Raw genomic sequence first — 144,179 nt, 5'->3', positions numbered from 1 at the left:
GTGGGTGTGTGGTGCACAAGCTTCCTACTTCCAAGCCCCAAAACCTGCTCTGCCCACTGAGCATGCCCTGACTAGCTGCGGGCGCCGCCGCCGCCGCTGCTTCTGGATCGGGCTGTGATCCGCTCTCCGGGTTTTGGCCCCAGCCGAGTGGGGAGGTGGGTGGGGCCCGCCGAGTCCCAGCCCGGAGACCGCTGTGGTCACAAGAGGCTGCACCTTCCCTCGTGGGGACAGGGTTTCAGACCCAGTGTTCCTCTTTTCTTTGTCCGAGGGATGAAGTACGAGAAGAGTCGGCCAGAGAAGGCCGGGTAGAAAGGGCCGCGCCTTGAGTGGGGGAAGATGCTCCGCCAGCCAATCATACCCCCAAATGTCCTTTGGGTCTCGGTTCCGGGACGCACACCAGCCGGCAGGCCGGGGAGTGGAGTCCACGAGCTTTGGATAAAGGGAGGCGGCAAGAGGCCAGCCCACTCCAACCCCGGGGTGGCTCGCCGCGCCCACCCGCTTCTCGCAGAGCCGGGGGCCCTATGCACTAACCCCAAAGCCGCGAAAGAAGGCGGTCTTCGTCCTCCCACTGGTGCTCTCCCAGCCGGTCTCTTAAACACCCACACACACCTTCCCCCCCACCCCGACACACATTTTTCCAGTTCCTAGACTAGCGCCTATCGCGAATCCGCTAGTCCTGAATCAAATCTCGAGCCCCACCCACAGCCCCACGCCCGCCCGGCCCCCCGGAAAACCAGGAGCGTGGGATCCGGCGGGCGCGGCCGGCGGCGGCGCACTGGGCATGCTCGCCGGGGCGGGGAGAGCTGAGCTGCGCGCGGCGAGTAGGAAGCCCTCGCCCCGCGGAGGCTGCGGGAGAGAGCTCGATGGGCCGCGGCGGTGGGCGCACGATCTGCGGGGACTCATGCCACGCGCGTCCCGGCCCGGCGCGCAATTAGCAGCCACCTCCGCAGCCCGCCGCTGCCGCCTTCTCGCCTTCCTGGGCTGCCGCGGCGAGAAGCTGCAGTCCTTGCCTCGCACCGGCTGCCGGCATTGTCCTCCCGTTCCGCTGCCCAGGCTGCCGCTGCCGCCGTGGGCTGCTGCGGGGCCCCGGACCCGCGCCGCAGGGACGCGCTGCCGCCGCCGCCGGTCGGCGCCCGGTCCCCGCTTGGTGATTTCCGCGTCCTGCGCTCCTCTGCCATCCTCTCCTTAGTTTTTCCTGCGGAGCTGAGGACGGGGAGAAGTCCAGCCGCCAAGCCCAGCCTTCCTCCGGCGTGCAGCCCCGACGGGGCCGCGGCAGGCGCGGCAAGAGCGCCGACGGAGCCATGAGAGAGTACAAAGTGGTGGTGCTGGGCTCGGGCGGCGTAGGCAAGTCCGCGCTCACCGTGCAGTTCGTGACCGGCTCCTTCATCGAGAAGTACGACCCCACCATCGAGGACTTCTACCGCAAAGAGATTGAGGTGGACTCGTCGCCGTCGGTGCTGGAGATTCTGGACACGGCGGGCACGGAGCAGTTCGCGTCCATGCGGGACCTGTACATCAAGAATGGCCAGGGCTTCATCCTCGTCTATAGCCTTGTTAACCAGCAGAGCTTCCAGGACATCAAGCCCATGCGGGACCAGATCATCCGCGTGAAGCGGTACGAGCGCGTGCCCATGATCCTGGTGGGCAACAAGGTGGACCTGGAGGGCGAGCGCGAGGTTTCGTTCGGCGAGGGCAAGGCCCTGGCCGAGGAGTGGAGCTGCCCCTTCATGGAGACGTCGGCCAAAAACAAAGCCTCGGTGGACGAGCTGTTCGCCGAGATCGTGAGGCAGATGAACTACGCGGCTCAGCCCAACGGCGACGAGGGCTGCTGCTCGGCCTGCGTGATCCTCTGAGGCGCCCGCGGCTGCCGCGCGCCGGCCGCGCTCTGCGCACAAAAGCCAAACGCACCCGACTCTTCTAAATGTGATTTCTCTTCTTGCTTTGAGATTGGAGACGACTTTGCATCAGCCGGCGTGTCCCGGGAGCCCGGCTGCCCGCTGTGGCCGCGTCCCCTGCCTCTGCCCCGTGTCCGAGGGGATGTCCCGTCATGACCATCCGAGACCCGGTGGAAATGTGGCTCTTTGCAGCATGTACGTTTCTCATTGATTTTGGTTGACGCATATTTCCCCATTGAAGCAGCCGTTGCGGCGCAGTATGGCAGCTTGACACCGGCAAGCGAAAGTTTCAGCCTGGAAAAAAAATGGGGTGGGGGAGGAAGAGGATGGGGAGAAGGTGGAAAAGGGGGAATTCTTTTTTTTTTTCAACAACGTTTTTCTAGTTCCAAGTTTTAAATACACGGAAGGAAGTCCGGGAGAACCAAATGAAGGAGCAGGATGAGAGGAAGAAACTTTTGTTTTTTCCTTGTTTTCCAGGAGTAGCTGGAAATTAAGATCGGGTTCCTTTTCTGCCAGCTTGGAAGGGCAACCCCGTGACTGCGATTCTGAGGATGTCTATGCAAAGTTGGATTCTTGTTACAGTATATCCAATCTGAAGTATTGCACATCTGAACTGGGACTGTTAACACTGATGCCAATACAGTGTGGGGTGCCAGAAAGTGTCTGCTGATATTTGTGGGAAAAAAAAATCTATTTTGTTTACCTACTGTATCAAAGGGGAGTCTGGGGGAGAACGGTAGTATTTTTTTTTTTTTTTAATCAGCTGTGAAAAAAAATGTTACGGATCTGCACATTTTTGTGTGTACTGTTGTGTGTGTGTTTGTTTGTTTGGTTTTTTAGATTTAGCTTTTTTGTTCTTATTGGTTGGCAGTAACATGGTGTTGATGACTAGCTCTTTAAAATACAGTACAAGGACTTCACAAATGTGATTCAGGGCCCCCAGCACCCCTGTGTCTGCAGAGTGCCTTCAAAACTCAGCTGTTCCAGCCGGTGCCAACCTGTGAACTTCCCACCAGATCCCAGAATCTGCTATTCCCCCCAAACCATTTCCCAGTTTCCTTTCAGTAATCTTCCTGAAAGAGCCAGGACAATAGGGCCTGTTGTTTGGTGAATTTCTTTTATTATTTCCTTTAAAATGTAATTTACTTGTCTTGCAATGGTTTTTTTTTTTTTTTCCTTTTTTAAATTTTTTGCTTCATTTTGTTTCAGTGTTCAGGTATTTAGCTCCCCTTTTATATAATTTTTTTTTAATATTTGGTTTTCTGTTATAGGGTGTTCCTCCAGAAGCAAAGAGCAAAATTTTACTGTTGTGATGTACTGAGAGAATTCTAACAATTTGTAATTTCTAATTCCAGACACACGTTTAATCATTGTCTTTTCATTTTAAGATTTTTAATACAAACATCATTTTTAAAGAAACAAATCCAAACTATTGTTTGTGTTTCTGTGTTTCATATTCAGTGATTTAATACAATATCATGCTTGAGGTGGACAGGGGCAGGTACATGGTGCTCTCAAGAGTGGTTTGTCGAATTCTGAAGAGAGAAGTGTCTCAGTGACAAGTTGGGTGACATTACTCCCAACTCCTTAAATAATGGAAAAAAATCATCAAGGTCTAGGAAGCCCTGGGGTATGGTGATAACCCTCTGACTATAAGATGAGCTGGATATTGAATCTGTTCTGCTGACTTGGAGCAGTTTATTTCTCTAGGAAGGGGAGAAACCAACTGCTAAGACTGCATTAGATCTGGGAGAGTAACCATCCACCTGGTCAGACAGGGTAGTGCTTTTAATTTTCTTTTTTTCTTTTTCTTTCTTCCTTTCTTCGTCTTTAGTTGTGTTTTGTTTTGTTTAAAACACCTATCCAGTTGAAAGCATGTTTGGGGAAGATGATTTTCAATTCTGAAGTCATACCTTGTAGTGTTTTCTGCAGTACATTTGTATGGGTTGTGGACAGTATCTCAACCCTTTTGAGGCTTTGATTAGGAAATAGATCATTAGATTAAAAAAGAAGAGAAAAAGAAAAAACTAAGACAAGCCTCTTGCTCTCATTACACGGTGCAGTTTGTGGACCATTTTGACCTCATGAAATTTTCCTTCTAACAGCAGGAGGCAGTGTGAGCTTTTTATTTTGTATTTTATTTTTCCTAAGGGCCGCTTTACTAATATAATCTCCATAGAATAAAAGAAGGTGTACAACTATATTTATCAAGAGCACTTGATATATCTTAGGTCCATGAAGTGTAGATGAAGTCTTTTGAAGGGTCTTTTGACAAAGGGATTTATTCTGTTGAGGAAGCCAAAAGAAATTACAGGCCACAGGTTTTTTTAAAGCTGTATTAACAAATCTTGCCTTAAAATGTTGTGTCCTTTGCCCAGGTGACATCTCAGAATTCCAGCATGGAGGAGGAATAAGGAATTCTGCATGGGTTTGGTCCTAAGGCCGTTTTTTTCACTCTTGATCTCACTTAAGTTTAGTATCAAACTCAGTTAGAAGGCAATGTATATATGCTAAATATAGAAATTAAGAGAAACTATTCAAACTTAGGCTTTGCAAAGATTCTTGCATTTGTGTAAATTTAGTTTATTCAGTAGATCTAAAGTGTTGAAAATTCTGAAGACATATATCAAGTACTATATAAAGGACTCTTTAAAAGGCATTTAGTGACTGTTTCTTACAGTTTTGTTTTGGTTTTTTGGAAGCCTTTTGACATAAAATGCTGGCAAGTATCTAACTTAAGAAATGTATATACTCCTGACAGGGAATTTTTTAAAATGGGAAATTGGAAATGAAATAGGTTGCTGGGTGCATTAATCATCTTCACACAGGATTTAGTCACTTACATGACTAAATTCTTTATAGGTCTGGGATGGCAAGGCCAGAAGATTTTAATATACTTTTACTGAATACTGTAAAATAAATGCTTTTTGGATTCTCAATGAAAGCAACTTTGTGTGTACCCCTGGAGGAGGAAAATAGTATTGAATCTTGTAGCCTTCTCCAATATTTTCTTGACGAAATTGAGAGAAATTAGAGACATTGTTTTTAAGAATATGTCAGTTTATTTGGCTAGTAAGAACCCCTTCTAGAATTATGGTGTGAAGAGATAAGAGTGTTTGTTTCCCTGGAAAAGTTGGGCTGACTTAAGAGTGGCAAAGGAAGTGAGAGAGGGAGGGAGGGAGGAGTTAGTTGTAAGGCAATCACCTGTCAAAACAGAAACTGGGTGGAAAAGAAACCTTTATCTTGGGGAGCAAAAGTTAACTTTTTAACTTGACCCCTGCTGGTTTTTAACAGCTTTTCCTTTTGGTCCCTGACAGTCATCCAAGCTTTATGTCATTTTAAAGGATTATTTTTGTCCTTCTTTTGTAATAGCCTCAGAAAAGTTGAAGGTATCCTCAGAAAGTCTAACATTTTTGTATTGGGGAGTTATGGTTCTTAGGTACAGCAATGTCCACCTTCTTAACTGCTGAAGTAGACTCCACTGAATCACATTTTAGGACCAGATCTATTTAGGATTAGAATTCTTTCAGTGTATGAGGCTTTATGCTTCCTGATTTGTTAACCTTTCCTATAGGTGGGAATCCTAAAATGCCCCATTGATTCAAATTATTCAGGTAGTTTTGTTTTCGCCAGCATGTTATTGCACCCCCTTTTGAGTTCTATTCCAGTGTTTCTCACAGATGGGTTGGGAAAGTGAGAGAACACTGTATGTAGCAGCTGGTCTTGAGAAATAGATACAAAATGCCTGTACCTTAACTGTCATCAAAGGATCTATTTACTTTTCACAACAGCTAGAATAAGCCCCCTACTTATAAATATGAGGGTTTAATTTGGAGATCACCACCGTGAGTTAAAGTGATATCCAACATTTGTTGCAGTGTCTACTTAATTGGGAAAACTTGCTAATGTCAATTTTGTCCTGATGAAAATGTAGCAAAGTTTTAAGTACTGTATAATAGAATATGGTAAGGTTGATTATGATATTTTACTCAGACTACTGGGAATAATTAAATGCATTTAATTGAACATGGTGCTAGTTCTAGAAGATACGTTTGATCTAATTAATGACAGTAGGATTTTGATAGTTGGAGAAGGCTTTAGGGATCATCCAGTCCAGAGGATCTCAAACTTGACCATATATCAAAATCACCTGGAGGTAAAAACAAGTCATGCTAAGCTCTTCCTATAGTTTCTTATTCAGTGTATCTGGATATGACCTCATAATTTTCATTTCTAACAAGTTTCCAGGTGATGCTGATAGAGCTGTTTCAGGGACCACATTTTGAGAACTGATGATGATCTAGTCCAAACTCCAAATGAGTACTGAGAGCTACCTAGATATTTAGGGACACAGACTTAAGACCCATGTCACACATTTAGAGTGCTGCCTACCACAAAGTCATGGAATAATCTTGACTGAATTCTGTAGCTATTGAGGACATATGCCAGTTACACTAGGAGTGTTCAACTGTGGAGTGCGAATGGGGAAGCCACATTGCTGGCTGAGTGACCATGTTCACATTAGTATGTGAATAGTTGGGTTCTGGTTTTCAGTATTAATTCAGAAGGTAACGAAAGTGAATAAATGATTAGAATAGGGGCGTGGCCTAAATAATCAGCATCAACATTTTCTCTCAAAAAAATTCTTTTTGAAAAATCTTTGATAAAGGGAACACTTTTAAGTATTTGTCTTCTCTTACTTCAAGATTAAAAGGCAAGATTTTAGTTTTTTATGATTCCTAGTAAGTATTTTAAAAAGTTATATTTGAGAATTTAAATCTTCAGGTCATAGTAGGCACATGTGTGTGCCAATATGTATATGTGTGTGTGTGTGTGTGTGTGTGTGTGTTAATACATACATTCAGTTTCTTAGCCAGACTTTCCAAGAATCAGTCCATTCAATGGCATTTAGTTCTATAGTTATCCATCCTGGGACAATGAACAGCATAAAACGGTGCCATGCATTTGTTTCATTACATGTCTTTTGGAATGGTGAGTGTTGATCTATTTTGTAAATTGGAGGGGGCAGCTATTTATATTTTTCGTTTGGTATTAAACAAATCTCTGAGGAAATGCTTTTCTTAAAAATAGAGTAGGAAGTACATGCTTTTTTGTCCAATTGACTAAACTTGCTATTTTTTAAACTAATTATCTGGCAAAATTATGTGTGCCTAAGTTTATCAGAGGTTTGAAGATGTGTGGTTGGTTTATTTGTGGTAATTGTGCAAATACAGCAAAAACATTTTTTTAAAAGTAGAAAATATTGATGCGTTGAGAATACAAGTACCCAAAAAGGCCCAAGATTATTCCTTGATTGTTAAGAAGATGGTTACAGAGACTTCCCTGGCGGTCCAGTGGTTAAAACTTTGCCTTCCAATGCAGGGGATGTGGGTTCAATCCCTGGTCGGGGAGCTAAGAAAACCACATGCCTCACAGCCAAAAAACCAAAACATAAAACAGAAGCAGTATTGTTACAAATTCAATAAAGACTTTAAAAATGGTCCACATCAAAAAAAATCTTTTTTAAAAAAAAGAACATGGTTACAGTGGAAATTGGTAGACATAGGAGAAACTGATTTATTCATTATTGAGCAAGCATTTATCGAGCATATACTGTTAGTTGTGGTGTAAGGACTAATCCTTAAATAGGCAGAAGCCAGGCAAGAGAGCAATAGTTTTGTGCTTTTATCACCATAAGCTGTGAGAATAGCATATATTAAACAGTAGGAGTATGTGTAAAAGCACAGTTACCTGTGCCATCAATTATAATAGAATCCTGTGGGTCTGTCTGGCAGGCAACAGAATAGGTAAAATTTGTTAAAAATTGGAACTTCACTTTGAAATGTATGTGGATATTGCAAATAAAAATGGATCCCATGAGGTTTAAGTAACTAATAGTTGTTTTGTTGCATGTGGAGCTCTGTAGTTTTGTGAATCATTTCCAACTAACTTTTTGAGATTAGCTAAAATTGAATATTTAGAAATGTCAGTTTACTTTTATATTTTCATGTCAAAGGGAGGAGGGGAAATAGACCTATGAAATTTGTTCACTGTTTTTATACTTTTCTTTTATGAGGAAACAAAAAAGGGAAGGACAATTTAGGTTATATTCTTAAAGAAAGAAGCAACTGTTGGCATAAGGTTATTTTGGGCTCCTCATGTAAAGAAGATTCAGGGTAGAGTATTTCTTTTGAAAAAGATAATCTCCTAAAAATGAGTGTGCCAAAGAATTAAGCTATTTTAAGTTTGCTAAGCTTATAGTTATTTTATACAGAAGCTCTTGTTCTCAAGCCTTTAGTGCTTATTGAAGAAGGCAGCCAGCTCAGAGAAAGAAATGTTGGGCAACAAACTATTTATAAGAAGTAACTATAATAGCAATTATTGTAAAACCATATGAACTAAAGGGAGTTGTGATTATTAACCTCCTGCAGTTTGCAAAATGATCTCTAGTGACTCTTTTGTGTAGAATATCTCATGAATTTAACAACATGCTTTTTAAATGTAAAAAGTCACAGAATTACAGAGAGAATAGTTCATCTGAAAGTACTTCATTGTTTTTTTTTTTTTAAATCTGATTATTACTGAACCATTTATGAGATGAAAATTTATTACTTATAGTTTTATAGCTAAAGTAGGGGGTCTTCATGTTTTACATCTGAACATTTATAAAAAGTTTTCAAAATTTGGGTTAAGTCATGAACTCAGAATATTTTAACGTTATTTAATATTTGCATATTAATATAATATTTCAAAAATATTCTTTTTAAAGGCTAACATTATATTGAATTATATCTCTTTCAAGAAAAGAGCCTGTAGAGATCTGTACTAGTACCAGCATAATTCTATAAGAACATATATATGAATAACATATTTTAAAATATATTTTAGATAGTTTTGCATTTACATTTGTAAGTAGGTAAGGAGAATTGCAAGTATATCTCTAAGTTTGATTTCAACATCATTCAGCATCTAGCCTTGAGGTGGGAGTTCTTTACTCTGAGTTTGGTTATCTTAGCTTTGCTTTATCATATTACCTGTTATTTTTCTTTTTTGTATATCATTTCATTTCTCTACCTCAGCTTTATGCAAATGGTTTTCTCTGTCACATATGTAATCCGTATTAATCGATAAAAAAAAAAATCTAAGAACTGCTTAACTGATGGCTATATAAATGTGTTTTCCGTGTAATAGTGTAAAGGGAAAAGTATTTTTCACACTGTTTGAGGGCCAGACTGAAACAAAGCCAACTAGTTAGAGAAGATTGCCTACTAAACAGATATTACCTTTTGGTGTCGGCATAGCCTTTGCATTTCATTTTTAAAATTAATAAGGGAAATTTTTAAAAACTGAGTTCAATTGTAGGAATATTCATTTTCATATACTTACAAAAGCCTAAAAATATTTCCAGGCCATCTTTTCTTCTTTACTGATCTTTTGCTGAGGTCCAAAAATGAGAAATAACCCACGCACTCTCTTTGAGAGAATCTTATACCTTGAAAGGCAGGGGCAACAATAAACAAAAACTTAATCTGAAGGGCAAAACTGTTTTTATACATTTTATACATTTTTATACAAATCTGCTTTTATTTTGTCACTGAGGAAGCACAAATAGTAATAAGGGCGAGGGAATATTTTCCTTAATCATTTTGGCAACGTTCAGCAGGCGGGCTGGGTACTCTGTTTGCTAAGGCAGGAGAGTGTGATACAGAGCTGAGAAGGCAATCACTGCAGGCTGAGGTGGAATCCTTCCTCAGCCCACACCCTCATTCCTGCATTCCTACAATCCTAGAGGATTTCCTGTGTCCAGGTTTGTGATTCATTGTGATGCAGGATTTACTGAGGCCTTAGGGCTGCTGCTGGCCAAAGGTGAAGAAGCCTATGGGATGGTGTGATAATGCTACTGTAATAAATTCCACTCTGACTCAGGGTTGCTCAACCTCAGTACTATTAATATTTGGGGCTGGATAATTGTTTTTTGTGGAGCACTGTCTTGTGTGTTTCAGGATGTTTAGCAGCATCCCTGGCCTCTACCCACTAGATGCCAGTAGCACCCCTTCCCATCCCAGTTGTGACAACCAAAAATGTCTGCAGACATTGCCTACCAATTGGGGGCGGAGGGAGTGGGGGGGCTGCGGCTTAACAGCCCCTGGTTGAGAGCTACTACTCAACTTGGCTGGTGGATTTGGAGGAGACATAAGCCAGAGGGGAGAGGGCTTGAACCTAGGAGCAGTTAAGATTTTCCTTACTCCAGGAAAGCACTGCAATCAATGCTTCTCTTTTAAAATATCAGTGTTCTCTGTTATACTTGGGACAATATCACTTTGATCAGCTCATTAAAATCCACACCTAAGAAAAAAATCTCAGGGATTGGGATTTTTTGGCGATTTAATCCAAAAGGTGTGTGTGCTCTGGTTGCAGTGATGAACTCTAATGGTCAGAGTGTACCTCAGGGCATGCTGATAACTAAGCAGAGGGACCTAGAAGGGAGGTCAAGGGCATCAGTGTTGCAGGTTTTTGGGGCGCCCCTTAAACCTCCAGTAGGAGACATCTGGAAGGTTTTCAGCCTCACCCAGCCTCCTCCACTCACAGTCTCTTTCCAGTCAATCCAGGCCCCTATTCCCCACCTGGACTCCTCACTTTGGGGTAGAAAGGATGCATTTTATGCATCCCATCCCTCCTTATTTTCACTTTTGCAATTCCTCCCTCCTTCCCCCTTTCTTCCTTCCTTGTGTCCAGGGCAGACCCATACTGCTTAACTGCACACACCTACCCGTGCCCAAATCACTCCGCCAGGCTGTCAAGAAGGGGGCAGCAGAGGCAGTAGTGATTGCCTCAGTAATGAAGTGCCTCTGGAATCTAGCGGTCTCTAGCCAGCGGCAGACAAGCTGTGGCTGCCAACCCCTGAAATACTGCATTAAGGACTCTCCTGTCAGCAAGTTCCTGAATGTGGAATTAACTCAATGACCATGGGCTTTTACTTGGTCATGATTGTTTTTGTTCTTAAGTTTTAAATGAAACAGATATCTTAAAATCTGTGTAACATACTTCTAAAAGCTTTAAGCAACCAGAGACCCTACCTGGTGGGACAATTGTGGTTCTACATTTCACAGGAGGAACATTTGGAAATCTTTCATTCCTAGTAAGTAGGAGATGTAACAGCTTTGTAACTGAGGGAGAACCATCTCCAAGCCCATCAAAAGATTCTAACCTACTAGAAGAGTCTAAGAAAGGTAGGCAGTAAATAAAACAATTCTTTATAATAAAAAGGACTGTTTGGTGAAAGTGGATGAGTGATTTGGGTAGCTGAAACTTGCTTCTTAAATTTGAGAACAATCTTGTATTAGGATGGATGGTGTTCATAGATATATTTTATTCTCTGTAGTATCTTTGTATTAAATCGAAAATGGAAACATCCGATTTAATTGGTAATGTGATCACAATTAAGATAGAGAAAACAGACTTGGTATATCTAAGTTTCCTGTTTTTCTTACACTGTTTTCCTCTTTTATAATTATCTGTGCTGTTTTGCAACTTTTTTTTTTTCTTATCTCTAAGTTTCATTGGCTTTGGGGAGTGTTATGTTTTCTTTCTAATTAAAAAGTCTATAATGAGGGAAATATTCAGTTATGAATCACTGTAGCTAGTAGCCAAGAAAATATATGTATTCATAAATTTAAACAAATAAATTAATTGTGTAGGATGTTTTGCAATGTCATTATTTGCATTTACCTTTTATAGCTTAGAAATGATTTCCAGTGCAACATTTTCAGTGGAAATAAAATTCACCCTTTTCTTTGATTAATTACCATTTGACTACTACTGGGGGGGGGGGAAGACAGTAAGTAGTTTTTTAAAGTACTATCATGAAAGCTCTCCAGTTTATATTTTATAGCAAAATTACTAACAATTTTCCTTTTTAACTCTTTCCTGTAAAAGTAGCACTTTTTAACTCTTTCCTGGGAAAAGTAGCACTTCATGAATAGAAAAAAAGCATGTATGTGAATTATCGAAAAGTCATATCGTAGTTGTTTGGATTTATCATGATGGTGGTGATTTGGCAAAATATTTACCCGCTTAATTACAAGTAATATAATTGATTTGTGTTAACCTAGGGAAATATCAAAAATACATGCACAATAGGACTAGAGTGCTTTTTCGGTGTTAACAATTTTGGAGAATTTTACACATTTCTATGTATAAACACGTAGATAACACATCAGAAGTAAATATACAAAAAGTTGGCCTCCTCGAAAGTATTTTTGTTTAGTCATTTTAACATGTTTTTTAAAATTCTGTGATGAAAATTATCAGAATGATAACAGTGTCATTCAGTGAGAATCGCCAATTTTCATGTTAAAAAATTTTAAGACCACCTAGGTTATCTTCTTTTTCTTACTGCCCAAGCCTGGCCCACTTTGACTTTTGAGAACACAGCCTTTGATTTGCCAGAGAATATGAAGAGTTTCTGTTGTCTACAATGAATTCCAAATGGACTTTAAAGTATTACATATCAGAACTTAAATAGATGACAGGGATCTGATTTTTACATTTTTAGTATCAGAATATAAACTTTGTATAGCGTGGGTTTCATTAAGCAGTAAAACATTTAATCATAAATGATCAGATAATGACTGTTGTAGAGGAAGTGAGTGAATTTTATAATTGCTGTCAATATCATGCCATTGAAATTTCATTCCCTTAATTAAGTTTGTGAAACGGGTATATTTTCTTGGCTATTCTTTACGTGCGTTTTAGAGTAAAAATGAAATCTCTGTAAATTTGTTATTTAGAAAATTGATCTTTTGGAGTATTTTTCTCTTGGCATTATTCTTAAAAATACTATAGTTGACCTGAAGAGAGTTAAAGCTTTTGCCCCAAATACTAAATTACGGTTCCCGTAGCAACCATAATTTACCCTCTTATATAACTCCCTGTTTCATGCCATGGTTAATATATGCAATATAACACTAATTAACTTTCATCTTTCCTTAGATTAAGTGTTTGGTTTCCAGGACTAGAAGGTGGAGTAAGGTGGGGAGTGATGCTGTGTTTGTGGAATCTGCAGATTGAGAGCAGGAGGATTGCCAAGTAATAGAAGAAGGATTTACTTAGAATTTCTGTCATGATATTTTACTGTGTTTTGAATCAGAAAAAAACTTATTAAACTGAGCATTTAAATTCATGATGTATAGTATGCATGAATGAAGTTTCTTAACTGACATTATAGATCTTGAATTAGAATCTCAAAAAATAATTATCAGAACATTTTTTAACTTACTTGATTAGAATACTGTATTATAAGATGATATACCCTTATTTTATTCTAAGGACATAGCCATCTGCAAACTGTGAAGAATGCATTCATGTAGTCAGTTAAATACGGAGCACCAAATAACTACTGTACCAAGAATTAGGTACCATCTGTGCCTTCACTATATTTAATATGTTCTTACATTGAATTTTACTATTGATTTTCTCCACTAGAAGGTAAGTCTATAAGGTTAAGGGCTCATCCTTTTATCCTCAGTGCCTAGAACAGTGCGTGTCGTGAATTGATAGTATTTGTTGAATCAGTGAATGAGCAATTAGTCACAAGGGGAAAGGAAGTAAGTTTGACTACAATGCTAAAAATAGGTCACAATAACTAGAAAAGTTGGAATATTTCAAAGTTCTGCATCAATTGCAGGCAAATATTATAGAATGAAATTTGTGGCCTGTTCTTTTATTCATCAGTTCTTAAATTTATAGCTTGGAATGGCAATGCCATTATAGTGTTAATGGGACTTAAATTTTCTGTAAAGTTATCAGAAGCAAAGTTAAAAGAGTTCTAGAACTTTTAGGAAATTAGTATATTGTGTTATAAACCTTTGCCCTGCTCTGCATTGGTTTTCCAAATGCAGGTATGCCTTGGTTTATGCAGTGGATATGATTTGGGAAAAAACTGTGTATAAAAATTGAATCATATATAAGATACATAAAAAAGCCTTACTATTTAGTGGACCCACCGTTGAATCATTCAAAAGCAGATAAATTATTATAGTACAAATAACCACTAGCTAACAATTTGAATTTGTGTTATCATACACTAGATTTTTATGTTAGAAATTTATTTCTTAAATTATTTTTTAAATTTGAACACTTAGAATTCTATTTTTTCCAAATGGCAGGCTCGTATTAAATCTAGTAGTGCTTACCTTAGTCATGCTTGTCTAGATTGTTTCTACTCTGTGACTTGATTGCTCACCTCTGTGTCTTCCCAGCTTATTTGCTGAAACTCAGGTCTACCAGGACTTAGAGTATTTTTGAATAACCACTCCTAAATTAGAGTTGCTTTCTAAGCAATAGTTTTAACTTTTCAAGAAACTCATAATAAGTTTGAAAAGGAACCTAGAAAAATGGAAACTGGTTTTTCATATTATAATATTTCACAAAGAATTTAATTTCTTTATTATCCTTAAGATTTTTAAGAAGTTCATGATGAGAGATGCCATTTAGAAAAAGAATAATAAAAAGGATAAATTATACTGTGCCTAGTAAAGACTGGTAGTAATAAATGTTCCCATTTAGAAAAATAGTTTACATATAAATATTATATAGGTTATAAACATGTAAGTGTATCTACTCTATCCTTGTTTCAGACTTCCTGTTACATTTTTAAGAAAATCTTATAATTTATCTAATTTAATTCCTTACGCTCAGCAAACACTATAAGCTTTATGTTAGCTCCACAGGCAGGCATCCTTGTGCCCAGTGGGGTTTGCTCTGCGGCAGTGGTTCTCAAAGTAGGGGCCCCAGACCAGCAACATCAGCATCACCTTGTTAAAAATGCAGATTCTCAGGCCCCAACTCAGACCTACTCTATCAGAAACTCTAAGGGCAGGGCTGAACAATGCGTTTTAATGCACATTCCACATGCTTTTATCCATAATAAAGTTTGAGAACCACTGTTCTATGGGATATAGGAAGGAAAACCTGTTATGAATGGTGCCGGGTTTTGTTGGAAAGATAAGACATATACACAAATAACAGTAATAGCAGGGTGACAAGGAGAAAAGAGTGGCATTCACCATAAAATAGTCCTAGATAGGACTTGCCTGGTGGTGCAGTGATTAGGAATCCGCCTGCCAATGCAGGGGACACGGGTTTGAGCCCTGGTCCAGGAAGATCCCACACACTGCAGAGCAGCTAAACCTGAGCGCCACAACTACTGAGCCTGCGCTCTAGAGCCCGCGAGCCACAACTACTGAGCCCGTGAGCCACAACTGCTGAGCCCGCATGCCACAACTACTGAAGCCCACCTGCCTAGAGCCTGTGCTTGGCAACAAGAGAAGCCACCGCAATGAGAAGCCTGTGCACCGCAACAAAGAGTGGACCCCGCTCGCCACAACTAGAGAAAGCCCACGCACAGCAACGAAGACCCAACTCAGCCAAAAATAAATAATTTAATTAATTAATTTTAAAAAAATAGTCATAGATAAATTGGAATTGGCATTTGTGAAGAAGAGATTACTTTACTGTGGAGCGGATATCCCCAATCATTCATTCATTTATTGAAATATTCTAGGTGCTGGGGCTCAGTAAGACATAATCCTTGACTTAACTTATTAAATATTTAAGTTCATAAATAGGTGATTCTACTTGCTGATTACCTCACAACTAGAAGAAACTTAAGAGATCACATAGTCCAACTTGAGAGTGCATCAGAATCATCTGAATGGCTTGTTAAAACACATATTGCTGAAACTCAGTATTCCTAATTCCGTTAAGTACAGGGTGGGGCGTGGGAAGCAATATTTCTAACAAATTCCCAGGTGGCACTGATGCTGCTTGTCTTCAACTTGAGAATCACTGACGTGGTCAGTAACTTCAAGTTAAAGCTGGTAATGCTAGGGCCCAGAAATGTGACTTGCCCAACAAAAGTTAGCTAATGCCTAAGATGGACGTAAAACGAGGTTGCCAACTCCCAGTTCAATAGAACCTCCACTGCAGACTGCTTTTGAGACACCCCTTGAAGAGAGGATGCTTGCTTGACCTCACAGTGATTCTAAGAACAACTACAGGAGTAAAGAATTAATAACTTGATGATACTTCATCTGATTCTTGTTTATATTGTAACTTCTTATTCCAGAATCAGCCCATGTTCATGACATCTACAGTCTCAATTCTGAACCACCAAGCATTCTGTTTTGTGTATGGGGATCTGATCTGTATATAAAAGTAACATTTGCATCACAATATCATTTCAAAAAGGCAGTTCTAAAACTTACTAATATTATCTTCCTGATAATAGGGGCTTCTCAGGACAAAAGATCTTCTATTACAAAAACACTTTCCTCTGTAGTAGCTCTCTGTTAGATGACTGGTTGTGGAGCTAACAAAAAACTGACCATCTTCATTGAGAGTAAGGAATGAAAATATGTACTGGGAGACAATTAATGGAGATAATTCGCCGTGTGTTCTTTGCTGATAATTCACTTCTCTTTCAGAAGCATGCGTGCTTTATCCATAGATCCACTATTAATTTCCCTAATTCTGTAAATTAGAGAAAATATATTCATCTTCTTTTAAGTGGTGATAAAGATAGATTTTCCCCAAATTTAATTAATCTGCTTTGCGTTCTTGAACAATTGTATGAAAAACTCAGACCTCTCAGTACAAATCATGTAATTGTGTTTTAAGAGATAATGTGGGGGGGCTTCCCTGGTGGCGCAGTGGTTGAGAATCTGCCTGCCAATGCAGGGGACATGCGTTCGAGCCCTGGTCTGGGAAGATCCCACATGCCACGGAGCGACTAGGCCCGTGAGCCACAATTGCTGAGCCTGCACGTCTGGAGCCTGTGCTCTGCAACAAGAGAGGCCACGATAGTGAGAGGCCCGTGCACCGCGATAAAGAGTGGCCACCACTTGCCGCAACTAGAGAAAGCCCTCACACAGAAACGAAGACCCAACACAGCCATAAATAAATAAATAAATAAATAAAATTAAAAATTAAAAAAAGAGATAATGTGGGAAAATCAGGCATGGATGAAAATGATATAATCTGAATTGTACTATGACTTCCTCTGAAAATTTCAAAATCTATTTTTAATTGCGTCTTGTAAGAAAACTATTTTGATGACCTGAAGGCTAGCACTGAGGAAGAACTAGAAATGAAGAAGAGGCATAGCAGCCAGACGGTGTCTTAGCCTCAGTATATGAATCTTGTGGATACTGGAGGGATGATTTGCTTAATCCCATTGTGATGAATGGCCTATAAAGGGATGAGAGCATGTTTTAGACACTTATTTCATATATTTATATTAGTATATGATAATACTAATTTACTCCCACTGAATCAATGTTAGCACATAAAGGATAGGGGGAATATCTGTCTCCACTTCTCTGTAGTTAATCTCGTCTTTCTCCCATTTTGTCAAATAGGGTATAAAAAATGTTCAGACTCCAACGCAGTTAAATCTTAGGCACTTTCACTTGTCACAGTCATCATCCAGTCTCCCAAATTAAGGAACAGCTGTTCAGATTCTCTTGGGTAGGACATGATGAGCCTTATTTCCTACTTCCTGTGGAGCTCAGTTTGAACTATTTCTGATTCTCTAGAACTTCAAGTAATCATCCACTCTTTAAAAGGAGACAAAAACTCAATATTACTTTCTTGAGTAATTTGGATGACCATTTATTGCTTTCATCCTGAGAACAACTGGTTTATTTTGTTCCTAAATATAGCATTCTTACAATTACATGAAAAAGTTTACTTAGTATACCTGTATTGTATTGTGTTGTTAGAAATAGCATAAAGTTGTTTCTTCCCCCGTGAAATAAAGCCAGATAATTGTGTCACCTCTTTCTTTTTTAAATTAATTTTATTTATTTTTTTGGCCATGCCATGCGGCTTATGGGATTTTAGTTCCCCGACCAGGGATTGAACCCAGGCCCTCAGCCGTGAGAGCGTGGAGTCCTAACCATTGGACTGCCAGGGAATTCCCTGTGTCACCTCTTTATTAATTAAGAGTTTAATGCCTTCAATAATCCCACTTAGGTAGAAATCTGTTTTCTAATATAATTGACTCAGTTTCCTGAAATTGGCTTCTTGGGCTCAAAAAAGAAAAAGTGAAGGTTGAGTGAAAGAGAAGAGATATTTTAAACTAAGGGTGAAATATCTGGAATAGATTTTTTTTCTCCTACCTACTTCTCCTAGAAGTGGAGGCTTATGGGAAATTACAGTTCTAAAGGGACTTTCAGCTCTGAATTCTTAGTTTTAAGTATGTATTTAGAGTAACTTCATCACTGAATCAACTTAATTTCATTAGTGATAAGATCTAAGAATCAGATGTTTCTAATATCAGTGTACTAGATTGTTTTACCATCACAGCTCAAAATTTAATATGCACGTAAATCACCCTCGGATATTACTAAAATGCAAGTTCTTACTGAGTAGGTCTGAGATTCTGAGGTTCTGACAAGTTCGGTGATGATGCAGATGCTGCTGGCCATGGACCTCACTTTGAGCATCTGGGGTATGAACAATGCAACACATAATTGAGTTTTATAACTATGTATCTTGTTCTCTTTCCTATCATTTTTGATTCACATGCAGACAACGTCTCAAGATAAAATAATGTCTCTAGAGTTCAACGGTTTCATTGTAGAAAAAAAGCATAAAAAAAATTGTTCTTCAAGGTAAAGAATTTGGACTTAGGATGGGATATATATTTTTTTCAATAATGGAAACAAGATAGTAAAATTGAAAACTTGGCATCTCTTTTAAATTAAGAAGTTTGAAAATGTGTCTAATTCCTAATGATTCATTTTGACTATACTGAATTCTTCAGTTCTCTTTTAGAAATGAATGTCAGCACTTAGAAATTTAGTGTCACTCAAAATCAGGTTCCATTTCATGAATATTAGAGAGTGAGTTTCAACCTAAATTTAATTTTAGAATATGTCTTAAGAGTCTGGATATCTTGGCTCAGTGGTTGAGAATCTGCCTGCCAATGCAGGGGACACGGGTTCGAGCCCTGGTCTGGGAAGAGCCCACATGCCACGGAGCAACTAGGCCCGTGAGCCACAACTACTGAGCCTGCGTGTCTGGAGCCTGTGCTCCGCAACAAGAGAGGCCACGATAGTGAGAGGCCCGCGCACCGCGATGAAGAGTGGCCCCCGCTCGCCGCAACTAGAGGAAGCCCAAGCACAGAAACGAAGACCCAACACAGCCATAAATAAATAAATAAATAAATAAAAGAGTCTGGATATCAACTAAATATGCCGTGTGGCAGTTAAACTGTTGAATACACATTTTTTTTCCCTCTTAATAAAATATACATTTGAGGAAATAATAGGAACTCAGAAATCTGGAGTGCTAGTGGAAGAACGGCATATTCTATGTCCAATTTACAATTCAATTGTAGGCCAAAAAGCCTCACAGATAAGATTAAGTCTTTAGGTATATTTACTGTATATATTTACTGTATATATCCATGTGGAGATATCCATGAAGATAATAAGCATCAATGAAAATTTACAGTTCTTTTAAAGCTGCAGATAGGATTTTGTTCATTACTAACAACACAATTTAAGTCAGTAGAGCTATAGTTGTTTTCATGAATTTACATAAACTCTAAAATTTAGAATCTAAATTTTAAACGTTTTTGTAATTAAGAAAGTTATATTTAAAAATAACTTTTCCGGGCTTCCCTGGTGGTGCAGTGGTTAAGAATCTGCCTGCCAATGCAGGCGACACGGGTTCGAGCCCTGGTCTGGGAAGATCCCACATACCGTGGAGCGACTAAGCCTGTGCGCCACAACTACTGAGCCTGCGCTCTAGAGCCCATGAGCCACAACTACTGAGCCCACATGCTGCAACTACTGAAGCTCACACGCCTAGAGCCCATGCTCTGCAACAAGAGAAGCCACTGCAATGAGAAGCCCGTGCACCGTAACCAAGAGTAGCCCCCGCTCGTCACAACTAGAGAAAGCCCGCGCGCAGCAACGAAGACCCAACGCAGCCAAAAATAAATAAATTAATTAAATTAAAAAAAATAATAATAACTTTTCCATAAAAGCTTAATTTTTATGGCATGATCAGTACAGCTCATTATATTCCCATGAAAAGATGTTTGCTTTTTGATAGAATACTAAAAAATTAATTTTGCATTCAATTTGAGGGTGCATTTAAAAAGACTAGTTGTTCCAATATTCAGAGTCTAGTTAAAGGGAATGTTTGTGATTGAATTAAATCTCTGTTAACAGTATAGGTATATACATATTTTTAATGAGTTATATAAATCTGTGTTCATTCCTCCTAACATATATTGTCTCAATTTTGTATTGGGGGAAATGTTATTTTATATGTCATTGAAATTCTGGGTGGCCCCCTGTGCTTCTCTTGGATTTCTGGCTGATTCATAGACACCTCAAACTATCAACTGCAATGATGAATTGCAGTGGTTTATTTAGCAACTACTATGTGCCAGGTGCTTTACATACATAATCTCATATAAGACTCAGAATAATCCTACAGGTAGATAACATTCCTTCTTTCACAAACCCAGAGAAGTTAAGTAATTTACGGGGCTGTCCAGATAAAAAGAACTGAGCTGGTTTTCTTTTTATTTTATTTTATTTATTTTTTTATACAGCAGGTTCTTATTAGTTATCCATTTTATACATATTAGTGTATATATGTCAATCCAATGTGTCTGTTCTTTGTCTTCAAAGATCATGTTCTTACTCTCATGTGCCTCCTAAGTACAGGAGGCTGCTCCTGAAATGCCAACTAATTTTAAATGTTTGTCTGCAAAGAATACAACTGTGACTCAGGTTGTTACCATTGAAGAAAAAAAATAGGTTCTATTACAGTCTAATACTAAATAGTTGGTATGTTATGTTTATTGTACTTTTAATTTTCCCATTCTATTGTTTCATTCTGTTAATTAAGGGTATTTAATCTTTTTTTTTTTCATCCTGTGACCATCATAATAATTGTTTAAAAAATTCCAATCCAATGTGTGTAGTTCATTAGAGGCAACTGTGAGTGCTGTTTCTGAGTCTCTGCCTTGGATATAGTTGCTAGCATTTTTTCATGATTTTATTGTCTAGTTTTTTTTAATAATAAGAGTAATGAATGTTCAGCATAAAAAACAACTCAAACATTAATTTATAAGTAAATAGATTCAAGTCTAATTTCTCAAATGAAAGTATTATGTTACAACTAACCTTTTCATAGTAGTCTGTTTCTACAGTTTCCTCTTCAATACTTTCTTAGGATAAAGTGCTTTGTTCTGCTCATTTATAAAACCAAGTGTGAGCACAGCGTGGCAAGGAGAAAGAATACAGTCAGCCAGCCCTCTGTATCCATGGGTGCCGTATCTGATCCAACCATGGATCAAAAAAAAATTTTTTTTTTTAATTTCCAGAAAGTTCCAAAAAAGCAAAACTTGAATTTGCTGTGCTGGAAACTATTTACATAGCATTTACCTTGTATTAGGTATTATAAGTAATCTAGAGATAATTTAAAGTACAGTTGGCCCTTGAACAATATGAGAGTTAGGGGCTCTGACCATCCCCATAGTTGAAAATTTGCATATATAGTTGGCCCTCCATGTATGGGGTTCCACCATAAAGTTGGTTTCTCCATATCCTTGGTTCCACATCCTCTGATTCAACCAAGGATCATTTAGTGCTGCAGTATTTGCTGTTGAAAAAAAATCTGTGTACAAGTGGCCCTGTTGTAGTTCAAACCCGTGTTGTTCAAGGGTCAACTGTATCCAGAAGGATATGCATAGATCATATGCAAATACTACACCATTTTATATATTAGACTTGAGTATCCAAGGATTTTGTATTCAAGGGGATCATGGAACCAATCCCCCCCAGATACCCAGGGACGACTGTACAGATTATATTTGGTGAAGCGACTTACATTTTCCTGTCGACTCCTCCATTCTGTTCATCTCCATTTAAAATCTAACTTGTCACACACTACCCCAAACAAAGCCTTTTGTAAAATGCTGCCACCATTTTGGGGTAATAGCTAAAAAATGGTGAATTGATTAATTTACTTGTAAATTAATTTATAAATGAATTATTTAATTTGAACTTTAACATAGCTTTTGAAGCATACACAACACTTGTCCAGAGGAAGGCAACTCTCTAATTTTTTTCCGAGAAACTTCTCCACACACTCATAGAACTCTTATTCAAATAATCATGGTTAAAAGTGTGGCCAGAATGTTTCCCCAGAAGTTATGTCTGCTTTGCAAATACAAAGCAATCACCTATCGTCTGTGGCTGTGAAGGAGAGAAAGGAGAATGCAGTCTAATAAACATTGGTCAGCAAATTACATTTGTTGACTCACTATCAGACACATTAATCCGGTATGTTTTTATTCTTTATTCCCTCATTAGTTTGTTGGACTGTCCATTGGTGTCACCATCCTCACTGAAGGAGAATAATATCTGTCTCATGTTCACTTAGGCAAGATGCCCCTGTTCTGGTTCTTTGTTTAAAGTTGCTTCAGTGCTTAGAGACTTCTTTTGCATTTATTAGCAGGGCTTTATATTTTTTTAGAATTTATTTTGCCATATGATTAGTGGGGTCACTGTTAGTTTGCAACAATTATTTCAGTGCAGTAGAAGTTTCCAGTTGTAAATGCTGCAAGCACAAACTTCTAAAAATGAAAATTTGGGTGCCTAACCATTATTAACAAAAGTGCTTCCTTAGCTAGAGTCAAAAGATAAAAATCTTATTTTTTAATTAAATACGTTGGTAAATGTGACAGACATTTTATTGAAGGAAGCTTTTCATTTTTTCCTCCGTTGAATCAAACTGTACTGTGCAGTGTTGTAATTAGAGCAGAGTATCAGTCAGCTATGCTTTAGGTTTGAAAGAGTAGCAGGAGTAGCTTATAAAATATTAATCTTAAGAACTCCACTCAAGCATTTCAGATTTTTAAATAATTGGTGTCAAAGTCAGATAATTTTGAAAGATTGTTGTGTAAATGGTAAACAACCTGAAATAAGACAATGAGGTGAATGTTGCAGTCTCCAATACTGGGAAATGCAACTGACTGTATTTTCTTAGTCTTTTTTTTTTTTTTTTTTTTTTTGCATGGGGAAAATTGTTTTTAGTAGCTTTAAAATACAAGTCTGAAAAATATAGGTATATTTAACAGGAATAGTGGGGCCTGTTTTTATTAATTGACTATACATAGGAAAATCTTACTTAAAAAAAATCTGAACGATTCCCCACTGAAGGGTTGCAATACATTAATGTATCATATGTAATTATTTATCAGTACTAATTACATTATGAAAGTTTGAGGAATGGCTACTTTGTTTTCTTTACAAAGCAGAGTATATTCAAGATTAGTCCTTCTTATTCTCATTCACGTGAATTCTGAAGGATTCTCTTGAGTAGAGAAAAAAGGAATGGAGAGAGAGCATTCGAGGGATTGCGCTTGGGAGTGTTTCTGTAGCATGAGCATCAGAAAAAGTGCAGAGAACTGCTCTTCCTGCAGAAAAAGTGCAGAGAACTACTCTTCTAGTACACACGACCATAGTGAAAGTTGCTTTTTAACTTGACATGTCCTCTTGTGCAGAAAACAATGAGAAGTGGCGTAAGTTTTATATGGAAAAAAAAAATGCTTACCTTTCCCTTTTGATTTACTTTAGTTACCAAAAATAGGCTTGAATCATCCCCATTTGGCTTCAGATGAATAAAGAATGAACCTTGAATACAAGAAAAGCCTCAAATTTATATGTACTTCTTAGGTGAAAATCAGCAAAATTCCAGAAAGATGAAGATGATTTTTAAGTGTGCCAAAGCATGATGCTAAAAAATAATAGGAAATACTACTCTGAATTCCCTCCTTTCAAATATATTTTAGAATCTGAAAATTTGGGGAGAATTATATTTCAGAAATAGAAAAAAAAAATTACCTGGGGCAAAGGACAAATAAATGGGGCTTTTTACTGAGTGCTTATGAGGGTATGTGTCCAGGCACCCACAAGTACAGCATCTGAATTAGATTTCTGGAAAATGTAACTTGTGGGGAGGGCGTTATAAGAGTACAGTGACATTACCTGTTGATTTCTTTTGTGAGAAATGAAATGTCATTCATTTCAGGCTGATTTAGGGAATGGAGAGCATGATTTTGAGCTGTTTTACCGATGGAGTCGTTATTAGCTTCTCCTTCTCCCATTGTTTCTCAACTACTCAGATTCAGTGAGTGCTGGACTCCATAGGGAGTTGCCCCAGCAGATATATATCAAATCTGGAAAACACAAACCAACCCCAACAACTGATAGTAGGGTTTTTAGAAAAGCAGCACACATTATTTAATTACAGAAGATGATTTATTCATAAGCATTAGGAATATGAAATAAATTCAATTTATGAAGATTGGTTTCTTACTCTGTGCTGTTATATGTAATAAGATATAAGGTTAAGTGGCTTATCCTCAGTGACTTGACCTTTCTCTTTATTTTCATTACCTTAATGATTTGATTTCATTAAAGAAACATTAAACAAGGCATTTTTACGGTGAATAACTCAAGCCTGGCACTTCAGAATTCATCTCTTTGGCTCTTAGTCGCAAACAGATTAAAGTACATACATCAGTAATTTTTACAGAATTTAAAATTTTCATTCAGAAATTTTTGTTCTTAAAGCTTTGCTTTACATCAAAGCCACTGTGCTTTAAAAATTTTGGAGTTTTATCAATAATATTTTTGTAGTGGCAAAAGGTAAAAGTGTTCAGGAAAATTGATTTATTATTTATATATTGCATCAATCACTAAAAGCAAGAAAATACGTAACAGGTGATCTTTGTCCTTTAATGCTATAGGACAAATGATATATTAGGAGAGCAGGTGGTACTACAGTCTGTTTTTATTTTAAAGTGATTTCCTACCCAATAACTTATTTGAGTATAGCTCCTAAACAAATTTATTTAACCCTGGGTAAACCCTGTTCTAAAGTTTATAATACCTACTTTGATTCATTTTTTTTCTCCAAACATTTCCATTAAAAAAATTAAATAGTAAAAGAATCAATCTGGTTGGAATATAGGAATAAAATATATAGCCCTTAACATTTTAAGTTACTTGTGTTCTATTATTTCCCAGGTCTGCACTGATATAGAAATAGATTCAGGGACCAGGCCATCTGCAATTTGGCAGATGATAACAGTAAGATGAAAATGCTGATTTAGGGTTTATAAAATAATGATGTTAATTTTTTTAAAAAACTGAAATTTTATTAAACTAACCTATATTTTTAATTTGAATTAGTGTCCTTAGTACCACCAAGTTTATGTATTGCATTTTCAAGTTGTATTAATTTTAAGTCACTGCTATTTAAATTAACTTTCAAAATTAAAAAATGATTTCACTCTACAATTTTTTGTTTGTTTGTATTTTGGCACTTGGCCATACCTTCACTGAGAGTTTGCAAATGAGCTCTTTTTAAAAAGAAATACCATTTTCTCTATGTGGAATAGAAAAATCATTATAAAGGATTCATTTATCTATTCTGTTTTTCATCATCATAGCTAAGTTGTGACTTGGGATTCTGTTATATTTAATTTGAGGTAGACCTCTTTTAACACAGATTTAAGTATAAGTAATTGTCTTTTTCTAAAATTTCTAATTCATTAGACTATGACTTACAATTATGATAGGGTTCATATATTTAGGTATTAATAATTTATGTCAGCTCTACAGAAAAGTAGTTAGAAATAAGTGATGTGGCATTGTCATGGGCTGAATTGTTTTCCCCCAAATTCATATGTTGAAATATTAATTCCCAGTACCTCAGAATGTTAATTTATTTGAAGATAAGGTCTTTATAAAGGTAATTAAGTTAAAATGAGGTCATTAGGGTGGGCCCTAATGTTATTTGACTGATATCCTTACAAGAGAGAGGCAATTAGGACACACACATGCACAGAGGGAAGACCATGTGAAGACACAGAGAAAAGACAGCCATCTACAAGCCAAGGAGAGAGGTCTCAGAAGAAACCAACTCTTGATCTCAGAATTCTAGCCTCCAGAATTGTGAGAAAATAAATTTCTGTTGTTTAAGCCACAGGTACTTTGTTATGGCAGACCTAACAAACTAATACAGACTTGTTTAAGACCAGAAAACAAGTAAGAGTCACAATTAGAATTCGAATTTCCAAGGTTAAATAACATAATTTCCTTGTTTGTTGCTTTTACCTACATAACCATCCAATGAGAGTAAAAGAAGAATTTGAAACGCAGATTTATGTAAGAAGCATTGAGAAGGAATGCAAACTTACTGAAAATTTATTGGGTAACCCAGTCAAAATACAGAAATAAATTGAAAGCTGAGGCTGATGTAATAATATAAAATAATCACTAACATATATAGTCTTTATGTGCCAGGCACTGTTCTCAATATTTCACATTTGTCAAGTCTTTTAATCATCACAAGTCTATGAGATCTAGGTATTATAATAATTTCATTTTACAGATAAGGAAACTGAAGCCAAAAAGGTTAAATTACTTGCCAAGGTCATACAAATAGTAAGGGGCAGACAGGATTTTGACCCAAATAATCTAGTTCTAGGGACTATGCTCTTAACTGGTATGAAATATTGCAACAATCTGGAATAAGCTTCAGTGCCTTAAGTTTCTGTTGGCTTCTCTTGTAGTATTCTCTGGGAGCTACAGTAAGTGCTGTGACAAACATAAGGGAATGGCAAAGGAGGGCACCTAAACTGTGTGTATGTGCCCTTCAAGCACAGAAGACTTAGCAGGCCTGTGTCTCCAAGGGGGGGTTGGGGGAAGGTGCAAGTAACAGTATCCTGTGGCACTGGGGACTTGGGGAAGACTTTATTTAGGGGTAACAGTCACATGTACTTCTCAGTGTGGACAGTGGGTTCCAGGAGGTCACACTAGAGGCAGGAAGATGAATTAGAAAGTTGTTAAAGTGGCCTGAACTAGTGATTGAGTCACTAAAATTAGAAGCAATGGTAGTAGTGAGAGTTGCTGAAGACTGCTTTCAAGCTGGCCAGAGAATACCACCGAATTAATCCTTCCTAGTCCCACCATAGGATGTACAAAACCAAGAGTGAACCCTAATGCATACTGTGGACTTTGGGAGATGATGATAGGACAGTGTTTGTTCACTGATTGTAACAAATGTACCACTTCGGTGCCAGATGTTGATAGTGGGGAAGACTGTGCATATGTTGGGGCAGGAGGTGTGTGGGAACTCTCTGTATCATCTGCTCAATTGTGCTGTGACCCTATAACTGCTCTAAAGATGCAAAGAATATGTATATTCACTGACTTACTGTTTCATCATTGGTTGATTCGTTCAGTAGTTCCACAGACATTTATGGACTGCCTACTATTTGCCAGGGACTGTTTTAATGCTTGGGGATACAGCAGTGAGTAAAACTTGTCCAATCCCTGACTGCATGGAGATTATGCGGAGCACAGACAATAGCAGATACATATATAACATAAGGTAGTGAGAAGTGTTAGGAAGAAGAATTAAGCATCTTAAATATGATGTGGGTGGTGAGGAGTCTTTTGGATAGGTTTTCGAGGAAGGCCTCTCTGAGGAGGTGAACTTTGACAGACCCTGGAGAGAAGTACAAGGGGTTGAGCCATGCAGAGACCTAGGGTTAGAGAAATTCACCCAGAAGGAACAGCCAGAGAAAAGGCCCTGGGGCTAAGACAGGTTTGGGACCTGTGAGGAACAGTAAGAAGTTTGTGAGGCTGGGGCTCAGTGAGTCATGGGAGAGCATGAGAGAGGAAGTCAGAGAGTTAGTCAGATCCCAGATCACTCAGCGCCTAGTCAGCAGGGGTGAAGACATCAGTTTTATTTTGATTGTGATAGAAAGCTATTAGAGGCTTATAAGCTAGGGAAAGAAATGAGTGACCTAATTTAGACAGTGGGGGTAAGAGTAAAAGCAGGATGGCTTTTAGATCCTGATGGCTTGGAATAAACTGAAATTGATGGGAAATGAGTCGAGCCCAAGATATACTTATAAGGCATAGCCAAAGGGATTGGCTGAATTGGACACAGGTTGAGATTTAGAATCAAGGATGATACTGAGGGTTGGTTCAGATAGTTAGGTGAGTGGTGAGAAGGGGAGCATTGGAGGAGAATCAAGTATGGGTGCAAAAATTAAGAGTTTGGTTTTAGTTTAGGTTAAGATGCTTATTAGACATTCAAATGGGGATTTTGAGGAGGCAATTGAATATGTGCAGTTCAGTGAGGTCAGGCCTAGAGGCAGATAGTTGATAGTCATATTTGCATACATCAGCTAGGCAATGTGTGTGTGTGTGTGTGTGTGTGTGTGGAAAGCTGAGCTCTGAACCCTGGGTTTCTCCAACATTTAGAGGGGGAGGGTCCAACAAAAGAGTGAGGTAGGAGGTACTCCATGGTTACATATCCATATATATATATATATATATATATATCCACGTATATGTAAGTGACACACACTACAAGTTGCCTCCGGAAAACAATTTAAGTTGCAAATGTAATAGCAAAACCATTAAAATTACTAAAACAAGAGAGCAGGATGTTCTAGATTTCTGTGTATTTATGAATTAATTCATACCTGAAAAGATGCCCTCAAAATCTCCTTTTCTCCCCTGTTCTATTACTATGAGGGGCTTATTGTTCTTTTCTTTTTTCTACCCTAAAGCTTTTGTTGATGGTTGCCCATCAGAATCACCTAGGGAGCTTTAGGAAAATACCAATAACTGGGCTCTACCCCAGACCAATTAAATCAGAAATTCTGAGGCATCAACATTTTTTACATTTTTAACACTTCTCAGGAGGTTCTAATATGCAACCAGGGTTGAGAATTGCTTGTCTCCATGTATATATCATTTTACATAGCTGTAATTATTATAATAAGTGCAATGATTTTTTATTCCTTTCACTTAATATTATCTCATAAGTATTTCTTTTTTGCATAATAGTTATACTTTAAAATTTGCATAATATATTGACATACTATTATGTATTTATCCATTGTCCTATAGTTAAGATTTAGGTTTCACTTAATATTTTGAGGTCATATAAAACTCTACAATTAACAGTTATTCACCTGTCATGTTGTATTCTTAAACAAAATATTAAAATACTCATTATATTCGTATTGCTTTACAAACCTTTAAAATGATTTACAATTCCCTGGTGTATTGGGGGAATAAGATTTATCACAATCTTACCCATGTTGAGTGTAAGTATTTTTTTCTTTAAATTGCTAGAGTAATGGACTGTATTAATGAAGATGTTTTTCCTTGCACGCTAGAAGTTAGTTAGAAACTAATTCAAGGCCCCTTAAAACAAAGAACGAATTATTTTCTTATATGACTAAAAAGTTCAGAGGTTATTTGAATTTGGGCAGTGATGGATCCAGGGTCTCAAATAATGATACAGGATTCAATTTCTGTGTCTCTAGTAGTCAGCACTGCATGCTTCTTGATGGGCTTTATTCTTGGGCAGGGTAGTATATCCTACTACTTTAGATTCTTTCATAACTCCAGCCTGTGATTGGGATTCATTCTGACTGGCTCAGTCTGAATTACTCATTGTGGCTATTGCTACTTGGATCTAGAATTTTCACACGCTTCCTCTGGATTCAGGTGTAAGGTTACCAAACCAGAAGGACATAGATTCAGAATTGGAAGGGAGTGGTGCTCTATAGAGATGCCAGGCAAGCAAAAAACATGTCTGCAGCATAGATTTAATGTGATGTTTAACTTTTCTTTAAACATGTGTTCATGTTAGTGTTCTAACATTGTTTTAGTAAAATGTTTAGGATGCTGACGTAGCAATACATACCACATTATTTCAAAAAATATATTTGTGTAAAGAGAGTCTATAGAATATTTATGAAAAGAAAAATAAGTGGTTTTAAGAATAAGAATTGTGATTTTTTTAAGAATTTCTCTCTCTATATTCCTTTTCCTGACATCTGTAGGTCAGGGTTTGGCTCAAATGTTTATTTATGAAATTAGAAATGGAGAATGTCCTATTGCACATACAGTATTCTGTGTGAACATATTGTGCTCCCACAAGTCAGGCCTCTATTGAATTTTAGGAGGAGGTCTATGCAGCAGCTCCCAGAAATGTTTATTTTTAATCTGTTTGTGGTTTATTACAAAGCTAAACCATAACTTTAACTAGTTCACCACCATAATGTTAAAGTTTGCAGGCCAAACCACAGTCATGTATCATTGAAATTGTTTTAATAATGTTGAAAAAATTATTAAACATCTATTCAAGGTGATGGAACATAACACTCAGGCCTAAAATATTCCCATCTGAAGAGAGGATGAGAAAGCAATCTAACAATTTCTCCCCAGAACCAGCTTATCATTTTTATGGTACAAGGTATAGGAGCAGATGCTCATATAGGACCTTATGCTCATTTCTGAAAGCAACACTGATACATGAGAATCTAAAATGTGATAAAGTCAAGATTATATCAAATTTTATCTACAATAATGCTGAAACATTTGATTACATGACAAAAATATTGTATACCAAGTTATATATTTGCTTCTTTCTTTTTGTTTTCATCTATTAAAATTAATGTGATCTCTAATAGCTGCATGTCACATTCCTATGATATATACTGTGCATTTTAATGTGCTATATGAACAAGAATACTGCCTAGGAAAAGGATTTTTTAAATTTTTAATTAATTAATTAATTTATTGGCTGAGCTGGGTCTTTGTTGCTCCACGCGGGCTTTCTCTAGTTGCAGCGGCGGCTACTCTTCATTGTGGTGCGCGGGCTTCTCATTGCAGTGGCTTCTCTTGTTGCGGAGCACGGGCTCTAGGTGTGCGGGCTTCAGCAGTTGTGGCTCGCGGGTTCTACAGCGCAGGCTCAGTAGTTGTGGCGCATGGGCTCAATTGCTCCGCGGCATGTGGGATCTTCCTGGACCAGGGGTCGAACCCATGTCCCCTGCATTGGCAGGCGGATTCTTAACCACTGTGCCACCACGGAAGCCCAGGATTTTTTTTTTTTTTAATGTTTTTCTTTAGTGTTGACAAATTCAGGTCATGTGGCAAAAGAAACAGTGGAAACATAGCAAGGTAGAAAACATTTACAATTGTAACAATGTATAATATTTTGAGATGAATGTGTATTATTTTTATATAGGCTGAAAATAACTAAGATGTAACTGCTACAGATAAATACACAAAAAATAAAATATATAGATTGATATTTATTAAAAAATTGAGGTTCATAGTAATTTGGCTTTTAACTTTAGCTCATTCAGTTTACTTGTAATTCATTATATATATATAAAAGTAATCCAAAGACTAAAAGGTATAAAAATAATATTGGTATTAATCTACCTAAGAATGAAGATATTCTTCACACTTAGAATTTTTTTTAATGTTTTTGCAACTGTTGATTAGATACAAACTTCTCATTATATGTTAATGTCTAGATCTTCAGGTCTGTCAAATCACTAAGCCCTATCACACATTCAGTCCTTGTAAATGTCCCGATAATGGACCTCATATTTATAGATAATCTCTACATTTCTATGATTCTAATCTGGGTTCATTCTTGCAAGTTGACTTTTCCTTAATTTATTCTTAAAATAAAAGCTAATACTTATTGAGTATTTCTACATGCAACTGTTATTCTAAAAACGTTTCCTGGATGGTGGTACTATTTTTACAAATGAGGAAACTAAGTCAAGGAAGTTGTGTCATGCCTATGAACACATAGCTAGTAGATGAAGGCATCCTGGCTTGGGTGTGCAACACTGTATGACCTCTCATGAAGCCTTACTGCCTGGAGGGTAGAATGTCTCTCCTCTGAAAGAGCAGAAGTGTCCACAGAGTAGTTAAAGAGCTCTAAAAGATAGCTGAGGCTTTTCTCTAGGACACCCATCAATGAACTTTGGAGAAGATGCCAGGAACCAGTTAAGGTTTAGCTAAATTTTCCCGTAAAACATGACATTCCTTAGGAATCCATCAAAGACTGTGTCTTTCAAGAAGCTAATATTTAAACTAATTGGCTCAATGGAACTTAGTAGAATCTTACGAAAGACTTCAAAAATTTCTCCTAGCATGGGTCTCACTGTGTTGAAGAATCACACAGATGTTATCATATTAAAGACTGAGTCTCTCTCTCTCTCTCTCTTCGTTTTTTTTGGGGGGGGCGGGAAATTTAAATGACTATGACAGTCAAAGGTCCCTTGGTATTCTTTTTTATTATAACAAAGCTGATTTTCAAAATTAAAACTAGAAAGTCCATGGACTAGAATGTTAGTGCTCCAAAAGAGTAATATTTTGGAAAGAATGGAATTGGATAACAATCACAGCATTAACCACCTACCATGACAGCTCTAAAATATTCAGTCCTAAAACACCTTTTTGCTCTTACTAATTATTGAGAATCACAAAAAAGCTTTTGTTTTTGTTTTTGTAGGTTATCTATTAATACTCATCATACTAGAAACCTAGAAAATTTTAAGAAATATTCAATTAATTAAAAAATAAGTCATTTCGTACTAACATCTATGTTTTAATGAAAAAATAACTATATTCTAAAACAAAATAATTAGTGAGAAGAATGACACCATTTCATATTTTTGCACATCTCCTTAATATCTGGATTAATGAAAGATACTTGGATTCTCATATTTGTTGCTAGATTCAATATGTTTTGATAATGTTGTTTTGATTGAAATTTAAGAAGAAAATTTGGCCTCACCTAGATATGTAGATATGTATTTGGAAATAGCTTTTTCTTTTTCTTTTTTTTTTAGATACTTGTGGATATTCTTATTTGATATTACACTCAAACTTTTCAAGTGGTAGTTTCTTAAAATTTGGTTGCAATGTGGATCCAAAACTGTATCAATGAACTTCTTGTTTCTATTATATTACAATCCATTGGCAATCTTGCATTTTGAATGAATTCTATAACATCATGCATTGGTTATTTGGAAAATACTGATTCATTAATGTTGCAAAATGTTAATTTTGCAAACGTTAATATATTTCATTATACAATATCAAAAAATTACATTAGTATTTTTAAAAATATTTATTTGGTTGCACTGGGTCTTAGTTGCACCTCGCTGGCTCCTTAGTTGCAGCACATGGGCTCCTTAGTTGCGGCTCACGGGCTCCTTAGTTGCAGCATGTGAACTCTTAGTTGTGGCATGCATGTGGGATCTAGTTCCCTGACCAGGGATCGAACCCGGGCCCCCTGCATTGGGAGTGCATAGCATTTCCAATCTCATCCAAAAGGTCTTTAACTATCAGGAAACTGATAAGCTCAGAGTGGAGGATACAAGTTTTCCTAAATTCTAGCTTTTGCTTGAAACTTTGAATTTATCATCATTGGTGACACATACTGCTAGTTGTTTTCCTGAAGTGACAATAAAGTGACCAACCTGCCCTGCTTTGCCAGGACTTTTGCCATTTTAGCAATGAAAATACCTGTGTCCCCAGAACCCTTTAATCCCAGGCAAACAAGGATGGTTGGTCACCCTAAGTTACAGGCTTATGTTTTTTAGAAAATATTTCTAAATGCCTAAGTCTGAATAACCATAGTATGTCAATCATTCTTTCAAGTAAAATGGTGCTATACTAACAAGGCTAGTTTAATTCATCACCCAAACAATCACACAAGAGCTTTTCCTGGAGAAAACCATTTGTATTTCTGTATGCAGAAGTGCTTTATGCTTATTTCAATTTTTGTCACACAGAATACTTTTTAAGTTATTCCTAAGTGTGCTATACTTTTTTCAATTATTTTTAAGTGTAAGTGCCTAGTGGTGTGTAATACAATGACTACTAGTAAGTACAATTTGGTATCATTGCTTTGATTTATGCTAAGGCACTAGCACAAATTGTTTCCTGACATTTCTTTTGCATTGTAGGTTTAAATGTTGACATAGTGAAAAGGCAAATAATTTTTTAGTATTATTGTAAAAATAGTTTTGGCTTCATGGAGGCCCTGAAAAGGTCTCAGAGACCTCCAAGGGTTTGCAGCTCTCACTTTGAGAACCACTCATCTCACAGAATATTGTTTATAGTGTACACATCACATATTTGATATTAATTTTTTAAGTAAACATTACAGCAGTGGCTACTACTCTGCCTTTCACTCATTGTCATAGAGGTTAATATCTACAGTCAAAACCATATGTACCTCTGGAAAAAGTACTTCAAATAACAGTGTCTGGTTATATATCAGAAGTGTTTTCTCGATATGTAGAAGGGGAAATTTTAAAAATTACTCATTAACTGTATGATCTTGAGTATTACTCTCTGGCTAGTTTCCTAGATAGTAAATGATACAGGTGGCTTAAATTATTGATTGACAATCAGGGAAATACTCCCTCCCTAGAGGTTGTAGATATATGTAATATGGGGTTTTGTTTTATTGAATTTGTTGTTGCAATTAGGAAGGGGGTTCACTGGCATTCAGTACCCCAGGGTCAGGGTTGCTAAATTACTTCGCAGCCAATAAGTCCTACCCCAAATGCCAATAACAATAGCACCACTTTCAAGAAATACTGTAGCTTTCTATAGTCAGATAGCAAATGCTTTGTTCCTCCAATAGAGTATATTTCAAGGAACAGGAATTTCTGTGTCAAAGGAGAAGGAAAAATGTTGCTGGAGGGATGTGTGCTAAAGTGAGAGAACGGAGTTATCTGTTCATGTTGGTAAAATAGTTAAGGATGGAGGGAGAAGAGACTGATGGGTATATGAGAGCTCCAGGTCTTCCTTATCACCTACCTTCTCTATTTCATACCTCCAACTCTGGTTAGCTCTGGTTAGTATCATTACAACAAAGTAAATTAAAAGTGTTTTACTTATAACATATACTGCATATTCCAAAAGATATTTACTGTATTTCTTTGTCCTGCAATAATAGGACGCATTGTGAACAAAAGTTCTGAAACAAAAATAAAATTCTTGCCTTTTCATACTACCTACATAAAAAATTGGAATAAAACTGATAGCTTCAGTGTTTTCAGATTCATCGAATTTTTAGCTACCTAATCCCTGTTTTTTTAAAATAGGAAACTTACACTCCAAAGAAGGAATGGATTTAGTCAGAATCACATACTTAGTGGCCAAATGAAACTGCTTCCCAGTATTAGAGATAACTTAACAGATTATGGCTGGACCAGGTATTTGGAAATTTTTATTTTAAAATTTGACTCAATACTTTTTAAATAGAAAGAGCAAGTTTGGGGTTTTTTTTTAAGTTTGTGTCTTATAAAAGCTTAGCTTCTTAAGCTACAGTGAATATCGGAAGGAATTATTAATAAAACAAGAGGTGTTGATAATATTTTATGCAATTTTACAGAGAACATTCTCAATTTTTCATGTGCTTTTTTTTTTATGAATTAGCTGGGAGTTTTGACTTCTGTGTCTTTTCTGCTCCAATATTTTGTCTGTTTTAAGACTCCTAAGACATTTTCTACCCATAGGCAGAGAAAGGCCAATATTAATTATCCATTTGTTTTCTATTTCTTTTGTTGCCTTGGTAAAATAAGTGATTGAGGAAGAAAGAGTTTTAAACAAGAAACTTTTACTTAATAAATTATCTGTTGTAGTTATATAGTATTTGGTACTTCACCTCAAGCCCCTCCTACTTCCCTTTTTAGTAGCTGTAAGAAATTGAAAGATTCAGTTTGTCTTTGAAATCAGAACAAGTAGATTGTAATTCTAGCTCTGCTTCCATTAGCTGGGTGACGTGGGCAAGTTTCTTTAGGTCTCTGGGACTCAGTTTCTCCATTTGAAAAATGAGGAATGACATGTATTGTACAGTTATTGTTCAGATTAAATTATATGCAGCTTGTAAATTATAATGCTTAATGCCTGACAGAAAGTTGGTACTTAATAAAAAGGGTTCTCCTTTCTTTAGTTCTTTCTTAAAAAATAAAACTAGTAAACAAATATTTTATACTTAGTTTAGATTAATTATGGATATATACTTAGTTTAGATTAATTTCACTTTGCTTTACCCTAGTTTTGATTCAGGGTTCAGTTCCTTTTGAAGTCTTATTTTAAATTTTGATATTGCTTTCGTGGATTTGAAATTTGGGTCCAGGTTACAATTATTCATGTTGTTTCTCTTCTGATGGGGAAAAGCTGTGGATAAAGATTGTTTTAGAAAGAAGAGATGGGCTCGAGGGATTAAGGAGGCTCCGTAACTATCCAGGACTTAACACAGCATCTGATGTATAGCAGGCTGTTAATAAATACTAGTTGAATAATGAAGGTATTCCATCTCTTCTGTTCACTGCATGGGCATATCTGGGTGTGCTGGTGGGCAGGTGAAAGCCTCTTTTTAGGGTTTGGTTCATCATTGGATATTTTTTAATTGATGTATTTTTATCCGATTGTAAAAATTAAAAACCCTGTATAACCATTAGAAAACACAAGTGAAAGCAAACAAGAAATTTTTTAAAAACGCACAGTCATAGTTCTCAGTGTTATAACTATAACTACTTTAACACAGATGTATTTTCTAAACAAAAATAGGACCTGAAATTTAACGTCACATTTCTACCTGACTACTTTTAGGACAAATATTTGTGAGCTGTCTACATTAAATCCATACTTTGAAAATCAGTCTCTGGCATTAATGAGGCAAAATGAAGTTTAATAGAAAATTCAGAATGAAATTTTGGGCAATTTTAAGGCATGTATAATTCCTAAGAATTCAAAAGTTTTTAAAGGATTGCTGTTAAATAGTAACATTTAACAGCATTTTATTTATAATTCCTTTAAATCTATACTAATACTATTTACTGAACTATTTTATAAATGAATTATTAAGTTGCCTAATACTTCAATCCTATTCATATTGAGAACTGGATTCAATTTTCAATCATTTCTGCGCTTATGTTGAAGTCTCGATTTTCTCCTCCACAGAAAGGAAACAGAATGTAATAGAAAGGAACTGCATGCCTTCATTTGTTTGACTCCTAGCTTTTAACACAAAATTGCTGTCTACACAAGTGGTGTCAACCCCTCCTTTCACCGGCGTGCAAAAGTGAAGAGAGGCAGGGCCACAATCAGCCAATGTGGTTATTAACTCCAGGCATCTCACGTCAAAGGTGACTGAGATTCACCAACTGTCCCAGGGACGTGTGAAAACTTTGCTCTGAGGAACTCTGTGGCCAATAATAGGTTGGACTTGAGAACTTTGCTTTGAAAGTTTATGAAGATTTCCCAGGGCCGTAAGAATATGAGCTGTGAATCTAGTCCCCTCAACTAGCATTTGTAAGCATAATTTTAAATGCTACTGGCAAATTTTAAATATCACATATAGTTTCTCTAATAATAGTAAATTATAGGAAAGGAAATCTTGCCTTCGACTTTTAAAAAATTAAATATTTACCTCCAAAATTCTAGGTTTGTTTCTACCTTGGTAACAGGTTTGCTGGGCTGGATCAGCTAAAAGCTTGTACATCTTCACATACTGAACTCCAGAATAGCTTTAATGCTTTTCAGTATTAAGTGCCTATAGATACACAAGATTCAGAGAAGAGGTAAAAGTCAAATTATCCCTTATTGCACCAATTTTGTAATTTAAAATTTGCTTGGAGGGTCTCTAAAATTTTTCATGCAATTGGTAGTTCAGCCTATTTTAAGAAACGCCAGGTACGTAACTCTGTGTACTAGGCTTAACATTAAAATTTCATTGCTTTCCAATGCCAATACTTATCATTATCTTTATAATTAAATCCAGTTTTCATTTATCATCCAGATCAGGCAATCAAACCAGGCAATTTTATCCTTCTCTTCACTTCCCTTTAAAAGAGTATTTGGTAGCCAAGACATGGAAACAACCTAAATGTCCATTGACAGATGAATGGATAAAGAAGAGGTGGTACATATATACAATGGAATACTACTCAGCCATAGAAAAGAATGAAATAATGTCATTTGCAGCAACATGGATGGACTTAGAGATTATCATACTAAGTAAAGCAAGTCAGACAAACACAAATACCGTATGATATCACTCATATGTAGAATCTAAAATATGACACAAATGATCCTACCTACGAAACAGAAACAGACCCATAGAGAACAGACTTATGGTTGCTAAGTGGGAGGGGATGGGGAGGGATGGATTGGGAGTTTGGGGTTAGCAGATGCAAACCATTATTTATAAAATGGATAAACAAGGTCCTACTGTTTAGCACATGAACTATATTCAATATCCTGTGATAAACCATAATGGAAAAGAATATAAAAATTAACACAACATTGTAAATCAACTATACTTCAAAAAGAAAAAAAGAGTGTTTGGCGACCCCTTGTTAACTCATCTATTTTCAAGTGTCACAATTCACTCAGCCTGTCCCAATCTCATAAGAATGTATACAAAAGTGAATAATGGCAGAAAACAATTGAGGTTTATTATTATAGAGAATATCGACCCTTGTAATAGTATTTTTTTGAATTTTTGAATTTTATTTATTTATGTATGTATTTATTTATTTATTTATTTATTTATACAGCAGGTTGTAATAGTATTTTTAAATGATCATTCTTTAGTTTTCTTTTACAATTAAAGATTCAAATCCAGAATGAGAATTCTGCCCTTGTTTTTCAGCTCATCTACTCTGAACTCATCCTGTTTGTAAAAACAACCTTCCCAAAGGAACCCCAGGCCATTATTGCTCTCCCCTGTTCCTGTCAGTATCTGATTCAGGAAGCTTCCTTTAAAAATGGGGAAGAATGGGGTTTTCTACTTTATTATCACCACTGCCGAATATGTTACACGTGGATTGACGAAAATCTGAATGCAATAAAATAGCAGTCCATCTATAAAGAATACAGTTTAGGCCTTCAGGATGTAGAATTTGCAGTTGTGCAGACCTCCATTACAAACATCAATGATAATTATGCTGTCGCTATAAAAAATATAGGAAATGGGCTGAAACAGCCTTCCTCCTGTAATATTCTACAAGTTGTTTGATAAAAGGAACCCTTTCTATAACTTGCTTACTTGTCTCTTTCTTATAGAGGGGAAGGGAAGAAGGGGGTGGGGAGAGGGAGATAATGAGAGGATGGTCCATGGGTGTGTCTGGGACATAGTTCTTTATTGTATAAATGTATTACAGTATATAAGAAATAATGATGTTAGCCAGCCTCCACAAGGATCTACCATAAATGTAATCAGAGGCAGGGACAGAGAGAGGGAACTGAGACAAGTTATACGGTCTCAGTGATGGGACAATGCCAGCGCATTCTTTTCTTTCCTAGGGAGCTCAAGTCAAACAATAAGTGGAAGGCTCCCAAGCTTCGTCACCACGTGATGACTTGACTGTCAATGTGATCTCTCTCTTCACTTCCTTCCACCCCATGGGGAGTCCTCACATCCCTTGGGACTCTATGCCAGCTGGGTTATGGAAAGATAGACACATTTCGGGGCTCCAGCGCAGGGTCTCCTGTCCTCCTGAGTCATTCCTGCTTCCCCTCAGGCCGGCTGATCCGCCTCCCTAGGAATGTGGCAAGCCAGTGGCAAAGCTTGCCTCCTCCACATCACCAGGCAGAGAGGAGAGAGCCAGCTCCACAGCTTCTGGTCCCACTTTCCTCTGGGTTAATTCCTCCTCACTCTGTTTCAAATGTAATTAGAGTTTATCCGCTCTGTTCCCAATGTTAACACTTTTTTGAGCAGGTAAATCAGGTAATTCTCCTCACCAGCTGCTGCTTCCTGCTGAGTCAAGTCTTCCTGGAAGGCTGCATTTCCTGTTGAACGCCTGTGAGAGGTGCTGCTTAGCGAGTCCAGTTAATAAATAGCTCCTCCAGCTGAGACCATTTGTCTGAGGGATATTTCCATCAGTTACCATTGGAACCTGAAGTATTTTCACTGTAGTACGCTGTAATCTCCTGGAGCACTAGGGGGAAAAAAGGAAAAAAAAAAAAAAATATATATATATATATATATATTTTTTTTTTTTTTTTTTTTTTTTTTTTTTTTAGACATCTCTGTAGTTTCACCAATAGGAGGTAGCCTCCCTCTAAATGAGCAAGACTCAGCAGGTCTGGCACAGCTACCCTTGATTCTTCCTAGCTGGTTTCTCATGGCTGCTTCTTGCCCAGCCTCCTTTCTGTTTTTAACCTGGCCTCCTCTTTTATGTTCACTTATTTCATTACTTGAAAGGAAACAGCAGAACCTGGAAACTCTAGTCCAGTCATGCTCCTGGACTCCTGTCTCGCCCTGTGGTCTCTTTTGATCTAAATCTCTTTCTCGCTATTACAAGTGTGGCAGCTGAGAAGCCTGGGGAATCTGAAATAAACCAAGGGATTGTATGAGGATGTGTTTGTAAGTGTATGAAGCCAGGTATGTCCCCCACATCACTGTCTGATCTCAGGTTGGCGGCAACTGTAGACGGCACAGCCTCCCTCCCCAAACAGGTTTTTATGGCCACACAGAAGTGTGAGTTCCTACATTTAATTACAACATATGGTGAGTTACAACATGCTCTGGTGCTGATTTTAACACTTGTGAGGCGATTGGAGGATTGTCCATTCTTAGATATTTAATTGCCTCACGGCTGGAGAAGAAGTATTGCCACAAGCTGGTTTCATAATGAAAGGCTACTGCCGGGATACTGTGGTTTAGGCAGGCCTGCTTTTCTTGGGCAAAGACAACATGCACTCCAGCCTGCCTTTGTAATACTATGTTTGATATACTGGTCTTCTGTATTTTTTGCTTTCTCAGCTAGCTCTTTAAAAAAAAAGTCAAATTGTAAAAGAAATGGAGTTTAAATTGGAAAATGGCCATACACTATTCAGGTAGAAAGGGCATGTGTAGCATCTTATTACATACACCTATACAATTTTATACATTTCATATACATAGTTTTATTTGAATTCTTATGAGTGGCTACCTTTTTCTTAAATCTCCTTAATTCATTCATAAAGATGTTAGCACTTTTTTATGCCAAACACTAAGGGTTTTAAATTTCGTATTTCATAATTGGTTTTTTCATATTGTGTATTTCATATTGTGTGCTTAAAAACATATTTTGAGTTTGTGTTTATATACTGTTTTCAAGCTGAGCCATTTTGAAGAACTCCAAGATACAACTTATATTTTCATTTGGAATTATAATGATTTTCAACTCACTTAAAATACTAGATTTTTAATTGAATTGATTTGTTTTGCAGACTAATTTCATGTGGTAATTAAAATGTTTCCTTTATACACACTTCAGCACATTTTGTTGCTGTGGATTCATTTCTGACATCTACTACCTAATCCTGGAAAAAAGAAAAAAAAAATCAAGCACAGAGTATTTCCATTCTGGATGAGACCTAATGTCTTTTCAGTTCTGATTCTGTTTCCTACTAAACCAGGAGATGTGTTTTAGAAGGACATGATTGACCTCCATGATGTCAACTTCAAAACGCAATCTACCATTCCCCACTAAAAGGAATGAGGACTCCTTGAGAATGGCCGATTCTTGGGCAGTGGCAGTGAGGGTACACCGTGAGCCTGAGATTTTTTTTTAATGCCAGAAGTAGGGAAGTGCTCAAAAAATGATGAGAACATGTCAGAAGTTCACAGAAGCCAGCTTGAATGAGTTCCCACAGGCCAAATATAGGACAATTTGGGCATGAGAGAGAGAGAAAAAAAAGAGAGAGTTACATTAATGGAAAATAGTTGAATAAAACAAGAATTAATGGGTCCAAACTGTTAATAAATAAATAAGGAATAAAATAAAGCTATTCCTTACTGCCAGGTAGATAGAGTAGGCTAATAGATAAATAAAATGTAAATTACCATTTTGTAACCATCCCAGTGAAATTGATTCAAGCTAGAATGATCAATAGGCTAAACCTAGGGGAGGAAATTTGATTAGGAACAATATATTTACATAGTTTCAAATTATCTCTTCACAAATTACTTAATAATTATAAAAGGGAAAAGAGTGTACAGTGGAGAAATGGCATAACATCTTAAACAAGTAGATCTACATTAACCTCACCAATAAGAGGGAAAGTTACATCCAGTTCCTCCAAATTTGAAACCATGAGAAAGACACATCAATCATGTAGCAACCCAACTAAAACTGGGTAATCTGAGTTTAATCACCAGGAAACAACAGAGAAACCGGAATCTTAATCAGTATGAAATAACTGGCCTGTATTCATCAGAAATGCCAATGGTATGAAAGACAGAGGAGGGCTGAGGAACAGTTCCAAATTAAATAAGACTAAAAAGACATGATAAAATGCAGTATGACATCCTAGACAATATCCTGAATTAGGGGAAAAAACTAAAAAGGATATTATTGGTACAATTGATAAAGTTGAAATATAGACTTTAAAGTGTTATATCAATGTTAAGTGTCCTGAATTTGTTAATTGTACTGTTACTATGTAAAAGAAAAATCTTGTTCCTAGGAAACAAACTCAAGTGTGGAGGGATAAAGGGGCATGATGTGTGCAACCTACTCTCACGTGGATAAGAAAAAATATGTATATTTTTTAAAGTGTAACATATAATAGATCTATGATAGATAAATAGATATAGATAGATGGATACATAGATGAGAGAGAAATGTTAAAATTTGCTAAATCTTGGTAGACAGTAATCAGGTGTTCTTTGCACTGTTTTTACAACTTTTCTGTAAGTTTGAAATGGCTTCAAATACAAATTTAAAAGAAAAAAATACAGAAGAGAAACAACAAACCAACTAATTTTTATAGAAAGCTTGCTGTAGCCCAATTCACCTGTAAAAGCAAAGAGGAACTAAGAGACATGGAACTTCCCACTAGAATTTGTAAATATACTTGAGAAGACATTAGCATATAAAACAAATCAATGAATCTTATATAATAAAATAGTTACAACTATTTATGGAATACACCTTTATAAGTTAAGAATGCATATCTATTTATACCATGGACATTCCCTGATCATATGAAACTACAGGGTTCTAACTTTTTTCCTGAAATCGCATAGATTCAATTTATTATCTGGACCTATTTATCACACAGTTGACTTTTTTAATATAAATTTATTTATTTATTTTTGGCTGCCTTGGGTCTTTGTTGCTGCACGCGGGCTTTCTCTAGTCGCAGCGAGCGGGGGCTGCTCTTTGTTGCAGTGCGCAGGCTTCTCATTGCGGTGGCTTCTTTTGCTGCGGAGCACGGGCTCTAGGTGCGTGGGCCTCAGTAGTTGTGGCACGCGGGCTCAGCAGTTGTGGCTTGAAGTCTCTAGAGTGCAGGGTGGGTCTGTAGTTGTGGCGCACAGGTTTAGTTGCTCCGCGGCATGTGGGATCTTCCCAGACCAGGGCTCGAACCCGAGTACCCTGCACTGGCAGGCGGATTCTTAACCACTGCGCCACCAGGGAAGCCCCATACAGTTGACTTTTGAGCAACAGAGCTGGGGAGAGGGGCGGTTGGGGGTGCTGACCCAGACACAGTCGAAAATCCAAGTGTAGCTACAGTCAGCGCTCCGTATACATGGTTTTGCATCCACAGATTCAGCCAACCATGGATTGTGTAGTACTGTAGTACATACTTATTGAAAAAATTCCACATATAAGTGGACCTAGCAGTTGAAACACATGTTTTTCAAGGGTCAACTGTAGTATTATTATTATTTGGCCATTTCTTTATTTATGTAGCAGAAAAACATTGCCCTAGGATTCAGGACACTTAGTTTTAGGACTAATTTGTCATTTAATTGCCATTGACTTTATCAAGTCAGTTAATTTTGTGTGGCCTCAGTTTCCTCACCTATGAAAAGGGGAAATTTTTAGTTTCAGAGGTCAAGAGTCTCTGAAAGTCTTTTCAACTTTAAAGGCCTATGATTCTACATGGGATGGAAACTATGAGAACTACACAGAACAGAAAGCTGATGAAAGTAACTGGATATATTAAATATGTTTTGATGATTTGCAGTTAGGATGCATAAGCAAGTGGCCAGACTTCTGTAGAAGCTACACACTTTGATGATAAAGACACTTATTTCCCCCAGTATTCCCATACCTTTAATTGTTTTGACATTCGTGGCAAAGCTGCTGTGAGATAGAGTGTAGATCATCAATCCAATTTTTCAGGAAACAAAACAGATCCTGAGAGGTGACCTTTATATCTGTAAATAATATTAATATTTCTTTCTTGGTCTGTCAACTTCAGAAATTTGTATTCATAATCACATAAAATGAGGAAATTAATGCCCCATATGCTTTCTTCCATCTCTACTCTATTTACATGTCCCAACTTTTTACACTGTCAATGTTTCTATCACTTGGGTTGTTCTAAATGGTTGATTATTCTACACTTTGCCAATAGGTTGAGTGAAAAAAAAATTTTTTTTAATAAAAAGCTTTTTTACTATTATATAATGCGAGTATTATTACTTAAGGTACAAAGTAGTATGATTAGACCCATAAAGAAGGAAATGTAGCCTTGTGTTAATTAACCTATGCTAGTCAAAGAAGAATATTCCAAGTGTCAAGGTCAAATTGATTCCTCTCTTTCAGTGTATTAAATATCACACAGCATTATAGTTTTTTTAATATTTAGACCATGATTCTTTATATATCATGTTTGTTGTTTGGAAATTCTAATTAAATTTTTTTCTTGTGGACAGAATTGTAGTATGCTTTCATCTTGTCAAAGATCATTCAGTTTATTAATAATATTTCCTACAGGAATCTTTCAATGTGAGGACTTACTCTTCAGAGCTTTCTGATTTCCTGTTGCTCTTTGGACTGTTGATTTTCTAAGCCTGCTGAACAACTTTTATCTAATTATTTTTCATAGATTTCTTTTTTTGTGACTGTCATGTTCACCTTTTTCTTGGCTTCCATGACCTTATTTTTCCTGGATTATTTTTTCTTTTTGCTCTAGTACATCCCCCAATATTTTTTTTCCCAGAAAGTATGCATGGGAGATAAAATATTCTCAGCTCTTGCACGTCTAAAAATGTCTTTTGGACTTGAAAAATAATTTAGATAGGTATATAATTCTAGTTTCAAAGGAATTTCCCCTCAGAACTTTTAAAGCATTTTCCATTATCTTCTAGCGACCAGTTTTGCTGGGGAGGAGATTAACACCAGTCTGATTCTCATTTCTTTATAGATAACTTGTTTCTTCTCAGAAATGTTTAGGCTCTTATCTTTGACATAGTGAAGTTTCAGAAAGGTTGCCGAGGTGTGGATTTTTTTTTTCCATGTATCATTTTGTGATCCCTTTAAAGTTAAATCATTCATTTAGTCATTAAAAATAGAGAGGCTACTCCTTATGTACCAGGCACCTAGCACAGGAGCCTTAGCCCTTCACAGACAAGTTACTCAACTTCTTTAGAGAATACTTCTTTGGTTTTAGTTTAATTAGGGGACACATCACCCCTGCATGTAGATGTGGGAGTAGAGAACAGGGGGAAGACGGACTCTTGTAGTTTTTCTGTATACATTAAACTAATACCCTTGATTTTTCATTCATGTTCCCCTGGAATTCTTGCCAGTTCCAAGCTTTGAGCTTCCAGCTTTCTTCTGTGTAATTTCTTAGTTGTAAATTCTTTGGCTTCTGTTTATAACAGTGAAATCTAATTTTTATTGACCTGTGTTCCAGGAAGTATCCTAGTGCTTCATATAACTTGGCCAACCTACACAACAACCCAGTGCCATAGGTCCTATGATTTTTCACATTTTAATAAATAAGGAAACAGTTGCTCAAAGTCATATAGCTTATGACTGATGGAGCTGACATTTGAATCCAGACAGTCTACGATCCCATCCTCTGCATATCTTGGAGAAATATATAGAAATCTTTCATTCCCTGATACGGGGATTTATTATGAATTTATTTCATTTATATATTTTTTAAACAGGTATTTCAGTGGAATGTGAGGTGGGAAGGCAGAGAAGGAAATTCATGTGTTCTGTCTACAACATTTAACTGAAATCTGTCCATACCTCCTGAATGCCAAATGCACAAATGCTGCTGGTCAAATCTGGGTCTAGGTAGTTGCTTCTGCTGTGAGTTTTTGAGAACCAAAATGGCAGACAATGAGTAGCCAGAGCCTTACTTTTAGAGGTAAGATTAACTGTGGTCACTCTTTCCCATTGCTTTAATTACCTTCCAGTGACACAGCTGGAATGACATCTTGCTGATGGAACCTAAAGATACAGGTGAATTTCTCCACTTCCTGCCATGCTCATTTCTCTGATTGGGCTGGTCAAGGGCTGGTAGGTGGAAGGAGGCAGACCACCAAGGGAAGGTGGCACTGGGACAGAAGGAAGGAGGAAGTGAAGAATGGAATTTGTGTGGGAAGCTAGGCTTGGCTTCTGCTCCCTGCTAATTACTAAATATCTCTAATGTGTCATGTATTGGTCTAGGTATTCCATGTATATCATTCTATTTAATTTTTATAATGACCCTGTAGCAAAGGTATTATTATGCCCATTTTATAGATTAGGGCACTAGGTTTAGAGAGGTTAAGAATTTTGCTCAAGGTTACACAGGCAGTATGTTCAGCTGGCTTTCAAGCCCATGTCAGTTCTACTCTGCCATGCTGTCTCTTAACTCCCTAGGGGAGTATTTGGAATGGAGCTGGTATTTTTGCATGCTCACCCTTCCTCCTTCTCTCTTGATACACTCTTAGGCACACTCATGCACACATGAATTAACTAATTCAGTATTTATTGAGCAGTTATGTACCAGGTGTTTGGTAGAGTCAAGTGATTGATGGACTCCCTTCCATATGTCAAATCATGCTTGTCAAGCACACTGTGATGTAACTCTCTAAGGGGTGGGAGGAGCGGGTGTGGAATCTGTGTTCAGATACGTGGCTGCCTGTAGATCAGGATTGGAAGGGCTGCAGAAGGGGCCTTTGCAGAAGAAAAGCTCTTTCTCATCTACCACTGGGCCTGCAATTCTGACTCTAGACACTGGTTCCCTGGAGGTGAGATATTTTGCCAAGTTATAAAGCAAACCACCTTGTTAGGGGTCCTTATCACCTTCGTGTGAATTAAATTTATGGGATTTCTCCAAAATGATAGTGTGATGGATCACACAAATTACTTATATCCCTGTATCCCTTTGCAATGGAATTTTTGCCATGACTCCCATCAAAAAATTGAGTTTATTTCTCTATCCTTTGAACCTGGGCTTGGACAGCTAACTTTCTTTGGCTGATGGGACATTAGAAAATGTGGTGCAAGGGCTTGAAAAGTGCTTCCAATAGGGTTTTCCTTCTCCTGCTGCTAGGGACCTTTCTGTCACCATGTGGACAGACATCCTTGAGGATGAGAGACCACATGAAGAAAGGCCTTAAGCATCCCTGGTGTCCTGGCTGTAGCCCCAGACATGAGAGGGAGGCCATTTTAGAGCATTCAGCCCCAGATGAGCTGGCCTAATCCAGAAGAGCTAGCCAGATCACTCACAGGATTGTGATACATTATAAATGGTTGTTTTAAGTCAAATATTGTGTTGTCACTAGGAAGCCCCTTCGTGGGCAGAGACTGCGGGTAGCAGAGGGGGGAAGCTTCAGAGCCACGGAGGAGAGCACAGCCAGAGTGGTGCGGAGGGCAAAGCGGAGAGATTCCCGCACAGAGGAGCGGTGCCAACCAGCACTCACCAGCCTGAGAGGCTTGTCTGCTCAGCCGCCGGGGCGGGCGGGGCCTGGGAGCTGAGGCTCGGGCTTCGGTGCTAGCCGGGAGGGAGTCCGGGAAAAAGACTGCAGCTGCCGAAGAGGCAAGAGACTTTTTCTTGCCTCTTTGTTTCGCGGTGCGCAAGGAGAGGGGATTCAGAGCGCCGCCTAAACGAGCTCCAGAGACAGGCGCGAGCCGCGGGTATCAGCGCAGATCACACAGCAACAGGGGCGCAGAGGGAAAAACGGAGAGATTCCCGCACAGAGGCTCGGCGCCGAGCAGCACTCACCAGCCCGAGAGGCTTGTCTGCTCAGCCGCCGGGGCGGGCGGGGGCTGGGAGCTGAGGCGCGGGCTTCGGTCGGATCCCAGGGAGAGGACTGGGGTTGGCTGCGTGAACACAGCCTGAAGGGGCTAGCGCACCACAACTAGCCGGGAGGGTGCCCGAGAAGAGGTCTGCAGCTGCCGAAGAGGCAAGAGACTTTTTCTTGCCTCTTTGTTTCGCGGCGTGCAAGGAGAGGGGATTCAGAGCGCCACTTGAACGAACTCCAGAGACGGGCGCGAGCCGCGGCTATCAGCGCGGACCCCAGAGACGGGCATGAGACGCTAAGGCTGCTGCTGCCGCCACCAAAAAGCCTGTGGGCGAGCACAGGTTATTCCCCACACCGCCCCTCCCGGGAGCCTGTGCAGCCCGCCACAGCCAGGCTCCCGTAATCTGGGGACAACTTCCCCGGGAGAGCACACGGCGCGCCTCGGGCTGCTGCAACGTCACGCCGGCTTCTGCCGCCGCAGGCTCGCCCCGCCTCCTCCGTACCGCTCCCTCCCCCCGGCCTGACTGAGCCAGAGCCCCCGCATCAGCTGCTCCTTTAACCCCGTTCTGTCTGGGCGGGGAACAGACGCCCTCAGGCGACCTACATGTAGAGGCGGGTCCAAATCCAAAGCTGAACCCCGGGAGCTGTACGAACAAAGAGAAAGGGAAATCTCTCCCAGCAGCCTCAGAAGCAGCGGATTAAAGCTCCACAAACAACTTGATGTGCCTGCATCTGTTGAATACCTGAATAGACAACGAATCATCCCAAATTTCGGAGGTGGACTTTGGGAGCAGGATATATTAACTTTTCCCTTTTTCCTTTTTTTGTGAGTGTATATGTGTATGCTTCTGGGTGAGATTTTGTCTGTATAGCTTTGCTCTCACCGTTAGTCCTAGGGTTAGGTCCGTCCGTTTTTTTTTTTTTTTTTTTTTTTTTTACTTAAAAAAATTTTTTTTCCCTAATAAATGTTTTCTTAATAATTTTTTCCTTAATTTCTATTTTTAAAAAATTAAAAAAAAAATTTTTAATAAGTTTTTTCATATTTTTTATTTTAAAAAATTAAAAAATTTTTTTTCTTAATAAATTTTTTTCTTATTTTTAGTATAAAAAATTAATAAATCTATTTTTAAAAATTAAAAAAAAATTTTTTTCTTAATAAATTTATTCTTAATAATTTTTTTCTTATTTTTTATTATAATTGCTGTATTTTATTTTATTTTATCCTCTTTCTTTCTTTCTTTCTAGTTTTTCTCCCTTTTACTGTGAGCCGTGTGGATGAAAGGCTCTTGGTGCTCCAGCCAGGCATCAGGGCTGTGCCTCTGAGGTGGGAGAGCCAACTTCAGGACACTGGTCCACAAGAGACCTCCCAGCTCCACGTAATACCAAACGGCGAAAATCTCTCAGAGATCTCCATCTCAACATCAAGACCCAGCTTCACTCAACGACCAGCAAGCTACAGTGCTAGACACCCTATGCCAAACAACTAGCAAGACAGGAACAGAGCCCCATCCATTAACAGAGAGGCTGCCTAAAATCATAATAAGGCCACAGACACCCCAAAACACACCACCAGATATGGACGAGCCCACCAGAAAGACAACATCCAGCCTCATCCACCAGAACACAGGCACTAGTTCCTTCCACCAGGAAACCTACACAACCCACTGAACCAACCTTAGCCACTGGGGACAGATACCAAAAACAACGGGAACTACGAACCTGCAGCCTGTGAAAAGGAGACCCCAAACACAGTAAGATAAGCAAAATGAGAAGACAGAAAAACACACAGCAGATGAAGGAGCAGGGTCAAAACACACCAGACCTAACAAATGAAGAGGAAATAGGTAGTCTACCTGAAAAACAATTCAGAATAATGATAGTAAGGATGATCCAAAATCTTGGAAATAGAATAGACAAAATGCAAGAAACATTTAACAAGGACGTAGAAGAACTAAAGAGGAACCAAGCAATGATGAAAAGCACAATAAATGAAATTAAAAATACTCTAGATGGGATCAATAGCAGAATAACTGAGGCAGAAGAACGGATAAGTGACCTGGAAGATAAAATGGTGGAAATAACTACTGCAGAGCAGAATAAAGAAAAAAGAATGAAAAGAACTGAGGACAGTCTCAGAGACCTCTGGGACAACATTAAACGCACCAACATTCGAATTATAGGGGTGCCAGAAGAAGAAGAGAAAAAGAAAGGGACTGAGAAAATATTTGAAGAGATTATAGTTGAAAACTTCCCTAATATGGGAAAGGAAATAGTTAATCAAGTCCTGGAAGCACAGAGAGTCCCATACAGGATAAATCCAAGGAGAAACACACCAAGACACATATTAATCAAACTATCAAAAATTAAATATAAAGAAAACATATTAAAAGCAGCAAGGGAAAAACAACAAATAACACACAAGGGCATCCCCATAAGGTTAACAGCTGATCTTTCAGCAGAAACTCTGCAAGCCAGAAGGGAGTGGCAGGATGTACTTAAAGTGATGAAGGAGAAAAACCTACAACCAAGATTACTCTACCCAGCAAGGATCTCATTCAGATTTGATGGAGAAATTAAAACCTTTACAGACAAGCAAAAGCTGAGAGAGTTCAGCACCACCAAACCAGCTTTACAACAAATGCTAAAGGAACTTCTCTAGGCAAGAAACACAAGAGAAGGAAAACACCTACAATAACAAACCCAAAACATTTAAGAAAATGGGAATAGGAACATACATATCGATAATTACCTTAAATGTAAATGGATTCAATGCTCCCACCAAAAGACACAGACTGGCTGAATGGATACAAAAACAAGACCCATATATATGCTGTCTACAAGAGACCCACTTCAGACCTAGAGACACATACAGACTGAAAGTGAGGGGATGGAAAAAGATATTCCATGCAAATGGAAATCAAAAGAAAGCTGGAGTAGCAATTCTCATATCAGACAAAATAGACTTTAAAATAAAGACTATTACAAGAGACAAAGAAGGACACTATATAATGATCAAGGGATCGATCCAAGAGGAAGGTATAACAATTGTAAATATTTATGCACCCAACATAGGAGCACCTCAATACATAAGGCAAATACTAACAGCCATGAAAGGGGAAATCGACAGCAACACAATCATAGTAGGGGACTTTAACACCCCACTTTCACCAATGGACAGATCATCCAAAATGAAAATAAATAAGGAAACACAAGCTTTAAATGATACATTAAACAAGATGGACTTAATTGATATTTATAGGACATTCCACCCAAAAACAACAGAATACACATTTTTCTCAAGTGCTCATGGAACATTCTCCAGGATAGATCATATCTTGGGCCACAAATCAAGCCTTGGTAAATTTAAGAAAATTGAAATAGTATCAAGTATCTTTTCCGACCACAAAGCTATGAGACTAGATATCAATTACAGGAAAAGATCTGTAAAAAATACAAACACATGGAGGCTACACAATACACTACTTAATAACGAAGTGATCACTGAAGAAATCAAAGGGGAAATCAAAAAATACCTAGAAACAAATGACAATGGAGACAGGACGATCCAAAACCTATGGGATGCAGCAAAAGCAGTTCTAAGAGGGAAGTTTATAGCAATACAAGCCTACATCAAGAAACAGGAAACATCTCGAATAAACAACCTAACCTTGCACCTGAAGCAATTAGAGAAAGAAGAACAAAAAAACCCCAAAGCTAGCAGAAGGAAAGAAATCATAAAGATCAGATCAGAAATAAATGAAAAAGAAATGAAGGAAACAATAGCAGAAATCAATGAAACTAAAAGCTGGTTCTTTGAGAAGATAAACTAAATTGATAAACCATTAGCCAGACTCATCAAGAGAAAAAGGGAGAAGACTCAAATCAATAGAATTAGAAATGAAAAAGGAGAAGTAACCACTGACACTGCAGAAATACAAACGATCATGAGAGATTACTACAAGCAACTCTATGCCAATAAAATGGACAACCTGGAAGAAATGGACAGATTCTTAGAAATGCACAACCTGCCAAGACTGAACAAGGAAGAAATAGAAAATATGAACAGACCAATCACAAGCACTGAAATTGAAACTGTGATTAAAAATCTTCCAACACACAAAAGCCCAGGACCAGATGGCTTCACAGGCGAATTCTATCAAACATTTAGAGAAGAGCTAACACCTATCCTTCTCAAACTCTTCCAAAATATTGCAGAGGGAGGAACACTCCCCAACTCATTCTACGAGGCCACCATCACCCTGATACCAAAACCAGACAAAGATGTCACAAAGAAAGAAAACTACAGGCCAATATCACTGGTGAACATAGATGCAAAAATCCTCAACAAAATACTAGCAAACAGAATCCAACAGCACATTAAAAGGATTATACACCATGATCAAGTGGGGTTTATTCCAGGAATGCAAGGATTCTTCAATATACGCAAATCAATCAACGTGATACATCATATTAACAAATTGAAGGAGAAAAACCATATGATCATCTCAATAGATGCAGAGAAAGCTTTCGACAAAATTCAACACCCATTTATGATAAAAGTCCTGCAGAAAGTAGGCATAGAGGGAACTTTCCTCAACATAATAAAGACCGTATATGACAAACCCACAGCCAACATTGTCCTCAATGGTGAAAAACTGAAACCATTTCCACTAAGATCAGGAACAAGACAAGGTTGCCCACTCTCACCACTATTATTCAACATAGTTTTGGAAGTGTTAGCCACAGCAATCAGAGAAGAAAAAGAAATAAAAGGAATCCAAATCGGAAAAGAAGAAGTAAAGCTGTCACTGTTTGCAGATGACATGATACTATACATAGAGAATCCTAAAGATGCTACCAGAAAACTACTAGAGCTAATCAATGAATTTGGTAAAGTAGCAGGATACAAAATTAATGCACAGAAATCTCTTGCATTCCTGTATACTAATGATGAAAAATCTGAAAGTGAAATTAAGAAAACACTCCCGTTTACCATTGCAACAAAAAGAATAAAATATCTAGGAATAAACCTACCTAAGGAGACAAAAGACCTGTATGCAGAAAATTATAGGACACTGATGAAAGAAATTAAAGATGATACAAATAGATGGAGAGCTATACCATGTTCTTGGATTGGAAGAATCAACATTGTGAAAATGACTCTGCTACCCAAAGCTATCTACAGATTCAATGCAATCCCTATCAAACTACCATTGGCATTTTTCACAGAACTAGAACAAAAAATTTCACAATTTGTATGGAAACACAAAAGACCCCGCATAGCCAAAGCAATCTTGAGAACGAAAAATGGAGCTGGAGGAATCAGGCTCCCTGACTTCAGACTATATTACAAAGCTACAGTAATCAAGACAGTTTGGTACTGGCACAAAAACAGAAATATAGATCAATGGAACAGGATAGAAAGCCCAGAGATAAGCCCACGCACATATGGTCACCTTATCTTTGATAAAGGAGGCAAGCATATACAGTGGAGAAAAGACAGCCTCTTCAATAAGTGGTGCTGGGAAAATTGGACAGGTACATGTAAAAGTATGAAATTAGAACACTCCCTGACACCATACACAAAAATAAACTCAAAATGGATTAAAGACCTAAGTGTAAGGCCAGACACTATCAAACTCTTAGAGGAAAACATAGGCAGAACACTCTATGACATAAATCAAAGCAAGATCCTTTTTGACCCAGGTCCTAGAGAAATGGAAATAAAAACACAAATAAACAAATGGGACCTAATGAAACTGAAAAGCTTTTGCACAGCAAAGGAAACCATAAACAAGACCAAAAGACAACCCTCAGAATGGGAGAAAATATTTGCAAATGAAGCAACTGACAAAGGATTAATCTCCAAGATTTACAAGCAGCTCATGCAGCTCAATAACAAAAAAACAAACAACCCAATCCAAAAATGGGCAGAAGACCTAAATAGACATTTCTCCAAAGAAGATATACAGATTGCCAACAGACACATGAAAGAATGCTCAACATCATTAATCATTAGAGAAATGCAAATCAAAACTACAATGAGGTATCATCTCACACCGGTCAGAATGGCCATCATCAAAAAATCTAGAAACAATAAATGCTGGAGAGGGTGTGGAGAAAAGGGAACACTCTTGCACTGTTGGTGGGAATGTAAATTGATACAGCCACTATGGAGAACAGTATGGAGGTTCCTTAAAAAACTAAAAATAGAACTACCATACGACCCAGCAATCCCACTACTGGGCATATACCCTGAGAAAACCATAATTCAGAAAGAGTCATGTACCAAAATATTCATTGCAGCTCTGTTTACAATAGCCAGGACATGGAAGCAACCTAGGTGTCCATCATCGGATGAATGGATAAAGAAGATGTGGCACATATATACAATGGAATATTACTCAGCCATAAAAAGAAATGAAATGGAGGTATTTGTAATGAGGTGGATGGAGTTAGAGTCTGTCATACAGAGTGAAGTAAGTCAGAAAGAGAAAAAGAAATACAGTATGCTAACACATATATATGGAATCTAAGGAAAAAAAAAAATTAAAAAAAAGGTCATGAAGAACCTAGTGGCAAGATGGGAATAAAGACACAGACCTACTAGAGAATGGACTTGAGGTTATGGGGAGGGGGAGGGGTGAGATGTGACAGGGTGAGAGAGTGTCATGGACTTATATACACTACCAAATGTAAAATAGATAGCTAGTGGGAAGCAGCCGCATAGCACAGGGAGATCAGCTCGGTGCTTTGTGACCACCTAGAGGGATGGGATAGGGAGGGTGGGAGGGAGGAAGATGCAAGAGGGAAGAGATATGGGAACATATGTATATGTATAACTGATTCACTTTGTTATAAAGCAGAAGCTAACACACCATTGTAAAGCAATTATACTTCAATAAAGATGTTTAAAAAATAAAAAATAAAAAAAAAATATTGTGTTGTTTTGTTATGGGACAAAAAACTAACTTATGACAGATAGCTAGATGGATAGGTAGTTGAGGTAGGTTGGGGAAGGGGGAGTGAAACAGAAAGGGAAAGGGAGCGAGAGAAAAAGGCCTATATTTGTGCAACTGGAGGGCTGTGAAATCTTGGGTAGAGACAGGGGAGCCCCTGGGGAGAGTGAACTACAGAAAAGGAGGAAGAGAATACACTAAGAACACACTTGACTCTTCCTCATGGTTGATCTTTTTTTTTTTTTTTAATTTTTTAAAATTTATTTTTGGCTTTGTTGGGTCTTCATTTCTGTGCGAGGGCTTTCTCTAGTTGCGGTGAGCGGGGGCCACTCTTCATCGCGGTGCGCGGGCCTCTCACTATCGCGGCCTCTCTTGTTGCGGAGCACAGGCTCCAGACGCGCAGGCTCAGTAGTTGTGGCTCACGGGCCCAGTTGCTCCGCGGCATGTGGGATCTTCTCGGACCAGGGCTCGAACCCGTGTGCCCTGCATTAGCAGGCAGATTCTCAACCACTGCGCCACCAGGGAAGCCCGGTTGATCTTTTTATAACTCCAAGAAGAAACATTTAAAACATGAACACTTCACCTAAATGTCAGGGTTTTGCTGTAATTTGAACAATCCAAAAGTAATCTGACACTCTTGTTTACTTTTTATTTAATAGTCCAGCAGAGATAAATCATTTCTCAACAGAGTCATTGAGTTGCATGTTGACCCAGAACTCAGTCTAAATACAGCCCTTATCTAAAACTGTGAAACATCAGAAGGGGAAGCCGACTCAATTTGTTCTCTGTCAAACTCCTGCCACCTTGTTTTAACATCCCACTGTGTTAAAGAACGGCAGACCCTGATGTTTTGATTCAGTTTCACACTCTCAGTTGGATAATCCTCTTTCTCCCTCCTCTGCCCTCACATATAATGCTTTCTATTTCTTCCACAATGTGAATAACCTACTCTGCAGTCTGGTTACTTGAATGGATGTTTGTTTCAGAGACTTTAAGCTTTCTGAGGGCAGGGACCTTATTTTATTCATTCATTCTTCTATTAATTTATTTATACAGGGAATGTTTATTGTGGAATGATGATTCATCCCTGCTTTCAAGGATCTGATTATCTAGTAGAAGAGGAAAAAACATATATCAGTTTGTAAAGAACGTGTAACCTTAACATTGAGTCTTGGCAAAATGTTGTGTGAGCACAGAGAAGAAAGCATCGCCATGGCTCCTCCTGCACCTGTATCCTAATTTGTCTTCCTGCTTCTATACCTGACCCCCTAAAACCCAATGTGCACTCAACAGCCAGAGAGGTTTATTAAAATATATTAGATTCTATCAGTCCTCTGCTTTAAATTTTCAATTTAAACTTCTTACAGGCCTTACAAAGCCAATGGGGTCTGGTGGCTGCCTTGCCCTCTGGCAGCACCTCAGTCACGCTGGCTCCTTTCAGTTCTTGGGAGCCAGGCTTGCTCTCTAGCTTAGCGCCTTTGAATTAATGGTTCCTGGCTCTGCATGACTGGCTCCTTCTTGTCATTCAGAGCTCAGCTTACGTGACTGGATTCCTGACATCCAATGTCACTGAATGTCATATGGCCTGCCTAACCCTAACCATAATGAGTTAGTAACTCCCCTCCTCCCTTCTTCTTCCCTTCCTCCCACCGCCCTTCCCTTGCTCCCTTACTTCTTTCCTTCCTTCCCTACCTCATCCATTCTTTCTTTTTTTTCTTTCTTAAAACTTCGTCTCTCTTTCTGCAGTAAAATGAAAGTTTCATCAGAACAGTGACCTTCTTCTCTCTCCCCTCTCCCCATGTCTGCCTCATAATAAGTGTTCAGTAAATACTCTTTGAGTGTATGAACAGATGAATAGAATTCTGAATGCTGCAGGCACTCCCTGGGTGGAACAGAGGGGGAGAAAAAAGAAAAGAGCACCTTATTCAAAGACACATAACAAGGGACTTCCCTGGTGGTGCAGTGGTTAAGAATCCGCCTGCCAATGCAGGGGACACAGGTTCGAGCCCTGGTCTGGAAAGATCCCACATGTCATGGAGCAACTGAGCCCGTGAGCCACAACTACTGAAGCCCGCGCACCTAGAGCCCGTGCTCCGCAACAAGAGAAGCCACTGCAATGAGAAGCCCGCGCACCACAACGATGAGTAGACCCCGCTCGCCGCAACTAGAGAAAGCCCACGTGCAGCAACAAAGACCCGACACAGCCAAAAATAAATACATTTATAAAAAAAAAAAAAAAGACACATAACAAGGACCAAGCGCACTGAAAGTATTTTGGCACGGCCGGAACACAGGGTGTGAGCTGAGCTTGGAGAGAGCAGGAAAATAAAAGGAGGTGAGAACTGAAAGGTTATATATAATAACACTCAGGAATGCAGACTTCTGCCACTTTCTGACATTGCTGTCCTGCAGGAAGAGAGGGAAGTGGCCTTGACAAAAGATACTGACAAATTTGGTCTGCTGTAATGACTTATTTCAGAGTCTTAACTTGAATTGGAAATGTACTGCTGAACTTGGCCAGTTGTGAGAAACATGTATGTCATCATTTTGTGTCATTTATTCATTTGACTCTTACAACAAATCACTGTCAGCAGCAGCTTCATTTATGATTTTTTTTTATTTTGTTTGAGCTTTGTTTATTATTTGTGAGGTTTGAAAACAATTTGGGGAGACAGTGGAAAGGCTTTCATTCATTTTGATAACTTCCTCATTTGTAAAATGGGAGCAATAATAATGCTTATCTCAAAGGGTATTTGTAAGACTTAAATGACTTAAAATATATAAAGTGCTTAGGGCAGTTCTTAATGTAATAATTGTTAGCCTTTATCATCATCATAATCATTTGCTGCTCTCATGAAGAGAAACATAATGTAACTTTATTGAAGCAATTTTACACTAGGTTCAAAACACTGCTGTAGATGTGTTTACATTTTGCTGGAGAGACACACACTGCCGTTTTGCATTGTGAAGGCATTGCTTGATAATGATGATTGATATCATTTCTTGCATGTTTTTTAAACAGAGTATAAATGGGGACCACTCAATTAACTGTGTCAAGCCCACTGTTTAAGAACAATGCAAGGGCCAGAATATACCAGGCAGATACTGTGTAAAAGTGAAAAGAGAAATCTCAACAGAAACAGTGCTCTCTAGGATGAAGAGAGTGTGCTTTCCCGGCAGCTGGGTCCTGACATTTTAATCCATTTGGCGAGCCTACTGCAGTGGCCCAGACTCTGTCTGTGGCTCCAGCCCTGCTCACCAAGATTCTAGGCTCCTTGTGGCCTGTGGTTCTGCAACTCAGCTGGTCGGGAGGGCAGGAAGGAAGGGTGGACCCGCTTGACATTTCCTGTCTTGCTGTGAGTCACTGATACCAAGTACTTTTCTTGCACTTCTCTGCCTACTATCCGGAGAGCAGGAATGCGGCCACAGAAGTCAAACCGGAACCATCCTCTGCGTCATGATAACGGCTCTCACCGAGGTAAACTAGCGTGGTCTGCACCGATATCAGGGGGCACTCCCTCCCTGTGCAAGCAAGGAACTGAAGGATGGGCTCGCCATTACATTATCCTTTGTAAGAAGAGGATGATGACACTTAGGAGAAAGAAAATCCTCCTGTATCACTTTGGTGCAGTGGAAAGGAGACTCATTTTGGAGAAGGAAGGCAAAATTTCCAATTCTGACTTGGCTGGGAAAGATTGTAAGCCCGTCTCACACCTACTTCCCTTCTACTCCCTGCCTGCCTGGCTGCATTGCAAACAAACTGAAGTTGAATATGGGGTTTTGAGATTCCTGTAAGTAAATGCCTTAAAAATAAAAATTTTAAAGTAATTCTTGCTTGTGGAGTATAACGTGAATGGGATTAATCTTTGTAGGAAAAGTCTGTCAGGGGGGCATGATAACAATTGTACTACCTAACTTCTAAGCTTGCTGGGAGGATCAGTAATAATAATAATAGCTACTGAGCACTTGTCTTACATTGGATGTTATACTTTATATACATTATTGCTATTCCTCACAACACCCCGCAACAAGCACCCCATTCTACCAGCTGCCTTGAAATGGGATGATGTATACGATAGTGCTTTGAAAATATTAGTCATTAAATAAAAGTATTTTTATATAAAGGTATAATTAACATTAGTAAAAATTCCAGGGGCAATATTTTACTTAGGTTACAAAGAGCATGAGCTATGGAGTTACATACAACTAGGTTATTAGGTTCAAATACCATTTTGCCCCATAGCTATTGCTTAGTCTCTCTGGGCCTCAATTTCCTCCTCTGCAAAATGGGTACAATAACAGCTACCTCTTATGATTATAGCAATCACAAGGACTATTTGTAAAAATTCCACATCTCTGTATTTGACACAATAGGTTCACCACAAATATGGACTCCCCTTTCTTTTCCATTTTTCCTCAAGGTAATAGAAATAAGACAAAGATCTTTAGAATCATTAATTAGGTATTTGATCATTTTTCAGAGTGCCTGCAGCAATACTGAGGAAGAGGAAGGACACGTATAAGAAAGAGGAATAACAGAATAGTATAAATGAAGGAGTTTGCTGACCATGAGGAAACTAGTCTGATTGTTCTCATAAAGTGTATTTGGAAGTAACTTTGTATCAGAGACTTGAAAAAAAGTTGTGATGGAAGAGGAATTATTAAAAATGCATTTTATTTTCTTTAACATTGTCTGATCAAAACAATATAACTTGATTCTAGGGTTTTGGTAGGGAAGTTGTTATGAATTCAGTTGTAGGAATGAATTTAAATTGCTAGTCATTGAGTAGCTGCCTCAGAAAACCAGAAACCTGGCCTGTCATACTGAGTATTCACTGGAGGAGAGAGATTAAGCTGTATAGTGGTCACTGCTGTGCAGTAGAGAATTAGATATTTTCAGTATTTTACTTTGTTCACACAATTAAACTTTTTATCCATGAGAGCTGGATCAGTTCTCAAAATGGTAACTATTTTATTAAACAAACAGCTCCTTTTCTCAGTCTCTCGCTAACTTTACACTTCAGAGTAGAAAATAACAAGTCAGTATCTTTTTTTATATCAGTGCAGGTTACATTCAATACACTTCTTGATATTCTCTACTTTTCATGGACAATTTTATGAATGTGGAGTTTGTTAGTACATTTGAAAGACTGCTTGTGTTGAAAAAACAGTCTTGAGAACTATCTCAGCAAACACAGCGGCACCACCCTGTTATATGCCTGAAGCATCATGGTTTTCTGTTCAGGCAAGCTTTGTAGAGATTTGAGCACCGTATCATTGTGTTAGCCCTAAATACTTAAGTACATAAGTAGCATTCTTTTCCACAATTTTGGAAGCTTAAAACACTGGGTTCTAATTATATCTGCACATCTAAAAATAACGTATACTTTGCAAAGGAAAGACAGGAACACCAGAAGAAACATTCTTAAATAGTAACAAACTTTTTACTACAAGGTCTTCATTTTATTTCACAGTTATCTCCTAACAAAATTCTTATTCTCTTTGTACCTACAATCTCTGCTATGGAAATGGCTTCAGTTATGGGTGGTAAATAGAAAACTATCTGACAAATTGAGTATACGGCCCTGATAATTATCTTGTATATTATGGTTTCAGGTACTGAGTTGCATTTTCCTACAGTAGTTGATAGTTATTGAGTACATATTTGATAAAGAGTTTAAAAGGTATTATCCAGAAAAATGAGTCCACGTCTTTAAAAAGGATAGAGGGGGATAAAAGGAAATGAGTGAAACGTAGTATACCTTTTAGAAGCAGTTTATAAGATCTTTGTGTGAGCCACATTTAACTAATGGCAGCAGTGTTGGTTGTAGCTTTCATTATTCATGGATATCCTGAGGATATAACATAAAAGTATTTTAATGCTACTAATATTGCTAAGCTTAACATGAGTTTCTCAGTCATGAAAGGGGATTTTCTACTTGCTTAGTTCCTTATTCTTACACTAAAATATAAGCTGTGATTTTTTTTTTTCATATTTTGGTTATTTGATATCCCTGATCCACACAATACAGGATCCACATCTAAGGAACAGAAATTTGCTAGTGAGTCACATGGAAAAGAAACTTGAGTGTTTTTCAGGGCGAAGGAATTTTACAGTAATAATGTAAAATAGGCAAACTCAACCTTGCCTCATCTCTTCTGAGTTATTTTTTCCTCCCTTCCCCTTAATCTTCCATATGTTACATAAACTAAATTTAGAGAGGTTTGTCATTTTCAAAATAATTATGTTTAACACAGGAAGCAAAAAAGGTCAATTTTGAAAAGTGACATTTTTTTCTTCTACTGGTTTTCATTATAAAATTAGAAATACACCCTTACAGTTCCCAAATCCGCACAGTTGAAACTTTTACTGAAGGAGTTAAGGTGGAAGTAAGGCCTAGGCCGTAAAAGACCCGGTAGTTCTTAGAGAATTGGAGTTCTTACTTAGATCCTGAATTTGGAATTTCCCTTCTACTATTAACCTTCTACTTCTTCTACTATTTAACCCAAAAGTCCATCTCCCCTGTCAGAGTGAGGCCTCATTCCTCCCACGAATGTTCCAGCTTGGTGCTTGGCTTTCTGACTGCATAGGTACAGTCTCGGTCCAAATCAGCCTCTCCAGCCTTCTGTGACAGAGCCACATCGCGGTGCAGTGGTTGTCAAACTTTACTGTGCATCAGAACCACCTGGAGAACTTGTTAAAACACAGCTTACTGGGCATCACCCCTGGAGTCCCCGATTCATTGGTCTGGGGCGGCGACTAAGAGGTAGCATTTCTAACAAGTTCTCACATGATGCTGATGCTGCCAGTTGGAAACCACCAGTGTGATGCAAAGTGCTGCAGACTGAAAGCTGAGAAATCTCGCCTTCATCTAGTTTCATAATTTCCCTCCACAAAAACACTAATGTGTGACCTCTGTGCCTTATATTTTTTTGTTGTTTTTAAAACAAAAAAAGTTTGAGCTGGTCAACTCTTGCTCAGACTGTCTCAATGATTTCTCAATAACAGTATTTTGTTATCTTGATTATTAGTCTTCTAATGTTTGTCACCCTCTTTTTATATAGTAAATTCCCACTGCTTTAGCAAGCCTTTCTGCTTGCTGAAGCATCGTTTAATTGATTGCTTATGAAATAGTTTAAGCTGACCCATGGGCTCTAAGTGAGCTGTTTTCCATCTCCAATTGCCTCCTTCACCCAGAAAAACTATGCGAAAGCTCTATAGCATCTTCTTCTGGAACCAAATGGCTCTCACACAACCATGAATAAAGTTAACACGTAAAAACCTATCATTTTTGTGGTAGTACCAAACTGATTTTTACCTCCAGTTAGTCAGTCACTTTTAGCAGAGGGAAAGCAGATGACAACACTGGGATCCTTGTAAAAAATAGACAACATCCAGAAGATACTTAAGGCTGTCCTAGCTCCAAGCTGGGGAAAGATCATTTCCCTGGGGCTTAATTCCATTTTATACTTCTCTTTCTAACTTCATTTCTCAGTTTATTACTCATTACTGATAATTCTATGCTTGACTCTGGTTGGGCAAGATTTTGAAATGGCAAACCATGTATTATTTTCATTTAAATTTGCTTCAGGGTTAAAGGAGTCTGAAGATCACTGTTTTTTGACAGAGAATCATCTAGATGTACATTCCAACAGATATGGAATTCCTTTCCTTTATTATCCACATCTGCTTTATGTAATCCAACCTTCTCCTAGCACTGAGAGACAACCATCTACCCATAATTTGCAAATTTCTATTCTGCTGAATACCGTCCTGCCTGGTTTTCGTAAGAATATTCCTACTGTTATTCTCTTGAGCATTAAAAGCAAGTATAAGCCAAGAGACATACTATGCATATATTAATTTAAAAAAAAACAAAAACCAAGTCTAATAACACAAGACAGCTCCTTGCTAAGGGGCACTGCCACCATCAACACCCTCATTCCCAAAGCTTCACCTGTTATCTCATAGTACTCCCATCTGGTTCTTATCTATCTACCTTTCAGTAGGATTTCCAGCTCCTGGGGGCACGAATCCTGTAATACATCTTTTGCATCCTTCCTAGTGTCTAATGGAGTACTGGGCATCACATGGATATCCAATTAACAATTGTTGAGTCATGCTGAATTGAATTAAAAATTCCCATATTCCTGGTGCTAATGAAGGAAGCAACTGAACCTACCCCTGCTCTCCACAGTCTGAGAATTATCATCAAAAGTAAGGATTATCAGATAAATGAAGATTACCAGGAAGGAAAAGCCAAAGACCAATGAAAAATAGTGCAAAGAAGGGTTACAAGAATAATAATTCCCCTTTAACCTAGTCGTCTCTCTGCTGCAAAAAGGGAATGTTTGGTAAATGTTTGGTGAAAGTTATAGCCCACATGGTCTATTGCGATTGTCACATGTACCAGCAGCATAGAGCGAAACAACTTTTTTTTTAGACCTGAATTCCTAATAAAAAAGTTTTGTGTTTATTTCTTTGATTCTATGATTAGTAAGCTTCTGTATAAATAATGAAAAGTGCTTCTCCAAGTCCATGACTAATTCCTAAATATTAATTCAGTGCTCAGACACTAGTTTACACTGCACATTTTCATCCCTAATGTAAACCTTGTGAGTGTCATGTGCAGGAAGTAGGACAGAGAACAGAGGTCTTCTGTTAACTTTAGGGCTATTACATGGACTTCCTTGAGGACTGTGTGTTGGGTTCCATATTCTACAACTGTGACCTCATAGTCATCTTTACCATGCCTTGGCTAGCTTCTGGTTTTTAAAATCTACTTTTGAATCTCTTGCTTTTTAGAGTTGTATTATAAAATCTGTCACTTTATACATTTTTTCCCCAGTGTCTAGTGGAGTAATGAGCATCTTGTGGGTTTCCAATTAACAATTTTTTAATCATGTTGAACTGAATTTAAAATTTAAAAGGAATTTAAAAATGCTATTCTTTGTTTCCAGGATGAAAGTTTTGCATGGCATCTATGGTATAATTGAACAATTATTACAAACTAAATTATTACAAACTAAATATCATAAAATATTGAAAAAATATTGTAACCAAAAATTGGCATTGCATACAAACACAGACACACCTTGGCTATTTCCTATAACATATTTGTCTTATAGTTTTTATATAAAGATTTTATGTAAAAGCATTAACCACATTTTTGGAAAAGTATTTGGAATTCTTTGTTGTGTACAAATGCTAAGGTAGGACCACATGGGACCCATTTTTTTGGCTTTTGAAAAAGTAAACTCAATTTTTCCAATAAGTCTATGGACATTACATGGTATGTACGTATGTTGGCCTGATAGATAACTTTACTTGTAGGGTTGGTCCAGTAACACATCAAAGTCTTAAAAAAAAAAAAAATTAATGTCTTGGCACCACCCCACCTCAACTTTAAGGAATTCTCTGTAATAATGAATTTTCACCCTTTATAATAAAGATTTTCTTCTCATGCAGATGGTGGTATTTTGAATGAACACAAGCATATATAAAAGATCAATAGGAAATAAAGTTATACCCATATGAAAGGTGCTTTTCTCTAAATAACAAAAATTGGACTATAAAATAAAGATGATGGTTTTAGTTTTCTAAGTTCTCCCTCTTGTAATTTCATTGGCCCTTGTTCAGCAAAATAAAAATTGAAAATTAGCCTTTGTTGTTTTATTATACATACATATATCTTGCAGTCCACTTGATAGGCCACCATTGTCACTGGCAAAGCTAGAACATTTCATCAGACTGTTGTCGTGACTAGAAGTTTGGGATTGTTTAGCAAAACTAGAAGTTTGGGATTGTTTAGCAAAACTGAGCTGGGAGCAGGCCTGTTTTGCTGTGCTCACAGACCTGATTAACTGCCATTTTTCATATACAGTAGAACCTAAAGCAGTGGTTTCCAAAGCATGGCCTGAGAATCATCTAAGAAGCTTGTAATTATGCCTATACCCAGGCCCCACATGGACCAACAGAATCAGAACCTCTGGGTGCAGGGCCTGGAGATTTACATTTAAACAAGTGTCCCACGTGATCATTACGCTCACCAAATTTGAAAGCCAGTAACTGCAGGCTCACACTTAATAATTAAAAAATATACAACTCATCTTTTCGTTAAAAAAAAAAAAAAGATTAGTTTGGTAAAATTTATCTTTCGGTTTTATTTGCTTTGCCTCTCCATTCAGTGTGCTTCTGTTATTTTCTGTTCTCCTCCTTTTCTCTCTCCTCTTACTAAAGTAAGTCTCATAGAATTTTAGAACTATGTGCGATTAGAATCCTTTGGTTACAAGCAGCAGAATCTAATTCTGAATGAGTTAAGCTAAAACAAAATTTATTGCAATTTATGGGGTGGCTCATAAGTCAAAAATAAATCTGAAGACCCAGTGTTAAGAAAAAATACGAGTTAGAGTAGAGTAAGAGGGACCTACCATCTTCACTTCCTGTGTCACTTTATTCAAATTTCAAATTACATTTAAAAAGTATAGGCTTTGTCTACCATGGTCCTGTTCCCATATCTTGGCCAGGAGAGGGAGTGTAGCTTAGGAGTGCTTTCCAGAAATGTATCTAGTGACTGAGGGGTAGATCTCTAAAGCAAAATAGTAGTACCTTTACAAGAACACTGAAGAAAGATTTCCATGTGGTCAAAAATGATAGATTCACCACGATGCAGAAAACTTTAGAATACTGAATGTGAAGTCGTCATTTTAATCATAAGTCACCTAACTTCTGAGAGTTAGTTAACAAATACTTATTACACAACTAGGACTCTGAGTCAGGTGCTATATTAGGTGTTAGGGAAATAATAACAAAGTTACTAGAGGTCAGGGCAACAAATTAAGGCAAATAGTAGGTGGGCTAGTTTAGATTGAATATGTTTATAATAGGAAGTCTCTAATCAGGACTAAGGGAAGAGCCTGTTTATGTAAATAAAAGTCTGAATCAGATGCCTTTTCATTTAAATGGACTATTGTTTCCATTAACTAAGGAAAGCACTGTTTGCCTGCTGGGTGTTCTTATGGGGCCTTAAGGAATAGATACAGGGCTTGCAATTTGTATAGTAGTGGATTAAATAATTATTGAATGAATGAAATGACCTGATTACAAGTTTTTCTCTCAGTTAAGTAGGAGAGTAGTCTTTCTGAAATTATTTTGTGTTACATTACATTACATTATTTATTTGAACAGACGCCATCATTTCAACCAACTTTTATTGAGCACCTAATGTGTGCTAGCTACTGGGGATACAAAGATTGTTCCTGCACTCAAAGAGTTCACATTCACTTTCAGGGAGTGCCTTTATTCAGCAATAATGGAAAAGCAAACTTTAGCCTGGTTGTATATTAACTTATCAAAAGTTCAATGATTTGCCCTCTTAAGCTTGTTTTTGCAACAGGTGGTCCTGCCAGGAATGCTCCAGTCCCCAGTCACTCCACTAATCAATACAGATTCATCCTTCATGTTTGACATAAAAAGACCCTCTGGGTTGAGTTTTCTTGCTTCCCCTAAAATTTAAGTCTCCTATGGCATTTTATGCCAGTACTTCCATCCCATAATTGCTTACCTGCCTTGCTCCCCACTAGACCTTAACTTCTTCATCTTCCAGGAGCCTAGAGCCTGCTTAGACAATCTCTAACACAGTTTCAACCACCATTTATGCTCTGAGAAAGCTCAAAGCTATGTCTCCAGTTCAGAAATATGTTAATTTCTGGATTTATACAGCCTACTGCACACACAGAATTTCCAAATCTGATCTCACTGATCATTCCCTCATTTGTTTCCTCCTCTTGGAATCCTCAATTTGGGTGAAAGGTACTGCCTTCTATCTAGTTTTCCAAGACAGAAACCTGGAATCTCCTGTGCCTCTTCCATCTCCTCCTCCTTACACATGAATTCAGAATTCCTTCACCTTAATATATTTCTACACCACCCACTCTACTACTTCCCCCCTGTCACCACCTTTGTTCAAGCCAGCATGATTTTTTGTTTGTTTGTTTTTAACGTTTTTATTGGAGTATAATTGCTTTACAATGGTGTGTTAGTTTCTGCTTTATAACAAAGTGAATCAGTTATACATATACATATATCCCCATATCTCTTCCCTCTTGCATCTCCCTCCCTCCCACCCTCCCTATCCCACCCTTCTAGCTCGTCACAAAGAACCGAGCTGATCTCCCTGTGCTATGTGACTGCTTCCCACTAGCTATCTATTTTACATTTGGTAGTGTATATATGTCCATGCCACTCTCTCACTTTGTCCCAGCTTACCTTTCCCCCTCCCCGTGTCCTCAAGTCCATTCTCTAGTAGGTCTGCGTCTTTATTCCCGTCTTGCCCCTAGGTTCTTCATGACCACTTTTTTTTTTCTAGATTCCATATATATGTGTTAGCATATGGTATTGGTTTTTCTCTTTCTGACTTACTTCACTCTGTATGACAGACTCTAGGTCCATCCAAGTCCCTACAAATAACTCAGTTTCGTTTCTTTTTATGGCTGAGTAATATTCCATTGTATATATGTGCCACATCTTCTTTATCCATTCATCCATCAATGGACACTTAGGTTATTTCCATATCCTGGCTATTGTAAATAGAGCTGCAATGAACATTGTGGTACATGACTCTTCTTGAATTATGGTTTTCTCAGGGTATATGCCCAGTAGTGGGATTGCTGGGTCGTATGGCAGTTCTCTTTTTAGTTTTTTAAGGAACCTCCATACTGTTCTCCATAGTGGTTGTATCAATTTACATTCCCACCAACAGTGTATGAGAGTTCCCTTTTCTCCACATGCTCTCCACCACTTATTGTTTGTAGATTTTTTGATGATGCCCATTCTGACTGGTGTGAGATGATATCGCATTGTAGTATTGATTTGCATTTCTCTAATGATTAATGATGTTGAGCATCCTTTCATGTGTTTGTTGGCATTCTGTATATCTTCTTTGGAGAAATGTCTATTAAGGTCTTCTGCCCATTTTTTGATTGGGTTGTTTGTTTTTTTGATACTGAGCTGCATGAACTGCTTGTAAATTTTGGAGATTAATCCTTTGTCAGTTGCTTCATTTGCAAATATTTTCTCCCATTCTGAGAGTTGTCTTTTCATCTTGTTTATGGTTTCCTTTGCTGTGCAAAAGCTTTTAAGTTTCATAAGGTCCCATTTCTTTATTTCCATTTCTCTAGGAGGTGGGTCAAAAAGGATCTTGCTGTGATTTATGTCACGGAGCGTTCTACCTATGTTTTCCTCTAAGAGCTTGATAGTGTCTGGCCTTACATTTAGGTCTTTAATCCATTTTGAGGTTTTTTTTGTGTATGGTGTTAGGGAGTGTTCTCATTTCATTCTTTTACATGTAGCTGTCCAGTTTTCCCAGCACCACTTATTGAAGAGGCTGTCTTTTCTCCATTGTATATTCTTGCCTCCTTTATAAAAGATAAGGTAACCATATGTGCGTGGCTTTATCTCTGGGCTTTCTATCCTATTCCATTGATCTATATTTCTGTTTTTGTGCCAGTACCATACTGTCTTGATTACTGTAGCTTTGTAGTATAGTCTGAAGTCCAGGAGCCTGATTCCTCCAGCTCCATTTTTCTTTCTCAAGATTGCTTTGGCTATGCGGGGTCTTTTGTGTTTCCATACAAATTGTGAAATTTTTTGTTCTAGTTCTGTGAAAAATGCCAGTGGTAGTTTGATAGGGATTGCATTGAATCTGTACATTGCTTTCGGTAGTAGAGTCATTTTCACAATGTTTATTCTTCCAATCCAAGAACATGGTATATCTCTCCATCTATTTGTATCATCTTTAATTTCTTTCATCAGTGTCTTATAATTTTCTGCTTACAGGTCTTTTGTCTCCTTAGGTAGGTTTATTCCTAGGTATATTATTCTTTTTGTTGCAATGGTAAATAGGAGTGTTTTCTTAATTTCACTTTCAGAATTTTCATCATCAGTGTATAGGAATGCAAGAGATTTCTGTGCATTAATTTTGTATCCTGCTACTTTACCAAATTCATTGATTAGCGCTAGTAGTTTTCTGGTAGCATCTTTAGGATTCTCTATGTATAGTATCATGTCATCTGCAAACAGTGACTCCTTTACTTCTTCTTTTCCGATTTGGATTCCTTTTATTTGTTTTTCTTCTCTGATTGCTGTGGCTAAAACTTCTGAAATGATGTTGAATAATAGTGGTGAGAGTGGGCAACCTTGTCTTGCTCCTGATCTTAGTGGAAATGGTTTCAGTTTTTCACCATTGAGGACGACGTTGGCTGTGGGTTTGTCATATATGGCCTTTATTATGTTGAGGTGAGTTCTCTCTGTGCCTACTTCCTGGAGAGTTTTTATCATAAATGGGTGTTGAATTTTGTCAAAAGCTTTCTCTGCATGTATTGAGATTATAATATGGTTTTTCCCCGTCAATTTGTTAATATGGTGTATCACATTGATTGATTTGCATATATTGAAAAATCCTTGCATTCCTGGGATAAACCCCACTAGATCATGGTGTATGATCCTTTTAATGTGCTGTTGGATTCTGTTTGCTAGTATTTTGTTGAGGATTTTACATCTATGTTCATCAGTGATATTGGTCTGTAGTTTTCCTTTTTTGTGACATCTTTGTCTGGTTTTGGAATCAGGGTGATGGTGGCCTTGTACAATGAGTTTGGGAGTGTTCCTTCCTCTGCTATATTTTGGAAGAGTTTGAGAAGGATAGGTGTTAGCTCTTCTCTGAATGTTTGATAGAATTCGCCTGTGAAGCCATCTGGTCCTGGGCTTTCGTTGGAAGATTTTTTAATCACAGTTTCAATTTCAGTGCTTGTGATTGGTCTGTTCATATTTTCTATTTCTTCCTGGTTCATGCTCAGAAGGTTGTGCATTTCTGAGAATTTGTCCATTTCTTCCAGGTTGTCCATTTTATTGGCATAGAGTTGCTTGTAGTAATCTCTCATGATCCTTTGTATTTCTACAGTGTCAGTTGTTACTTCCCCTTTTTCATTTCTAATTCTATTGACTTGAGTCTTCTCCCTTTTTTTCTTGATGAGTCTGGCTAATGGTTTATCAATTTTGTTTATCTTCTCAAAGAACCAGCTTTTAGTTTTATTGATCTTTGCTATCGTTTCCTTCATTTCTTTTTCATTTATTTCTGATCTGATCTTTATGATTTCTTTCCTTCTGCTAGCTTTGGGGTTTTTTTGTTTTTCCTTCTCTAATTGCTTTAGGTGTAAGGTTAGGTTGTTTATTTGAGATGTTTCTTGTCTCTTAAGGTAGGCTTGTATTGCTATAAACTTCCCTCTTAGAACTGCTTTTGTTGCATCCCATAGGTTTTGGGTCATCGTGTTTTCATTGTCATTTGTTTCTAGGTATTTTTTGATTTCCTCTTTGATTTCTTCAGTGATCTCTTGGTTATTAAGTAGTGTATTGTGTAGCCTCCATGTGTTTCTATTTTTTACAGATTTTTTCCTGTAATTCATATCTAGTCTCATAGCATTGTGGTCAGAAAAGATACTTGATACGATTTCAATTTTCTTAAATTTACCAAGGTTGACATGTGACCCAAGATATGATCTATCCTGGAGAATGTTCCATGAGCACTTGAGAAGAAAGTGTTTTCTGTTGTTTTGGGGTGGAATGTCCTGTAAATATCAACTAAGCCCATCTTGTTTAATGTATCATTTAAAGCTTGTGTTTCCTTATTTATTTTCATTTTGGATGATCTGTCCATTGGTGAAAGTGGGGTGTTAAAGTCCCCTACTATGATTGCGTTATTGTTGATTTCCCCTTTTATGGCTGTTAGCATTTGCCTTATTTATTGAGGTGCTCCTATGTTGGGTGCATAAATATTTACAATTGTTAAATCTTCTTCTTAGATTCATCCCTTGATCATTATGTACTGTCCTTCTTTGTCTCTTGTAATAGTCTTTGTTTTAAAGTCTATTTTGTCTGATACGAGAATTGCTTCTCCAGCTTTCTCTTGATTTCCATTTGTATGGAATATCTTTTTCCATCCCCTCACTTTCAGTCTGTATGTGTCCCTAGGTCTGAAGTGGGTCTCCTGTAGACAGCATATATACGAGTCTTGTTTTTGTGTCCATTCAGCCAGTCTATGTCTTTTGGTTGGAGCATTTAATCCATTTACATTTAAGGTAATTATCAATATGTATGTTCCTATTACCATTTTCTTAATTGTTTTGGGTTTGTCATTGTAGGTCTTTTCCTTCTCTTGTGTTTCCTGCCTAGAGAAGTTCCTTTAGCATTTCTTGTAAAGCTGGTTTGGTGGTGCTGAATTCTCTTAGCTTTCCTTGTCTCTAAAGGTTTTAATTTCTCCATTGAATCTGAATGAGATCCTTGCTGGGTAGAGTAATCTTGGTTGTAGGTTTTTCCCTTTTTTCACTTTAAATATGCCCTGCCACTCCCTTCTGGCTTGCAGAGTTTCTGCTGAAAGATCAGCTGTTAACCTTATGGGGATCCCCTTGTATGTTATTTTTTTTTCCCTTGCTGCTTTTGATATTTTTTCTTTGTATTTAATTTTTGATAGTTTGATTAATATGTGTCTTGGTGTGTGTTTCCTTGGATTTATCCTGTTTGGGACTCTCTATGCTTCCTGGACTTGATTAACTATTTCCTTACCCATATTAGGGAAGTTTTCAACTATAATCCCTTCAAATATTTTCTCAGTCCCTTTCTTTTTCTCTTCTTTTTCTGGGACCCCTATAATTCGAATGTTGGTGCATTTAATATTGTCCCAGAGGTCTCTGAGATGGTCCTCAATTCTTTTCATTCTTTTTTCTTTATTCTGCTCTGCAGTAGTTATTTCCACTATTTTATCTTCCAGGTCACTTCTGCGTTCTTCTGCCTCAGTTATTCTGCTATTGATCCCTTCTAGAGAATTTTAAATTTCATTTATTGTGTTGTTCATCATTGTTTGCTCTTTTGTTCTTCTAGGTCCTTGTTAAACATTTCTTGTGTTTTCTCCATTCTATTTCCAAGATTTTGGATCATCGTTACTATCATTATTCTGAATTGTTTTTCAGGTAGACTGCCTATTTCCTCTTCATTTGTTAGGTCTGGTGGGTTTTTACCTTGCTCCTTCATCTGCTGTAGGTTTCTTTGTCTTCTCATTTTGCTTAACATACTGTGTTTGGGGTCTCCTTTTCGCAGGCTGCAGGTTCGTAGTTCCCGTTGTTTTTGGTGTCTGCCCCCAGCGGCTAAGGTTGATTCAGTGGGTTGTGTAGGCTTCCTGGTGGAGGGGACTAGTGCCTGTGTTCTGGTGGATGAGGCTGGATCTTGTCTTTCTGGTCGGCAGGTCCACGTTTGGTGGTGTATTTTGGGGTGTGTGTGACCTTATTATGATTTTAGGCAGCCTCTCTGCTAATGGGTGGGGTTGTGTTCCTGTCTTGCTAGTTGTTTCACATAGGGTGTCCAGCACTGTAGCTTGCTGGTCCTTGAGTGGAACTGGGTCTTGGCGTTGAGATGGACATCTCTGGGAGATTTTCGCCGTTTGATATTACGTGGAGCTGGGAGGTCTCTGGTGGACCAATGTCCTGAACTTGGCTCTCCCACCTCAGAGGCACAGCCCTGACGCCTGTCTGGAGCACCAATAGCCTGTCATCCACACGGCTCAGAATAAAAGGGAGAAAGAAAGAAAGAAAGAAAGAGAGAGAGAGAGGGAGGGAGGGAGGGAGGGAGGAAGGAAGGAAATAAAGTAAAATTAAATTAAAAGAAAAAAGAAAAAAGAATTATTAAAAAAATTTTGTAAGTAATTAAAAAAAAAAGAAAGAACAACCAAACCAAAAAACAAATCCACCAATGATAACAAGTGCTGAAAACCATACTAAAAAAAAAACAAAAAACGGATAGACAGAACCCTAGGACAAATGGTAAAAGCAAAGCTATATAGACAAAATCACACACAGAAGCATACACATACACATTCACAAAAAGAGAAAAAGGGAAAAAACTATATATATATATATATATATATATATATCGTTGCTTCCAAAGTCCACCTCCTCAATTTGGGATGATTTGTTGTCTATTCAGGTATTTCACAGATGCAGGGTACATCAAGTTGACTGTGGAGATTTAATCCGCTGCTCCTGAGGCTGCTGGGAGAGATTTCCCTTTCTCTTCTTTGTTCACACAGCTCCTGGGATTCAGCTTTGGATTTGGACCCACCTCTTCATGTAGGTCGCCTGAGGGCATCTGTTCTTCGCTAAGACAGGACGGGGTTAAAGTAGCAGCTGATTAGGGGGCTCTGGCTCACTCAGGCCGGGGGGAGGGAGGGGTATGGATGCGGGGCGAGCCTGCGGCAGCAGAGGCCAGCGTGACGTTGCACCAGCCTGAGGTGTGCTGTGTGTTCTCCCAGGGAAGTTGTCCCTAGATCACAGGACCCTGGCAGTGGCGGGCCACACAGGCTCCCGGGAGGGGCAGTGTGGAGAGTGACCTGTGCTTGCACACAGGCTTCTTGGTGGTGGCAGCAGCAGCCTTAGCGTTTCATGCCCGTCTCTGGGGTCCGCGCTGATAGCCGCGGCTTGCGCCCATCTCTGGAGCTCCTTTAAGCGGCGCTCTTAATCCCCTCTCCTGGCGCACCAGGAAACAAAGAGGCAAGAAAAAGTCTCTTGCCTTTTCGGCAGTTGCGGACCTTTTCCCGGACTCCCTCCCGGCTAGCTGTGGCGCACTAGCCCCCTTCAGGCTGTGTTCACGCCGCCAACCCCAGTCCTCTCCCTGCGATCCAACCGAAGCCCGAGCCTCAGCTCCCAGCCCCCGCCCTCCCTGGCGGGTGAGCAGACAAGCCTCTCGGGCTGGCGAGTGCTGGTCGGCACCGTTCCTCTGTGCGGGAATCTCTCCGCTTTGCCCTCCGCACCCTGTTGCTGCGCTCTCCTCCGTGGCTCCGAAGCTCCCCCCCCTGCCCCCCACAGTCTCCGCCCGCGAAGGGGCTTCCTAGTGTGTGGAAACCGTTCCTCCTTCACAGCTCCCTCCTGCTGGTGCAGGTCCCATCCCTATTCTTTTGTCTCTGTTTTTCCTTTTTTCTTTTGCCCTACCCAGGTACGTGGGGAGTTTCTTGCCTTTTGGGAGGTCTGAGGTCTTCTGCCAGTGTTCAGTAGGTGTTCTGTAGGAGTTATTCCACATGTAGATGTATTTCTGATGTATTTGTGGGGAGGAAGGTGATCTCCCCGTCTTACTCTTCTGCCATCTTGAAGCTCCTCCAAGCCAGCATGACTTTTGTGAGGAGAACTGCAGTAGCTTCTAAATTAGCCTAGCCCCTTCTGGTCCATCTTCCAAAGAGTTAGCAGAAGCCAACTTTATAAAACAAAACTTATTTCCCTTACCTCTTTTAAAAAACATTTCAAAAGCTCTTGAATGTTAAGGAGAAAGGAGAAAGTTCAAGTTCACAGGCACTATATGAAAACCTCTACATCATCCATCCTTGCCCATAAGTTTAATTTCTAGGTCTGCCAAAGTCAGCAAGTAGTGTTTGAGATCCCACCCCGCCACCCTATCCCAAGGCCTTACCATTTTAGTGAGACTGACTTCGAACTGCCTGACGTCTTTCTCCTCTAGCTGTCCTCAACCAACAAATATCAAAAACTGATGCATGAATGAGTAGTCCAACTTCCTTCCTCTGGTTAGATAACTCTAGGGCCTGTGTCCTATATCAACTCCCAGAATTCCCCAGTGTAACTGATTTCCATTTATCTGTGTTTACCACAGTGGTAACAGACTTGATAAAGTAACCTTTGTGGCTGCCTCTCCTTTCCCAGCTTACTTTCCCACAGTCCTCCCAGTGTCTCCTGGGATCACCCCACTGATACAATGAATCCTTGTCTCTAAATCAGATTTTTAGGAAGCCAAATAGACACCCAACATGTATCCATTGCTTCAGGGGAAAAAAAAAAAAAAATTGCATTTTTAAAAATGTCATGTTTTCCCTGGAATGATTCTGGCTCCTACCTCCATTACTTTGCTAAACTTTACTAATTTCTTAAAATTTTTGCCCAAGCACTGCCTCTTTAAAGGAAGCTTAACACTGAATTGTGGACTCAAGCTCTACCTCACCGTACACAAGCACACCTATATTACGGCAGACACCTTAATCTTTGATTTGTTTGTCTGGCTTCCCTAGTAGACTGTGATCTCCTTGAGAGTAGGGATCAAGGTATATTTGAATGTTTAGCCCAGCCCTAAAAATATAAGGGAAGACGAGGTTGATTAAGCTCACTAAATGTTTGCTTGAATGGTTTTTAATGAATACGTTATGAATGAATGAGTAAATAAAAAATGAAACCAACAAGGGCAGATTTAATTCAAGGAAAGAAATCCATTGCTGAATGAAAATTTATGCAATTAGTCCCAAGTTTCAGAAGAAATAGTTTGGTTTATTTGCACCATTGTTCTTCCAGTAAGTGTGGATAACAATAAAATATTACATTCTAAGCAATTGTTATGTCCCAGACACTGTGTAAGCACATTAAAAATATTACATATCTAATCTTCCCATTGTATATGACATTATGATATCATATTACATTACACCTATTAGAATTTATTATTATTATGACTATTATTGTTATTATGGCTGTTATTGTTAGTTCCATTTAACAAAGAGTTAATTATGCTCATGCTGGATATTTTAAAGCAGTTTCTTTTCACAAGAGTCTCAGAAAGTCCCATTATCCTTATCAAGGTGGTACAGAATAATAAATTCAAATGATGGGTTGAGTTTGGGAACTTTCTGCCTTTTGCCTTGCTCAATACAGAGGGTTAATAATTGCCAGGGGCAAACTTCTGGCCTCACACTGTTTTGTAACTTTTTTTTTTTTTAATTTATTTTTGGCTGCGTTGGGTCCTCATTCCTGCATGCACGCTTCCTCTAGTTGTGGTGAGTGGGGGCTACTCTTCCTTGCGGTGTGCGAGCTTCTCATTGCGGTGGCTTCTTGTTGCAGAGAACGGGCTCTAGGCATGCGGGCTTCAGTAGTTGTGGTGCGCAGGCTCAGTAGTTGTGGTGCACGGGCTTAGTTGCTCTGCGGCATGTGGGATCATCCCGGACCAGGGCTCGAACCCATGTCCCCTGCATTGGCACGTGGATTCTTAACCCCTGAGCCACCAGGGAAGCCCTGCTTTGTAACTTAATGCAGCCAAAATACTCTTATTATGACCATAGGCTAGAATTTCCTAAAACCAGTTTCCGAATTATATTTTACAAACACATTCAAAATTTGGGTTCACAATAAAGTAGTAAAACATTTATACAACAAACATAGTAAGCCCTTTTTGTATATATTGCATGGTATTAACTTCTGGGGATACAGATTTAACTAAGTCAGGATTCTGATCACTGGCATGTGGTAGCTTATCTTGAGTAATACAGCTGACCCTTGAACTGCATGGGTGCAACTTATACTCAGTTTTTTCAATAAATATACAGGCCCTCAGTATCTACGGGGTTCCATATCCGTGGATTCAACCAATCACAGATCATGTAATATTTATGATCTGGATCTGCAGTTGGATGAATCCATAGATTTGGAGTCTGTGGATACCAAGGGCAAATATGGGACTCAAGCATCCGTGGATTCTGGTATCTGTGGTGGGTCCAATCCCCCTCAGATTCTGATGACTGTAATTGCCCTTTCCAACTTTAGGATCAGTGACCAAAAGGTACCACCTAAGTCTTTTTTCCTCTACTGTGTCTAGGATTAAAAATAAAGATTGACTTAGTCTTTGATAATTTTGTGTTTGTTTAGTCTTTCTGCTAAGAAACTCCAGATGCTTTATAGACATTAGCATGTTTATCTTGAAATGACTACTCCCTTTGTGTCAAAACTGAACTAAACAATACTTTCATTTTATCTATGAATGAATGAATTTATTAATTTTGCTTTTCTCTTGTGGTTTTCTCTCTGTAAGAGTACTTGTTTTTTTTGAGGAAAGGGACCATGTTTTACCTATTTTTGTATCACCAGGACCAGCCATGGCTTTAGGCACCTCACAAGCACTCTATAAGTGTTTCTACAATGGATTAAAAAACAATTATGTAAAACATTTCATGCTTTTAAGCGTAAAAACTAGAAATGTTTTTGCAGAGTAGTTCTTTATAAATTTTTATCAATAAAGGCATTTAGGTTTAAGTCCTATGAACTAAACTGCACCTTAGTTAATCCCCACCCCAGTATCTTTTCTTCCAGACATAATTTGAAATCAGTGATAAATTCTAATTCATAAAACTAATCTCTAGTGTTACATCCTGTCTGCCTCATTCACTAGCTTTCCAACAATAATCTGAAGTAGTCAGCATGTAGTAATTAGGAAACCTTTACTGGCGTGCTTCCAGGCCCTAGTCATCGTTTATGAGCCTTAACACTATTAAGTCACATCGACTTAGGCTCAACCACATGAATGAAAATTCCACAATACTCTAAGCCACTATGTACAGGTCCACAATTTACAAAGAGGCTGTACTTAGAAGTTCGTTTTCACATCAGTGTCTGCAGCTTGGAGAGCATTTTCATAAATTCCCAAACTAGCCCATCAAATCCTTTTGTAAACTTTATTTAAAGACAGCTGAATCATAAATGCTAATAGTTGTACTCAAAGTTATGGATTCTGGGTCATGGACCTCTGGTGCAGGAAACTGGGGAGTAGGGATGGGGTTTGTCAAAGAGAGATGTATACCCCGAGGGCCTGAATAGACCAGTGTAGCAAATCCCCCAGTCTTTGCAAAGCCTATGCAGCACCACTGGGGGCACGCACATTTACCTTACTTTCGGGTCACACATACCTTCCGGAACCCAACAGCAGGACGAAGGCAGAGGGCTGGCTTCCCAATGTCTAGACTTACAACTTTCTTTGGACAGCCCTGCCACCTTTTCTCTAAAGGGCCAGATAGTAAGTATTTTAGGCTTTTCAGGCCATACAGTCCCTGTCACAAGTATTCAACTCTGCTGCTGTGGTGTGAAAGCAGCCAAAGATGATACATAAACATATGAGCATAGCTGTGTTATAGTAAAACTTTAATAACAGATACTGAAATTTGAATTTTATATAATTTTCACTTGTCACAAATATTATACTTCTTTTGAGGGTTTTTTTTCCCCCCCAACCATTTAAAAATATAGAAACATTCTTAGCTTGCTGGACAAAATAGACAGAAGGCTGGATTTGGCCCACAGGCCATAGGGTGCCGACCCTGCTTTAAAACAATCCATGTTTCAGACTTCCCTAGGGGTCCAGTGGTTAAGAATCTGCTTTCCAGTGCAGGGGATGTGGGTTCAATCTGAGGAACTAAGATCCCACATGCTGTGGGGCAACTAAGCCCACGCGCCACAAGGAGAGCCCTCGCGCTCTGGAGCCCATGCACCACAGCCAGAGAGAAGCCTGCACGCCGCACGAAGAGCCCGCGTCCCACAACTAAGACCCGACGCAGCCATAAATAAATAAGTAAATAAATAAATAAATATTAAGCAAAAGCATCCGTGTTTAACTTCACATTTGCTAAAATTCTCTTTCTGCCTCCTGTTCCATCTCCCTCATGCACGCTGAACTCCTGTTTTGTTCTAAATCCCCTGCAGGACGATACTAGGCCAAAGTATCCCATGCTCTGATGTGTCTAAATTTTCCTTCCTGCCTTCCCATTTCCCAGGTACAGCTTTCCAGATAGTTCTTAAGAAAAATTAAATGGATTCACCAAGAAGTGCTGTTGCCAGAGTATTCTCTAGAAAATACAAATCTGGACCTGTCATCCCAGTTCCAACATTTCCCTATCTTTCCTTTGACTAAAAGAAATTATTTAACCTTTTAAAGTCAGCTGTTAAGTCCTTGGCCACCTGGCTGTCATCTCCCATCAGCTCTTGCTCCTTATCAGTTCTGTGATTCTCACATGCACTACACACCCTGTGGCCAGGCCAATTGTTTCCTCATTGCCAAGCAGGGCAGTTTTTTGCCCTTTTGCCCTCGTGCAGACCACTCTTTCTGTAATTCTTTGACCCCTCTTCCCTGATATGGAGCTTCAGTTGACCCTCCAAGGCCCAGCTCTAAAGTCACACTCACAGTGAAGCCTTTGCTAATACCTTGAGAAATCGCTTTATAAAAACAACTATAATGTATATATATATATTTTTTAAATTAATTAACTTATTTATTTTTGGCTTGTGTTGGGTCTTCGTTGCTGTGTGTGGGCTTTCTCTAGTTGCAGCAAGCAGGGGCTACTCTTCATTGCGGTGAGCGGGCTTCTCATTGCAGTGGCTTCTCTTGTTGCGGAGCACGGGCTCTAGGTGCGCGGGCTTCAGTAGTTGTGGTGCACAGGCTCAGGAGTTGTGGCTCACAGGCTGTAGAGCGCAGGCTCAGTAGTTGTGGCGCACGGGCTTAGTTGCTCCGTGGCATGTGGGATCTTCCCAGACCAGGGCTCGAACCTGTGTCCCCTGCACTGGCAGGTGGATTCTTAACCACTGCACCACCAGGGAAGTCCCTATAATGTATTATTTATTATGACATATAACACACTGTGGTGTAACTATCTGTTTATATACCTTTCCTTCCTGCCAGACTGGTTTCAGGTGGTTAGGGATTGTGTTTTCTTCATCTTCACTGATACCTTCCTCTACAACCTGCAGGTCCTAGCCCAGATTTGGCAAATAGTGTATTCCTATGATAGGTATTAAATTTAACCCTCCAAGAGAGTTTAATGTTTTCACTTTTAGAAGTGTCTATTCGTTAACTCTAGTGAATTTCGAACTGGCAGAGTTTCAGGCTATAGTAAAATAAAGTGAACACATTTGGGCATAAAAAATAAATACGCTGTTTGTCCTCAGGGTCAGCTTCCCCAAGGGGTGTCCATGGTTTACAGCCCTTGTTGCTTTCTGGTCCCGCAGGCTCACCATCACATCCAATGTCCCCATGACCTTCATGGGTAAGGCTTCAGGTCTGAGGAGGGAAGTGGAGTGAGAGGAACTGCCATTCAAACTACCAGTCAGCTGTCACTTGTTTGAAAGCTAGTGACTGAGGCAATACCTGGTACTGCTATTTTCCTTACCTACCACATCCGGGGAGCAGAGTAGGGTTTAAATGGGAGTGACACAGACTCTGAAGTGTGTCACTTGGAATTAAATAATTTTACTAAATACAGAAAGAGTTAGGGAAATGAACAACTTTTAGTCTAAAATAAATGGCAGTGATTCAATGAAGGTCCTGTCAGGAAGGTAAAATGTAAACAATTTTCTGATTTCTCCTTGGAAACTTTTCTACCTTTTAGACCTATTCAATCTGATTTCTAAGGGAAAAAAAAGTAATTCTAAGAACAACAGAAAGAATTTTCATTAGATATTTTTAAATGGTTATTAACTAATTTGTATTCTTTTCCTGGTTAGCAACGTAGTTTCACCTTGATTACTATTTTGATTTTGACATCCCTGAAATTTAGAAGTAGAGATTTGATTATCTATGGATTATAGCAATGTTCTAAACCTGGTTTTCTTTCAACTTTCTAAACAGGACATTGTGGACTCATTTCATCTTCCCATTGCAGGAATTACGGACTAATTTTTTTTTAATCTATTTTAAAAATTTTTCATTTATATAAATTTTAAAGATTGCTTTCCATTTACAGTTATTGCAAAATATTGATTATACACCCTGTGTTGTACAATACATCCTTGAGCCTATCTTACACCCAATAGTTTGTACACCCCCCTCCTCCAACTTCATACTGCACCCTTCCCTGGAAACACAAACAAATTTTTTTTTTTTAAACATCTTTATTGGAGTATAATTGCTTTACAGTGTTGTGTTATACAGTTTCGGCTGTATAACAAAGTGAATCAGCCATATGCATACGTATATACCCATATCCCCTCCCGCTTGTATCTCCCTCCCACCCTCCCTATCCCACCCCTCTAGGTGGTCGCAAAGCACCGAGCTGATCTCCCTGTCCCATGCAGCTGCTTCCCACTAGCTATCTATTTTACATTAGGTAGTGTATATATGTCAATGCTACTCTCTTACTTCATCCCAGCTTACCCTTCCTCCTCCCCGTGACCTCAAGTCCATTCTCTATGTCTGTGTCTTTATTCCTGTCCTGCCCCTAGGTTCTTCAGAACCATTTTTTATTTTTAGATTCCATATATATGTGTTAGCATATGGTATTTGTTTTTCTCTTTCTGACTTACTTCACTCTGTATGACAGAACCTAGGTCCATCCACCTCCCTACAAATAACTCAATTTCGTTTCTCTTTATGGCTGAGTAATATTCCATTGTATATATGTGCTGCACCTTCTTTATCCCTTCATCTATCACTGATGGACACTTAGGTTGCTTCCATGTCTTGGCTACTGTAAATAGTGCTGCAATGAACATTGTGATACATGTCTCTTTTTTAATTATGGTTTTCTCAGGGTGTATGTAGTGGGATTGTTGGGTCATATGGTAGTTCTATTTTTAGATTTTTAAGGAACCTCCATACTGTTCTCCATAGTGGCTGTACCAATTTACATTCCCACCAACAGTGCAAGAGGGTTCCCTTTTCTCCACACCCTCTCCAGCATTTATTGTTTGTAGATTTTTTTGATGATGGCCATTCTGACTGGTGTGAGGTGATACCTCATTGTAGTTTTGATTTGCATTTCTCTAATGATTAGTGATGTTGAGCATCCTTTCCTGTGCTTGCTGGCAATGTGTATATCTTCTTTGGAGAAATGTCTATTTAGGTCTTCAGCCCATTTTTGGATTGGGTTGTTTGTTTTTTTGATATTGAGCTGCATGAGCTGCTTGTATATTTTGGAGATTGATCCTTTGTCAGTTGCTTCATTTCCAAATATTTTCTCCCATTCTGAGGGTTGTCTTTTCGTCTTGTTTATGGTTCCTTTGCTGCGCAAAAGCTTTTAAGTTTCATTAGGTCCCATTTGTTTATTTTTGTTTTTATTTCCATTCTGCCTATGTTTTCCTCTGAGTTTTACAGTGTCTGGCCTTACATTTAGATTTTTAATCCATTTTGAGTTTATTTTTGTGTATAGTGTTAGGAAGTGTTCTAATTTCATTCTTTTACATGTAGCTGTCCAGTTTTCCCAGCACCACTTATTGGAGAGGCTATCTTTTCTCCACTGTATACTCTTGGCTCCTTTATCAAAGATAAGGTGACCATATGTGCGTGGCTTTATCTCTGGGCTTTCTATCCTGTTCCATTGATCTATATTTCTGTTCTTGTGCCAGTACCATACTGTATTGATTACTGTAGCTTTGTAGTATAGTCTGAAGTCAGGGAACCTGATTCCTCCAGCTCCGTTTTTCTTTCTCAAGATTGCTTTGGCTATTTGGGGTCTCTTGTGTTTCCATACAAATTGTGGAATTTTTTGTTCTAACTCTGTGAAAAATGCCATTGGTAATTTGATAGGGATTGCATTGAATCTGTACATTGTATTGGGTAGTATAGTCATTTTCACAATGTTGCTTCTTCCAATCCAGGAACATGGTATATCTCTCCATCTGTTTGTATCATCTTTAATTTCTTTCATCAGTGTCTTATAGTTTTCTGCATACAGGTCTTTTGTCTCCTTAGGTAGGTTTATTCCTAGGTATTTTATTCTTTTTGTTGCAGTGGTAAATAGGAGTGTTCCCTTAATTTCACTTTCAGATTTTTCATCATTAGTGTATAGGAATGCAAGAGATTTCTGTGCATTAATTTTTTATCCTGCTGCTCTACCAAATTCATTGATTAGCTCTAGTAGTTTTCTGGTAGCATATTTAGGATTCTCTATGTATAGTATCCTGTCATCTGTAAAGAGTGACAGTTATACTTCTTCTTTTCCGATTTGGATTCTTTTATTTCATTTTCTTCTCTGACTGCTGTGGCTAAAACTTCCAAAAGTGTGTTGAATAATAGTGGTGAGAGTGGGCAACCTTGTCTTCTTCCTGATCTTAGAGGAAATGGTTTCAGTTTTTCACCATTGAGACCAATGTTGGCTGTGGGTTTGTCATACATGAGCTTTATTATGTTGAGGTAGGTTCCCTCTATGACTACTATTTGGAGAGTTTTTATCATAAACGGGTGTTGAATTTGGTCGAAAGCTTTTTCTGCATCTATTGAGATTATAATATGGTTTTTATTCTTCAATTTGTTAATATGGTGTATCATATTGATTGATTTGCATATATGGAAGAATCCTTACATTCCTGGGATAAACCCCACTTGATCATGGTGTATGATCCTTTTAATGTGCTGTTGGATTCTCTTTGCTAGTATTTTGTTGAGGAGTTTTGCATCGATGTTCATCAGAGTTATTGGCCTGTAGTTTTCTTTTCGTGTGACATCTTTGTCTGGTTTTGGTATCAGGGTGATGGTGGCCTTGTAGAATAGTTTGGGATTGTTCCTCCCTCTGCTATATTTTGCAAGAGTTTGAGAGGATAGGTATTAGCTCTTCTCTAAATTTGATAGAATTTGCCTGTGAAGCCATCTGGTCCTGGGCTTTTGTTTGTTGGAAGATTTTTAATCACAGTTTCAATTTCATTACTTGTGATTGGTCTGTTCATGTTTTCTATTTCTTCCTGGTTCAGTCCTGGAAGATTATACCTTTCTGAGAATTTGTCCATTTTATTGGCATATAGTAGCTTCTAATAATCTCTCATGATCTTTGTATTTCTGCAGTGTCACTTTTTACTTCTCCTTTTTCATTTCTAATTCTATTGATTTGAGTCTTCTCCCTTCTTTTCTTGCTGAGTCTGGCTAATGGTTTATCAATTTTGTTTATATTCTCAAAGAACCAGCTTTTAGTTTTATTGATCTTTGCTATCGTTTTCTTTATTTCTTTTTCATTTATTTCTGATATGATCTTTATGATTTCTTACCTTCTGCTAACTTTGGGGTTTTTTTGTTCTTCTTTCTCTAATTGCTTTAGGTGTAAGGTTAGGTTGTTTATTTGAGATGTTTCTTGTTTCTTGGGTTGGATTGTATTGCTATAAACTTCCCCTTAGAACTGCTTTTGCACCATGCCATAGGTTTTGGGTCATCGTGTTTTCATTTTCATTTATTTCTAGGTATTTTTTTATTTCCTCTTTTATTTCTTCAGTGATCTCTTGGTTATTTAGTAGCGTATTGTTTAGCCTCCATGTGTTTTTTTTAGTTTTTTTTCCTGTAATTGATGTCTATTTCCATAGCATTGTGGTCGGAAAAGATACTTGATACGATTTCAATTTTCTTAAATTTACCAAGGCTTGATTTGTGACCGAAGATATGGTCTGTCCTGGAGGATGTCCATGAGCACTTGATAAGAAAGTATATTCTGTTATTTTTGGATGGAATGTCCTATAAATATCAATTAAGTCCATCTTGTTTAATGTGTCATTTAAAGCTTGTGTTTCCTTATTTATTTTCATTTTGGATGATCTGTCCATTGGTGAAAGTGGGGTGTTAATGTTGGGTGAATGTTGGGTGTATAAATATCTACAATTGTTAAATCTTCTTCTTGGATTGATCCCTTGATCATTATGTAGTGTCCTTCTTTGTTTCTTGTAATAGTCTTTATTTTAAAGTCTATTTTGTCTGATATGAGAATTGCTACTCCAGCTTTCTTTTGATTTCCATTTGCATGGAATATCTTTTTCCATCCCCTCACCTTCAGTCTGTATGTGTCCCTAGAAATGGGTCTCTTGTAGACAGCATATGTACGGGTCTTGTTTTTGTATCCATTTAGCCAATCTGTGTCTTCTGGTTGGAGCACTTAATCCATTTACATTTAAGATAATTATTGATATGTATGTTCCTGTTACCATTTTCTTAACTGTTTTGGGTTCGTAATTGTAGGTCTTTTCCTTCTCTTGTGTTTCCTGCCTTGAGATGTTCCTTTAGCATTTGTTGTAATGCTGGTTTGGTGGTGCTGAATTCTCTTAGCTTTTGCTTGTCTGTAAAGCTTTTAATTTCTCTGTTGAATCTGAGTGAGATCCTTGCTGGATAGAGTAATCTTGGTTGTAGGTTTTTCCCTTTCATCACTTTAAATATGCCCTGCCACTCCCTTCTGGCTTTGAGTTTTTGCTGAAAAATCAGCTGTTAACTTTATGGGGATTCCTTTGTATGTTATTTATTGCTTTTCCCTTGCTGCTTTCAATATTTTTTCTTTGTATTTAATTTTTGATAGTTTGATTAATATGTGTCGGCATGTTTCTCTGCGTTTATCCTGTATTGTACTCTCTGTGCTTCCTGGACTTGATTTGACTATTTCCTTTCCCATGTTAGGGAAGTTTTTGACTATAATTTCTTCCAATATTTTCTCAGACCCTGTCTTTTTCTCTTCTTCTTCTGCAACCCCTATAATTTGAACATTGGTGGGTCTAATGTTGTCCCAGAGCCCTCTGAGACTGTCCTCAGTTTTTTTCATTCTTTTTTCTTTATTCTACTCCCTGTCAGTTTTTTCCACCATTTTATCTTCCAGCTCACTTATCCATTCTTCTGCCTCAGTTATTCTGTTATTGATTCCTTCTAGAGTATTTTTAGTTTCAGTAATTGTGTTGTTCATCAATGTTTGTTTGCTCTTTAGTTCTTCTAGATCCTTGTTAAATGTTTCTTGTATTTTCTCCATTCTGTTTTCGAGATTTTGGATCATCTTTACTATCATTACTCTGAATTCTTTTTCAGGTAGGTTGCCTATTTCGTTTTCATTTATTTGGTGTTGTAGGTTTTAAACTTGCTCCTTTGTTACAAATTTTTTCTCGTTTCTCTTTTTTTTTTTTTTTACTGGGTGGTGCTGTATTCCTGTCTTACTGGTTGTTTGGTGTGCGATGTCCAGCACTGGAGTTTGCAGGCAGTTGGATAGAGCTGGGTCTTGGTGCTGAGTTGAGGACCTCTGGGAGGCCTCACTCCAATTGATATTCCCTGGGGTCTGAGGTTCTCTGTTAGTCCAGTGTTTGGGCTTGGAGCTCCACCACAGGAGCTCGGGCCCGACCTCCGGCCTGGGAACCAAGATCCTGCAAGTTTCGTGGTGCAGTGGGGAAAAAAAAAAAAAAAAAAAAAAAAAAAATGGAAGGAAGAAAGAAAGAGAAAAAGGAGCGGTACAATATCAAAGAATAAAAAACAAAATAAAATTAAAAAGATAAAAAATATATTAGGGAAAATAAAACTATAATGGAAACAACTGCAACAACGTAAAATAAAACCACAACAGAAAAAAGAAATAAAAAGGGGGGCGGGGGGGTTGAACAAGCCAAAAGGAGAGAACAATAACAAAGTATAAAGAATAAAATAAAATTAGGAAAATAAAAGATTTATTAGGAAAGATAAAAATATAAAAGAATCAACAACAATGAATCAACAAGCTAAAACAGAACCCCAATCTAAAAGAGGAAAAAAGAAAAAAAAAAAAAAGCCTTGGCTGTGGGGGTGGAGCTTAGGCAGGGGCAGGGTTTAGGGTGGGGTGGGAGGGGTGACGTTCAAGCGTGGGGCGGGGCCTCTACTTAGGACCTGCGCAGAAGGGGAGAGGCAGCACTTCGGAAGGAGGGCCTCTGGAGTGTGGAGTTCCCGAGTTTGGAGGTAGCATCCTGAGTGAGGGTGTGTGGGTGGGGCTTGGGTTCTGCACGGCAGGAGGGAGGCTCCAAGGGCAGAGGATTAGACCCAGGAGCCCAACAGGTTTCCTGGTGCCTACGTGGACAGGGAAAGCACTGGCCCCATTCCCTTCCATTCTGCTGCGTCCCTCCCCCACCATCTCCCCCAGGGTCTCCCCTGTCGCCGCTGGACCCCTAACCGTGGGTGGGTCCCGCTGGGTGTAGGAACTCCTCCCCTCCCCCAGCTGCCCCTCAGGGGTGCCAGTCCCAGAGGTCCAGCCTTTACTTTTGCTCCACCTTTCCTCCCTCCCACTCCCTCCGGACCCACACGGCTGGAAGGGGCCTCGGTGGGCAGAGGTTCAGGCCCCGGGATCTCAGCAGGTTCCTGGGGGTCCAAGTGGGCAGGGGAAACCTGGCCACACTCCCTTTTGATCCTCTGCCCTCCCAGTGGTTCCCCAATTTACCCCTTCGGGCATGGGATCCCTTCCCCTCCCCCAGCCGCCCCTCAGGGGCACCAGTCCTGTCCTGCCTCCACTTCTCCTCCCCCCTCACTCTCCCCATGCCCCATGTCCTACCCGGTCGCTGGGGGCTTCCTCCCATCCCCTTAGGTGTCTGTGGTCCCCCACTGGTGCCTGGTAGGTGCCCTAGTTGTGAGGAGACATGAATTCCACATCCTCCTAGTACACCATCTTACACAAACTAATTTCTAAATGAGTCTAAAACAGGTGTTCATAACCTGGAAACTGTGGGCCCTTGAAGAAGCCAAAAAGACAACCAGACGTGCTTCTTGTCTTCATGAAACATTCCTATTTATGCATTATTTATACTCTAGGCCGTTTGGCTATCATTTCTGAATTATTCAGCCCTCAACACTTTGCATCATGTTTGGTGCTCAATAAATGTTGGCTGAATATTAATAGAGGATGGAGACCAAGAGTTTTAAGATGCTGGGGAGAAAAATAAATAATAAATGTGGTTGGTCATGAGTGAACCGAAAATAAATGACTCAGTGACTGCCAATATGGGAAGTTCTTATTGGAGGAAAGCAGTACAATTATTCAGCAGTACAGGGGAGAAGTTATTAAGTTTAGAAAGAGCCCAGTTGAATTTGTATATCTTGGGGTCCTTTCAGATATCAGCATGGATTTATTCATTAGTCAGGTTAGTTTGATGTCCCAACCAAGGGAGCTTAGATATGATGAAGGAGGGGAGAGCAGGACAGTAGTCTAGGGAGACAAACTGCAGGCAAGAGCAAAATTTGGGGAAGAAACATTGCTGAAAATAATTCCCCACTGGATACACTGGCCTAACAGAGGGTAAAAACACTCAAACTCCAGGATCTTTGGGTCTTTGGAACATGGAAATGAAACCTTTAAAAAAAAAAAAAAAATCTCTTTTTAATGGAAGTGAATGTTAAAAAGCTAATTTTTTTTTAACACTTCTTGTGATATGAGGTACATTTAAAAAACTTGGGGGAAAAAAAGTCCTAAAACAAGTTTGGATCAGTTTTAACTTTAGAATGTCAGTTTAACTTTATATCGGCCTTGGGTCTCCTCTGAGTTGACTTCTCAAAAGCAAAATCTACTTTGTGTAGTTAGGTTAGAAACTGTGTTAACACATACTATTTTAAAAGAATCCAGAGCCTCAATGAAATTAGAACTGTAATGGGATCTAGGGCATTATCTGTAACATTTGAACAGCTTTTCTTCAGCAGGCCTGCTACATAGTTGAAATAAATTCCTGCAGAAGGTATTGCAGGATCTTTCTGGTTAAGTGCACTAAACTTCGCTTAAGTATTCCATGCTGATACTTTTTTTTTTTTTTTTTTTTTAGCAAATAGAAGTAGAGAGACCAGATTCCAACAGTGGCCGCCATGGCCCACTTTTGAATTCCTGGCAACTAAAGATTGTTTGATAAGTATCTTCAGCCCAAGTTACAAATTCAAAGGTTTTCTTCAACAAGGGTAGAAAACAGGCACAAGGGTTTATCTTCTATCAGATGGCACAGCTGCTATCTTCAGGGCTGGCTGGAGTCAATGAGATTAGGAGAAAGGCAGGTATTTAGATAAAGAAGAGTTTATCAGAACAGGAGTCTTACCACTGGACATTCAATCTAGCTTTTAACAATCCAAAAAGAACTAGTTTAATCGGCCTTTCCCAGCATTACTATGTGGTCTGTTAAGAGAGCTGCATATGGTAATGATGTATCACAACATTCTGTAGATCAAGATCACAAGGAAACTTTGAAATTAATTCATCAAGACAGTGAAATTTCATTTGATCAATATCTCCTTTTTTCCCTCTTTAAATAAATTCTTATTCCTGGTCTTTATTTTATGGTGGTTACTTCTCTTGTAATGTAACTCTACATAGGGTTTTGAAAAGTGACACGCTCATTTTCAGTCACGATTTGTTTAAAAAGTGAATATATGAGGCGTATTATAAAAAACTATAGACCCTTATACCTACAAATATAGATAATTTAATACATTTCCTAGCTCTTCCTTTTCCTTAACAATTTACCTATATAATTTTTACATGATAATTGATATAATTGTGTCAGCTTATTTTATATAACATTACTTTGCATCTCTAAATAGTGTTCATATTTTAATTTAAGTTACATTGTAATCTACAGAAATAATATAGTTTGTTAAAATGTTTCTGATTGCAGGCTCAATTTTTACAATTGATAAGTGAGTAGATCTAACAATAAGGATAATTCTGTATATGTTATATTATTAAGGAGTCTGTCTATCCTGACACTATCATAGGAAACACTGTTTTTTCTTTGTAAAGAAGTAACTCAGAAGCACAAGATGTGGTACAATTATATTGTTGTTTTGATTAATCATTTTCTTCTGTGACAATTAACTCAGATTGTAAGTTTTAAGATTATACAAAAGGAAACACAGGAAGATGTAACTTATCACAGATCTTTAATTTGCTAACAGTTATAAGTGGGCCACTGGAGACAAATTATAATGGGCCTTCATCTCATCTTTTTCAAGAAATTGTGTTTGGCAGGCTGTTCTGACCCTATACCCATTGCCAATGTTTTTTTTTTTTCTTAATGACCAACTATTTTCTCTGCAACAGAATTTGTTCACTCTAAGTCTAAGGTGGCTGGCATCTTCTAACTAATACTATGAGGGTCGCACATATTTAATAGATTGAAAGGATGGTCTTTTATAAAAACTAATTATTTACATGTGTTGTGTAAGAGGGAGGATGGAGACATTCCATGGCACTAATAGTGTGAGCTTTCTGAAGTCTTCATTTTTAAATCTCCTCTGACTAACCAGTAGTAATGATTCCTCCAGTGATTTGGGTGTGCTACTTCCTCATTCCTGTACATATAGAACAGCAAATAGTTAAATAGCAAGTTCCACAGGCAAAGTGCTGTTGTAGGCACTTTACTTACATTAATTATTTAATCCTTCCAACAACACTGCGGCAAGTATACTATTAATAGCTCCATTTTATAGTGAGGAAAATAAGGTATAGAGAGGTTAAGTAACTTGCTCAAGGTCACTGCTAATCATGGGGGGGTAAGACTCAGACAGTCTTGCATCAGAGCCCATGTTTTTCACCATATGCGCAGCATCTCACAGGCCAGGGCAGGAAACTGGCACACACAAGACATCATGCTATCTTTTAATATTGAGTAAGAGAGGATTAATAAAAGATCAACATTCATCATCTTGAAATGGAAAAGTAGACAAAAAATTGGGGAGAGAAATTCATCCTAGGTGGCCACTTATCCAAGTCAGTATCTGTGCTCTTTCCTCTTACGATTACAGCTTACACTGGCGCTGCATGGAATCTCATATATCATCTTTAAAAATTCCTCTGAAAATATGTCTTCTACATAGGAATGCTATGTTTCCCTTACACTTGGCAGCTTGCATATTTGTTTATGGTACTAAGTCGTTTTGCAATTCCTTAAATCATTTTCAGCCTTTTGAGAAGGGGGACCATTAGTCTTAGGGTCACTTCAAAAGCAGCTATCTGTCAAATCTTTGGATATGACAGAACACGGGTCAGTTATCTACAGCAGGGGCGAGGGCAGATGAGGAGAGGTAGGGATCTGGAGCTACAGGCCCCCGTGGGGCTGATACAGGCAGGAAAGAAGTTCTTTCTGGCCAGGGGATTCCAGGAACGCAGGAGCATGCAATGTTGTGAAGAGAAAAGAGCATGGGATTTGGAGCCAGGAGGCTTAAATCTGAGCACTGACGCAACAAACGCTAACTACACGAGCTCATGTGAGTTATTTAACTTTTCACTGTTCTGGATATTTTTATGGCTGTTAGGATTAAATAAGAAAATAGATTGTGTGCTCTGTGAACTATAAATTATTAAGTACATTTGAGCTAATTAAAAAAAAAAAAAGATGGACAGTGGGCACTAAATTAGACAATCAAGCTGAGCCTGAATAACTGATGTGGCATAATAGTGGTGTCCTAGCCGGTGGTCAGGTGCCATGATGGGTAATCCAGATCTGAGCGAGAGTCGGAATCTTAGATCTCAAGGACATCTGTGAGCAGCTATCAGAACTCCAGCCTCTGCGCTGGGGTTCAGGCAGAAAGCCCCAAGTTTAAGTATATTAAGATGCTAGGCAAAACTTTGGGTATTTAAATAGGTAGTAACAAAGCCACTGCCCAGATTCTGGGTCATAATATCATCTGTGAGAACAGCAAGGATTCCTTGAGTCTGCATCCCAATATTTGGCTAAAGTGCCACCAATCCTTTTATCAGCCTCTGACCATGGGATGTAATGGCTGCCAAGTCTGGGAACCTGATACTAGTCTCCCAAACTAATGGACCACACATGATTCTTGGATTACAGAAATAGAGACAGCTTCAAGGGGGTGGAAAATGAGGACTCAAAGGTGACTTTGTGGTTTTTAGCCAGGGTGGCTGGGGCCACAGATATCTCATTTACAAAGGTTGCTAAGTTGGGGTCCAAAGGTGAGAAAGAAGGGAGATGGGAGAAGAGTAATATTCTGGAAAGGCAGGATCATGGTTGCATAGTCATGAGTTGCTGTTGATACCATACACCTAGAACTCCAAAGGAAAATTAGGACCAGAGGTGTGAGTTTGAGACTGTTCACAGAATAGTTGCCTCTAAGCCCTTGGAAAGTGTTTAGTTTCCTGGGGCTGCCATAACGAATTACCACAAACTAAGTGGCTTAAACAGCAGAAATTTATCATCTCACAGTTGTGGAGTCTAGAAGTCTGAAATCAAGGTATCAGCAGGGTTGGTTCCTTCTGAGGGCCTGAGGGGAGAATCTGTTACATCCCTCTCTCCTGGCTTCTGGTAGCTCAGGCGTTCTTTGGCTTGTAGATTGTATTTTGTTTGTGTATTCACATAGTCTCCCCTCTATTCATGTCTGTGTCTGTGTCCAAATGTTGCCCTTTTATTAGGACACAGTCATATTAGATTAGAACCTGCACAAATGACCTCATCTTAACTTGATCCTTTGAAAAGACCCTATTTTCAAATAAGTTCACATTCACAGGCACTGGGGGTTAAGACTTCAGCATCTTTTTGGAGGACACAATTTAACCCATAACAGAGGAAAGATGGTTCCTGGGGAATGTAGAATAAGCAAAGAGGGGGGCTGAAGTAAGGCCTTTGAACTTGTGAGCATGAACAAAGGCATAGAAGACTGAAGAAGGAGATGTAACTATCTCATGGAAATAGGAGGAGAACCAAGAAAAATGTAGTAGCCAAGAGAAGGAAAGTTTCACATAAAAAGGATCATGATTTTAAATGATAGAGAAAAAATTAGGCAGTTGAATGAGGACTAAGAAAAGATAGCTGGATTTGGTGATCAGGAGGTCACCGATGTCCATTATAAGAAGTGTGTGTGTGGGCTTTCCTGGTGGCGCAGTGGTTAAGAATCCACCTGCCAATGCAGGGGACACAGGTTCGAGCCCTGGTCCAGGAGGATCTCACATGCCGCGGAGCAACTAAGCCTGTGCGCCACAACTACTGAGCCTGTGCTCTAGAGCCTGCGAACCACAACTACTGAAGCCCAGGTGCCTAGAGCCTGTGCTCTGCAACAAAGAGAAGCCACCATGAGAAGCCTGTGCACTGCAACGAAGGGTAGCCCACTCGCTGCAACTAGAGAAAGCCTGCACACAGCAATGAAGACCCAATGCAGCCAAAAATAAAATACATTTTTTTTAAATTAAAAAAAGATGAATTCAAATTTGAAAAAACAACAACAAAAAGAAGTGTGTGTGACATAGTGTTTCTGGGATACCCCCCATGGGCTCTGTCTTAGTTTGGGCTGCTGTTACAAAGTACCATAGACTGAGTGGCTTATAAACAAAACAGTTCATTTCTCAAGTTCTGAGGCTGGAAGTTCCAGATCAGTGTGCCAGCATGGTTGGTTCTGGTGAGAGCCCTCTTCCAGCTTATAGACTGCCAAATTCTCATTATATCCTCACCTGGAGGAAAGCAGAGAGGGGATGCGAGCTGTCTCATGACTCTTATAAGGGCACGAATTCCACTTGTGAGGGCTCCACTCTCATCACCTTATCTAATTCTAATTACTTCCCAAAGGACCCACCTCCTAATACCATGACATTGAGGGGTAAAGTTTCAACATACGAATTTTAGAAGGACACAATCAGTCCATAACAGACTCAAACCTAAGCTCAGTCATTACCATGGGGGATATTGGCACATTATTTAAACCCTCTATGTCTCAGTATTCTTATCTGTAAAATAGGGATGATAATAATAGTTCCTACCTCATAGAGTTGTTATGAAGATAAAATGAGTTGTGCTTAAAATAGTGCCATGTTATTTGTGTGCGTCAAAGGACACTATCAACAGAGTGAAAAGGCAACCCATGGAATGGGAGAAAATATTTGCAAATCATTTATCTGATAAGGGATTGAGTAGGTTTTAATAATTACAGGTATTCGATTTTTAAAGCCACTTTGCTTTTACAAAAGACCTACATTAGTACCCATTTTTGCTAACTGAAAAAAATCCGAAGAGGATTTTCCTTTTTATGAAAAAAGGCGAAAAGTGAAAATAGCATTCAGTGTTTGTTTTGCAGTAGCCCTTACAGACGCAACACATACCTTGAACTGTGCAGCGGTGAGAGTGGCGCCACCAAGCTCCTTTCCTGGGCACTACACTCAGCATTTCAGCCTCAAGCCACAAAGCTTTGAACTGTGTAAGTATCTCTGCTTTATCTCAATTTAGTCTGTGCATCTGTTAGCAAGAAGTGTCCTAAGGCAATTGCTTTGCCACTTTACCCCATTTTAGCTTAACATTTGGATATGGGGGGGAATCTGTAATTGCAACTAAATTAGTAGCATTAAAGGCTCTTAAACTTCAAGATCAAATATATTTCAAGTATTATAAAAATTAATGTTTAGATATAGATGTGTTCCTGGCCAAAAACAGAAATGTAAAAACAGTTATCATATGTAAGTACCCCAAAATTTAAACCTTTGATGGGGTTATTCTGAAATTAAATCTGAAGAATTAAACTAACCAAATGGGAAAAAGATATGAAAGCTCTATGGCTTTAATTATTTGTGTACTCTCATAATTTTGCTAAAATATCTTTTAATTGGAAAGGTAATTAAGATATTCTCAGCTTCTTAGTCAACTCAAACAAAATAAGTACAGTCCTGCCTTTTTAGTAATTTCACAGTCTATGTTTATTGAACTGTGCTATTAAGGTTAAGTTCTCAAATTAGTTTTCAGAACATTTCGTAGTTGCTGCAACATGATAAAACAATGTTAAGCTTTCCATTTTTAGATATAAAGGGCCATTATGTATTCAAATGTTTATAGAGGTAAAACAAATTTTATTGGGCAATTCACAATTTAAAAAACACTTTACATTGATGTGTTTAAAAAAATTAGTTTCCCCCAAATTTATCATTTCATGCTTATTTCATTTAGTAGGATAATAGGTTCTTTACTCTCACTCTACTTTCCTAGGATTTAGATACTGGATGATCCCGCCAGATTTTAATTTCTAGCTAGGTATGAATGGAAGTTCAGATTATCAGATGAGATTAGTAATTAGATTTATATTTTCTTTATATAATATTCTAGTAAATTGAATGCTGGCTCCCAAAGATATCAGATCTTAATATCTGGAACTTTTTCTTTACCTTATTTGGGAAAAGGGTCTTTGCACATGTGATTATGTTAAGAATTTCGAGATGGGGAGATTATCCTGGATTATCTGTGTGGTCCCTAAGTGCCATCACATGTATCCTTACAGAAGACATGCAGAGGGGGCTTGAAAATTACACAGAGGACATATGAAGACAGAGGCACAGATTGGAGTGAAGAAGCCACAAGCCAAAGAATGCCTGTAGCCACCAGAAGCTGGAAAAGGCAAAGATTTCCCTCTGTAGTCTCCAGAGGAAGTGCAGCCCTGTGACACCTTGATTTTGGCCCAGTGATGTCAGTTTTTGAACTTCTAGCCTCCAGAACTGTAAGAGAATGAATTTCTGTTGTTTTAAGCTACCCAGTTTTGGTAATTGGTTATAGCAGCCACAGGAATCTAAAACAAATATAAACTTTTACAGTGGCAAATTTTCACCCAGTCACTTTAATGTTGCAGGTAGTTCTGATGTTTTCACAAAAACCCTGGCGAGGAATAGTCCTATGAGTTGAACTACAAGAATTCTATATTTAGGGAGATATAAAGAACTAGAAAAGGAATGTTGCTGACATGATGATTCAATAGAAATGGTATCCAATTGCATAAACTATTTCATTAGCCTTTAAGGTTTCTGTAAGGCCAAGAAGAAACTTCATAAATGTTAGAGAAATAAACACTGATTGAGTATTTTAATCTTCTTCCCATTAATTACTTAAAAAATTATTTTTCAAACTATAAACATAGCATAATCACATTGAGTAACCTTTGCAAAATAGGCAGGAACAAATTCACATAAAATCCTCAATACAACTACTGTCATCGCTTAGTTATTATCACTTACAGTCATTTTCTCCTTTTAAATGGTAGTAGTCATTTAATGCCTACACTATTGTATATTGATTTTTTTCACTTAATAAATATGCAATTTTTGCTATTGTTACTTAGTCTTTATAACTGTTTTTTTTTTAAAGATAAAACAGTTTTAAAGATAAAACTGAGCGCGGGCTCAGTAGTTGTGGCTCGCGGGCTCTAGAGCGCAGGCTCAGTAGTTGTGACGCACGGGCTTAGCTGCTCTGCGGCATGTGGGATCTTCCCGGACTAGGGATCGAACCCGTGTCCCCTCCATTGGCAGGTGGATTCTTAACCACTGCGCCACCAAGGAAGCCCAGGGCTGGATAATTCTCTGTTGTTGGGGGCTGTCTTATGCAATGTAGAATGTTTAGCAGCATCCTGGTTTCTATTCCACTTGATGCCAGCAGCTTTCCCCTCACACAGTTGTGACAACCAAAAATGTTTCCAGACATTGCCAAATGTGACCTGGCAGGCAAAATATCCCCTGTTGATAATCATTGTCATAGAAGCTAAATTCAATCATTGGACAATCCAGTACTAAAATCCAAGTTTGGTGCTTTTTATCCACTTTTAATGGTCTTGTTCCACCATTTCTATGGAAACTTTTGAACTCATGGTAGTAAAATGGCTGCTGCATCTCCAAGTGTCACATACACATTTCTGGCAGGAGAAGATTAACAAATAATGAGAGGCAAGAACACTCCTCCCAAGGAGGCCATCTTTTTATTGAGAAGGGATGCCCTCCCTAGTGACTCTACCTACATATTATTGGTCAGAAGTGTATCACGTGGCCACCTCTAGTCATGGAAAAAGCTAGGAGTTCAAATTCTTAGCTTTAACAGCCTCTATAATACAGCAGGAAGAAGGGTATATGTGAATGGTTTTTGAATAGCCCGTCCACAACATTTGCTAGATTTCCCATTCTAGTTCACTTACTTCCCTGTGGCAGATGGGATGGGCAAGAATTTGGAAGCTGCTCAAGATGTTTAGTCATATATATGTGAGGTCTTACTGTGCTGTGATTTATTATCTAGAAAGTGCTTCATGAAATCCTTTCCAGCTGATTGGTTTGGTGATTTTTTTAAAATTCTGTTTTCTCTGAATTAGGAAAGTGTATTCATTCATGGACAAGTAGTGTCATTGAAAGGACCCAGTTAATTTCAGCTAGAAAGGTCACTACTTCAAACCAGCAGTGCTTTTACCAGTTGTAATAAACATACCTATCAATTCATATCATCCACAGGCCAATGTTTAGAAGACCCATATCGGTTTCATTTCCCATCCAGCAATATTCAGCAGTGTCCCAAAGTGCTAGGTGCTAGCTGCATCTGAAGATGTAGAGGATGTGGATACATCAGACATATAATAAGGACACAATACAAGCAGCAGAACAAATCACTACCTAAAAGCAGAACTGTTTGTTTGCTTATATCCCAAGTAGCTGAGAAATTTTAATTATGCACTTTTTCACTTTTCCATTCAAAGAAACATGCCCCTACCCAAGTGGTGGGGTTGAACTGTATCTCCCCAAAAGATACATTGAAGTCCTAGCCCTGAGTATCTGTGACCTTATTTTGAAATAGTGTCTTTGCAGATGTAATCAAGTGAATATGGGGTCACTAGGGTGGGCCCTAATCCATTATGACTGCTGTCCTTCTAAGAGAAGAGACGTAAAGACATCTAAGGAGAAAACCATGTGACTACCCAGGCAGGGATTGGACTCATGAACGATAAGCCAAGAAACACCAAGGATTGTTGGAAATACCAGAAGCTAAGAGAAAGGCATGGAAAAGATCCTCCCTTAGAGCCTTCAGAGAGAGCGTGGCCCTGAAGACACCTTGATTTCAGACTTCTAGCCTCCAAAACTGTTTGAGAGAATAAATTTCTGTTGTTCAAAGCTGCTCAGTTTGTGGTACTTTATTATGCAGCCCTAGGAATCTAACTAATACACTAAGTATGAAAAAATAGCAAGTACTTGCTAACTGAAAAATAAGTAGTACCTTCTATTAGGCTCTTCAAAAGATAATTTTAGACAAGTGCTTCTATTCTTCATGTACATTCTCTTTCACTTTATTGGAGTGGTCAATTTCCCGATGCTAATTTCCTTTCCTTTGCTTTTATCAAATGACAAGATCCTTTCCAAATCGAACCTCTTTCTGGAAGAAGGGCAGATGTGAGCCTGGCAGTCAATATCAAGGGAAAGGTGGCAATGGGAAATGGAGAGTCTTTCCTTCTTTGTATGATTGCGGAGGGTTTGGATGCTTGCGAGAGAGAAAGACTTCATCTAAAACCCTAACAGAATGAAACCTCGTAATGGATTGCATCATAGTTGAGTATCTGTGTTAGTTGGGGTCCTCTAAGAAGCAGACAAATTAATATTAGATGTGCAGAAAATGTATCAGGGGAAATACCTGAGAAGGATAAAGGGAAGGATAAGAGAAGTATCTGGAGAAGGCAAGGAGAGCCTTCCAATCATAATGCTGGTCTGACTCCTGTGAAGGGGACAGAAAAGGAAGGATGGTTGGATAGGAAGAGTCTCAGTTTTCAGCACAGTTCCAAGAAATGTTCAGCCAGATCAATGGGAAATCTTATACCTAAATTGCCCATCAGGACAGTCCTGCATCCCAGGAATGGGCTTGCCCAAATCCTCCCCATGCTCAGTCACTGGCCAGGAGCGCTCATAGGAAATGTAGCCTGAGATCAGATGTGGTGGTGGATCCAGAGGGGCAACATCTGGGCCCTCAGTCAACCATGCTCCCAGCAGCAGGAGATCTGAGCAGTGTATTTTCAAGGCCACGACTCTGTTCAAAACCAGAACAAATTTTGAGTGTTGCCAAAAGATCATGAGAGGGCTAGAATTCTTGAGTAATAAGCAACTTCAGCCTGATACATTTGCTGGCTCCTGAGATGACAGTTCCCGTTGGCAATGGCTGGTCAGAGACACTTTTCTTGTTTGCCTACCTCGTGTTTCCAGGTTCCTGTCAGAGGCTCCCAGCCGTGCTTCTTGCCAGCAGCTCTTGCCCAAGGCATCTCCCACTGAGAAAGACTCTGTGGAAGCAGGTCTTTGGTGAGCCCCACCCTGGGCTGCATAGTGCCTAACCTGACTGCAACAGCTCCAGGTGTTTTCTCCCAGCTTCAGGAGTGGTTTGCTCTGGCAGTGGTTCCTGGTGCCCACCACCCCTCCTTTGCTCTCATTGTTCCCCCTGCAGGACCCTCCTTCCTCCTCTGCCCATTCAAAGGCTGCCCAAACTTCAAAGCTTAGCTTAATTCCACTTCTTTCCCAGAATTCAAAAACATATTGTATAACCTATTCATTATTCAATCAAGGATTTCCTTATTCATTAACTTTTTTTTTTCCCAACAGAATTTCTTATACTTTAATCATTGAAACAACCATAGTGGGGAAAAATTGGCATCACCTAGTAAATCTGAACTTGCACATACAACCCAGTAATTCTACACCTAGGTATATACCCCACTATATATCCTAAATATATACCCATAACTTTTTCACAATTAAGAGATATATATAAGAATGTACATGGCAGCATTGTTTGTGAAAGCAAAAATCGAAACTACTAAAACCCACAAACAGGAAGTTAGATAATTCTGGAACATTCACACCTGGATTACAATACACATAAAAATGAATAAGCCATAGTTATACATGTCAACATGGATGAATCTCATGAACTTACTAAAAAGGGGGCAGGTGACAAAATAATACGTAGAGCATGATTCCATTTTGCCAAACCCAGGCAAAATCAAACAATACATTGTTTAAGGTTACATACAATCACATAGAATAAAACTATAAAGAAAAGCAAGAGAATAATTCACACAAAATTCATTATAATGTCTACTTAGGGAGTGAGGAAAGAGGAGGATGCAGTTTTGGAGGGACATATGGTAGGCCTCAAAGGAACTGGTCATTTTGTATTAAGTTGGGTAGTGGGCAAATGGAGTATTAGTCCTTAATGTACATATGTTACATATATTCCTTTGTACATGAAATAAAGTTCATACACAAATTATTAAATTTAGTGTGCATAATAATTCCTGTTTAAAACATATATTAACAGGACCAGTTCTCAGGGAATGTGTTTCAGCAGGTCTGGGGAGTAAGGGGAGACCTCAGGTTCAGCTTTTTTAAACAAGCATCCCAGGTGCACCTGCAGGTAATCCATGCAGAGCCGTGGACCACCTTATGAGAAATACTAGATTGTTCTTCCTGAGTTATCAAGGTTTATACCAAATGTTTATGGATTTTCTCAAATGAAATCTTATTTAAAAAGAAAAAAAAACAGTTTGTAAAAAGGATCAAAACAAGGGGGTTTTGGTTAGTGTTGGGAAGGAGGCCCCAAGACTTGTTTTTTGGTTCTTCCTCTCCCCACTCCAACTGCAACCTTGGAAGCAGCTCTAGAAGTCCGTAACTCTATGACCAATGGCAAAAAAATGTCCAGTGTTAATCCCATTTAATATAATCAAAATAAAAAGAACTCATTATTTAGGCTTGACTAAAAGACAAAGGCAAGCTGGGAAATAAACCTTGGGTATATTTTAGCCAGAATTTGTAAAATGTGTTTACTAATATGACTTGATTATGCACACAATTTGCATATGTGAAAGCACCATGTCTAACACATAGTAGGTATGCAATACAGCTTAAGTGAATAGGTACCTGATTCATTCAGAATCTTCGATAAAATAGGATTTAAGGCAAGAGACATTATTCTGTGATTCTAAGTTTTGGGTGCAATTTACCACATAGTAATAGCCACAATTTCTTCCACTGGAATGCTTCCAGGCAACAAAAGTAATGGATTTGTTAAGGTACCCATGGCAAACCACAGCACCCTGAACACCTGCTGAAAGAATTTTCTAGTTACAAATGTACTTTGAACATGCTGTCTAGAGCAGATCTACTCTGCATGAAACATGTAGCCACAGTCAGAAAGGAATGGAATGGAATATTCAAATAGGGAAAAATAGGTGGGTGGCTACATATTGGTGTAAATGGAACATCATGTAGAGAAATGTGTTCTTTCTCTCTGAATTTACATTTTATACACAAATCATATAATTAATACTAGGCTATTATTCATTAACTTTTCACATGGGGCCTATCTTATTTCTCTAATAATGCATATGACAAATTCTTAAATATATGAGCCACGATAAATGCTTTTCTACAGGGCTAAAAAAAAATTTAGAAAAACACTGACGCTGTTGATATTATTCAATAATATCCAGTGAATATCTGCAATGACAATGGGTCTAGTCACCCAGTAACTATTCCTGGTTCCCTCGCTGCTGATGACATTGTCCCTGTTTCCAGACCCTTATGATTCATTGTGAGTTGACAGTACAGTATTATGAATGTTAAAAAGTATTCCAAATTATTTTCTAGTCAAAATAATTTTCCAAATACTGGATAAAACAGTTATATATATTTTTTCTGCAATATATTTTGGGGCCTTTAATATGGTTTGTTTTGGCATTGTGAAGTTTAAAGAGTTAACAAAGTACGGAGCATTTACCAAATTTCTTTGACCACAGAGTTCCCCCCCCGCCCCATGAAACATGTTGAGAGACTAGAACTATATATTTTTGGAAATACTGGATTAAATATCTAATCTTCCCAGGGGTGGTTTTCATTTTGATGGGAGATTCTAGAAGACCAAAAAGACTTCATGACCTAAAAAAGTGACACTCTAATGGTGGAATTTCAGGCGTTAAGAAAGTCAGGAAAGTTAGGAAGAGGAGGAGAAACTATTTTGGCATGGGTCTAATGTATCCTGCCTGATAACACTGCCCCTCCAGTGACCTCATAGAAGCTCTTATTAAGAGCTCCAATTTTGCAGCATGTCATCCTGATTTGGATTCAAACTGAATTGTTCTATTATTCAGAGACTTCATGTTATCACTTGCCCCGCCTCTCCCCCACTTCAGAGTTGCACTCCTTCCCTGTGAAACTTCTTACTGAGCCTAGAAAAACAGCCTGAGAAACTGCATGGCTACTCCATTCTCAGAAATGATACCCTTAGTTTTTAGCCTAAAATCAGGATCCTATCTTAAGAGAAGCCATTGCCTGTCTGGTTGGGGACACTTCAAGGTTATCAACTCAACACACGTCCACTGAGCAACCAAAATGTGCAAAGTCCTATGCTTTATGTTTGCCTAATGTCATAGTTTTCTCTGTTGCTTAGGAACAATCTAGATTAATGGAACAAACCTAAATTTAGTAGTCTGATTATTTAATGTTTAACCAAATGTCATGATCTTATTTAGAATGCAAAATGAAAGCAAGGTAATATCTTTGTTAAGGTCTCCACTAAAACTATTTTCTATATAAGTTGTACATATAATTAGGTCATGATCTGTCCCTAAAGCTTTCTGCTTCAGAATAGTGTTGTGTACTCCATTATTAAAAACTCTGTTCAGAGATGTGGGAGTCTCTTGTGGAATATACACGCTTAACTATTAGACTGTGATCATCAATTTTTTATGGATTACCCACTGTCAGTAAATGTTAATAAATGTGGTTGATATATTCATTTTAAATAATCAACATTAAAGAAATTTCATGGATGCTTTTCTGGTAGGAAATTGTTATTTCCTACTCTTTCGAAGACAACATTATTATTACCACTAATGTAATTCCCTTTCCCAGGGCTCAGTAATGCCATATAGCCATCATTTCACTAATTTTGCTTCATTATAAAATTTTTCAGAAACGGGGCAGATGCAATTATCAATATTTAATGACAAAGAGATGGGAAATAATCAAGAGTTTTTTCTATAATTCATAATAGGCAAACATATTAACTGGCCTTGGCAATGAAAAGGTTATTTTTTTCTCCTTTTTTGTTTTTTCTTTTCCCCGTTGGGATAATGTGTTGATTACTCAGCTTAGACTGGGCTTGCCACCCAGTGGTGTCTCAGTTTTGGATTTATTTTGGCCATCTTGGCCTGGGTGTGTCTTGGGGGAGGGAGGATCTGTGAAGTGGAGCTTGCTGTGTAGGCAGCTGGAGAGAGCCTGGTGGACAATGGAGAGGACCACATGGGTCACCCCCCCAGCCAGCCCTGGAGACTAAGTCGGAGGCCTGTGAAGAAAAGGAAGGAACTGAAAGAGCTGTTTTAACTCAAGGACTGGTGAAGAACCAGAAGGTAGGCCCATTGCCTGAGTGCCCTGGATGAGACAGGAACCATATATTTGTTGACTGTATGTCCTGGTTTGCCTGGGATAGGTCAAGTCTATTCTTCTGTCTTGGGGTAACTGTTAATTAGAGCCCCCTCTCACTCTCAAAACTGTTCAAGCTAAGAAAATAAATTACATATTCACCCTCAACATAGAGTGAGGCAGAAAAGAGACTCTCTCCTTGGTGAACAAGGAAGGAACTGTGCACCTCTGAGGTCAGAGGGCTGAAGGGAAGGCAGGGACATTTTGCCATCTCATGGAGGGCCTGAGCTGTGGTGACCAGTGTCCCCCAGATGGCTTTGTGGGTGCCAGGCATCACTTAGAGGCTGCACTGGAAGAATGTGAGCTGATCTGTTTGGGGACACATGGAGTGTTGTCCTGAGGACTACCTGAAATACTGAAGAGAGACTTGTTAGGAGGGAATTTTTGTCATGTGACCTCACTTGATCTCCAGGCTGGTAAGGCAGGGAGAACCTAATACAGGGCCTGGCAGTAATCACAAGGGCCCATATTAATTCTAAGAATTTATTTGTTTAATGCATTCAGCAATATTTTAGAATGGGTATGATTCAGTCACAGTGAATCTTAAGTAGTTTCCCCAAGTTAAATGGATCTAAATAATGCTGAACCCTTTATCAAACAGTAGAGTTCAGCAGTTTATCAGTCTGGATCTGGGTCTTTTGAAATCCTGCGGCTCCTGTCTGAGGCAATCACTCAAAAATTCTCAGTGATGACAAGATGCGGATGATGACTAAGTTCGCTTCCAGGTGTGGAGCCAGTTTGAAAATAACTATAGTGCATTTTTGACTGATTAGCTCATGCTCTCACTTTAACATGATCATGTCTGTCTGACTTATTTTTATTATGTTATATAACCAAAACCTTTCCCAACACAGGAATAAAAATAGAGAGAACTGCCATAAGTAGTTATGCATTATTTGTTCTAGGGATGGTTTCATATTTTGTTGGTTCTCAGAGAACTGCCTTGAATTTACTTGTGCTTCATTATAATAAGGGTTAAAGTCAAATTACTACCCTCATTTTTGTTTTTGGTGATTTAACCTTTGGATTGAAAAGGACATTTGCATTAGTGCTCTGAATAAGTTAATTTAAAAAAATCTCAACAAATCTAAAAGAACTGATGTACCTCCCCAAGTTGAATAATCAATTCCTTTCCTTTCCCCACCATCGCTACTTTTTTATTGGTATATATAGGATGTTTCCTTATAATGCATTAATAAGAAGGCTTTTTTTCTGCTTTTCCACATTTTTTTTGTGCATAGGGTTCGCTCTCTTAAAGAAAGACACTAAGTTCTTTTAAATGTTTTAGCCCCGACAGCACAATAACTAACAAATATAGATATTTATGAATGTCCTTTGTATTCATGTACTTTAATTTTATATTGTATTTTGTTTCTTGGGGCAATGACTCTGAATATTATGAATTATTCTATTTTTAAATAATCTGATTATTTTGTTTCCCCAATGTTTTAGTATGTTTAATTCTTCCATATTTGTGTATTGTATATTTACATTACCCTTTTTATTTTATGATGTCCTAAGTAGAGGAACCATTTTTATTATTGAATTTTTCCATTGTAAGCTCAGCTTTTTCTTTTTTTTTAATAAGAAAAGCAAATGTGAAAAATGGTTGTTTAGCACTGACTGAATTATTTGGGTATAGAAATTATCTGACTATTGCATCTTTTAAAAATAAAAATGATCTAATTATAAAAAATACATTCCTCAGGCCTTTGGCTTTTCTTCCTTACCTACAGTAACCTGTCCAGCTATGCTATTTAACACATCATCTTTCACCTTCTCCAGGATCTTCCTCCATGAAACAGCTCCTTTTTCCTGAAATAATCAACTCTCTCTTGACTGGCCCCTTCCATTCTACCTACAGACACCACCAACCCTTCCTTATTTATAAAAGCAAATGAAAGCAAACAAACAGACAAACAAAACACCACCATTTTCTCCAATTTACCTTCTTTACTACTTCCTTTGCCTTCTTTACTACTAGATATCTTGAAAAAGCCACCCTGGGCTACTTTGCATCAATAACCTCTCTCTTATCATCTGACTTGCTCCTGTCTCAACTGTCCTTGATGTCTTAAAGGTCCCCAGTAACAGACAGTTCTCCGATGTGCTGCTACAGCCTCCTCAACCTGCCTGAGCACTTGATGATTTAATCACATCCTCCCTTTCTTAAAACTCTGTTTTCCTTGGTTTATTTTGATGTGGTCCTGTTTATAATTGCTGGACCATTTTGAACTATCACCACTGCCCCCAATGCAATATGATATATTCATCCAGACTCTAGTTCATCATTTAGGAAAAATAATAATTCAGTTATGTAAACATTTAACATCAGGATATAATACAAATGGCATAGAATTATCTGCCTTTGAACACTTTCACCATCAAAGTTCCTGAAAATTAAGTTGAGGTCAGCAAGCTTTCTGGTTTTACGGCTGGTACCTTGGGCCCCAAGTCCCTAATGCATCCCATACTAGAACTTTCAGTGATTCAGTGGCAGAGTTAGCACAAAACTACAGGGGTGTGGTACAATTTTAGTCATCCCATGAGCATTCTTATCTGTTATTAAAAAGAGAGAAAGATTTAAATGAAGCCTATCTGTGACTGATGTCAGCTGAGTAATAAGGCAGTGTATCCTTTTAGAAATATTTCAAAGTGATTTAAAGGTTAAGAGCTACTGCTTGACACTTCTGATCCTCTACACATTGTCTGGCCTTGGCAGCCCCTGTACTCATACACTCTGATGTGCTTCAGAATTTATTTCAGCACAGTCTATCCTCCTCTCCCTCTTCTCTTCCTAGATGGTTATTCACATTCTTTTACATTATGTTTATTCAATCAGCATTTACTGAATGCCTACTAGGGGTGAGTTCCTTTACTAATACTGAATATATAGAGATTAATAAGACACAGCCTTTGTTCTAGCATGCAGTCCATTAGAGGAGATGGACACAGTCAAATATCCATGAACAGACGCAGAGTTCATGTCTCCCCACAACTACGGCGCCTGCTGGATGCTGGTGGGGGACCCTGACGGCCAAGGAGACGGGAAGAACCCCCAAGTGAACTGGTAGGACGTGGGGGGACTGAGTGGGGAAGAGAAGTGGAGGCCAGACAGGATTGGTGCCCCTGAGGGGTGGCTGAGAGGGGGGAGGGGTTCGCACGCCTGGAAGGACCCTCAGGGGCTCAGATCGGGGGGGAAGAGGCCCAGTGTTTCCCCTGCCCAATCGGCCAGGGAAGTCTGCCCAGCTCTTGGGCCAGGTCCTACGCCCTCAGACGTCCTCTCTGGGCCAGGTTGGTCCTGGGGGCATAGGAGGGAGGCTGGGAGAGAACAGGAGAGGTAGGTGAGAGGGGCCCTCCAGGACCAGAGGAGGGGGAAAGGAGCAGAGGGCATCTGCCCCGCCCACTGGGGCCCAGGTTGGGGGGTGGGGGGGAGCCTGCTGAGCTCCCAGGCCAGTTCCACACCCTCCAAAGCCCCCTCCAGGCTGTGTGGGTCCTGGGGGCATAGGAGGGAGGCCAGGGAGATCAGGGGAGGCAGGCAGGAGGGGGCCTCCAGGACAGGAGGAGCAGGAGGGGAGCAGAGGGCATCTTCCTCGCCCACTTGAGCCTAGGAAGCCTGCTGTGCTCCCAGGTGGGGTCCCCCGCCCTCTGAAACCAGAGGTGGGGGCACGCCTGGGCCCCTCTGTTCTGTTGAGCCTAAGCCCCCCCATCCCCCCCATCCCCCCGGCCTTTTCCAGCCCTGTGATTCCTAAGCATAGGCTTTGCCCACGGCCCAAACTTCACCCCTGCTTAGGCCCCGCCCTCCACAGCCAAGGCCTTTTCCACCTTTTTTTTTTTCTTCTTTTTTAGTACTGTGGTTCTGTTTTACCTTCCAGTTGTTGTTTCATCTATATTTTTATTTTTATATTTATTTTTTTATTTTTTACTTTGTTATACTTCTCCTTTTTCTTTTTTTTTGCCACCCCATGCAGCTTGAAGGTTCTTGGTTCAGGAGCTGGGGGTCGGGCTGAAGCTCCTGTGGTGGAAGTTCTGAGTCCAAACCACTGAATTAACAGAGAATCTCAGACCCCAGAGAATATTCATCAGAGTGAGGTCTCCCAGAGGTCCTCATCCTGGTATCAAGACCCAGCTCTACCCAACAGCCTAAAAACTGCAGTGTTGGAAGCCTCAGGCCAAACAACCAGTAAGACAGGAACACAATCCCACTCATAAAAAAAAGGAAAAAAAAATGAGATGGCAAAAAAATATGTCACAGGTGAAGGAGCCAGGTAAAAACCTATAAGACCAAATAAATGAAGAGGAAATAGGCAATCTACCTGAAAAAGAATTCAGAGTAATGATAGTAAAGATGATCCAGAATCTCAGAAATAGAATGGAGGCATGGATCGAGAAAATACAAGAAATGTTTAACAAAGATCTAGAAGAACAAACAAACAGAGATGAACAACACAATAACTGAAATGAAAAATACACTAGAAGGAATCAATAAAGAATAACTGAGGCAGAAGAACAAATAAGTGAGCTCGAAGACAAAATGGTGGAAATAACTGCTGAGGAGCAGAATAAAGAAAAAAGAATGAAAAGAATTGAAGACAATCTCAGAGACCTCTGGGACAACACTAAACACACCAACATTCAAATTATAGGGTTCCCAGAAGAAAAAGAGAAAAAGAAAAGGTATGAAAATATTTGAAGAGATTATAGTGGAAAACTTCCCTAACATGGGAAAGGGAATAGTCACCCAAGTCCAGGAAGCACAGAGAGTCCCATACAGGATAAATCCTAGGAGAAACACACCAACACACATATTAATCAAACAAAAATTAAATTCAAAGAAAAAATATTAAAAGCAGCAAGGGAAAAAAAAAATAACATACAAAGGAATCCCCGTAAGGTTATCAGTCGATTTTTCAGCAGAAACTCTGCAGGCCAGAAGGGAGTGGCAGGATATACTTAAGTGATGAAAGAGAAAAACCTACAACCAAGATTACTCTACCCAGCAAGGATCTCATTCAGATTTGACGGAGAAATCAAAAGCTTTTCAGACAAGCAAAAGCTAAGAGAATTCAGCACCACCAAACCAGCTTTACAACAAATGCTAAAGGAACTTCTCTCTAGGCAGCAAACACAAGAGAAGAAAAAGACTCACAAAAACAAACCCCAATTAACAAAACGGTAATAGGAACATACATATCGATAATAACCTTGAATGTAAATGGATTAAATGCCCCAACCAAAAGACACAAACTGGCTGAATGCATACAAAAACAAGACCCATATATATGCTGTCTACAAGAGACCCACTTCAGACCTAGGGACACAAGAAGGGCCGGAAAAAGATACTCCATGCAAATGGAAATCAAAAGAAAGCTGCAGTAGCAATACTCATATCAGATAAAATGGACTTTAAAATAGACTGCTACAAGAGATAAGGAAGGACACTACATAATGATCAAGAGATCAATCCAAGAAGACGATATAACAATTATAAATGTTTACGCACCCAACATAGGAGCATCTCAATACATAAGGCAAATGCTAACGACCATGAAAGGGGAAATCGACAGTAACACAATAATAGTAGGGGACTTTAGCACCCCACTTATACCAATGGACAGATCATCCAAAATGAAAATATATAAGGAAACACAAGCTTTAAATGACACAATAGACCAGATAGATTTAATTGATATTTATAGAACATTCCACCCGAAAGTGGCAGAATGCACTTTCTTCTCAAGTGCACATGGAACATTCTCCAGGATAGATCACATCTTGAGTCACAAATAAAGCCTCAGAAAATTTTACAAAATTGAAATCATATCAAGCATCTTTTCTGACCACAACGCTGTGAGATTGGAAATTCAATTACAGAAAAAAAAACTGTAAAAGCCACAAACACATGGAGGCTAAACGGTGCGCTACTAAATAACCAAGAAATCACTGAAGAAATCAAAGAAGAAATTTTTAAAAATACATAGAAACAAATGACAATGAAAACACAATGACCCAAAACCTATGGGATGCAGCAAAAGCAGTTCTAAGAGGGAAGTTTATAGCAATTCAATCTCACCTCAAGAAACAAGAAAAATCTCAAATAAACAATCTAACCCTATACCTAAAGCAACTAGAGAAAGAAGAACAAAGAAAACCCAAAGATAGTAGAAGGAAAGAAATCATAAAGATCAGAGCAGAAATAAATGAAATAGAAACATAGAAAACAATAGCAAAGATCAATAAAACCAAAAGCTGGTTCTTTGAGAAGAACTGATAAACCTTTAGCCAGACTCATCAAGAACAAGAGGGAGAGGACTCAAATCAATAAAATTAGAAATGAAAAAGGAGAGGTTACAACAGACACTGCCGAAATACAAAGCATCATAAGAGACTACTACAAACAACTATATGCCAATAAAATGGAAAATCACAAAGAAATGGAGAAATTCTTGGAAAGGTACCATTTTCCTAGACTGAATCAGGAAGTTAGAAAATATAAACAGACCTACCACAAGTAGTGAAATTAAAACTGTAATTAAAAATCTTCCAACAAACAAAAGTCCAGGACCAGATGGCTTCACAGGTGAATTCTATCAAACATTTAGAGAAGAGCTAACACTGATCCTTCTCAAACTCTTCCAAAAAATTGCAGAGGGAAGAACGAACACTCCCAAATTCATTCTATGAAGCCACCATCACCCAGACACCCAAAGCAGAAAAAGATGTCACAAAAAAAAATTATAGACCAATATCACTGATGAACATAGATGCAAAAATCCTGAACAAAATACTAGCAAATAGAATCCAACAACATATTAAAAGGATCACACACCATGATCAAGTGGGCTTTAACCCTGGGGATGCAAGGATTCTTCAATATATGCAAATCAATCAATGTGATACACGATATTAACAAATTAAGGCATAAGAACCATATGATCATCTCAATAGATGCAGAAAAAGCTTTTGACAAAATTCAACACCCATTTATGATAAAAACTCTCCAGAAAATGGGCATAGAGAGAACCTACCTCAACATAATAAAGGCCATATATGACAAACCCACAGCACACATCATACTCAATGGTGAAAAACTGAAAGCATTTCCACTAAGATCAGGAACAAGACATGGATGTCCACTCTCCTCACTCTTATTCAACATAGTTTTGGAAGTCCTAGTCATGGCAATCAGAGAAGAAAAAGAAATGAAAGGAATGCAAATTGGAAAGGAAGAAGTAAAACTGTCACTGTTTGCACATGACATGATACTATACATAGAAATCCTAAAGATGCCACCAGAAAACTACTAGAACTAATCAATGAATTTGGTAAGGTTGCAGAATACAAAATTAATGCACAGAAATCTCTCACATTCCTATACACTAACAATAAAAAATCAGAAAGAGAAATTGAGGAAACAATCCCATTTACCATCGCAACAAAAAGAATAAAATACCTAGGAATAAACCTACCTAAGGAGGCAAAAGACTTGTACTCAGAAAACTATAAAACACTGATGAAAGAAATCGAAGATGACATAAACAGATGGAGAGATATACCATGTTCTTGGATTGGAAGAATCAACATTGTGAAAATGACTCTACTACCCAAAGCAATCTACAGATTCAATGCAATCCCTATCAAACTACCAATGGCATTCTTCACAGAATTAGAACAAAAATGTTACAATTCGTATGGAAACACAAAAGACCCCGAATAGCCAAAGCAATCTTGAGAAAGAAAAACGGAGCTGGAGGAATCAGGCTCCCCAACTTCAAACTATACTACAAAGCTACAGTAATCAAGACAGTATGGTACTGGCACAAAAACAGAAATATAGATCAATGGAACAGGATAGAAAGCCCAGAGATAAACCCACGCACATATGGTCAACTTATCTTTGATAAAGGAGGCAAGAACATACAATGGAGAAAAGACAGCCTCTTCAATAAGTGGTGCTGGGAAAACTGGACAGCTACATGTAAAAGAATGAAATTAGAACACTACCTAACACCATACACAAAAATAAACTCCAAATGTAATAAACTCCAAAGACCTAAATGTAAACCAGACACTATAAAACTCTTAGAGGAAAACAGCAAAAACACCCTTTGACATAAACAACAGAAAGATCTTTTTTGACCCACCTCCTAGAGTAATGGAAATAAAAACAAAAACAAATGGGACCTAATGAAACTTCAAATCTTTTACATAGCAAAGGAAACCATAAACAAGACGAAAAGACAACCCTCAGAATGGGAGAAAATATTTACAAATGAAACAACGGACTAAGGATTAATCTCCAAAATATATAAACAGGACTTCCCTGCTGGTGCAGTGGTTAAGAATCTGCCTGCCAATGCAGCGGACACAGGTTCGAACCCTGGTCCGGGAAGATCCCACATGCTACAGAGCAACTAAGCCCGTGTGCCACAACTACTGAGCCTGCGCTCTAGAGCCCGCAAACCACAACTACTGAGCACACATGCCACAACTACTGAAGCCCACCTGCCTAGAGCCCATGCTCCACAACAAGAGAAGCCACTGCAATGAGAAGCCCACGCACCTCAACGAAGAGTAGCTCCCGCTCACCGCAACTAGAGAAAGCCCGCGCACATCAACGAAGACACAATGGAGCCAAAAATAAATTAATTTTTTAAAAAAAGACAGTTAAAAAAATATTTATATACAAAATATATAAACAGCTCATGGAGCTCAATATGAAAAAAACAATTCAATTAAAAAATGGATGGAAGACCTAAATAGACGTTTCACCAAAGAAGACATACAGATGGCCAAGAGACTCATGAAAAGATGCTCAACATCACTAATTATACGAGAAATGCAAATCAAAACTACAATGAGGTATCACCTCACACCAGTCAGAATGGCCATTATCAAAAATCTAGAAACAATAAATGCTGGAAAGGGTGTGCTGATAAAGGAGCCCTCCTGAACTTTTGGTGGGAATGTAAATTGATACAACCACTATGGAGAACAGTATGGAGGTTCCTTAAAAATATAAAAATAGAACTACCATATGACCCAGCAATCCCACTACTGAGAAAATTCAAAAAGAGCCATGTTCCACAATGTTCATTGCAGCACCATTTACAATAGCCAGGACATGGAACCAACCTAAATGTCCATCAACAGATGAATGGATAAAGAAGATGTGGCACATATATACACTGGAATATTACTCAGCCATAAAAATAAACGAAATTGAGTTATTTGTAGTGAGGTGGATGGACCTAGAGTCTGTCATATAGAGTGAAGTAAGTCAGAAAGAGAAAAACAAATACTGTATGCTAACACATATATATGGAATCTAAAAAAAAAAAAAATGGTACTGATGAACCTAAGGGCAGGACAGTAATAAAGACGTAGACATAGAGAATGGATTTGAGGACACGGGGTGGGGGGAGGGGGAAGCTGAGGCGAGGTGAGGGAGGGGCATCAACATATACACACTACCGAATGTAAAATAGATAGCTAGTGGGAAGCAGCTGCATAGCACAGGGAGATCAGCTCAGTGCTTTGCGATGACCTAGAGGGGTGGGGTAGGGAGGGTGGGAGGGAGACTCAAGAGGGAGGGGATATGGGGATATATGTATGCATATGGCCGATTCATTTTGTTGTACAACAGAAACTGACACAGTATTGTGAAGCAGTTATACTCCAATAAATATCTATTAAAAAAATTCATAAAATACTTGCAATTTTGACTATACACTAAATGTGCCTTTGAGAAACAACTCCTCCATCACTCCAAGTTTACTTCATGGAACTCAGATTGGTTCAAGGGTAAGAACATGAGTCAAACAATTCCAATCAGGGCGCTTTCATAAAATTTGATGTGTAAATACTGAGTGAGACAAGATGGCTTTTCTTTTTGGATTTCAAATTTGAGACAACTAGCAGCCTCCCATTCTTAGGGCTAGCCTAAGAATAAGAACGGACAGAGGGAACTATAATAACAGATGAAATGTGACCAAATCATCATGACATCATTTGATCACTGATATTCAGCCATCCCTACTGAATTGCTTCCTTGAACCTCCAAGAGTTCAGACTAATACAATTGTATAATAAGTACACTGAGAGACCACATATAGGCATTATGCAATCACAGATGCAGAATCCAACCTGGAAGGATAAGGCTAGGCTAGATGGAGCCCCCAAATTTCCTGAAAAGTGTAAGTAGAATGCTTTGGACAGAAGCTCAGACCCTCAGAATGCAATATCCAGAAGCACCAAAGCCCCACAATATCAGTTCATACTGCTACATACTCAAAAACTGCATTAATTTATTTTAATCATCAATGAAATTTAAAAATCAGTGAATAATTTGAAAAGTTTTCTGCGTAAGAAATAGTGCAGGGCTTCCCTGGTGGCGCAGTGGTTGAGAATCTGCCTGCCAATGCAGGGGACACGGGTTCGAGCCCTGGTCTGGGAAGATCCCACATGCCGCGGAGCAACTAGGCCCGTGAGCCACAACTACTGAGCCTGCGCGTCTGGAGCCTGTGCTCCGCGACAAGAGAGGCCGCGATACTGAGAGGCCCGCGCACCGCGATGAAGAGTGGCCCCCGCTCGCCGCAACTAGAGAAAGCCCTCGCACAGAAACGAAGACCCAACACAGCCAAAAATAAATAAATAAATAAATAAATAAATAAATAAATAAAAAGGGGTATATTTATAGACAGTACTGAGAGAACATGGATTTAAAAAAAAAAAGAAAAGAAATAGTGCAACTTAAAGTGTGGTGTATCACAGATAGAACTGTTTACTAAGTGTACAAATCCAGAAGGTTTGTCATGGGATTCTTTGGGCCCAACCCAATCCCGGTAGTCCAACACATGGCAGGGCTTCAATTTTGCTTTATGCTCCCGTAGCTCCCTGCACTTCACCTTTTTAATACTCAGTACATTTAAAATGACATTTCCTGAGAGAAAGCACTCTGGGGGTAGGGATGGCATCTGTCCCTCTTGTGTTTCATTGTTACCCACACATATGGCTCAGTGCCTGAACTGCTATGGGTGTTCCACACATTTGCTGTATGGAATTGTCTCAAAAGTAGGAACATCACACATGGCAAAGCTGCAGTCAGGAATCTTTTTGTATGCTGAGGCAGATTGTAGAAGGAGAGGAAAAAATATGGAAAGTAAGAAGAAATGTCCCTGGTGGCAAAGAGGACAGGTGGCAGTTCTGCTGGACTGATATGGAAACACCTTCCTACTTATCCTCCCATACACAGTGTGTACTGTTTGGAAGGCCAGCTTAGAGAAAGGAGTTAGCTACTCCAGCAGAGGTATAACTAGCACAAGTCTTTCTAGAGGCCAAAGTATAAACATGTTCCATAGAGTTACAAAATGCTGGGGGAACTAAGGCCTGGGGTGTCATGAAGGCTGCTTGTTTAATGATTCCTATTCTCTTTCTCTCTTTCTTTAAGAAAATAAATATGTGTACATATATATATATATATACGTACACACATATATATATGCATATATATATTTAATTTATTATAATACACAGTAAGATTATTGCCAGATATTTCAGCCTATGTAAAATTATCTATGATGTCAATTTCCTGGGAAAGTGGTGCCTGTAAAAATTTACTTAAATCATTTATTTAACACAAAATAATATACACACATATAAACTTAGCCATTTCAAATTTGAGGAAATGTGATCCTTGAATGTTAATTACATTTTTTAAAATGTAGAAATTTGCAAACATAGAAATCTGCAGAGAATGAACCCCTTTACATCAATGATTATCAACTCATGGCCAGTCTTCTTTCATTTATACCCTCACTCATTCATGCCCTCCTCATATTTTTATGGAAAACCTAGACTGCATATCATTTATTATAAATAGTTCTATATGTATAGGATATAGACTTTTAAAAAACATGACCAAAATAATTATATCACTATTTTTTTTTTGAAATTTAATTTTATGACTTGCAGTTATATTTAGTAACTAGAATTTGCTAACAAGGTTAATTTTTCATTTCGGATGGTAGAGCCTGATTTGATCAGTTTTCATAAAGGATGACTCACTTGAAATTTGTAATTTGTTTCATCATTCAAAAAAATGATGAATTTATTTCTTTAAATAGATTAAACAAGACTTCTAGGGTCTCATTAACAGCATTAATTTGTTCAGGACACTCTTATCACTTATTAATGGGAAAAAATGGCGCCCTGTATTTCTTAAGTCTGATGGGGAGAAGATTCTTATCATCAGTGCCATCTGACAATATTCATTCATTCCATAACTCTTGGAGTGTTTTGTACTTTGCAACTTAAAATACTTTTAAAATAGTTATTTTATTCTTTACAATAATCCTGTAAGTTGGTGATTATTAGATTCATCTTTATTTCAAACAAGTGGAACCACAGCTCAGAGAGGTGAAGTACCTGAGGGTCTGAGTCAATCTCCCAAAACTGTGGGTTCATTTCACCGAATTACACTGTTTTTCTATGAACCCTTCCATTACTGCTCTCCTGCAAAGATATCCGTATTTTACATGATCAAACTTTCAGGTCCCTAGGTAAAGAGGACAGGTAAAAATGAGAATATGTCTCACACTTCTAATCTGACTAGGCTGTTATGTTCAACATACTTATGTTTTTCAGCCTCTTGCACACACATGCCTGATGACACAGCTTGCGCTGCTAAGCTAGTAATATTACCAGGGTCAGAAGGTGGAATCAAATAAATACCTTTTCCTCTCTGCAGAAAAATTACCCTTGTCTGAGAAGGATTTCTTGTCCAAGATAAAGTTCTCTTCCTTCAGCTTTGACTAAAGTCATGTTCTTAAGGACCTACAGGCAATATAATGTTCTAAAACAAAGCAACTTGATTTTTTAAAATTTGTAGTCTTTCTTGTTGCTTCTTATTTTTGTCTTCCCACGTATTGATAAAATTCATTCCTGAAAGAATTTATTTTCACCATTTCTATTTTGAGTGACAATTTTATATTATGTATGTGTTTGTACTATGGATGAATATAAGAAGATTTGATTCACATTACAAATCTAGCACTGATTGTCAGAACACTCAGAAACAATGCAAATAGAGATTATGATGCTTCTCAAGGCAGAATTGCTCTTAATCAAATAAACGGATCATGGTTGTTTAATGGAAAAGAAAAAATAATTTTTGAACGTTGGAGAAGGAACAAGTAAATTGACCACTTGAGAACATTTTGAAATTAATTTGCTAAATAATTATTGCAACTTAGTGATCATTATCATTAATTGTTTTGCCTCTTCTTTTGGGAATAGCATTATTCCTCCTTCTCCCTGCTCCCCAGCCCATGTAATTGTAATGAGAGCCTCATCCTAATCAACTCCTTGGCTACAGTGACTGCTGGGGCAGGTCCCTGTCTGAGGCTGGTCCAGTCATAGCACCCTGCACCTCCGAACACAGTGGTAAGTCTAGGGGTAGACCTGTGACTCAATCCAGCCAGGAAAAATCCTTCTATGACTGCAGCTGGGGTTGCGGATGAGAGTTTGTTGTGTCCAAAGGGGTTTGGACACAGGTGAGTAAAGTATGAATCAGGAGCTTTTGGAAGCCAGATCTCCTTCTCAGAAAAGCCTGTCTGAGGGAACGTAGCCCACCTGCAGAGAGATGTGGAGAAGAAACCTGAAGAGGGTGAGACCGGACAGTGTGAGAGCCCCTGGAGCTGATGACCAGTCCAGCTCCCCCCTTTCCTTTCCCACATTTGGAATATGTAGCCAATAATCACTTCCCTCCCATTTTGGTGGGGTTTTTTTTTGTTTTCTTTTGTTTTTTATTTTTTTGCTTAATCTGGTTTAAGTTTTTGTCATTTGCAAATTAAAAACTCATGTCTTTAATACTATACACAATATTTTATTTCTAACACAGAAATAGATATAGATTAGAATTCCTGTTCTATCAATTACTAGTTGTGTACTCTTGGGCAAATTACTTAAACTCTCTAAACTTCAGTTCGTTATATGTTATAAGGATAATTTTTATTCATAATGGTTCATTTATGGGGTGGTTGTATGGATTAAATAAGATCTGTATATAAAATGCATAACTCTAAATCTCTAAATTATACCAGCTGTTTTTAAAATTTATTTTTTATTGAGGTAACATTGTTTTATAATACTATATAACTTGCATGTGTACAACATTATATTTCTACTTCCGTATACACAGTAGCACGCTCACCACCAAAATTTTAGTTTCTATCTGTCACCATACAGTTGATCCCTTTTACCCATTTTGCCCCTCCAACCCAACCCTTACCCTCTGTTAACCACTACTCTGTTCTCTGTAACTATGTGTTTGTTTTATTGTTTGTTTGTTTTTTATATTCCACATACGAGTGAAATCATATGAAAGCATACCATAACTGCTCTTATTATTATCTGTGGCACACTTTGTTTACTCATTCAGTTACAGAATGGGTAGATTGAATTCTTGGGCTCAGTTCTAAATCCCTTCCTGTATCCATCTCCTTTGTCTATAGCTTTGCAGTTTCTCCCTCTAAAGGTGGATATATTCCAATTCCCCCCACTCCTTGACTTTGAACTTGGCTACGGGACTTATTTTGGCCACAGGTTGTTAGCAGGCTTAAACCCAAGTAGAGATTTGACTAGTACTTATACGATAGGATTTGTTCTCTTGCACTCTGCCATTGTCCCAAGAAGAAACACATCCCAGCTGGTCCCAGGAGGATGTGAGACACATGGAACAGAGCTGCCCCAGTGGACTCACAGGTTCTTGAGTAAAATAAATGCTCCCTGTTATTCTGAGCCTTTGAGATTTTATGGTCATTACACAGCACTAACTGAGTGATACATTCCAATAGGTTTTAATTCAAACTGATTTCATTATAATAGAAAAAAACATTCAAGTATGTAAATTCTACCAAGGAAAAGAATTATTCATTAAAAATGCTAGAATAAAAAGATTTTATGTCCACAGATATAGTAGAAAATGACCAAGGATACTGGTTCTTAATCCACTGGAGTTAGAGACTCTGTAGAATATGAGCAGAGCCCCGAACTCCCATGACTGCATTACAAGCACACTGTTTTGTATACAGTTGATGGAGCTTATAGATGCCTTAATGACCATTGAGTCTGTAGAGTCTGTAATGCTCAGATTCAGAATCTCTGGTGTACGGAGTCATGGTATAGAAACACTGAGTTTGCTATGCAGCATTGAAAGTCTGTAGCTTTCAAAGCAAATCTAATTCTGGGAAATGATTTACAAGTATAGTTTGCAGGAGCTGTGCATTAAACACATATTTTGGCCTGACCTTACCTGATGTCCTCAGGAATGTTCAGTCTGAAGAATATGCACATAGTAATTATTTAATTTAATATGCATATTCACTTAGGATTTAGCATATATCACCTTATATGGTATTTTTTTCCGTTTTTATATGTGCATACTATGTGTCTACACATCAGTGCTACATGAGTTCAACAGAAAAAAAGAATGATCGGGGGCTGAATGTGGTTGAGAAGCCTTTCATGAAATACGGAGTCGTAGGCTCCACCCTGAAGGAAGTATGACTGAAATAAGTAGAAAAAATAGGGAACACCGTTTGATGTGGATGTGAATCTGGGCAAATGTGTAGAGATGAAAACACATGTGATGTCTTGTGACGGTTAATTTTATGTGTCAAGTTGACTGGGCCACAGGGTGCAGAGATACATGGTTAGATGTTATTCTAGGCCTGTCTGTGAGAGTGTTTCTTGATGAGATTAACATATGAATTGGCTGACTGAGTAAAGCAGACTGCCCTCCCCAATGTTGGTGGGCCTCATTCAATTCATTGAAGATGTGAATAGAACAAAAAGGCTGATAAAGGAAGAAACTGTCCTCTCTGCCTGACTGTCTTTGATCTGGGATGTCTATCTTCTGGAAATTACACCACTGCCTCTCCTGGTCCTCAGACCTTTGGTCTTGCACCAGAACTATACTATCAGCTCTCCTGGATCTCCATCTTGCCAATGGCAGATGTTGAGTCTTTCCAGCATCCATAATCACTTTGTGAGCCAATTCCTTATAATATTAAAATAAATTTCTTTCTCTCTTTATATATAAATATATATATAAATTATAATTGTATATATTATATAAATTATATATGTTATATATTAATATATATAATATTGTTTCTGTTATATCTATTGGTTCCATTTCTATGGAGAACCCAGGTTAATGCATGTATTGAATGGGACATTTTTATCATAATATTAATCTATCGCATAAGGTAAGGTGAAGATGTCCAGTTTAGCTAGTAGAAATAAAGAGAAGTTAAGCTAATACATTTAGAAAAAAACTGCCTAGAGGTCAGCTAAACTTTGTGAGAAGGGAGAGACAAAACAATAGAGTAAACATGTGGAACTCTGGTCTGGTTTGCATTCTTTTAACTATAAGAGTGAGTGTAGCTTAGAAACAGTGGACTTTTGACCAGGTCTAGTTAAAACTTGTCAAAACTCTATGTACCTTCTCCTTTTTACCCTGCCAATCATATCTCTGCCTTCTGGCAATTGAATTAAATGCAAATAAAGTAAATAAGACTGGGGCAAAGAAGAGAGAATTTCCAGGCACTGTTCACCTATTGCTTTTGCTGCTGACTTTGGCTGGTGTCATTGTTAGGTAAAAAAACTTGGGAATATTTTAGCCACACTCTCCTGTGCCTGCAGCTGCAACTGCTGATTTGTGTAGAGATACAGAGAAAGATTAGATCAGAGAAGTCAACAAGGAACTGATTGTGGAGGGCCTTGAATATAAGATTAGAAATCACACACAAAAAAGTGTGTGTGTGTGTATATGTGCGTGTGTTGCTTTGGATTGGAAAGGTTATATGCAATATCATGATTTACTGATAATCACATGAAAACATGGATTGATGGATTAGAGAACAAAAATCACATGAATTGGCAGGTGCATACCACACTATCATTCAACATAAGTTTATGATGTTCAGAATACTGTGTTGGGGATTCAGAAGGTGTAAAGTCAACAGCAGCTCTATCCTAGCATACAGTGACAGATGGGACATTACCTCTATTGTAAGGGCACCTGTATATGTAATATAGTATTAAAGTACCTGTAATATACTCAGAATAAGTGACAAAGATAGAAAAACAAATAAGTACTTTCATTGACAATATGGTATTTCCAAAAAGTAAGTGACAAAAAGAAGCAGTTTAAGATTAAATGGCAAAGTTAGTGCCACCAAGTCTAGTTGTTCCTCCATTAGTAGAGCAGATTATTTAATACTGATACATATTTATGGCAGTCAATATAATTTCACCATATCAGCTATTGATACTTCATGTTTTGCTTTGGTTTCTAGTATAATTTGAGAATACGTGGAGAACCTGTGGGGAGAGGAAGTCTCACTGATAAGCCATTGATCAGTTCTGCAGGCTTGCCTGTGTCAGTCTCAGACTATAATCTCTTGGGTTCCTGACTTCCTGTCTCCATGTTTAAGAGATGTGAATTAGCAGAACTTCTTTTTGAGAAGCAGAGTGAGAGGATGGAGTGGTGAATGCGAAGACGGAAGATCTTAAGTAAGGCATATGGATTTGATTTACTAGGAAACTGAAGAAAAAAAGGTTTCATTTGCAGAGGGTGACGATAACACTTGCAAAGTCATATTGTAGGCAGCAGGGGACGGCAGAGTGAATGATATGAGAGGTGGAGAGAAGAGTGTGTGTGTGGGCAAAGACTTCCAAATTGGGGAACCTATATGTAATAGGTTGCAAGGTAAGAGAGTGGCAGAGATGTTAACAAGGTAAAAGAGAGGGACTGTCATGAGATTATAGGGAGATAATCTAGTGAAAGCACTAGTGAAATCAACCACTTAGGAGTTGCATTCTGAAAACTGAGTCACTCCAGGGGTTACAGAAAAATGTCATGTGATGATGAGTCCACAGAAGAAGGATGACTAGCAGCAGGAAGTGCAGTGACTTCGTTTTGTTTGAATAGAGTTGGTGGTGGGAGAACGGTTACAAGCAGATTGCTGTAATATGTTAATTTGCTTAGAGATCAGCAAAGAGGGAGAGGAAATAAATTCTGAACTATAGAGATCAAAGCATTTTCCCTTTGCAATGGAGTTAAGTACAGAGCTTGAGGTACTTAGTTGTAAAAGATTTATTCACATGTAGACACAATAAGGCATGATTACTACTTTGAGGAGAGATACAATTAGTAGAAAGTAGCAAATGAGATTATTTTCTTCTTTTTGATTATTTAAAAATTGAAAAGAAAGGCTTAATTATGTTTTAAATCTCAGGTGCTGAATAAGCCCAGGGAAGCCCTTTCTATAACAAATTTTTAAAATAAAGCATTATTTCCACAATGCTTAAGAAGGTTTTGAAGATCTACTGTCAATATTGACAATATAATGAAAGTGTCCAAAGGGTGTAATATTTTATTGCTCCAAATTTAAAGCCTTAGCCTATCATCACCCTTAATGTGATGCAGTATGATGGTTTTTTAAATTAACACATTTAAAAAATTAATGTGCAAATAAACAAATGATGCATAACCAAGTTATTTGTTAATGTGTAAAAATACTGCATTTGTGGAATCTGCATCTTTGAGTTATAAGTGTTTTTTTTCTCCTGAGTATATTCTTTTAAGTCAGATTCGTGGTCTCCTTTTATACATGAATTTGTGAGCAGGATAGGAAGTTACAGAGAATTTAAAAATCTTCATTTAGTTTCACTTCTTAGGGATTATGACATCTAGAAAAGCCTAAAGAAACTTTCTATCATATGAAACACCTTTTGGCTGAAGAAAACCTTCATGTAGGAGGGAACTCCCCCTGCTGTGATGTCTGGGAACAGGAAAACAGAAGCCTGATGTTGAGAGATGTTAAAGTGTGGAGGTTAAAGTGTGCTGAGATTATTTTCTTTTCATATCTAGGATCAGATGAGTAAACACTTTCATTGTCAATATCATGTTACTACAAAGAAAATAGAAGCAATCTTCACTATATGAATATGCAGCTTTTTCCTGTTACTTTCAAGAGTTCTTCAAGTAGAATGTTGCTTTTTATTTTATTCTGCCACATAGTGCATTTTCGCCTACTTCTGCTTTAGTCCCATTTAATAATATAAAACTTTTCCACCTGACTGGCAGAACCTCAGGATAAACTACATTTTCAAAAGAACATCTGTTTTTGAATACTGAAGAGATGGAATTGTCTCAAAATTTCATTTGTTATTTTAGCAAGCAAGTGCACATATTTTAATGAATTTAAAGAGGTATTGTTTATGGGCCATATAAACTGTTACTAAAGCACCTGTAATGTACTCAGAGTGAAATGACAGAGGTAGAGAAACAGTAGGCTGTATAATACAGAATGGGCTCAGTATCCACTGTATTCAACTTATAAGAATGTTCAGTTTCTAAACAATAGACAGTGCAGGCATCTGTGTTTTTCAAAAGCTTTAAACATGTTTATCTTGGATGACACCACACTTGGAATAACATACAGAAAAATTTTCTTCTTTTGATTTTTTTTTCTAATTATATGGGGCTGATGAATCTGGTTTCTTGTTGGCCCTCTGATTGAGTCAGTAGAGGGAGCCAGAGTTACCAGCCAATGGTCCTGACCTAGCATGCTTCAGTCAGGCAAGCAAAAGGGATGTAGCCAATGAGCCTCCTTTGTGTTCCAAACAATCAGGATAGGTACAGGAGGGTAGCAGAAGTTTTCTGAATCTGAAATGGCAAGACTTTCTTTTTAAGTGTTTTGGTGTTTCATAAAGAAAAGACCTACCATTTGCAAATAGGATTTTTCCGATTTCTCATTTTAAAGAGCAAAATTTGTAACTTATGCAACTAGGCATTGCATAATCTGCTTAAATACAGTTCTCGTTGGAAATATATTGTGAGTTTGTGGAAACTGTAATTGTCATACGAAGCACTGATGTGCAAGTTAGTGTAGAGGAGTAGTAAATTGCTAGGTTTTGTCATAGTTCTCATTGTTTCCTATCCAAGCTACTATTTTCTCTTTTCTGGATGCCTGCATTAGCCTCCTGACAGGTCACTCTCCTTTCACTCTTCCTCCTCTACACTCTGTTTTTAACATGGGAGCCAGAGTGATCCACTCTGTTCAAAGACCTTCCAAAGACTTCCCAACTCAGAGAAAAAGCCTAAGTCCCTACAACGGCCTCTGAACTTTGGTGCTTCAAAATTCTCTGACTTCATCACCTGCTGCTCTCCCTGTGCTCCCCCAGCTCTAGCCAGCTGGCCCCTTGTCACTCCTTAAATGCTGAAGCTCATTCCTACCTTAGAGGCTTTGCCATGGCTGTTTCCTCCACTGAATGCTTTTCCCACAGCATTTCCAACCTCCTAAGTCTTTGCTCAAATACCATCTTCATAATAGAGCTAGAATACTCTTAGTTCCCTTTAACCTGTCCTATTTTTTCTATAATACTTAATAATGTTCTAGCCTACTGTATCATTTATTTATTTGCAATGTTTGTTATTTTTTGTGTCTCCAGGCACTAGAATTTAAGCTCTGAGGATAAGGAATTTTTTAAAAACTTTTATTTTCAAATGATTCAGGATTCACGTGCAGTTGTAAAAGATAATACAAAGAGATCCTGTATACCAGTCACCCAGCTTCCTCAATGATAACATCTTACAAAACAATGGTATAATATGACAACCAGAAAACTGACATTGATTTAATTCATCTACCTTATTCAGATTTCACTAATGTTACATGAATTCATTTGTCTGTGTATTTAGTTCCATGCAATTGTATCATGTGTATAGATTCGTGTGACCATCATCACAGTCAAGATACAGAACAAGTTCCCTCACAAGGATCGAGGGTAGGAATTTTTGTGTGTTTAATTCATCGATGTATTCCAATGGTCTGACACACAGTGAGTGCTCAATAAATAAATTATTTTATGCAATAGAATTTATATAAAAATATTATCAGTTTTGGGTTCCCAAATATTCGAAACCCTACTCAAGTTGGGTTTTTCTTTTTTGATTGTTGTTAATTTAAAATGCATTTATAGGGAGACATTCAAGATGGTGGAGGAGTAAGACGTGGAGATCACCTTCCTCTCCACAAATACATTAGAAACACATCTACATGTGGAACAACTCCTACAGAACACCTACTGAATGCTGGCAGAAGACCTTAGACTTCCCAAAAGGCAAGAAAAACCCATGCACCTGGGTAGCGCAAAAGAAAAAAGAAAAAAACAGAGACAAAAGAATAGGGACGGGACCTGCACCTCTGGGAGAGAGCTGTGAAGGAGGAAAAGTTTCCACACACTGGGAAGGCCCTTCACGAGCGGAGATGGGGAGTGGGCAGCGGGGGAAGCTTCGGAGCCACAGAGGACAGCGCAGCAACAGGGGTACAGAGGGCAAAGCGGAGAGATTCCCGCACAGAGGATCGGTGCCAACCAGCACTCACCAGCCCGAGAGGCTTGTCTGCTCACCCATCGGGGAAGGTGGGGGCTAGGAGCCGAGGCTTGGGCTTCAGAGATCAGATCCCAGGGAGAGGACTGGGGTTGGCTGCATGCACGCAGCCTGAAGGGGGCTAGTGCACCACAGCTAGCTGGGAGGTAGTCCGGGAAAAAGTCTGGAACTGCCTAAGAGGCAAGAGACCAATGTTTTGGGGTGCACGAGGAGAGGGGATTCAGACACCGCCTTAGTGAGCTCCAGAGACAAGCGCGAGCCCGGCTATCAGCTCGGACCGCAAAGACGGGCATGAAGCGCGAATACTGCCGTCGCTGTCACCAAGAAGCCTGTGTGTAAGCACAGGTCACTACCCACACTCCCCCCCCCCGCCGGGAGCCTGTGCAGCCTGCCACTGCCAGGGTCCTGAGATCCAGGGACAACTTCCCTGGGAGAACAGACGGCATGCCTCAGGCTGTTGCAATGTCACACTGGCCTCTGCCACCGCAGGCTCACCCCACATTCCAGTTAAGACTACCATACCCCTCCCTCACGCCGGCATGAGTGAGCAAGAGGGCACTAATCAGGTACTGCTTTAACCCCCTCCTGTCTGGGCAGGAACAGATGCCTGAGGGTGACCTACATGCAGAGGCGGGGCCACATCCAAAGCTGAACCCCAGGAGCTGTGCGAACAAAGAAGAGAATGGGAAATCTCTCCCGGCAGCCTCAGGAGCAGCAGATTAAATCCCCATGATCAACTTGATGTACGCTGCATCTGTGGAATACCTGAATAGACAATGAATGTTCCCAAAATCGAGGCGGTGGACTTTGAGAGCAACTGGAGACTTGGGGTTTGCTGTCTACGTCTGATTTATTTCTGGTTTTTATGTTTCTCTTAGTTTAGTTTTTAGTGCTTGTTATCATTGGTGGATTTGTTTATTGGTTTGGTTGCCCTGTACTTTTGATTTTTTCTCTTTTTGTGAATGTGTGTGTGTATGTTTCTTTGTGTGATTTTGTCTGTTTAGTTTTGCTTTTACCATTTGGTTTGGGGTTCTATCTGTTCTTTTTTTCCCCTATTTTTTTTCCTTTCCTTCCGAGGTGTGTGGATGGCAGGGTCTTGGTGCTCCAGCCGGGTGTCAAGCCTGAGCCTCCGATTGGGAGAGTTGAGTCCAGGACATCAGACCAACAGAGTCCTCCCGGCTCCACATAATATCAGTTGGCAAGAGCTCTCCCAGAGATCTCCATCTCAACACTAAGACCCAGCTGCACTCAACAACCAGCAAGCTCCAGTGCTGGACGCCTCATGCCAAACAACTGGCAAAACAGGAACACAACCCCACCCATTAGAAGAGAGGCTGCCTAAAATCATAATTAGTTCACACACACCCCAAAACACACAACAAGATGCGGCCCTGCCCCCCAGAGGACAAGACCCAGCCCCACCCACCAGAACACAGGCACCAGGCCCCTCCACCAGGAAGCCTACACAAACCACTGAATCAACCTCACCCACTGGAGGCAGACATCAAACACAATGGGAACTATGAACCTGCAGCCTGCGAAAAGGAGACCCCCAAAAAAGTAAGTTAAACAAATTAGAAGACAGAGAAATATGCAGCAGATGAAGGAGCAAGGTAAAAACCCACCAGCACAAACAAGTGAAGAGGAAATAGGCAGTCTATCTGAAAAAGAATTCAGAGTAATGATAGTAAAGATGATCAGAAATCTTGGAAATAGAATGGAGAAAATACAAGAAACGTTTAACAAGGACCTAGAAGAACTAAAGAGCAAACAAACAATGATGAACAACACAATAAATGAAATTTAAAATTCCCTAGAAGGAATCAATAGCAGAATAACTGAGGCAGAAGAACAAATAAGTGACCTGGAAGATAAAATAGTAGAAATAACTACTGCAGAGCAGAATAAAGAAAAAAGAATGAAAAGAATTGAGGACAGTCTCAGAGACCTCTGGGACAACACTGAACACACCAACATTCGAATTATAGGGGTCCCAGAAGAAAAAAAGAAAAAGAAAGGGTCTGAGAAAATATTTGAAGAGATTATATTTGAAAACTTCCCTAACATGAGAAAGAAAATAGTCAATCAACTCCAGGAAGTACAGAGAGTCCCATACAGGATAAATTCAAGGAGAAACATGCCAAGACACATATTAATCAAACTATCAAAAATTAAATACAAAGAAAAAATATTAAAAGCAGCAAGGGAAAAGCAACAAATGGCATACAAGGGACTCACCATAAGGTTAACAGCTAACCTTTCAGCAGAAACTCTGCAAGCCAGAAGGGAGTGGCAGGATATATTTAAAGTGATGAGAGGGAAAAACCTACAACCAAGATTACTCTACCCAGCAAGGATCTCATTCAGATTCGAAAGACAAATTAAAACCTTTACAGACAAGCAAAAGTTAAGAGAATTCAGCACCACCAAACCAGTTTTACAACAAATGCTAAAGGAACTTCTCTAGGCAGGAAACACAAGAGAAGGAAAAGACCTACAATAACAAACCCAAGACAATTAAGAAAATGGTAATAGGAACATACATATTGATAACTACCTTAAATGTAAATGGATTAAATACTCCAACCAAAAGACATAGACTGGCTGAATGGATACAAAAACAAGACCTGTATATATGCTGTCTGTAAGAGACCCACTTCAGACCTAGGGACACATACACACTGAAAATGAGGGGATGGGAAAAGATATTCCAGGCAAATGGAAATCAAAAGAAAACTGGAGTAGCAATTCTCGTATCAGACAAAATAGACTTTAAAATAAAGACTATTACAAGAGAGAAAGAAGGACACAACATAATGATCAAGGGATCAATCCAAGAAGAAGATATAACAATTGTAAATATTTATGCACCCAAAATAGGAGCACCTCAATACATAAGGCGAATGCTAACAGCCATAAAAGGGGAAAACAACAGTAACACAATAATAGTACAGAACTTTATCACCCCACTTTCACCAATGGACAGATCATCCAAAATGAAAATAAATAAGGAAATACAAGCTTTAAATGACACATTAGACCAGATGGAATTAATTGATATTTATAGGACATTCCATCAAAAAACAACAGACTATGCTTTCTTCTCAAGTGTCATGGACATTCGCCAGGATAGATCATATCTTGGGTCACAAATCAAGCCTTGGTAAATTTCAGAAAATTGAAATCATATCAAGTATCTTTTCCGACTACAGCGCTATGAGACTAGATATCAATTACAGGAAAAAATCTGTAAAAAATACAAACACATGGAGGCTAAACAATACACTAATAAATAACCAAGAAATCAAAGAGGAAATCAAAAAATACCCAGAAAAAAATGACAGTGAAAACATGACGACCCAAAACATATGGGATGCAGCAGAAGCAGTTCTAAGAGGGAAGTTTATAGCTATACAATCCTACCTCAAGAAACAAGAAACATCTCAAATAAACAACCTAACCTTACACCTAAAGCAATTAGAGAAAGAAGAACAAAAAACCCCCAAAGTTAGCAGAAGGAAAGAAATCATAAAGATCAGATCAGAAATAAAGGAAACAATAGCAAAGATAAATAAAACTGAAAGCTGGTTCTTTGAGAAGATAAACAAAATTGATAAACCTTTAACCAGACTCATCAAGAATAAAAGGAAGAAGACTCAAATCAACAGAATTTGAAATGAAAAAGGAGAAGTAACAACTGACACTGCAGAAATACAAAGGATTATGAGAGATTACTACAAGCAACTAGATGCCAATAAAATGGACAACCTGGAAGAAATGGACAAATTCTTAGAAAAGTACAACCTTCCAAGGCAGAACCGGGAAGATATAGAATATGAACAGACCAATCACAAGCACTGAAATTGAAACTGTGATTAAAAATCTTCCAACAAACAAAAGCTCAGGACCAGATGGCTTCACAGGCAAATTCTATTCAAACATTTAGAGAAGAGCTAACACCTATCCTTCTCAAACTCTTCCAAAATATAGCAGAGGGAGGAATACTCCCAAACTCATTCTACGAGGCCACCATCACCCTGATACCAAAACCAGACAAAGACGTCACAAAAAAAGAAAACTACAGGCCAATAACTATGATGAACATAGATGCAAAAATCCTCAACAAAATACTAGCAAACAGAATCCAACAGCACATTAAAAGGGTCATACACCATGATCAAGTGGGGTTTATCCCAGGAATGCAAGGATTCTTCAATATATGCAAATCTATCAATGTGATACACCATATTAACCAATTGAAGGAGAAAAACCATATTATAATCTCAATAGATGCAGAGAAAGCTTTCGACAAAATTCAACACCCATTTACGATAAAAACCCTCCAGAAAGTAGGCATAGAGGGAACTACCTCAACATAATAAAGGCCATATATGACGAACGCACAGCCAACATCTTTCTCAATGGTGAAAAACTGAAACCATTTCGTCTAAGATCAGGAACAAGACAAGGTTGTCCACTCTCACCACTATTATTCAACATAGTTTTGGAAGTGTTAGCCACAGCAATCAGAGAAGAAAAAGAAATAAAAGGAATCCAAATCATAAAAGAAGAAGTAAAGCTGCCACTGTTTGCATATGACATGATACTATACACAAAGAATCCTAAAGATGCTACCAGAAAACTACTATAGCTAATCAATGAATTTGGAAAAGTAGCAGGATACAAAATTAATGCACAGAAATCTCTTGCATTCCTATACACTAATGATGAAATCTTAAAGAGGAATTAAGGAAATACTCCCATTTACCATTGCAACAAAAAGAATAAAATACCTGGGAATGAACGTACCTAAGGAGACAGAAGACCTGTATGCAGAAAACTATAAGACACTGATGAAAGAAATTAAAGACGATACAAACAGATGGAGAGACATACCATGTTCTTGGATTGGAAGAATCAACATTGTGAAAATGACTATACTACCCAAGGCAATCTACAGATTCAATGCAATCCCTATCAAACTACCAATGGCACTTTTCACAGAACTAGAACAAAAAATTTTACAATTCGTATGGAAACACAACATAACCCGAATAGCCAAAACAATCTTGAGAAAAAAAAGCAGAGCTGGAGGAATCAGGCTCCCTGACTTCAGACTATACTACAAAGCTACAGTAATCAAGACAGCATGGTACTGGCACAAAAACAGAAATATAGATCAATGGAACAGGATAGAAAGCCCAGAGATAAACCCATGCACACATGGTCACCTTATCTTTGGAGGCAAGAATATACAGTGGAGAAAAGACAGCCTCTACAATAAGTGGTGCTGGGAAAACTGGACAGCTACATGTAAAAGAATGAAATTAGAACACTTCCTAACACCATACACAAAAAAAAACTCAAAATGAATTAAAGACCTAAATGGAAGGCCAGACACTATCAAACTCTTAGAGGAAAACATAGGCAGAACACTCTATGACATAAATCACAGCAAGATCCTTTTTGACGCACCTCGTAGAGAAATGGAAATAAAACCAAAAATAATCAAATGGGACCTAATGAAACTTAAAAGCTTTAGCGCAGCAAAGGAAACCATAAACAAGATGAAAAGACAACCCTCAGAATGGGAGAAAATATTTGCAAATTAAACAACTGACAAAGGATTAATCTCCAAAATACACAAGCAGCTCATGCAGCTCAATATCAAAAAAACAAACAACCCAATTCAAAAATGGGCTGAAGACCTAAATAGACATTTCTCCAAAGAAGATATACAGATTGCCAACAGACACATGAAAGGATGCTCAACATCACTAATCATTAGAGAAATGCAAATCAAAACCACAATGAGGTATCACCTGACACCAGTCAGAATGGCCATCATCAAAAAAATCTACAAACAATAAATGCTGGAGAGGGTGTGGAGAAAAGGGAACCCTCTTGCACTGTTGGTGGGAATGTAAATTGATACAGCCACTATGGAGAACAGTATGGAAGTTCCTTAAAAACTAAAAATAGAACTACCATTTGACCCAGCAATCCCAATACTGGGCATATACCCTAAGAAAACCACAATTCATAAAGAGACATGGGGACTTCCCTGGTGGCACAGTGGTTACGAATACACCTGGCAATGCGGGGACACGGATTCGAGCCCTGGTCCAGGAAGATCCCACATGCCGCAGAGCAACTAAGCCCATCTCCCACAACTACTGAGCCTGTGCTCTAGGGCCTGCAAGCCACAACTACTGAGCCCGTTTGCCACGGCTACTGAAGCCCGTGCACCTAGAGCCTGTGCTCCGCATCAAAGAGAAGCCACCGCAATGAGAAGCCCGCACACCGTAATAAAGAGTAGCCCACAGTAGCCACAAGTTAAGAAAGCCCGTGTGCAGCAACAGAGACCCAACGCAGCCAAAAAAAAAAAAAGAAAGAGAGACATATACCACAATGTTCATTGCAGCACTATTACAATAGCCAGGACACGGAAGTAATCTAAGTGTCCATGAACAGATGAATGGATAAAGAAGATGTGGCACATATATACAATGGAATATTACTCAGGCATAAAAAGAAACAAAGTTGAGTTATTTGTAGTGAGGTGGATGGACCTAGAGTCTGTCATATAGACTGAAGTAAGTCAGAAAGAGAAAAACAAATACTGTATGCTAACACATATATATGGAATCTAAAAAAAAAATGGTTCTGATGAACCTAGGGGCAGGACAGGAATAAAGGACAGACGTAGAGAATGGACTTGAGGACACGGGGAGGGGGAAGGGTAAGCTGGGATGAAGTAAGAGAGTAGCATTGACATATATACACTACTTAATGTAAAATAGATAGCTAGTGGGAAGCAGCTGCATAGCACAGGGAGATAAACTCAGTACTTTGAGACCACCTAGAGGGGTGGGATAGGGAGGGTGGGAGGGAGACGCAAGAGGGAGGGGGTATGGGGACATATGTATACGTATAGCTGATTCACTTTGTTATACAGTAGAAACTAACGCAGCATTGTAAAGCAATTATACTCTAATAAAGATGTTAAAAACAAAAAAATAAAATAAAATGCATTTATAAATATGATTCTTTTAGAACACATACACATTGATCTAGTTTCTAAAGTGGTGGTAATTATGATGCGGTTGCTGGAAATATGATTTAATACAAATCCTAAAAGCATTGTTGCTCAAGGGCTTAAAAAAATTATTTAATATCCTTGATTTTCTAACTCTGTTTTAATGCAGAATTTTGGGGAAATAAAACACAAACATTTTACTGATAAGCTAACCATATTTTAAATATATCCCTGAAAAGTGGTATGAGAGTGAGTCATGGTAGAACTGGCAAGCTATCTTGTCATCTTATTAGCTTTTCTTGAGGGGATTCATTAACATACAAAAATTGGAATCACACCAAGGCTTTTTCCACAGGGATAATATTCTAATTATTATTATCTCCCTAATTTTTTGTTGTTATATGGATTCACTCTACAGCAACAGTGATGGTCGCTCAATTTCATTTTTTAGTTTATGAAATGGCTGACTTGGCAGCTTAGTGTGGAAACAGGAGAGTTTTCCTCTCTGTAAAGTTTCTTGGCATATTCAGGAATTGAACTCAAGCTTTTAACTGTATTAATACCACAGCATGATAACTGTAGGTGGTTGGAATAGGTTACCCTGAGGAGGCCAGGGTTATAGTTAATGATTCCTATCAGGATTCTTCAAGCAATGGAATACATAAAACTTGATACCTATCAGAATTTTTACAAAACTGTAAGCCTCCATCTTCTCATCTCCCGTATGTAAGTGTTAAAGATTAGTAATATAAAAGCAAGCTAACTTCTTCCTATTTTTTCTAGGATTTCATATCTCTTGTAGCTTAGGAGGACATTGTTTAGTTGATTAGAAAAATAAAAAATAAAACAAAAACTGAGAGCAAGAGTAATTTTGCAATGTAGCTATCTATACTTAACCACTTCTTAAGTACTTTTTGTTTTGAGCTAGAGACGTGTTTAATTTTGGTCAGGTCTAAACAAATTTTAATAACTTTGATTTTTCACTGAGATCTTAAGTCTCATTAGCATAAGTAGAATGTTAGAGAAAAATGTAGCTAAATCATTTGGGATCAAAGATAATCTAAGGTCTATGGTCTAAAATTATTAAAACAGGAAATTGAAGAAAACGTTAGCTATCTAGCTGAGGAAGAATTTCACTGGATGACAAGTATTAAAGGAAATTATAAACAAAAAGCTCAATAGATGTGATTAAAATGTATAATTTTTCATTTAAAAGGAGACCACATATATATATTTAAAGACAAACCACCAACAGGGAAATATTTAAAACAAATAAACAGATAAAAAGTTAACATCCTTAATGTATGAAGTATTCTTCTATGCCTTCAGTACTATTTCAAGTACTTCACATGGTCTATCGCATAGCAATCTGTAAATATATATCAAAAGTCTTAAAAATATTAATAATTTTTGACCAAGTAATTGCATTTCTGGGGCTCTGCTCTAAGTAAATAATTCCAAATGAAGAAAAAGATTTATTCTAAAAAGGCATTCATCACACCAAAAGAACAGTTAGACATGATAGCCTATATGGACAGAGCCTTTATACAGCTATCAAAATCATACTTAAGAAGGATTTTTAATTATGTGAAAAAGTTTATATGATGTAAATATCATATAGTTTGATCACAATTATGGGAAAAAAGCATAGAAAGATTTTAGAAGGAAAAATGCGAAGTTTAAAAATACCTACCTCTAGGGACTTCTCTGGTGGCTCAGTGGTTAAGAATCCGCCTGCCAATGCAGGGGACACGGGTTCGAGCCCTCGTCCGGGAAGATCCCACATGCCGCGGAGCAACTGAGCCCGTGAGCCACAACTACTGAGCCTGTGCTCTAGAGCCTGCAAGCCACAACTACTGAAGCCCGCACACCTAGAGCCCATGCTTCACAACAAGAGAAGCCACAGCAATGAGAAGCCCGCGCACCGCAACGAAGAGTAGCCCCCGCTCACTGCAACTAGAGAAAGCCCGTGCACAGTAACAAAGACCCAATGCAACCAAAAATAAATAAATAAATAATTAATTTTAAAAAAATGTTCTCAAGAAAAAAAAAAAAGAATTAATACTCATTGCCAGTCAGTTTGCCATGGGGTTTCCAGGCACCTCTTGGTTGGCTGAAGTTTGTCCTCTAACAGTTTAAAAAATAAATGAGTTACTTTATTTTCCAGCTTTATTGAGATAGACTATAACATTGTGTTAAGTTTAAGGTGTACAACAGGATGATTTGATATATGTACATATTATGATCTAACAGTCTTATGAAGAAGAATTGATGGTAAATATATTCTTTGGGTTCTTGCATTTTCAGACAATTTTTTTCTAATGGCCTTTATATTTGCACAATGGTTTGGCTAGGAATGCAATGTTGGGTCACACTTTCTTTTGGCCTCTGAGGGAACTGCTCCAACGTTATTTAAGAGTTGAATGTTTCTTTGTAGATATCTGAAACCAGCCTACTTCCTTTCTCATTATAGATTATATATTATGCCTGCAGGTTCAAAGGATTCTTTATTGTAGTATCCAAAAATTTTAGTAAGATACATCTCAAAGTTTACCATTCTGTGCCCTCGCCCCCTTTTTTTGGTTTGGGATACAATATGCTCTTTCAGTCAGTAGATTCAACTCTTCTTTCTGGCAAGTTTTCTTGAAATTAACCCTAAGTATTTGTTATCTTCATTATTGCAGCCCTCTTTATTGTGAACATCAATTATGTACATATTATCCATCTTTTGCCCATCTTCCACATTCACTATTTATCTTCTAAAATATTTTGTCCATTTGTATTTTATGTTATTCGCTTTTCTCAGTTCTGTTCTTTATATGACTTACTGCATTTTCACCTGCTTTCTATATGCTTCTTGGCCTTCATTTCTATAGTATTTTTATCTTTTCTTCCTTGAGTTCTGCCAACTCATGTTTCATCTCCTTTTGTTTTCTCACCAACCTGAGCTCTTACATATCAGTTAATGCTTTTTTTAATTTTTAAAAAATTTGCACCCATAAGTTTGACTGCATTTTTAATTTGTTTCCTGGCAATTATTTTTTCTAGTTTCCGTATCCTCTATTTTTGCTATTTTTATCCTTTTATTCTTACATTATTTTTGTAATGGCTGTGTTGGTTCTTTTTTTTAAATTTAATTTTTACTTTATAGTGGATTATAGTTGATTTACAATGCTGTGTTAGTTTCAGCTGTACAGCAAAGTGATTCATTTATACATATACATATAGCTATTACTTTTCAGATTCTTTTCCCATATAGGTTATTACAGAGTATTTGAGTGGAGCTCCCTGTGCTATATAGTAGGTCCTTGTTGATTATCTATTTTTATATATAGCAGCGTGTGTATGTTAATCCCAACCTCCTAATTTATCCCTCCCCGACCTTTCCCCTTTGGTAACCATAAATTAGTTTTCTAAGTATGTAACTCTATTTCTGTTTTGTAAATAAGCTCATTTGTATCATTTTTTAGATTCAACACGTAAGTGGTATTGGTTCTTTTTTATTTTTATTCATCTTCAAATTATGTACATTCTTCCTAGATCAGCTGTTTGCTGGAAGTTTATGTAAGGAAGGGCCAGGCCATTATTCCATAGCAGCAGACATTTTCTGTAGGCCTCAAGGTCGGCATATGTGAATTCCTTGAGCATTCTTTGCCTCCTAAGATCAGCAAGGATTAGCACCGCAGGGCTGATAACAAGGCAGAGGGTCTCTGTTACAGTTGCCTCACTGCTGCTGCACTTCCTGTGCGTCTGGTGCTTTGCGGTTCATCCTTCAGTCCTGCCTCCTCTGCTCCTCACAGCTGGCTTGTGGGCAGACAAGCCCTCACACCAGGTCTCTCACCCTATTCCTTACGTCCTGATCAAGAGGTTGCTTGTTTTGAAATTACTTTTTTTGCAGGGGGAAGAGTGAGTGAGTTCTGACATTATTTTCTGAGAATGTGGAACATTAGGAATTTTCCTTTCACATCTTCCCTCATGCCTATTTCACCTTCACTCTTTTTGGTAGCCCTTCTGCTTATGTCCTGATTTGGGGTTTTATTTATTTTCAAGCACGGAGCTTGCATTTTTGTTTCGTGTTCTACTCGCTGGTTTGGGGTGATTTCTGAGAGGGAAATGGGAAAAATCCAAATGTATTGAAACTAGAAGTCTGGCTATACACATAAGTGATTGCTTCTTGTTTGCATTCAGAAAATAATTGTGGTAAATCATTATACATCCTGAAGATCTGGGGGAGTTTTGACTTGTTCTCGAACTGTTCCAGAAAGAACCGGCTACACGTAACATCTATCTGCTTTTGCTTTTCACTAGTCCCTTCTACTTGTTCCTTGGATAGTAATTTCCTGGTTTCTATTCATTTATTTTCTGTCTTTTCTCACTTTCTTTTTATTCTATAAGTTTAGATATTGTGCTGATTTCATGTTGATGAGTTCAAACAGAACAAATTAGAATAAAGATAAGATGGGTTGGGGAAAGCTACTGAAAATGAGGCACAAAGGAAGCAGGAGGCCTTGACTTCTGCCACTTCCAAACAAGGACAGAAGATAAATCTGAGTTTTCTTCAGTGGGAGCCTTGGAGATTTGCGCTCAGGTAAACTGTGCATGAATGGTCACAAAACAACTCCAATTTTGCAAGTATAGAAACAGAAAATCTCAACATCAAGAATTGACTTTTACAAAAATGTCAAAATAATCATTGAAGGACATCAGACTGTAAGGTATTTCACATACATTTGCTATTTAGTTACTCTTGGATGGGCACTACATAATGTAATCTGATCCAAACATATTGTCTAAATCAAAACCCAGAAACTGAAGGAAATTACCTGAGTATATATATATTTAAAATAAAATAAAAATCACACCTATTTTTAATCTTGAAATAATTATCTGAACTTCTTCATTCATCTTGAGGTGAATTTGTGGGCTACCCTGGGAAGCAGGTGATTTTGGGAAGGTCATCCTTTGCAGCTGGGGCAGACCAGGAGGAGGTGATGGCCGGAGTGTTGCTGACCTCACACAGTTGGGCAGCAAGTCCTTCCATGGAGGGAATTCTGGGCAGTGCATCTCTGTGTCCACCACAATAAGAAATCTGAACCTGCCCTGTCTTCTAGCAAGGACCCTGGCAAACTGGCAATGCTCTTAGCTGGCTTTTTACACTTTGTGATTTCTTTATCTTTGGTTATATCTTGATGCATAATCACCCTCTGGCCACCTTTTCTCCTGCTTCACTCTTTCAGAGCTCAATGTCACCAGCATGGAACAATGGACTGTTTGCTTTTTCTAGTAATTTGGTTGAATTCTGTCTTTGACAAGGAATCATATTCTCCTTACACTGGCTTAGCTGTTCTTGCTACTACTGACAACTCCTGATATTTTCAGCACCATAACTCTTATCTTGTGCTATTGCTTATTTAATTCTCTCTTCCTGGGTTTGCTAAAATCCCTAACACCTGGCTGAGTGAAATACAATAACTATTTATAGCATGAATAAATGATAGTGTATGGTTAATAAAAACTCCTTAACTTCCTAGAGCCATGATCAAGAGGCAGTACAGAGTAATGTTTAAGAGCACAAAACCTGTGGCCAGCTATGATCCTGGGCAAATTTCTTACATCTCTGTAACTCAGTTTCCTTATCTGTAAGGAGAGGATACTAACAGAATCCACTTCATAAGTTTGATGTGAGGACTAAATAAATTAAATATGATGCATTTAGGACACTACTTGGCCTGATATGTGTTGTTGTTGCTGTTATCATTATTTTGGCAGAATGGAAGGAGAAATGGAAACTACAAGTTTGGTGAGTCTTATCATGGATGGAAAATAAAAATCAATTGCTTACTGGCTCCTGCAAAATAAGAGACAGATGTCCATAAGTACATGGCACCCAATAATATCAAAGAGTTAGTTTGGTCATAGATAAGTGAAAAAGTTTTATAAGTACATAAAAAATAGTTTTGGGGGATAGATTATTTGATGAACTCTTTCCAGTCATCCGTTAATTAACACAACTAACAATTCACATACGACAAAGACAGTTTTAAGCAGAACTTAGTTTTCAAGTCCTTTAATCCTGCAATTTATCATCTTCTTAAATTTATCTCATGATTTTTCTTTTAACCTTAAAGTTATTCTAATTATGAAATATTTCAAGTGTACATAAAAATAGTGAAAATAATATAACTTCCTTCTTTCAAAAAATCCATCATTATCATATCAACTTTTGCTATACTGTCTTCAGGTTTCTCTCAATCTCTGTTATTATCTCTCTCTTCCTCTCCTGTAAATTCTGCCTCCTAAAGAACTTCTGTCTTATTTCAATGAGGCCGAACATCTTAGGACTTATATGGATCTCATTGGTACTCCTTCTTCTTCCCTAAGTTTTATGGCATCATTTTAATGATTAAGATTGCATAGCACTGTTGTTTTCCTTCCCAACCTAGCTGAAAGTTTTAATTAGCAAGTAATATCTCAACTCTTGTTTAAAACCCCTTTGCTTCTGAATAGAGCTATAAATTCCTTCATTTGGGGGAGGAGGAAGGATCCTGTGGGGGGGGTTCAGTGGTACTTGTATCTATTTCTGCCTTAAGTATCTTCACCTCACTTGAATGCTAGTACATGCTCTTCACCTCTGTGATAAACTCTGATATAATAATGTAAAGAAAAGTAATAATCACCCTTGGTCACTTAAGAGATGAAAAGAAGAACTTCATGTTGCTATGGATACTGGAGTCTTGCTGGCTGCCTCTCATCTTTAAAACACTAACATTGTAACATTCTAGCCTAAACTTCCCCTGTTACAATAATGAATTAGTTAAAGATATAATTATTTAAAAGCTACAAGGCAGGAAAATGCCATGGTTCCTGCAATTCATCACATATTTGATATAAAAGCTCCACAGTCAAAGTGAAAATATTAACTTTAGATTCAGTAATTTGCAAATACGCTTAGGGCTGCCTTGAAGACAAATACAAAGAATTTACTAACCAACCCATTTGAAAGTTAGGCATGCTTCTTCTAAAATATATGGGCTCTTTACAGTAGAAGAAATGGGCTACATATTCACAGGTTGAGTCAATGATATATTTTTGGCGGTGGGGGGGAATGGGGGAGGAAGAGAGGAATGCCAGAGAAAAAGTATTTGGATCAATAGATTGTAGGTCTCAGTGCAGTTGAAGAACTGAGGGAATAAGATGCTTTAATGGGTGCTCGGAATTAAGATTTTAGAGGGATTGTTTATTTGCAGTGACAAGGTCTAGGATTCAACCATGGGAGTAAGTGACTGAGGTTTTATAAAGGACATGACCACTGGAGCAGAGGAATTCTGAGAATTTAGTGATAAGGATGTTGGAAGCATAATACGAACAGATTAAATCACTAAGGGATAGTGTTAGATAGAGCCAGGAACTAAAATCTTCCAAGAATGAAGGTAAATGAGATAGAGTCAGTGAAAGACTACAACAAAGTAGTATAGGATTATCTAATATTTTATACATGAAAGAACTGAGATCCAGAATTGTGAACCGATTACCCAGGGTTATACAATTTCTTAACGCAGCCATACAACTCAAACTCAAGAAATCTGTCTCCAAGCTAAATGTTTTGCCCACCATATCACACTATCAATCATGATAATTTCTGTGAATTCAACACTGAATGAAGATAGGAAATATCAGGAAGCAGTAAGTTTGTTAAGTGTTGGGTGGGGTGATGATGAATTAAGTTTTTTGCAACTTGAATTTGAAGTTCCTGCGGACACTATAGTGAAGACGGCTGTTAATTAATTGGAAGTTACACATTCAAGTAGAGAGGTTTCCTAGGCAATCAGAGATCTCAGAGATATAGCTTTGTGAGCCATCAGTCTATAATGGCATTTGAAGCAATAAATTTGGATGAGATAAAACAGGGAGAGAATGTAGAGAGAGAAAAGAAGGCTAGCAAAAATTGGATACAACATATAAGAAGCAAACAGAGAAAATGGAATAATACAAGAAATTGAGAGATGAGTCTCGAGGGGACATGGGGATATATGTATACATATAGCTGATTCACTTTGTTGTACAGCAGAAACTGAGACAACATTGTAAAGCATTTATACTCCAATAAAGATGTGAAAAAAAAAACAAACCTAAAAAGAATTTCAAGTAATAGAGAGTGATCAATTGCACCAAATGCCCCAAGGAGATTAAATGGGATAAGGAATGGAAAGAATCCTTTGGAATTGTCACTAAGAAGGTCATGGGACCAATAATAATTGAGTTATTATTTAATGATGAATAATATTTAACAATGAATAATAAATGATTAAGCATTGGAATTTCAGGGATCAAGCAGAAAGTAGAAGAGATCAGTTATGATCAACACAGCTCTGCTGAAATCATTGCCCATTAAGTCTATGGGAAAGCTCTACCAGTCTTAGCATCAAAGAAGTGTCACAACAAAGTGTCAAATGTTTGCAGATAATGAATTACAGAGGTATTTTCTGGAACATTTGTCCAAAAGATATTCCTTTAAATAATGGTTCAGTGGTAAGATAATTTGGGAGACTGATATCTAATTCCTCTTGGAAATGGACAATTTATTTTAGCCTATTCAAGGCTCTGAGAAGTCCTAAAGCAAAGCAACTACATTTTGATTAGTTCAGCTTTTCCCGGTAAAGAACTTTATCATCATCATCATCATCATCATCATCATCATTTGCAAAGTACCTTTTAACATTCTAAGATTAGGATTCTGCAGAACACATCTGGAAGAATGCTGATTTATAGTTATCAGGCCAGAATGCACTGTTGAAAAGAAAATACTTCAAGTCATTAACCTCTTTTGGGTATGAAAATTATAACTAAGAGACAGAGTACTAGAGCAACCACTAAATTTAGTATATTTTCTTCCTAATTGTATGCAAGAACTAAACATTAATGTTTTCATTTATTATCAGTTATCACAATTTAAAATCTTAATAAATCAGAGTTTTAGGTCAATAAGATTATAAATACTTTAGTCACTTTAAGTCACTTCAAATCATTTTCTGCATATTAAGTTTACAATAATGATTGTGTTGGAAAACTCATTAAAGTGCCTTGATTTAAGCTCACAATAACAGACTGATCAATTCAGATAAAGGAAAAATAAGCCTCAACCTGCCTAGAATTTTGATCAGTTTTTGCCATCAGAGGGAGAACATACTCTTCATCTGAGGCTGTCTGAGACTTTCTCTGGGATTTATAGGTGGTCCCTAGTTCCTATATTAAAGAAAAAATGACATCAGAATTATTTGTGACTGACATTCATCCACTGATGAATTGACTGGCACATTACTAATAGGATATCTAATTAAGAACATTCTTGGTGATGACAAATGACATAATTATTGAATTTAAACTGCCAAAGAGAGAAATGGCCTTAAAGCCCTTATCAAAGGGAGATGTTTTTAAACACTTTCCTTTGGAGATTAAGACTTATTTGAACAATGGAAATTAACTTAAAACATAAGAAATTTTGTGATTTGTTTTTTAGATAAAACTTCTGATTATACATTACTTTGTTATACACTACAGATTAGGTAGGTTGTTGTGAATGCTCATTTCTCTTCTCTTAGCAGTGCTAACAGAAATATTTTAGGGAAAATCTGGGTAATTTTTTTGTTTCTAAGAGACATGAGGTAAGTAAGAAGACACAGTAAACATTACAAGTGAATGGGATTTTGAAAGTGGAACCCATCTTTGAAAGAGTAAGTTCTTCTTTATTTAATCCATCAAGAAATACTTACTGAATGCTTACTATGTAAGGAATTCTGTTTGAGACCTGTAGTGTTAGAGAATACAGCAGTAAAATATTCAAAGTCCACGTGCTTATGAAACTTCCATTCCAGTAAGGGAAGCAGACAAGGAAAAAAAAAACCAAATAGGTAATTTCTATAGTAATAAATGTTGTGCAGGGCTTCCCTGGTGGCGCAGTGGTTGAGAATCTGCCTGCCAAGGCAGGGGACACGAGTTGGGGCCCTGGTCTGGGAGGATCCCACATGCCGTGGAGCAACTGGGTCCGTGAGCCACAGTTACTGAGCCTGCGCGTCTGGAGCCTGTGCTCCGCAACAAGAGAGGCCGCGATAGTGAGAGGCCCGCGCACCACGATGAAGAGTGGCCCCCACTTGCCGTAACTGGAGAAAGCCCTCGCACAGAAACGAAGACACAACACAGCCAAAAATTAAAAAAAAAAATGTTGTGCAAAAAGTTAAGTAGGGTAAGTGAGGGAGGATAAAGAAAACGTTTAGGAACATCCTTCTCTGAGGAGGTGATATCTGTGCAGAGACCTGAATAGTGAGGCACGGCAATAAGAAGTTGTAGGGAAAGAGCCTTTTTGGCAGAAGGAAACGTGTGGGAAAAGGCCCAGAGGCCCATAGTCTCAGAGTATGTGAGGAGAAGTAAGAAACCCACCGTGGTTGAGCTTAAGTGAGCATATAGGGGTGTGGTAAGAGGTGAGCTTGGAGAGGTAGACAGGGCCAGGTCATGATGGCCATGGTCAAGAATATGGAGTTTGTTCTAAGCTTGATTGGAAGCCATTGGTCGGTTTTAAAGCAGAGGAAAGGGTATGATCTGATTTATATTTTTAAAAGACCCCTTTGAGTGCAGAGTGGAGACTAGACCATAGGAGGGGATGCTTGTAGGGACCAAGATGGTAACAGTGAAGGCGATGAGCAGTGATCAGCTTGGGGATCTATTTCAGAAGCACAGGCGACAGGCCTAGCTGCTGGATTTTGATATGGGGCCCGAGAAGAGAAGGATAAACAAGGATTATGGCTCTGTTTGGGCCTGTGCAATTTGGTCCATGATGCAGAAACAGAGAAGATTAAGATAAAAGCAGGTTTACACCAAATGTTAAAAGAAAAGTGATTTCATTAACACAACTAGGGAGTCCCTAAAAATATCTTAAGGATGTTTTTGTAAAGTTAATTCACTTTCACAAAGAAACCCCACTAGAATTTAATTATGATAAATGTCTTCACTGGAGTAACAGGTGGCAAAAATGTATATTCAGGTTAGAAACTGCTATTTGCAAGGACTTGTTTTTACTTTGGGAACATAAGAAGGACTAAATAGCTTATCATAAGATGTAGATTTATATCTCTTAGTATCAGAAAGGCTTCAAAGTCTTTTGTGTATATCCTTCTCAGCAAGCTAAATTGGATAGCATTTTCAGTAAATATAAAAGAATTTACTTATACTTAAAAAAAAACAAAACAAAACTATTTTCCTCCATGGACATACAGCAAATCAGCAGCTAGGGAGTGTTACCTGCCTTTAAAAATAAAAGTAGCTATATTCATGCTGAGTGCTATATGAATAAGAATAACTTGCTAACCTCTCTTTTTACCAAAAACATGACAAGAACTAAAGAAACAGTGACTGGAGTTAGGCACAGAGACAGAATTTTTGGCACTAAATCAGTCTTACAAACAAGTAGATGCTAGCAAGAGCCACCTAGACTAGATTATAAGGAAACATTTTTATATGGCAGGTTGATAAAGAAACAAACTTTATCTCCTTAGAAATCTGTTCCTGTAATTACTAATACATAAGAGAGGAGTGGGGAATAATTCAGTTTATCTGAAAATACACCCAAACTTTCTTCAGTAATGCCAACAGCTTCAGGACAATGTTTGAGGGACATTATATTTGTTGAAATAATCTGTAAAATACTGTATGGAGATTGCTTAGTGTATAAGCAAATTTCAGCAACTCTTTTATGGTAAGCTTTGAATGTCCTTCTCATGATTAAACCAATAAACTGAAGTATTTGACTTAAATTGAAGTTCTGACTTAAGAGATGGACAATTTTTTGTTAGGTTGTCCAGGTCCATGCCAATGTTAATTGTTTTCTCAGTTCTATGAAGTTTTGATATATGACTACCTCTCATAGGACATGACACAATAAAAATAAGCAACTTTTCATGGGCTTACGGCTTTAAAAACAAGTAAACAAATCCTGCATGATCATAGCTTTTTGTTGAATCCATTGCATGTTATTTGTTTCCAAGTTGTTTTTGTAAGTGCAACTGAATTATGAAGTGTTAAATTCTTTGAAGATTAAGAAATTGTTGGAAAGCAGAATGCAAAATTTTCTGGAATGACCATCTCAGAGACTGAAGACATAAGGTCTGTTGCTTTTCTCTAAATTTACTGCAGGCAGTAAACGTTAATCAGATCACCTTGCTTAGCTCTGGTCAAAAATGTGCAGTGTACACATATTTTGAAGAAAAGAACTACAAGAAAGAGAGAAAGTAGATTTTCACTGCAAAATGTTCCCAGTAACAGGGGACACTGCCACAAATTGTGATTTCAATTTTCCGAAACGCCCACTGGCCAAGTCAGTACGGAAACAAATTTATTTTCTATGCTGTGTGAATTCACAACTCCGATTAGACTTGTAGAAGCAATCTCGGCTCTATTACAACAGTGCATGAACCCAAGAATAGTCAGCCACTCCAAATTGAATTAATATTCAAGAAAATGTTCCTATTCATCACATTATACATGTGATTTATTCCTTTATAACAATTCCATGTTTATTGCCTTGCTTTTATATTCATTGTAAATGTATAATAGCAAACTATTGGTTTAATTCAGCATAAATTACTGGATAAAAATCTAATTTCACTTTGATTATATAAGAGAGTAAGCCAGCTCAAGATTGTGTTTCTTTACATACAACCATCTTTAGTGTGGTGTTAAATGCCTAATTAATTCATACATTTTATGCAATGAATTAAACAACCTTCTTAGTTGTGTCTGTGCCTTATTACATTAAATGCTTTAATAATCAGAAATAGATTTTCAAAAGAGTGCTGTCAAATTCTCATGACAAAAATTTGTTCCCACCTGATTTTTTCAAAGCTAGCATAACTTTCTACAGGTCTGAATAGCCAGGTAATTCCTTCTGGGCAGCCTTCCTCAGCAAGGCTCAATGAAGTATTTAGATTGACCTTGTTGGCAGGCAGTACTGTCTGTTGTATGGTAGCACCTCTTGGGTGAAAAGGTAGGCCAGAGGTGATCTTCTCTTTTCAAAATATAAAGAATGGTCTACCCCTGTCTTCTTTGCCAATATCACATGCAATGAGGTATTTGGCTTGAAACATGAAC

At 38.4% G+C, this 144,179-nt stretch overlaps 1 protein-coding gene across 1 annotated transcript; it reads left to right on the top strand.

The window, feature by feature from the left end:
- The first annotated feature begins 1,071 nt into the window (after positions 1-1,071).
- On the top strand, positions 1,072-2,206 carry RAP2B (RAP2B, member of RAS oncogene family). The gene has a single exon (XM_061193534.1). It carries the CDS (start codon positions 1,302-1,304, stop codon positions 1,851-1,853), a length of 552 nt encoding a protein of 183 aa, XP_061049517.1. The 5' UTR covers positions 1,072-1,301; the 3' UTR covers positions 1,854-2,206.
- Positions 2,207-144,179: the final 141,973 nt, after the last annotated feature.

This window comes from Eubalaena glacialis, chromosome 6 (assembly GCF_028564815.1).
Source record: "Eubalaena glacialis isolate mEubGla1 chromosome 6, mEubGla1.1.hap2.+ XY, whole genome shotgun sequence".
In the NCBI taxonomy this organism is placed as follows: Eukaryota; Metazoa; Chordata; class Mammalia; order Artiodactyla; family Balaenidae; genus Eubalaena; species Eubalaena glacialis.
This window is presented reverse-complemented; position numbering and strand designations above follow the sequence as displayed.

What these genes read in the sequence shown, in the direction of transcription:
- RAP2B (XM_061193534.1), top strand. Translation starts at nt 1,302, where the DNA reads ATGAGAGAGTACAAAGTGGTGGTGCTGGGCTCGGGCGGCGTAGGCAAG.